At 41.2% G+C, this 121,896-nt stretch overlaps 1 protein-coding gene and 1 long non-coding RNA gene across 6 annotated transcripts in view; both read left to right on the top strand.

Annotated features, from left to right (window-relative positions):
• The first annotated feature begins 219 nt into the window (after positions 1–219).
• On the top strand, positions 220–107,794 carry MYO1B (myosin IB). 5 transcript variants are annotated; one of them, XM_063162493.1, is made up of 31 exons: positions 220–238; positions 15,371–15,511; positions 28,733–28,848; positions 47,990–48,084; positions 51,065–51,169; positions 54,116–54,162; positions 56,807–56,870; positions 64,533–64,631; positions 65,018–65,121; positions 66,001–66,148; positions 66,816–66,934; positions 67,222–67,308; positions 67,633–67,698; positions 78,307–78,411; positions 79,886–79,948; positions 80,675–80,875; positions 83,085–83,311; positions 83,836–84,036; positions 85,067–85,160; positions 85,591–85,740; positions 87,801–87,869; positions 89,427–89,513; positions 89,824–89,910; positions 92,553–92,639; positions 95,721–95,795; positions 96,192–96,326; positions 97,160–97,266; positions 99,704–99,836; positions 101,323–101,475; positions 102,367–102,494; positions 105,034–107,794. In XM_063162493.1, exons 2-31 carry the CDS (start codon positions 15,377–15,379, stop codon positions 105,155–105,157), a joined length of 3,411 nt encoding a protein of 1,136 aa, XP_063018563.1. In that variant the 5' UTR covers positions 220–238; positions 15,371–15,376; the 3' UTR covers positions 105,158–107,794. The 5 variants fall into 5 exon arrangements, with proteins under 5 accessions (XP_063018563.1, XP_063018562.1, XP_063018564.1 ...); XM_063162492.1 differs by lacking the exon at positions 220–238 and adding an exon at positions 442–516; XM_063162494.1 differs by lacking the exons at positions 220–238; positions 89,824–89,910.
• A 6,774-nt stretch (positions 107,795–114,568) lies between these two features.
• The window catches only part of LOC134421013 (uncharacterized), a 17,919-nt gene continuing 10,591 nt past the window's right edge, over positions 114,569–121,896 (top strand). The window contains exon 1 of the long non-coding RNA XR_010028492.1: positions 114,569–114,698. This is a non-coding gene — a long non-coding RNA (uncharacterized LOC134421013). The remainder of the gene's footprint in view (positions 114,699–121,896) is intronic.

The raw sequence follows: 121,896 nt of genomic DNA, 5'->3' as shown, positions 1-121,896 counted from the left end.
CTGACTTGTTATTGACTATGTTATGTCAAAGCTCGCTGTAAACACTTTCGGGTGCTTACGCTTAGCTCCGAAACCACAGAAAACATTACTGCACAAACCGAACGGGAGATGTTTGCGTTTCACACCAAAACATGCCAATTTCTATTTTCGCTTAGTTTTTGACGGCTTACGGCGAGGGTGAAAGAAATGAACCGGGACAACTGCAGAGCGGGCGGGTCAGAGGCGCGGCAGAGACCAGGTGAGGAGGGCGGCGGGTCGCGGGGGCTCGGGCGCGGCCCCAGGAGCGGGCTCAGCCCCGGCGCTCGGCGCAGCCCGGACCCTGGCGGGGCGCGGTGCCCGCCGGGCGGCGCTGCGGGCCCGGGGCGGGCGGCGGCGCCTCCGCCCCTGTCGGGCGGGCGGGGAGGGGCCGGGGCTGAGCCCCGCTCGCTCGGCTCCGGCTGCTCGGCTGGGCAGCGTCCGCCGGCGGCTCGGGGCGGGAGGCGGCGGGACGGCGGGCAGCGCCCTTCGGCGGCAGAGGTACGGCTCCCCCGGGCTCCCTTTGTTCCGCGGCGCCGGGACGCGCTCGGGGATGATGGGGCAGGGGATGGGGTCGGCGCTGCAGCGGGGGCTGTGGCGGCTCGGCTCTGGCTCTCCCGTGAGGAGGGGGCGGCGGTGCTGGGTGAGGGTCCGGGCACGGCGGCCCCGGCGCCTCCTGGGCGCCCCTTTTCCGCGCAGAACTGCGGCTCCGGGACGCTCTGTGTGCGCTGTGGCCGGATTTGAGCTCTGGCGGACGGCAGCGGGATGGGACGGCTTCATTTAGGCGTGAACGCGGTGCGCACACACGCGGGGACGGTCCGGGGCTCGCTCCCTCAAATATGAGAGAGTGTGTGTGTGTGCGTGCGTGCTCCTTCTGGGAAGGGAGCGTGGCATCTGTTTCTTCTTGTCTAAAATAATTACCCTGTGTGCGCGGCTTCCCTGAATGCAAAAGAACGGGCTGGGCTGTGGGGCTCGGGGGAACCGTGGGAAGAGCGCTGCTAACTTGGAGCGGGATGATGGATTCTGCTGTCGGGTTACGCTTGGAGAGGAGACTTGAGGAAAGGCTTTCCAGGGCAGGGTCATTGTCCCAGAGAACTTCCCTGAGGGGACGGGCTGGTGCAGCCTCGCAAGGAATACCGCCCGTCTGCGCCCATGGATTCGGTGCGGGACATCTGCTGCCGCTGTTTTGGGAAGGGCATCCCTTTGTTCCTCGGAGTGGCCAGACTCCCCGCTGGAAAACAATGGCCTTCCTAGCAGGGCCACAGGGAGCGGGCCACTCACCGAGTGGTCCAGTGCTCGCTTTGCCTACCCACGGTGGCTCTGTGCTCACACGTGCTGTTTGCTTTTTCCACTAATTTCAAGCTTTGAAATTTCAGACCATGTCATTAAATCTGTTGCTATGTATTTAGTCAGAACCACTATTCTAAGGGACAAACGTAACTGTAACGAAATAAAAGCTAGCTACTCTTAAAATGTATGTCAGAGAAACTATTTAAAATATATCCAGATTGGAAATGGCCACTGGCATAAAGGTCAGGTAAAACTCCTGACTTCGCGATTTTTGTGTGGAATCATGAGCCTTCCATATCCGTCTGTCCTATTGTTAATTGTGAATTAAGGCTGGCAACAAGCTGCCCATCCTTCCCTGCATGAATCATCACTTTGTCAAGCCCTGTGTCAAAAACAAGGCTTTCCCCAAAAGTGTGCAGTGTTAGAGAACAGAAATACTGTGACCCATCTGTTAAAGTTCAGTCCTTGGCTGCTTTTAAACACATGAAAGGTAAAGACATTCTTCTCATGTGCTTTTATTTCCAGTTATCCCGGGCTTGAGTTTAAGAATGTCTTCAATTTAGTGCTTAAAGCAATGTGCTGCCTCGGGCTTAATTTTGTGTGAAGGTGTGAGGGTTGGAGCGTTCCCATTCTTCCCAAAGTAACAAAGTGGTCACTGCTTGTGTTGGCTTGTAGCACTTATTGGCGTGTTAGGTTGCCACAAGTTCCTCCATATCCTTAGGATGTTGCTGAAACACCTTTGTGGTGTTGGATATCTAAAAGGCTTCTGGCTCCTTATGAGCGCCACGAACAGATTAAGTGCTCAGCAAAGCGATGGGGAAAGAACTCATGAAAACATCTTAAATACAGAAGCTTGCCTTTTTACTTTTTTTGGCTTGTCTTTTTTTTGGTTTTGGTAGGAGACCTTGTTAAATCACACCTGTGGGGCGGACCTCTTGTGGAAATGATGCCAGGGGCTGGCAGTTTACCTCTGTCGTGTTAGCCCTTTCAGGCATTGTGCAAGACTCGGGGTAATTGCCTTTAGAAGGGCAAATGTACATTGCAAGCCTGCTAGTGCTTCTGGGGGAAGGGAAAATAAAAGTCTGGCGAACGAGGAGAGGAAGTGGGAGAGAGCAATTGGAAACATAAGCAAAGTCATTAATTTTTCCCACTGTGCACTCTTAAGAAACTGCTGGCAACATACTGGAGGTACTCTGCCTCATGGAAGTGTCAGGGACTTGCTTCACATGATTCTGTGAGATCATCTGGTTTCCCTGAGCTCTGTGGGAACAGAAATTCCTCACGCTGGAGCCTGATCTCATCGCCCTTCGGCAGCAGTAGTAGCAGCGGCTTGGGAATTGGAGAGGAAGGTGAAGGAAGTGCCAGTGGGACAGTTTGGAGAAAAGCTCAGTGCTGGTGTAGGCCAGGCTGGACACTCTTCCCTCCTTTCATTTGCCTTGTGTGGTCAGAGCTGGGACAAATGCTGACATGCCCACCAAAGTTCAGTGCCCTTTCAGACTGCTGAGCTTGGTTAGCACAGCGTCCTTTGAATCCTACCCTGTATTTCATTCATCTTTTTTTACTGTACTAATGAGCAGCAAACTGAAATGGAAAGTGGTGACTGGAGTGACTGTATGCATCAAGCTTGGGGAATTTCCTGAGTTTGATGAAAGTCAAAAATAAAGAGGTTTTTCCCTGCCTTATAGCTGTGTAGTTAGTCTGTTAAATTCTCAGAGCCTTCTAAGTAGCCTCTTCTGTTTGTTGTGGGACTACTGGCAAAAAATTTAGGAAGATTGAAGTAGCAATGACCAGCCCTGGAGTCTGTAACTTGATCTACAGCTTTTTCTCTTCAACTGGGAAAGGAAGTAACAGCTCTTGTTACACCCTTATGTAACCTCTCCATTCATAGCCTCCAAAAAAGAAGGAAACCAGAGCTTGATTTCTGGTGTATAAGCTAACATCAAGGCATGCTTTGTCATTAAGAAACAGTAAAGAATAACATTAATTTTCTCCTGTTTTGCAGTTCCCAGAATAGAAAAAAGCCCCAAAATCCACAACCCTACCAAAAGTTAAACATTTTCATTTTGTGCTGATGGGATAGTGGAAATCTCTGCAACTCTTTGTCATATGTGGTGAAGTAGCTGTTATTGAGGATACTGGAACTACAACGAGGGTGTTTTTGTGGGTCTTTTCTGCTGGGTTTGAGCATTAGTCTCAAAACATTCATCCTTTGCACTTGTACCCCAGTTTGCTTGTGGTTTGGGAGAGCTTTGGTCTTTTGGTGTATTATTCCAGATTTGGGTTCTAAACAGTGTGGAGACCAGGGTCTCTTTTTTTGGTTTGGTTTTTTTTCCTGATAGTGGCATATAGCTTTTAGAGAAAACTACATAAAATTAATCTTTTTGCCTCTCCCAACTCCATTCTACTGGGAAATTTCCCATTTGGTATCACCAAGGAAACTTGCATCCATTTCTTGATATATATTTTAAGTTTGATAGCGAAGTCACCGTGGTGATGAGAAAGTTTCAGTGAGAAAGACTAGTGCTTAAAAATACAGTTTCAGAGGCTGAAAAGAATTATCAAGTCCCCTTTCCAGATGCAAACTGGTTGGGGAATTCTATGCAGACAGTAAAGCAAGAGTTATGGACCACAGAGGCCAGAACAACATCTTTTTTACAGTGCTCCAGCTTTTGGGAGGAAAGCAATTGAGAGGTGGTCTCCAGCCTGAGTGACCAGATTTAACACTTCAGCAAACAAGCTGAATGCTCAAGAAGGAATCCAGAGTCCCAAGGAGTAAGGGCCAGAAATGTTTACCTTTGCTATGATTTTCTTTCATTTTCAGGGGTGGGGAGTGGTAACTGCCTTGTCTCTGGCTTTGTGAAGTGCTGCCTTGGAATTGCTTCTTCAGTGTGGATGTACTGGTTAACTTCTCCTTGTTCTCCCTTGGAGAGGCAGAAGCACTTCCAAGGGTCTTTTATTGGCAGAAATCTTTATGTTGTTGGGCAGGAGGACCATGGGAGCAAAAAAAAGTAAGAGCCCATATCAAGGAGAAAAAGAGGAATAGGTGCTGAGTAACAGAAGGGTTGGTGGGTGTTGTACTATCAGAAGTGCTTCTTGTAGATTTCTTTATTTTTTAAATGGAGGCAGCAAGGAAAGACTCATTTTTCCCTACTGTAAGCAGAAACCAGTTTTTAAAAACGTGTGGCCACAGCCTGGTCAGCAGTGGTACAAGTTTCCTGGGCCCACAAATGTGCTTTGTGTGTGAGCTCTCTTGCTGTTTGCTTGATGCTTCTTTTTCTGTAATATTCTATAATTTTCATCGTTTGTACACTCCAAAGTGCTTCTGGGGGTACTTTGAATTGCAATAAGAGTACAAATATACAACTACAAATAAGAATAATTAAACTGTAGGCTTTGCTACAATGGAAAACCCCCAGGTAGTGAAGTTTCTACTCTTTTATATGCATTTTTTTAATGGAGTCTGTTCTCCTTATGTCTACAAGACTATACTGGTGTTTGAAGATGTTTGAAATCCTGGGCCTTAAGGTAACCACCAGTTTTTATGCACAATGGAGCATATACAGTGTCCTGATAAAATCCTTGCCAGTAATCTTTGAGAACCTGCACCTCAGAAATGAGGAAACTGCTGGGGGATGAAGGGTTGAATTCTGTACCTTGGAAAAGAACAAGCAAAGGAACCTTGGGAAAGAACAAGCAAAGGAAGTTACTCTTACTCTCTGTGTTTTAATGCCTTTGTGTTAAAACAATTTGAAGCACAATTAAGGGTATCACTTTAGAGAAGAGGTATCCTTAAATTTCTTATTGCATAAGGGCTCTGTGGATGGCACTGTAGTGAGAAGTCAGCTCTGCTGTTAGGAGAGCTTTCAAAGGGAGTGAGTTGCTGTTAATCCTCTCCACTGTTTCTCTGTGGAAGCAAATAAGCAACTTAACATAGAGACACTGGGGAAGAGATGAAGAGATGCCATTTTTTCTGTGGCTCTGGGAACCAGTTCACTTAATAGCTTGGCTAGAGCTTTGTTTGAGGGCTGAGAAGAAAGCTCCTCCTAGCAGAGCTCATGCCTACCTGATGTGAAAGAAGGGATACCTAGGATGTCCAGCTTCCAGCAAAAGTAACAGCTGCTCTACCTTTTCATCAAGAGATGCTTGGAGACAGGGCAGCAGAAAGACGGCAGAGGTTGAAAGGCAGATTATTTTTGGGAGTAGTTAAGGCTACAAGATAAACACCTGGTTGCTGGAGTGGCTGGAGACCCTTCCTAACTTTTAAGTGTTTGAGTATGTCTGTGAGTGATGGAGCACTTGAGGTTTGTTGTGCAGAGCAAGCAAGGGAGGTGCTAATTCCCTGTGAACCTTTGAGAAGGAAAAGAGTTGTTGAAGGGGTGAAAATGGATCCCTCTCTCTGTGAAGGAATATTCCTGGTAGTGATGAGGGAATATTGCTGCCATGATATACCAGGAATCCTCTGCACACCTTGCTCGGTCAAATGGGCTCAAATGGGAGATGGAGCAGAAAAGGGTGATTGGGATGGTCAAGGAAAAGCCACTGAGAGGGAAATAGGTAATATGGGCTATGCATTACATGGAATGAAGTCAATTGACGTAAACCTTGGTCAATACTTCCCTGTGAGGGAGAAAACGCATTTAAATTTAAAGCCAAAGCCAAACCCCAGCACTGTTAGCAAAAGCAAGAAGTGGCTATTAGCAGACCTGGAATAAATTTAGTCTGTGACTAAGGCACAGCATAAGGACTGTTTCTCATGGAGAAAGCTGAATAATGGCACTCTGGAGCAGTGCAGTGGTTGTGGCTGTAGGATGCTGTGGTCTGGAGCACACAGGGCAGATACAGCTTCAATTACCATTGTTCAGCTCACAGGCTGTCAGTCTGTCAGGCTGCCGGGGCTAAAAGGGCTCTGGAGATCACCTCCAGTGATCAAAGAGTGCAGGGCTCTGTGGAAACAAAGTTCACGCCAGGAGAAACCCTGGAAAATCTTTTGGCAAGCAAGGGCAGAGCTGGAGCTCCTTGTGCCTTGTAACACTTCTGGAACACGGGGAGCTTGCCTGTATCTCGTGTGAATAGAACTTTTTGCTTCCTGTGAGCTGCCAGACGAGAGTTCTCACTGAAACCAGCGAGGGGAAACTCAGGAGCTGTGAGTGTGTGCTGAGTTTGCCTGCCACAGGTCCGGCTGCTTTCCCTCTGTGGAAGGGAGTTGCTTTCTATTGATGTTTTAAGAAGGTGTCCCTCTCTAAAGCTGTGAAGGGTTCTATTTTATTTGGAAAAATCTCTGTTTATCATGCTAGTTGTTAATAAAAACACTGTCTGCTGGCTTTTAACTTCAGGGACACCTGGACAAGAGTGATTACCGTGTGTTGAAAAGCAACTTCATGAACTGCTCCCATTGTGTGAAATATCTCTTGTACAATACACAGGAAGAGCTGGGGATGGCTGGATTTAGAAATTGATGACTTTTATCCTCTAATTCCAGGTGTCTATCTGAAAATTACTGTTGAGGATGAAAATGACAAAACAGTGGATATAGGTCAACTGCTTGAGACGAGCAAACCTGTCTTAGTACACGTAATTTATTTAAGCCTTGCCTTCCCTTAGATTTTTTTAAATCTTAGGTTTGGGCAAATCATGCTTCCTCTTCCCACAACACTTGCATCCAAATTATTTTATTCCCTCCCTTTACTGAAAGATAGTGTCTTGCTGGACAGAAATGGATGCATAGAATAATCAGTGATGGCAAGTGGTGGGGTGAAGCCTTGCACTACTGTTTTACCTTGGCAGCTACCCCTGGGAGAAATGAGACTAGTCATGTCTGACTTCCTGCAGGTTTTTCTCTTGTGATGGATTGACTTGCAAAGAAGTAATAATTTCCACTTGAAGCTTTTTCTGCAGCTAGGGAATTTTGCAGAGCAATTTTTCTGCTCTGTGGTACTTAATGAGGGGTTTGTTCTCCTCTCAGCCCGTGTCTCTGATGGAATGCTTGTGCTCAGATCTCCTCTCCTGCCTGCTTTTGTGTGCAAAATCAGCTGTTCTGTTGTCCTTTACTCTGTCCTTTTGAATGAAATTCAACATTAGATGTGTCTGAGAGAGTAGATGTGTAGACTAAGAGATGTACAGCTGGCATGATTTGTCTTATTTTCATAAAATACTGGGTTGAAAACATTCCAAACCTTATTTACAAATATTTCAAGGACCCCATCAGTGAGGTTTTCAGGAGGGGAAGTTGCAATGGGCTAGACTAAGACCTTTGGGGTGGTGTTTGGGTGACTTCTTTTCCTGCTGTTTTAAATGGAAAAGGACAGGGAAATTTTTGCTTTACCCAGACTTTTACTGCTTGGAAGATGCTATGGGTGCATGGAAACTGTGAAACCTGTGAGTGCCAACTGCTCTAGGGGTTGGGATGTCTGCTCAGTTACTGTGGCTGATTGATGCTGGGCAGACACAGGCACCGATGCCTCCTCTGGGATCTGGATTTCCTGAAGCTCCTGAATAGGTTTGTGCTCACCTGTGCCCGGTTTTAAGCCTGGTCCACTGACTGCTGTGATGACTTTCTGAGGCTGCTTTTCCTTCTGCTCTTGGCAGCTGAGTGCAGTGTGGGTTACCTGGCCTGTTATTTCGTTTTCTGCATATCTTCAGGGCTTATCACCCACTGCTTAACAGGCAACAAAGCATTTCAGCAGAAGATTAGTGTGTGCTCTGGTATTTTAACCCTGTAGGATTAGGACATCTCTGCCTCACCAATGATGTAAATGTGTGTTTGCTCCACCTTGAGCAGCTTTTGCCTCTGTCAGGGATGTGAGGTTCCCGTGCTGGCTGCAGGAAAGCAAGGCTTGCTTTCTGCCCACGTGCTTGTGTGGAATAGAAAATAAAAACACTATTTTGGTCGAAGGTCTTGATTAGAGCTGATTGCTGGATTGCTCCCGAGGGACTGAAACCTCAGGTGAAAGAAATTATCTGACTCTGTGGGGGCTGATTGATTGTAAAAGTGTTCTGTGGGGATCTGGTACTGAGAGCTCTTTTGAACCCAAGTTCTGGTGAGGTGGCAAGCTCTGGTGTGTGACATAGAGCAAACAAAGAAGATCCCCTAATGTAAATAAACACTGCCTTGGTTTTTGTGCCTCTGTTTTGCAAATGTAACCTTTGGATTGGGCAGCATCCCCCAAAATTGGCAGAAAGCTTTAAGCGGCAGCATGAAAGATGAAGATAATCAGTTTAAAAGGGCACCCACTGCTTAGTGGAGTTTGGCTGTCCAGCAGTAAAAGATTTTTTGGTTTCTTCTCTGAAACAGTGAGAGTGTTTTCTATCTGTCCATATCCCTTACTGGCAACTTTTTCAAAGTTGTGTTGTCTAACCACTGTCAGTCTGAAATGTAGTCTTTGGTTTAGGGGGAGAAGGCAGGACCTTTGACAACTTTTGGTTGTCAACTTTGCAGTCACATTTTGTTCCTTATTTTGAAAAAGACTGAAGGAAACCTTAGCAAGGTGTATGTGCAAAAAACTGACTTCCTTTTTTACTGAATGCTTTATCCCTTTCTGTAGATGTGGACCAGGAATGATTATAAAACTCTGTGGCTGGGCAATGACTAAGAAAAGCCTAAATATAAGAAACCACCATGGATCCTGTTTCTGCTGAACTCAGTGGGATTTTAACCAGAATTTTGGACTGTAAATAGCCTTGGTAGTGAAGATCTATTTCTAGATGCATTGAAAACACCCAAGGTGTTATCCCCATTAAACTAATTTAAGAAAAAAAAAAAAAGAAAAAATGGACTCCAGAATAACCATTCGCATGAAATCCCACTTCACACCTATAATCTTTGAAGCCTGTCAATAGAATCCAAAATGTAAAGGAACATTTTAAGGGTAAAAATGGAGCAGCAGACACATTTTGACAGTATTTTCACAGATGCCAAAGAAAGAGTGCCTTAGCAACATTGAAAGACCCAAATGATTTTCCCAAAACCTGGTGTGACTGGATGACTGACCCAGATGAGTTAAAGTAAGGCAGAAAGTTGACTTAGGAAATAGATCAGCCCCAGAGTGCGATTACTGGTGGCAGTTATTGTGCTGTGGTTGCAAAATAATTATCAGAAGTAATTTGAAGACATGTACTGCTGGGACTGTAAAGTAGGAATAATAGAATAGATATACCCCATGGTCTCATAGAGCAGGTAATATCCATGCTAATGTTATTCAAACCACTGGGAAAAAAATAACAGAAAGTAGCCTTAGAGAAATGCAAACACAGCCCCCTCAGGCTGCTGAATTAGTTGGTTTTGGTTTTTTTAAGGAAGAGAAAGAGGGCAAAGCTCTATCTTCTGCGTACGTGGCTCATGTGATTTTGGTTTTGTGGTAAGATACTGTGCACCTTTCTGGTGATACCAGAGTTGTTCATAGTTTCATCATAATATGAACAGAGGCATGAGAGAAACATCTCTCTCACTTTAGGGGAGATTACTGCTTAGTGTGCTTTGTAACCAAGCTGTAAATAAATGTAAAAATAAAAGAGAAAACACCCCCCAACAAAAACACCAAAACAAAAACCCTAAAACCCCCCAACAAGCCCCAAAGAACTTCAGCAACAGCCAAACCTCTCACTTGTGCATTTTTGAAGAACCTGAGTCCTGGTAATGAAGGAAGTTTCATCCACTGTTTACATCCGGAAGAGATGATGTCCCAGCAAACATTTTGTACATGTCCTAATGCAGGCTAATTATCCCACTATCAGTTTTTCTAAACTGCACTTAAGCCTCCATTGTTAAACTATTAAAAGATAATATTGCCTCAGTGGTTGCAGCTGTTTGTTCAACAGTACCTTAAGCGGCCTGATTCTTTCTTGAAAATTACCCAATCTTTAGATAAATGTGTGGTGTTGGGTAGCAGAGGCAAGTGGAGCATTCGTTTCTCCTGTGGAATTCTCTGGTCAGATCTTCTGTCATCTAAATTGCAGTCACTGGTGCGAAACTGCCCTAATCTGATGTTGCTGAAGGGCTGTTCCCATTTAGCTGATGCTGAATGCAAACATTCCTGCGGTCCCGGTACAAAAAACACCCCGTAATGCCGCATTTTACTCTTGTAATTCACCAGGGCTGGTTGTTGTTAAGTGCTCAAGGAACCCGGTACACGTGTGTCATGTTGGGTGCCCACGGAAATTTACGAGAGGTTGCACAAGGATTCAAATAACAGCTCTTGCTTGGTAGGTAAGATGTGAGAAGCATTAGCTAATTCAAAAGCTCCAAATTATAAACTTTTCCAGTTTGGAAAGCACTGATTTGTGCAGTAGGACTCAGAGAAAGGAAGGAATTCAGAAGCTATCCAGACGCTGGCAAAACCAAAAGGAAAGATGGAGAGTCAGAGGAAGCCTTTTAGTTCTTTGAGTGCTTTTACTGATGTTGTGATAGCCATTAACATTCCTTCCTGAAATTCGTCCGTCGCGTTCCTCAAGTCCATTTTCTTGCAGGAAAAACAGCGGGCTGCAACACGGAGGTGTTTTCTGCTCTTTTCCACAGGACATGGATGTGTCAGAGCGACAATTGAGAGCGGTCCCAGCTGGGAAGGAGGGTGCAGGTGTTCCTGGCAGAGCAGATGGGAGGGATCTGGAGGGAAAGCAGGGGTTTCCTCTGGATGATATCAACGCTTTTTCACACATGCTGGTGTAGGGAAATGCAGCTCTGAGTGAAAAGGGCATTGTAGCAGTTCAGCTGCAGAGTCTGCCTCAGTTTGCCTGGTGAACCAGCACAGGGTGTTTCCAATGAACTTCCACCTTTGGGGCATCAGGACAGGATAAATTTAAATCCTGCCTCTTGCTAAATTGGTACTTAAGTTTGTCATGAGCAGCAGCACCAGATGATGGTTGCAGCCCCTTTTGGTTTTGTTTTGTTCAAATAATGACATTGTGTCCCTGGCTGCTTTCTGCAGCAGTGGCCTGTCAATGTCCCCACCTTGTGTGGGTTGATTGCTCCCTGACAGAGAAAACAGGGAAGGGGTGGGCAAGCATAATTACAGCCTGGCAGGGGCTCAGGATCAGGCCTGGAACATGAAATCAGCTTGAACTCCACTATTGAATTACTGATGTTGCACATTGTTCCTGTTAAGAGTTAGAGAAAAGGGGAGCAAGCTGGTTGTGGTGAAACCAAAAGCTTGTGGTGTTTTAATGTTTGGTTTTGTTTTTAAATAATCAGAGCTTGAAGCATATGTGAGTACATCTGTGTTGGTTTTGATGGTAGGGAAATTGTCCTCTTGCTACAATGCCTGGAAAGAAAAAAAAGAGCCAAGCCACCTCTGCAGGCAGTGATAATTCCAGTGCACCAAACTCCTGAGTGTGAGCTAAGGGCTGCACAGCTGTAGGAAGCTGATGACAATTGTTGCTGTTCTGCTGTTGGAGGGTGATGTGGAAAACCTGGGACAATTCCATAAGGTGCTGTATGCCAATAACAGGGCATTACTTCATTTCCCCCCTGGAGAATGTGTGCATTTAATTCTGCAAGGCTTTGGGGGTTTTTGCCTGTTCTCTGCATTCTCTTCTATTTATAGCTGTCATTAGCTCTTTTTCCAGAAAATGGCCAATGATAGGGTTGCTGTGACTGTGGGATGCTGTGATTTTTAATATGCCATCCTTGTGGCCAAGAGAGGCAAGAAGGTTTTAGATTCAACTGAAAATGTAAATTTTATACCAATCCCAGGCACTGCAAGCAGTGGATACAACAGTCTGTGTTTTAAAAGGCTCTGTGTGGCGTGGGAGTGTGAGGATAAAAGCAGTTTAAAGACACAGCCTGCCCAGCACTTCTCCTCCCAAGCATGTTGTCCAACATAAAACAGATCAAACTGTGAAGGATTACTGAATTGACTTTTAAAATATTTTTCTGAGAATGGAAGCATGTTGCAAATGTTCTCACTCCGTTGAATTTAGGGCTTAGATATGAGACCGAGGGGAGGAAGAACAGATTTTTCAACTGCCTACAGAAAAAGGAGATATTTAGGAATGCTGCTGATCTTTCCTTTAGGGACAAGAAGGGTCAATTTGGGAGAAGCCTCGGGTGGTAAATGGATATGGGTGAGATGAGAGAATGTTGAAGGAAGAATCTGATCCTCCTGATGTCTCAGGCACTGGGAGCAGGTTCTGGTCCCATCCCTCTCTTAGATCTGGTTCTTGTAAATGGTTCTTGAGTAGCATTCATCTTTTTAAAGGTGTGTGAATACATCTAAGAGTAGAAGCCACTTGCTTTTATGTTTGCCACTGCTTCCCAAACTGTGGTGAGCACACTGTCAGCAGCACTGATGGGAAATATTAACAGCTGCAAGGCTTCTTTGAGTGTATGGCAAATACTTGGACATGGATTTGGATTGCATTTCTGAGCTTTTTCTGAAGTTTAGCCATGTAATGTTGCAAGGGCTTGATTATTTTTCTGTGAAGTGTGCTGATTTTTGACATTTTTTATAAAGCTAGTTCTAAAATTAGCATTTGGTATTTTGAAAGTGCTATATATTGATCTTCTACTGCATTCTTCTAGTAGATTAATTTCAGTTATTAAGTCCTATTTAATTGATATGTGTTTAAACACTGTTGGTTTCTCTTAGCAGTGCTTTTCCCCCCCCCTCCACTTTTTACCTCAGATATACAACCAAATTATCCCACAGGCTGGATTTTCCTTTGTTAGCTAAACCAGAGCAGGGATTAAGATTGGATTCCACCAAAGCAAAGGCCAACAATGCTGCCATGGCAGAACACTCTTGAATCATACATAAGTGTAGGAGGTAATCTTTAATGGATTTTTGCAAAGGCTAGGCTATTGAAAATGGCTTTGAGCAGTCAGTATTCAATAAGTTGTTTCAGCCTGTTAATTTTCTCATCATTTGGGTTTCTAGTATTTTCTGGCTTGCAAGTTGATGAAAAATATTTTAATCATAGAATGCTGTAAATTATTGTGGAAAAAACCAAGCTGAAAATTAACCTTTGACCATAAAATGGAACTTTTCCAATATATTGATAAGTCAATATCTGTATACAGCTTTTTGATCCAACTTATAAAAATGGATATAGTGTCTTCCTACACCTCTTCTGCAAAACATGGTGCTGAATTTGGGAATTAATGGATGTTTTTGATGGGTTTGGCTGCTCTTGAAATTCCCAAGCAGTGATGCATGAAGTGTGGTAGGTGGTATGTAATTTCACAATGGTAAATGAGGTATTGTACTTAGAACTTAAATTTTAGGTTTAAATTGCCCTTATTAGGATTTTGTGTTGGCTTTTTTTTATATATTTGGCCACAAACCCATTATTTAATAAGTTCCATACTTGAGAAGGGCTTTATTTTTTCAGCCTTCAAAAGTTATTTGAGCATTAGTCGATGTATGGGAAGTAATTAGGTTGCTGAAACAAGATTGGTAGTTTAAAGAATTTTTCTTAATAGGATGCAGAAGTTGAAGTGATACCTCTGAAAAGATTCTACGAATGTTTAAAATTTTTTTTGGTGATTCAGAGAGGTGAACTTTTAAGAATAAAAGTATCTTTCTCTACAAAAATATTTGTCCAGTGTTTCTGTTTAAAATAAATGCTCTTTTGTTTGTTTAGCAGAGTTGACTCAGCTTTGGTTGGTTACCATAGTTCAGCACTGTTTTTGCATTTCCATGTGAATTTCTAGTAATTCCCAGGCTTGGTTCAGGTTTTGGGGATCTTTTTGTATCACTTTGCTAGCTGCCTGTGGAGCTGTGCTTCTCTTCGTTGAATTTGGAAAAACATCAAGCAAGACTTAAGTCTTGATCTAAAATCCTTCAAATGTCACTCGCTGATGAAAAACATCAAATAACCTCTAGTGAAGTTGTGGCTGCAGGGAGAAGGGAGAGATAAAAGACTTTGCTTGTTTTAAATTAGTGATCTCATGGAGAGGTACTGTGGCAAGGTAGCACTGGTTATAGGAGGTAATAGCTGCTCAGTGGCACTTTGGGAAACAAGAAAAAATATTTAGAATTAAAATGCACGGCAGTGGTAGGGGGACCAAGGAGAGCCTGATAGAATTCTGTAGCTGACAGCTGAAGCTGAGCTGCTGTTCTGTGTGGCTGTATCTGTGCAGTGGCTGGGCCTTGGTTTGTGTGGTCGGCAAAGCTGTTCTCTCACCTCTGGCTCCCTGTTTGTGGCCGCCGCTGTGAATCCATCCATTTTCCAGTCTCCCCGTGGAAGCTGAAAGCAGCAACTGTGTGCCCAGAGCTCCCGAGGAGCTCACTAATCTCCAGCGTTTGGATTGGAGGCATAAAAGGCTGGGAGGATCAAATAAGTGCCAAGTTTTGGCCTGACCTTGACTTCTTTGTCTAAATGACTTCCTTTATCAGGCTTGCTTACTTTGTTTTGTTTGATCCTGGTCCCCTGCTCAAGCCCAGCTTCTGGCCTTTGCCACTCCGAGTATATTCGTGCAGTGTCTCCACTTATCAGCTGGATTGTTGCTGCCCAGTGAAAATGTTCTCTCCAGCAACAAAATTACAAGTGAATGAAGTAATTTGGTAGCTTCATGTAGCCAATACCAGCACTACTTTAGAACCCACGGTTCATGAACTAAGATCAAATAGTGTGGTTTTTGTCTCTGAGCGGTTTCACTGAGTTGTTTTCCATTTCAATATTAATGGAGGAGGAAAAATGCAAGTAAGCATGAAAAAGAAACTCAGAGTTATTGACAAACTTGAATTCTAATTTAATTTCTGGAGATTCTGATGAAGCTTTTGATAAAACACAGACTTGCATGCACTTGAATAATGTGTTGAAATCATCCAAATACTCTGGTTTTGATGCCCACTGGAATCTTCACTCCTGTTTCTAGTAGTTTCATGTTTAATGTCAAGTGGACCAGAAGGCATTGTTGACTATTAGAAGCTACATTTTGGAATCATGTGGACTACCTGGGTAGATGCAATGACCTTGAGAATGTTCCTTGGAAACATAATTTTAATGTAGCGTTCTTTCAACTTTTATTCCTGAAGTTGTGTTACTAGATAATGTCTGTGAATAATTAGAGTAACCTTGAGCTAAACTTTGCTGTTTGTTTTATTTTTGGTTTTTTTTTCGTTTTTCTCAGGACAAAATGGCCAAAATGGAGGTCAAGACATCGCTTTTAGACGACATGATTGGGGTGGGAGATATGGTTCTTTTAGAGCCACTTGATGAAGATTCCTTCATCAATAACCTGAAGAAGCGCTTTGATCACAATGAAGTTTATGTGAGTATATGTTAAAAAATAACATCCTATGGGGAGCTATACTGTCATTCTTAAGATATGTGTTTATTTATAAGAATACACACAGACTGAGTGCCTGAACATTATCTATTGTATTAGGGATGTTTTAAACCATACTTGTGCTTTAGCCTTTCCTGTACTACATTCTTTGCATTTGATCTTCCCCATCTGGGATATTTTTCCTTTTTCTGTTTCTCCATTACACGACATGGGAGACCTGTGATTTTCATAAAGAACAGTTCCAGAACTGCTGCTGGCAGTAACTTTGATGCTCCTGTTGTCAGAGGGCACTGCAGTTATAAATAATTCATTTACAGGGAAGGCACTTCCAGGATGTTAGAGCGGGCTGAAGCAGAAACAATACATGCTCAGAATATGCTAAGGGTAACTTAAATATTGCCTGCTATCTTTGATTTGCAAAAAGGGTTGTGTTTATTACAATGGTTGGGTTTTAAACTAAATACAATGAGCTTGGATATATGTGGAAGTAATCAAAGTCTTCAGGCATATTAATCTCTGAGTGATGATCACAGGAGACATGTGAACTGGCAGTTGAAACACAAGGCAGGGAATGAAGAGACAAATGGTGATTCCAGTTAAGCCTTTCATTTCCTGCTTCATCTCTTTGTTCCACTTTTGCTAAAATGTGCACGGTATTGTGTCTGTTTTTTTGCTTAGGGTGTGTGAACTTAATGGTTTGGAGAGACTTTCCAAGGCTGCTGGTGAGCCTAAATATTTAACCAAAGTATATCTGTGATCTGCAAGTAATTGTGTCTGCAGCTTACTCAAATCAAATAGGTGTTCTGAACTTAATTATAATTTACCCTTCCTCCCTTTTTTAAGTTTTGGGGTGATTATATTTTTCATTCTTGCTGAGCATTTGAACCATGATGGTTTCATTATACTGGAGATTGGAAAGAAGGTATGGTAGGATCTGTGCTATTTTTGTTTGCTTCTTCTATCCCTTAGTGATAGTCTGTGCTTTTCTACCCCTGCTATTCACTGTCTGCCATGTCCTTCTTGTCAATTTTCTTGTTCAACCAGGCCTGCTCCCTTTTCTGGACACATTAGGTTGGTAATATACCTATTACTATACTCCTAAATGCTATTGTATGGTCTCCACTGATTGCTCCTTCAGGTTGTACTGGCAATTTAAATTAAACAATAAAATTAGATTAAGAAAAGACTCTCAGTATCCATGAAAAACTTGTTGAAGAAGAAACCAAAATGATCTTTATTTGTGGAGAGATTTTTTTCCTCAATGGTTAAAAAAATGAACCTTTTTGTTTTTACATTTCTGTTATACCTTTGAGAGTTACATTTGTGAAACTTTGCCTTGAATTTTCCTTGTTCCTTGAAAATGGGTTCTGTGCCCTATGGATAACCCTTGGATATTGATACAAACAAGTAGATATCAGACTTTTCTTTTCTGCTCTTTCATCTTGTTTCTGGCAAATCTTTCATTTTCAATAACTGCAGTGGCAGTCTCTTCTGGGATTCAGTTTTTTTTTTCCAGTCAGTGACTTATATGCTTAATATGTTCCACATCAGTTTTAGGGTTAATACTCTATTCCTAGTGCCTGCAGTAACAGTGGGTGATTCTGAATCATCCCATTCCATTCAACTCAAGAAAAAATGAAGGAAAAGAAAAGGAAAGAGCTGTTTGCCTGGAGATTAAAGGAGGCAGCAGCACCCAGCCCAATCTTTGGGTCATATTTGAAAGTTTTATTTAAAGCATTAAAGATGCAAACCTGTTCTGTGAGGGCACCCTGGACTGTGCAGTTTCTTACAAAGGATTGCTATAAATCTTATGCAAGTGGATTTCCCAAAGGGGGTTTTGGTTTCTTTTATTTTTTCCAGTCAACTGCTATGGATTTTGCTGTCAGCTACTATGGATTGCATTTAATTACATGTTTCTGCTTATTTCAGACTAGGTAGTTTTTTTTTTCTTGAAAGAAACTGAATGTTTTAATAGCAAATGGGTTTTCTATTTTGTTGTTATCTGCTGTTATGAGCTAGTTGACAATGTGTGTTCAAACACACATTTCTTTGAGATGGTGACATTGAATTATGTATTTCCCCCAGTTTCTGATTCTGCTGCACCTGGCACTGATGTGCGATTTAATTATCTGTATTATGTGCTTTGGTAGGTGATAGCAGGTGCCACTTTTCCCTAGCAATGTAGGATCCTTTGGCTTGCAGGTGGGAAAGTCTGTTTTTTCAAGGTCTTACAAGCTCTGTGTGTGAATCTAGAATATGAAGGCCAAATGATCTTTGCAAATATTAAAACATTCACTACATACAATGGTGGAAAAAAGAGATGTTCATGCCTGTGCCACATGCTGCTACCAAGTATGCAAGTTACTTGGCTTGTGATGCTGCATGGTTTTATTTACCAAATCACTTGAGGAATATTGTCTCCTCTCCATATCTGCTGGGTTTTGCCACCTTGCAAATTTTTTGCATGTTTTAGAAAATTTGTAAAACAGTAACAGTTGGAATGGTGCTCACTGTAACAACCACATTAATTTTCAAGTACAAACTCTTCTCTATCTTCTCCTTGCTGCTGCCACTCATGGCAACTACACTTTGCATTTCTGGTTTTAGACTCTGATAGGCACAATGGAGCCTCTGTTACACCTGCAAGTAGGGCTTGTTTTACCATGTAAAATCTGTAGTTTGCATCCAGGGGAAACCAAATTGCTCTACTGAAGGTCTGCTGCTGGTGCTTAACCAAGACTGCAGATTTCTGCTGCTCCAACAAGCTGCACAGAGAAATTGACCCCTCAGGATCCTTTCAGAGGGCAGTAGGAATGGATTTGTCCTTTAATGGCTGAGCTGTGGGCTCAAGTTCAGCCCTCGTGTCAGTATTCCACTGCAGGCATTGCCAGAAGTTGTGCTCAAGTTTAAAGAATAAAGTCAAGCTGCAGCAAACCAGGCTTACCCAGCATGGTTTTCTAAGCTGTTTCCTGCAGACTGAAGTCTCTGTCTGTGCTACACATATTAGTTTTTAAGAGGAGTTGCAGTTGTAACCTTCAGAAGGGTTTGTTGTGAGGAATGAGACCTGTAACATGGATAGCTTTGAAGACGCTGTGAGGCTGGCCAGGTGCTGCACGATGGTGTTAGCCAGTCTTGGTAGGTAAACTCACTAAGGAGACTTAGAGAGAGATGGGCACGAGATTTTTTAGTAAAGCCTGCTGTGACAGGATGAGGAATATTGGTTTTAAACTCAGAGGGTAGATTTAGACTAGATAATAAGCCAGACATTTTCTTTATGATGTGGATAGTAAAGCACTGTAATGGGCTGTCCAGAGAGGTGGTAGTTGCCTCATCCCTGGAAACATTCAAGATCACCATGGAGATGGATTCTGAGCAACCTGATCTAGTTGGAGATGTCCCTGCTCATTGCAGAGGGGATTGACTGGACTACAGACCTTTAAATATTCCTTCCAGCCCAAACTCTTCTGTGATTCTATGAAACGTGAGACTCAGATCGAGCCATCAGTGAACAATGCCAAACCTCTCCCCTCCCCATAGCCAAGGATGACAAGATAGTTGGGCTCATTCCACTAGAAGATTTTTTGCCTTTTCTAGTCTCTTTAACAGTTTTTATGTTCAGTGCTGAATATTTGATGTTGGAGATCCTAGTGCCAGCTCCATTTTCCCCTTTGAAACTCTAGATCATCTCCACCAGAGCTCCCTTTGCAGAAGCATTTAGCATTTAGCTCCGATGGCCCTTTTGTATCATCTCAGGCACTGTAAGCCCTTCAAGGACATTGGCAAAGTTTCATGCCATGGTGCAAACATGGCAATGAGCTCCCTCCTTAGAGTGAGGGAGCAGACTGTGGCCTGATTACCTGTTGTTCAATTTTATGTGTATTTGATGGAAAGTTTAATAGACTTGGGTGTTGTGTTACATACTAGAGCACAAAGCTGGAGGCTGTGCCTATAAAAATAAGCATGAAGGCTGGTGGAGCTGGAGTTAGGCCAAATATTCTACTAAAGACCATCAGATTCTGCAGTAATCTCATGCTGAGTGGCTTTGGGAGGGGGAGGGTTTGTTGGGTAACACGCATGTGTTAATTGGAAATGGGAATCTTAGAGTTTAGTCATGTCTGGAAATGTCTGAGGTATGTCTGACCAACAAAAATCTCATTAGAAAGCTGTAATTGTTTATTATATTGTTTTTGCAACTCTTAAACTTTACATTGATAAAATTTGCATTGCTGTTCCACAAAAGCTCTTTTCTGTAACTGTTGGTAACAAAAGCCCGTGGGAGTCTTTCGTTAACTTTACGAAGTAAAATGTGGCTCATGGGCAATGCATTAGCAAGTAGGAAAGAATCCCACAATGTTGATTATTTGAAGGTTTCAGGGAGCAGTTTGTGTGGTTAAAATGTGTGACCTGCAGACCGCATGGAAAACTTTAAATACATTCATAAAATTCAGTTGGTGTGTGATTGATGAATTTTTGACTTGTTCTGTTGAACTCCCTCTCTTAAGGTTTGTTTTTTTTTCTCTAAGTTGGCTGAAATATGCTCGCCCAATCCAATTCAGCAATTATTTTTCCTTTGCAGTTTGGGATGCTGACAAATGGGGAGGGGGCTATATCTGTCTATATATGCATTTGCAGTGACTCATGAATGGTAGAGATTTTGGGTAAAATGTAGTATTTGTATTGGTCTGAAACTTATTTCTATGCTGGGTTTGTTGCTTTGTGAGACACGTGGAAGTGTCAAGGGAGGTGTGAGGAGCCTGGAGGGGAGTGGAGCTGCGTAGGCTCACAGGAGTCAGCCTTTAGAGGTCAGATATGGCTTTATTCTGCTGCCCTGCACATTTTTCCCCACAGTTATGTTGTTTCTTGAAGTCTTCCCAAATTTGCAGAGGTCAACATTTTGTTCCTTACAAGAAAATGTTTGTTTGCTTTTTGTTCTTACAACAAAACAGAATCTTTCTCTGATGTCAGCGTTTAATTTGTATTTTCTGGTGCGTGGAGTTTGTGGGCTGCTTTGAGCAGCAGCAGTCTTATGTTACTGAACATTTGTTGTTTTATCACTGAAACATTAAATATTTGGCATTCCAGGGTAATAACTCTGTTTTATCTGTTTGAGGTACCATCCTTGTGGCTGCCTTCTGCTGGCATGGCTGTTGACATGTGCTTGTTCATAGACTGAGCTCCTTCCTGTTGATCTTAATTGCTTTAATATTTTAGGGTTAGCCTTTTTGGTTTTGACTTTCCAGTGTGTTTGTCTATGCTATGGATTCATCCCATTTTCAGCTACCTTAGATTATTTAGGACTTCACTGAATTGCTATCAAGCACAGTGGCTTTGTTCCTGCTGCACTCGTACCTGGTATTCCAGATGCTACATTTGCAAGAACAGGGTAGGGAACACATTTATGTGAATGAGACCAGTTGTCCTGGTCTGCATCAGCCTTGTGTAGCCATTCCATTGATCCCGTAAAGAAGAGCCTTGTGGGGCTGGGAAACACAGATGCAGCTTGCTGGGAAGGTCTCTGTGGTAGTAGTAACTCAGTGACTGTTGAAGTTCAATTTTATTCTCAGTTTCATTATGCTGATGCCAGCATGATCATGTTCACCTTTAAAATGTTGTTCTTGGGGCCAGGTGGGGTTTTTTGTTGGGTTTTGATGAGGGTCGTTGTCCCCTGTGGATTTTGGGTACGTCATAGCTGCGTGTGTGCTGGCTGGGGGCAGGACTGTGCTTTGCTGCTCCTGCAGCAACACCCCTGAGAGTCTTTCCCCCTGCCAGATCTGACCCTGCTCTCTTGTCCTTTCATGTGTTTACTTGTGTTCATCCAGCAAGTCCATCCTGGGCTGCTGGTCTCCCTTTGGGAGTTTGAGCAGTGGCAGGTGTGGTGGCCATCCAGCTTCTTGAAGGCAGGGTGGTTTGAGAGCTGGATCAGAGCAGCCATCCATCTGCCTGTGATGGGAGCCCAGGGGACCTGAGCTTCCTCCCATCTCCTTCTCTTCCTCCCTTGGGGAATGCCTGTGTCAATTTGAGCAATTTTCCCATCAGTGCCTCAACAGTTTTGCCCTTTGAGGGAAGCTACTGAGTTGTAGTAATAATATTGTTGCAGCTGCCACAGGCTAGGACCTTGAAGCCTGCTGCTTCTTCAGATGTGAAGAAAGGCTTCTGTGCCCAAGGCACATCTTTTCTGTGATAGCTTGTGGCCGAAGAAGTATTCTGCCTCCCTGCAAATCTTGCCTTGCTTTGTTATCTAGATAAAAATCCTGTGGGTCCTCTGGCCCTTCACATCAGCCTGCTACAGCAAAACAAACTTTATAACTTGCCCAGAGTCGGGAGTAAAGATTTTCACAGCAGGTTGGCTGCTTTTTACCTTGAAGGGCTTTGTGGGAGGAGAGTTATTTATCTCAAGGCAGTGCTTTGTTTCCCTTCTTTTTTGTACAGCTCCCACGATGCAGAGCCTCGTGTTTGAGGCACTGCTTGGAGGGCTCCATGCAGCATTTGCATGAGGGAGTAAGAAAACAGTCATAAGGATCAGAGAAAACTGAATGCATTTGGTGGGCTGTGTGTAGGGGTCTTCTCCTCCCCTACACATTCCTTCTTCTTTGCCTCTGATGTGATACTTTGAAAAAAAGAGAGGAGAAAGTGTAGAAAATGCCTCCAGTTACAGTGTTAGCTTTGCCTCAAAATATTGTGTGTTTCTTCCCTAAGGTGATGATGACATCTAGGGCATTTATTGATGGTTTCAGTGCATGTTATATGGAACCAAAACACTGAAAGATTAATGAAGGACTGACCAATGAAGAAATAAAAGCAAAAATGTCCAAGGGCTGTAAAAACATGGCTTTCACCCTGAAGAGCATAGGATAGCCTTGGCTGCAACAGGGCAGAAAGTTCCCCTTCTCTCCCCCCACCTTTCATTCATACAGAAATAATGGAACATTTTGGAATGAGTGCTCTCACTAATGTTTTCACCAGTGGTTTCTTGGCACAGACATATCCAATCTCCAGCTACTGTTTGCTTGTGAAAACAAGTCTTTCTCTTTTGAAAAGTGGGCAAGCACTGATGTTTGGGGGTGCTTAAACACTGTCTTGAAATTCCTCATGTCACCTTTGAGTTGACTTCTTCATTGCTTATTTTCAGGTTTTGCCTGTGTTTGTATCCTGTGTATGGACTCTTGTTTGTATAAATCATTCCCGTGTAGAGAGGAGATGAGCAAAGAGGATTAGCCTGCTTCATTAACAACAGCACTGGAGTCTGTCACGATGATATTGAGGTTAGCAGCAATGCTCACTGAGCAGGGCAGAGATTTCTGTGCCCTCAAGAAGCTCAGCAGTGAAACCCGATCATCTGCGCTCGCGCATCCACTCCGCGTACCCGCTCCGACTTGCAGTGTGGGTGTCTTCTGGCACATGAGCTGCTCTTACTCCAGGGCTTGGATCTCAAACAGCTTGCAGTGCACTTAAGGGCTTGATCCTGGCCACTGCTGGCTGCCCACAGCTTGTCCAGGCTGCTGCTGCTTGCACAGTGGCTTGCAGGATCAAGCCCATATTGAAGAACATTTTAGTAGTGTGGTTATCCTCTTTGACTTAGGTTACCTGTGTTGTCGTTATTTGCTCTGGGATGCAAATGTTGGCTTCTGCCTTTGTGTGACCTCTTTGAGCTTTCTTTCTTGAATCATTATATCAGCCATTAATGTACTTTGTACAGGACTGTTGTCTCCTCACTTTCTTATTTTCCTTGATTGTTTTTCCCTTCTCTTCCCTTCAGGACCTCATCCACTGCTCTTCTGGGTAGGTTTTTTAACAGCCTTTACTGTCCCATGCAGGTTTTACAAGGCTGCTTGTCCTTGTTAATAACTGCATTAAGCACATAGAATAGTTTACCAGGACTGGGTTTTTTTTCCTATTACAACATACAGACTTTGCCCACTGTATTTCTGGGACTAAAATGCTGTTTCTGGGAAGGTGGGCTTGAGCAAGAGGGTTTTCATCATCATGGAGAATAGTCTGTGTTTGTTCAGCAGTCCAGTGATGTATCCAGTGATATATTTCCCTGCTCAAGCTCCCAGCTCACTGAAGCACAAGCAGTGTTGGCCCAGGATTGCCTCAACCTGAAGTGCAGCTGCTCAGCTTGGATCACAGGTGGGGTTTATTTTGTGTGTGCTGCTGTGGAACGGTGCCGGCAAACCCTGGAGTGTTACAGGATGAAATCCACGTCTGTTTGTTTGTTTGTCTTTTTCAAGTACCCTGCCCATCCCTCTCCACCAAGCAATACCATTGCCATACACAGGAATGGAGTAAATCAAAGCCCCAGAAACAGCAATGGGCTCAGGTTCTTTTGCTTTTAGTCTTGATGTTGCTCTCTTCCTTACTCTTTTCAAACATCAACTCTTGCAACTTTGTGCTTACAACCTGAAAAAACACAGTGGACCAGAGGCAAAGTGCATTTAGCTATTTTGTTATGACCAAGCACAATGTAAAACAAATTTGAGCTCACAGCATGATTGTTCAAATAATAGGTGATATTTTAATACATTACTGATCTATCTGGTAATGCTTGTTAAAATGGGAAACTTCGTTATAGAGTAAAGTTGTAGTTTTAAATTTGCCTGGTTCTGTTTGAGATTGAGACAGCTGAAAACACTTAGAACATGTAAGTACAGGCTTCCTCTGCCATCTCCTTGGCCTCAGCTGTTCTGAACATGCAGTGGCACACATGCTTATGAGTTGGCAAGATCCACAACTGCAGTAGGTCAGGCAAATACAAACGAATATGGGTATTACATTAGAAAGATATTTTTCATGTGTCACATTAAAAAAAAAAACACCTGAAAACCAAAACACAGCTGTCCTCCATGCCAATGAAAACAGTGCTGGGCAAGCCTTGGTTTTGGATTAATTCTAATAAAACCTAGTCACACTTTTCTTTGATCTACTTTGTCTCCCATTTCAATGAATCGTTTTGGAGGCAAGATCTGAAACTCTTCAAAGAGCTAGGAACCAAATGATTATTTAAGCATAGCCATTACTAAAGGAATGTGTATTATGTATATCTGGAGTTTTAAAATTGGCCTGCATAAATGGAAGAATCCAAGCTAGCAATCTTATTTTACTAAAATTTCTTTGCTTTCTATTTCTGTGCTCCAAAGTTTAACAAATTAAATAAATAGAGAGAAACCTTGGTGCCCCCTGGGAATTAGTGCAATTGCCAGGTACATTTGCACTTGGGGCATTTTACAGCAGGACTGACTTGTGTGCAGCAGCAATTTCTCTGGGCTGCTACAGGCTACAAGAGGTAAGAAGCAGTGGGTTTGATTTTAGCAGAGCTGACAAAAGGGATGTAGGCTACAATTCCAAAAGGCTTGCCACAAATCCGAGTAGATGTTGAATGATTTTAACCTCTGCAGAAGGTTGCTTTGCAGAGATTGCCACAGATCCAGAAAAGCTTTTAAGGATACAGAGAGGGCTTTTACAGCAGCCCCAGTTGGATGTGCTGTGCTGCTGCCTCAACTGATGTCAGCAGTGTTCCCTGGCTTCTGCAGATGCAATCTCCTCTCTTCTGGCCCTTGGGGCACGGCAAGTCTAACTTTGACAGGAGGAAAAACAGCTTTATTAATATACTGTGTCCCAGGGTGTGAAATATTCTCCGTTAGTTGTACTAGCGCTCTTCCAAAGGATGCCCTTCTTGGGCTGGCCTGCACTGCCTCTATCCTGTGTATCAGATTTCACTGTGACCCTGGCAGCAGAGGTGTTTGGGGACCTTTCACTGGGCTCACTGAAAGGTTTCTGCAGCTTCTCAGCTGGAAATGTCCAGTTTATAGCAATAGCTTTCCCTAACCTTTGACTGGGAAGAGGCTGCTGCCTGTGCATTTCTCACAAGCAGCAAGAGCCTTGTTATCATCTTGCTGTTTGAGGCTTTTTCTTAAGCCACTCTGCTTGGGTGAGGAAGGCTCAGAAGGCCTTGCATGGTCCCTGTAAACTTGGAGTAGCACTGATATCTTCCCCCAAGTGGTTACATTGGCTTCCAGTCCTAGGGGGAGAAAGTGGGACATCAAAGAGTTGTGGTCATTGCATCTGGACCAGTATTTAGAAGTGATGTGTAACAAACATTAGCAGCTTTTCCAGTTGAATTGGAGTTTGGAATTTTCTTCCTGCTTGAGGTGTTAAACCCTTATCTGAAGAGGAATGAGTTGTATGTGTTGTTTTGGTGGAGAATGCAGAGTGTGAAATTTGAATGCTCTGTTCTGAAGCAGTGTTGATGTGCCACATGAGAGATGCACTGAGAAATGATTGAGTGAGGGTCCTTTTGCTTTGTGTTCTGAGCAAAACCTCACAGAATCCATCTCTGTGAGTTTCAATAATGTAGAAATTGTGAGGAAGGAGTATTATCAGGAGTCTAGTTAGCAAAACTCCAGGAGGCAGCAGATCTCATCCAAACCTCCATAAGGAGACCATGTCAAACCAAGAAAGAAATCAAATCTCCTGGCTGTATTCTGTGCATCCATCATCATGAGGCCACTCTTTTTTCATTTTTGACCTTAAGCAGGGAAATTCAAGAATCTCTTTTGTCCCTGGGGTGCTGTGGTATGGTCTCCCACTACTCTTGGGCGTTCTGCTTTCAGCACTGGAATGTTCCTGTGCTTGTCGCTCGCTGGAGGATTTAAGCCATTTATTTTGTTTGTTTATAATAGAGCTCTGGTGGGAAGACAGATGTTATGTGGGAAAGCTATTTTCCGGATCTGCTTATCCCTGTTATGTGCAATCTCACAGACCACCAGGAGCAAGTAGCTATTAGGCATCAGCTTTGAGAGATTGGCATTTTCAGAAGAGGAAATGTATTAGTTCTTGTAAGCAGCTTTGCAACAAACCCAATGACTTCTTGGCACACTTTGGCTTGGTGTTTAAAATGGATTGGAGTATGTCTTTGTTTCAATATAGCCATTTGACCTTTTGAAATATTAGTATTTTAGGAAATGGCCTGTATTTGTTCATATCTGGCAGCAAAGAGCAGACTTGAATTCCCAAAATACATTGTCTAAGCAGCACTTAGCTACGAAGACATGGTTCTAAATAAATCTCATTTAAATGCCCGTGTTCAAAATGAAAAATCAAGGTTTTCACTTTCAGTAATCTTTCTTTATCTTAAAGTCCCAGGGTGCTTCAAGGAACTTAGCAATTAAATTGTATGCTATTATGATAGCAGAATAGGGACAAGCCTTTGTGTTCCAAAGAATTCATGTTTCAAAATATAATGTTTGAGATTTGGCCTTCATCTCTTTTCTGATAGTTTACAGCACTGGTTTCACAACAGGCTGAGCTCACAAATTCCTAAGATTTAAGAGGAAACAATTTATTATTGTTTTATCAGAAAAGAGTCCTAATTGGGCTATCTGTGCACTTGGGAAGACTAGAAAGCTTCTTAGTCTTGGGCATCTGTTAGTCTTGCCAGGAATCTGTAGACTTCCAAATTGCCAAGGCCACATGTATTGAGAGAGAGCAAAGTAAACACTGTAGAAAGGCAATTTTAGCATTTCCATCTTGTTCAGCCAAAGAGATTAGACATAGCTGGAAAATAATTTCTTCCATAGGGGGAGGATGACCCCAAAACTAGAACAATTTTTTTCTTTATTTGAAGAACATTTACATAAGCACACACTGTGGTGTGTGCTTGAAAAGAGCAAAACTCTTAATTTTTTGGCTGCTTCTGATCCATCCCAGGAATAGGAAACAGTAAAGGATGAGATTTGAGAGTCTCTGGAGGCCTCATGCCACTTGTTTCATCACTGCAGTCTGGTTTATGCCACTCAGTTTGGGACAGGAGATGCCATGTGAGTTCACAGCTCGCCTGTGCATATCTGTGCAATGGAAAATGGGAAATATTCCTCTCCTTGCTTTCTGCTTAGGACCAGATTGAGTAGCATTTAGCAGGAAATTGCTTTAGGCATGGAAGTTAGATCTGGAAGGGTTGCAACAATTAATATTTTTCATTTCTTATTTCAGCCCTGGCCATATTTGGGTGCTCTACTGAACATGCTTGCTCAGTAGCTTGGGCTCCTCATGCCTCTTTCCATTTCGAAGTACAAATTACAGTATTTTCTCTAAAAAGTGTTGTGGGGAAAAATCCAAATACTGATTGTCAGGTGCTGAGATATCAGCACAGAAGCCCTTTAGAATCATAGCACATTAAAAAAAACAAAAAACTATTCTTGTTTTTTTTCCCCTTCTGTAGTTCTGCAAATGTAATCCAAGTAATGGGAACCTGTGGCTTTGTGTAGAGCATATACACCTCCCAGGGAGCACTGGTTACTGGAAAAACCATGTTTCATCAGGTGTTGTTTATTTGTTTCACAGCTGTGGAAAGAGATACCAAACACTTGGGGTTTTTATTAATCTTTGGTCAGTACCTGCAGGCAGGGTGGAATGGGGTTTTGGCATTTTTTGCCACTCAGTGTATTTGAGTGCAGCCCTTGGAGCTGGAGGGTGGCACAGAAGGCTGTGGGATATCTGACAGTAGGCTTAAGGATTCAAGGTAATGGTGTCATGAGCAGACATGGGAGTCATGGTGTGCAGAATTGATCTTCCTTGAGCCCACCAGTGCATGGGATCTACAGAGTGGAACAACACATTTCTCCCTTTGCTTCCCAAGGGTGATAGGGAGTACATTTAGAATCTGGAAATAAAAATTGCACTTCACATCTGTTGAGGATCCATGGCAATAACCTGTCCAAGGCTGTTCCCCCTCTGGCTTCTTCTGTGCCTGAGGCTTTGACAAGGTGACATAAGGCTCCTCCTTGGGAAGAGGGGCACAGTCCAGTGCCAGCCTTGCCCTTTGGGGTTTGGCGTGAGTGGCCAAGGGCTGCAGCAAAGCTCGTGTGACATTTGCCATGCAGATGGAGTCAGTTCTTCGTGAACATCTGTGTCCTTCGGCCCTTCCCTCCCCCAGCTGAATTAGTCACAGAAATATAGTATGATTGGGCTTTCTTTTAGAAAATGTTCATAAGAGGCTTTCGGTTATGAGGAAATAGCTACTTGGGACCCAACAGAGAGAGTATCTAAAAGGTGTTTTGGAAAGTATGAACATATTTATTCATTGCTACAATTAGGCCTTTTTCTTTGCTTGTTTCCACAAAATTATGAAGTGGGCAAATCATATGTAAGCAGCAAAAGTATGTCAAAAAGAAAACCCCACAATAATTTTCTCTTTTCCTTTAACAGACATACATTGGCAGCGTGGTAATATCAATAAACCCCTACAGATCTCTCCCCATTTATACTCCAGAGAAAGTGGAAGAATACAGAAACCGAAACTTTTATGAACTCAGTCCTCACATGTAAGTACAGTAAAGAAATTTTAGTTTTCATTCTCTCTGGGAACAGATGGTACCAGCTGTCTCTCTCCTCAAAAGATCTGTTGATTGAAGCAACCAAAATGAAAATCACACCACCACTCCCCCAAAACGAATTTTTATTAGCTCAGCCATATTTTAAAGTGAAGTTAAAATGAGTTTCCCTTTTTCTTTCATGCACTTAGGCCCTGGTATGTGCATTTCAGAGCATTCCTCCCTAACCGTTAGCAGTAGCCAGTATTACAGCACTGTGAAGTAAGAGGTCTGTTTTCAAGGAAATCTGTTTCTTTCAAAGTCCAGATGCCTACTTGGGAAGCCTCGAGGTGTTAAATATGTTTGAATCATATAGTGGTGCTTTTGATATCTGAAACTCTTAATTTATCTTTGTGCAATGCAGAAAAAAAAACCAAACAACCCTCTCATGATGAATGCAGAAACGTGTTGGATGTGTCTGAATGGTAACTGTAGGAAAATTAAAGCTGTGCTGGCTGGAAATGAGCCCATTCACAAAGGACAGCCAGAGCACCCTAAGTGCATAATGCAAACTTTAAGACTAAAATAGGATGAATAATAGGACAAGGTGCTGTTTGCAGGTGTGGGCGAGAGTAAGGTACGTGGTCTTCAAGCTCTGCATGTTGCAGGAATCATTTTACCTTGCCAGTTTTAGAGGTGAGGCTGGAGCCTGCTGTTCCTCCCCTCAGTGTGACACTGGGAAGTGTTTCCAGCTGTTTGTGAGGCTGCACCTGACCCTTCAGCCACAAATCCAGGAGAGTGACTGGGTCAATCAGTGGTCAGATAAGTGTCTAAACAGGGCCATACATTTATACATCTTCCTTCAGTGGTAACTTTTTGATTAAATGAAAATTGTGTGCAAAGTGTTCTGCAAGTTATTTAGTTAACTGATTATTTTTTTGCCTTAACACTTCATCTGTCACTCTCCCAGAAGTGTAGTCTGAAATGCAAACAGCCCAATAATCAGATCAAATAAACTTCTGGTAGTTCTTGGACCTCTTGGTTCTGAACTCTGGCTAAATCCAGGCTTTCTTTCTTCACTGTTTTGTTTAGCAAGCCAAATTGCTTGCTAAATTGACACAGTTCCTTGCTAAAAGAACTTTCTGCTCTGCTAATTTTGCTCAGCTGCATGAAATTTGCTGTCAAATGATGGAGTATTTTAAAAATAAAACCTGTGAGTTAAAGTTTGTATGACATTCTGAAAGTCAGTGTATGTACTTGGTTACACCTTGAATCAAGTACATACTAATATATTGATCTCCACATTTTTCTGTCTCTCTTGAGAAATGGTTTTTCAGAACAGAAATGGTCAAGAGTCATTCTTGTGTGTATTATGAGAGGCTGAACTTGGTAGAAAAGTATTTCATAAACATCATTCACCACTAATGACAATAATTGTATGGTCAGGTTCCCACCTCACAACCAGGACTTCTGGAGCCCAAACACTAGAAATCTACTTTAAGAGCAAGAGACTGAAGTGAGAAAATATTGACTTTTAATTTTTGTCATGAGGTCTCAATTACTTGATAGTAATAGGTTTTCCTTGCAAGTTTGGATAGATTACCTAGTCAAGAAAAGTGTAGGCCTAATTTGTTTTGGACAGATATGATCTCTTCACAAATTTTCTTTGTTTTGTATTGCTTTTGTGTGAGACTTTTGTCTTCTGACACCTAAGTGTCAGAAGTGGACAAAGTATCTTTAAAAATAAAGGATTAGGAAATAATCTTTGTTTCTATTACTGATACATAATTTTCAAACTGTAGAAATATAAAATGATATTTCTTCATGGTGACCTTGCTTCCCTTCCCACCTGTCGCTAGATGCTTATGGGAGTTGCAGAATCAAGAGAGTCTCTTTTGGCCATGCTAAAAATGGTAAAATTCTCACCATCTTCAAGAGATATTTGGGCAGCACTGTAGGTGTATAAAATAAGTGCTATGTAGGCTGCCTTATGGCATCTCTGGCAAGCCTAAACCACTTTTGATCCCCCTTGTGCTGTACCTAAGGATTTGTGCCAGTCCAGTTGTCCACTGTGCAAACATGGAGCTGGTCCTTGGTTGACAGATCCTGAGTGGAGCTGTCAGGGTGGCTTGGAGCAGGCCTGGGCTATTCACTATGCTTGTCACCTGTTGGACAGGACAGACTGAGGGCTGACAGACTTGGGGACGGAGCTGGCATCATCCCACCCTTGGAGCTTGCAGCTAATTCTAGGGTTGGCTGCTCTGGCAGCAGTGGGTCACTGCTAAAAGCAGGGTTCAGGCGTGTCTAGGGAGGCTGCACTTCCTCAGAGGCCTTGCAATCTTCAAGGTGGTTCTTTTTTAGCTGCTCAGGAACTTTAATGAGGAGATGCTGGGAGACAAATTGCAATTTGTGGTGTTTGTTCTGCCATGGGGGTGAAAAACCCCCACTGATTTGTGGAAATGTGCATACTTAGTTTTCTTTGATGTGTAAATCTCTGTTGAGCCATGGACTCTTCTGAAGAATTGATTGTGGGTAAGACCGCTGGGAAATACTTTTGGCCTCTATTGTGATCCTGAGCAAAGCTAAATTCTTGATTGTTTAAAAGGAAACTAATGCATCCAACCTAGAAAGTGTGTCTAGAAATAAAATTAGATATATTGTGTTCCTTATTTCAACATCTTTTTTGTCTAAATAATGTAACTTTGGTACTAATGCTAGCTAGAAAAATGCAAACAATTAATTAAAACAAGATTTCTAGCAGTGGTTTGGTTGGAGATTGCTATAGAAACCAGGTCAGTATGGCACCAGAACTCTTCCATCTCCTGTTGGTGTAACAACTCAAATTCTCCAATGTCTGCTGTTTTGGAGAGAACATTCAGGTTTGGGAGGCCCAGGATTTAAGTGTCAGCATCTCTAGAGCAATCTCCCATGGATGTTCCACAGGGACAGCTCTGTGTGGAAGCTCCTGGAGAACCAAAATAATGTTTTATTGCTTTTCCAGGAGTTTTGTGTGAGCTTCTGTCTGGGCCGGAAGTACCTGTGTGTGCCTCAGTGTGATGGGTAAAAGGAGGGTGTGCTTGAGAATGTCAGCTGTCCCAGGTAAAGAGCAGGCTTGGCCAGCACAGGGAAACAGAAGGAAAAAGAGAAGTATATAATGACAGGAAAGAAATCCATACCTGTGGATTTCCTGCTGTGTGTGATCACTGGAGGAAATACACTTTAGGGGGTGAAAAATCTGTTCAGGTGTTTTGTTAGCCCTAATCTGAGAGAGGAGGGAGGGAACACCTCGTCCTCTGTTCTGTGTTTCCTCAAGAGCGTCTGTGAGAGTGACTGATGCTTTCAGTGACGCCAGTTAACACTTAATTGCAGGGCTTGGACAGGTTTGTTTTTCTGTAGATTTTTTTTTTAAATGATCTCTGGAAACCAGAGCAGGGTCAGAGTCACACTTTGAATGGGCAGCCAAACTGAATTGCTCAGAGAAAGTTTCTGGTCAGGTGATTTTGGATAGCGTTATAGCTGATAAAAATTTGATCCAAGAGGGTTTTGTTTTAATAGTTCATTCCTCCCTGAGTGCACTACTGTTGTTGTGGCACCGTGTAATGGAAGTGTTATTTTTCTAGGTCTCCTGGAATGCTATGTTTTCGCAGTCTGTGGCTATTTGCATAGGTGTATAATAGGAAGTTTACCAAGCTTTTTAATTGCTGGCTTGTTGTTTTTGTTTTAATGTTGTTAATCTTGCTGGTTTTGTCTTTATCTGCAAGGCAGGATCAAACTTGTCTCTGACTTGGCAGGGCAGAGTATGACATTTCAGTGTTCAAACAGTTTGCTGCTTGATTTGTGCAGTTCTTACACTTCTGTTCTGCTCTCTCAGTTGATGTAATTACTCTTTCAGTTGATGTAATTGCTGCTTTGCTTACCTTGTGGCTGAGCTAGTCATGAGAGCAAACCAAGCTGTCTATCCTGGTATTTTACATCGATTTTCCCTGGTGACAAAGGCAGCTGCTGGCATCTTTGAAGTGAATGCAGTGGGAAATCAAATAGATTATCATCCCACATATTTGTAACCACCATGCTCTATCACTTCCCTAACAGTAACAGATTGGCAGTAAGGGGTTGGAGAGTGGGTGCTTTCTTGAATTTTCTGTTTTAACCTTGTCTCCTGGCTACTGGCAGCTCTCTGTCCCTGGCAAGGAAGGTGGCACGTGGCTTTTGGCTCCCCTTTATGGTCTGAGGTGCCCTACCTGCATGTTCTGAAAAAAATACAGATTATTTTAACTTGAGGGACAAAGTAAAAGTGGCAGCTGTATTGCTAATGGCCAGCTGCATTCAAATAAGATTTTGGTCACTCTGCATTTTTTTAGGCTGTGCACTGAAGTGTTTAGAGCGACATTAGAAATCTGGAGGTGGCTTTTATCAGACCCTTACTGAATTCAATGTAGGCAATTTGCAGTATATTTTATTTACTTATTATTGATTCTTTTAAATCAACATTTCTGAATAGTTTTGCATGTAAAACTTTCAAATTAAGACTTAAATTTATGCAGGCAACTCTAGAAAACCTGCTTGCTTTTATATGGGATACAAGCCCAAATACACCAATGTGATACCTGATAAAATGCAATAATGAGGAATGTTTTTATGTTTCTCATTTACATTATTGTCATGTAGATAATTATTGGGATTAATCATTATCCTGTGGATATCTGCAGTTACTCTGACAATGGATACAATTTGCTGTTCGCTTTTCAGCTTTTGAGCTGATGTAAATGCTGAATATAGAAGTTAGATTTTTGCTTCTAGGGCTTGATTTTTTTTGGTTTTTTGGGTTTTTTTTTTTTTTTTTGCTGGTGTTAAAGGATCGGATGTCTTCAGGAACACCAAGACTTCAGAAAAAGACTCTTTTTCTTCTATGATGTAAAGCAAATATTTTTGTCTAGAGGGTGTGATAAAGCTTCAGCCGTGAAGGATAGTTTTTACCTGTATGTAAAAGTAGGCTTTTACCCATAGGTAGCAGAGTGGTAAGATGCATAGTAGCTGTCTTGAAGAAGTTGGTGGTGGGATGGGAGGCTGTGACATAGTTAAGTGTCCTTCATTGCCCCAGTGTTTATTTCAACATTTCTGTTTCAGTTTGTACTTTCCTAATCTTAATTTTCTTTCTTTTTCTTTTTTTTCCTTCTTTTCTAACCACCCCACTGTGGTTTTCCTCACCTTACAGTATCCGATTTTACAGACGTTTTGTTCTTACTCCTAATAATTCCTGACTTCTCCAGAGACTTGGTCTTTGGACTTGTTCATCAGCACAGTTCTGCTCTCAGAAGAGATGTATGGCTGAGGGAAGCTGCTCACTTCAGAGGTTAGCTGCCATAATTGACCACTGGGCAGGGAGGGAACATCTGTGACTGGTGGAAATCATAAATAGCACTTAGAGAGGACTGTGAGTACCTAATTGTTAAACCCATGCTTGGAGGGAATTGAAAGAAGAAGAGGGGGTGGAGTGTACAGAGAGAACCTTGAAGTCTTTTTTTGGTAGGGGTGAGACTTACTATTCTCGTAACCTCTGTAGGGAGGCAGAGCTGGATGTGGTGAGCCCATGAATGTAAGTCCCTCAAGCATAGAGGTGAAAGGGGGATGATGAAACATCAGATGTGCTTCAAGAGCCAGAAGGACTTCATGCCTGAGAAGAGCCTCTTCTATTGCAATGTTCTCTCACACCAGTCATGGCGTGCAGTTTCCTACATTTTACACTTGGCTGGAGACCTCAGAAGTCCTTCTGAGGAAACAAGGGTTTTGAGGAAGGCAGTTGTGATGTGGCCACACTGAAGTGAATGACCTCTGAGGAGGCATTTTGCCAGTTTATAGGCTCAGGGTATAAAGCAGGGTTTCTTCCACATGCAACAACTAATTTATCTTTTCCTGAAATTTGAGCAGGGCTGTTTTAGTGGGTTTGAATAGCTCATATTGCAGCCATCTCGCCCCATGCTCCAGAGTTGCATACAGTCTTATTGACAAGAACAGTATTTGCTTGTTTGCTGCTGATTTTAGATTGCATGAAATTTTCTAATAATGGAGAATAATATAGGAACTGATTTATGGCAGGATGTGCGGTTGTAAGGCAGCTCCAGAAATGCACCCAACACCCAAGGAGTATAAACAGCCTAAAAAAGCAGTGTATATATGAATATTGTGCTCTATTTCAATTTCCAGAATATTCTGGAGTGACATTTAGACTGGATTCCAAAGTTTGGTGGAACGAGCCTTTCTGTTGGCCCTCTAAGTAGCTCAGTCTAAATTAAGAAATGAAAAGGCCCTTTAAATTCTTTTTTGCATGGCCCTGGTGCTGTCATTGTGCTGTTGGTGTCCAGGCCATGGGATGTCCAGGATGGGAACAGACACTGCCATGGAGCAGCAGAGCTCTGTGCAGGTGGGCTGGGGCTGACAGGGCTCCTTGCACACAGCCTGCATGGAGCCAGCCTGGATTTCTGTGCTCTTGTGGCATTTAAACACTTCCCAGCCTAGGAAGGAGTATATATAGAGACCTCAGGGGCTATAAAAAGCATCAAGGCAAAACTGCCTCCCAAAATACCCCAGAAGATGGAGAGTGCTGGCTGCCTGTGGTCCCACCCTCCCTCATCTCCCAGAAGCTGCAGCAGTGTATTCTGCCGTGACAAAAGCATTCAGAAGCACCAGTTCTGCTGGCACACAAACCCTCTGAGTGTCCCCAGCCACAGCAGCTGGCAGTGCTGTCACTCACAGCTCCTGAGTGCCCCTGCCAGAGGCCCCTCTCTGGGCAGGACCCACCTGGCTCCAGGAGAGCCTGCTCGTCCATCAGGGTCTCCTTTGGAGAGCTGTGTGTGCTCCCAGCCAGCCCTCACGTGGGCTCCTTGAGGAAGAGGAATGCAACAATTTGGGTACCTTTAAAACACTGTGAGTGTTCAAGGAAAACACTTAACTTGAGATCTGTTCCAGATGCTTCTGTAGCTCTATAGTTGTTGTCATGGTGTACAAAGGAAAATAATCTTGGAGCATCCCTCATGAATTAACTGCTGGCTTAGAGCCCCAAGAAAATAACTTTGTTTTTGGAACTGTTTTCAAATATTTACTTGTACCCCTGTACACAACATACTTCACATTTGACTTCAGTCATGTTGGGGATGGAGAGTCAAATGTTTTTGGTTATCTGTGGCAATCTCTCCCTCTTCATTTTTTTTTTTCCCTTGCATGTGAGTGTATCTGTAATAGTCTATGTTTATTTGTAAGCACAGAAGAGTTTGGAACTCAGCGAGATTATTAGACCAAAGATAATTAAGAAAAAAGGCAAAAAAAAAAGTGCCTGAATATAAGCTGGGGATGTGTGTAAATGCTTCAGCAGACTAAACTAATGGTAACTTTTTTGCCAGATCCCATTTCTCTCATTTTCCTGGAACTAGATTTTTCTGTCTAGAATTTATATTATGCCATTGATATTTTTGGGACATAAAATACCAAGATATTTTGAAACTAATTCACGTTGTCACATGAAGTAGAATGTTCAATAGCTTCATTTTTCCTTTCATTAGAATGTTGGGACTTTTTGCACAGTGAAAATAATGAGTTATACTTAAAAAAGGAGAAAACTACTGTGTTTCCTTTCTTAAATGCAGTCTGAAAAGTGAGGACAGGTAGAGGCCCTGTCAAAAAGGAGACAAATCCCATTTTATGCACTGTGTATACATGGACCAGAATTTTCATTATGCCTTTCCTGCACTGGCAGCCTGCTACTCTCTTTAAGATCTGGGATTTCAGAGTGCAAGTAAGAACAGCTGTTGTTCTTTCATTGGAAGTGTCTCATTGTGTTTAATGGTTGTCTTTTTTTCTTCTTTTTTTTCTTTCCTTTAAGCAATTTAGAGCCCACTAGAAAATGCCCATCTGCTCTGCTAGGAGCCTTTGTTGTGATTTTTGATACAACATCAACAAGGTTGATGTTTAAAGCCTTAAAGAAACACTAGTAAAATTTCAGGTATTGTACCACTGTTAACAGCAGATCATTGCCCATTCAATCTCTTTTCACCAGGAGCATTATGCAAAAGCCTTTTATTCAGCTCTGGGTACAGCATGGTTAATGTAGTTTGGGTTATTAAGGATAAACTTTTTCATGTTAGGAATCAGGAAATACAGTCTTAATATTTACAGTCTAGCACACTGAATAATCTTGTACTTATGTTTTGAATAGATAAGAGAGCTGGGACTCGGGTTTACAAACAAAGGTCTGAACTACAAAGACAGTGTAATTGTGGTCATTTCAGTGAATTAGTTTAAATCTGCATTTTCCTTCCATACAGTTTCCATTTTACATACTGCAGAAATGATTTTTAGTTGCTAAACCTTGTGGAGTTCAAGCTGCAACTGGTCTTAATTACTCCAAGATGATTTTTAGTGAGGATGTAGTGAGGATGAGAACAAATATGTGCAGTTGACATCCTCCTTGAGCATCAGCATTCCAACCAAGGACGTAGATGCAGTAAATTGTTACTGGAAATAGTCCACATGGGCTGAATTGGAGCCTCATGTTTGATCAGTCTGAAGGAGGCTTTTCACTTCTTGCTCTGACCATTCATAGAAATATAATTTTGGACATATGTCCACAAATCTCATTCACAAACTTGAGCAAATGGCATTTAACAGACTAGATAGACATGTTAGCTCAATGTTGTACCTGAGCTAACAAGCTCTCAGGAGCTCAGATAAGCTCCAGTGCCTACTTTGCCCAGGGGTTCATGGCAGGGATTTTATTTGGAAAAGAGAGCTGGGAGGCAGAAATTAAGTTGTGTAAGCCTTCTTAACTTCTTAACAAACTACTTGGATTGTTAGGAGAACTTAAGAGTTATTTGCAAAATCCAAAAGGATTCAGTAACACCTCTGAGCAGAGTAGCAGCATAACTATGTAATTACATAGTGTTGACATTGCCTTTCAGATGTTTTCCAGATAAGTGAATTACTTTTATTTGCAGTTCTGTCACTGTTGTCTCTGATAAACCTGTGGGCAGCTGCATTCTAGCCTTTGTTACAGACCCTGGATTTCAAATCTGGTGATTGGCAGCTCAGTTTAGGTTACAAACAGCTCTGAGGATGTGGGAATACTCCTACTGCCCCTCTGCATCCAGCTCTGGGCTCCCAGCACAGCAAGGACAGGAACCTGATGGAAAGACTCCAGGTGATCAGAGGGATGGAGCACCTCTGCTGGGAGGAAAGGCTGAGAGATTTGGGATTGTTCAGCCTGAGGAAGAGAAGGCTTTGGGGTGACAGAATTACAGCCTTTCTGAAGGGAGCCCACCGCAAAGGGGGACAGAGGGACTTTGGGCAAGAGCATGAGGTGACTGGCTTCAGGCTGAGGGTAGGTTTGGGTTGGATATCAGGGAGAAATTCTTTACTGAGAGGGTGGTGAGAGACTGGAACTGTTGCCCAGAGAAGCTGTGGCTGCCCCATCCCTGGAAATGTTCAGGACCATGCTGGATGGAGTTTGGAGCAACCTGGTCTAGCAAAGGTATCCCTGCCCATGGCAGGGAGGTTGGAACAAGATGATCTTTAAGGTCCTTTCCAGTCCAGTCCTATGATTCTCTGATTGCATTTCTCCAGTACCATGAGATTAATTTGGTGGAATGCTTGGCATTTTTTCTGCTGGCAAACAGTTGCAGTCCAGTGGAGTGTGTTGCACTAATGCATGGCTGACATCTGTTTACCTGTCTCACCAGTCAGAGCTATGAAGTCACTCAAAATGTATCTTTTGAGATGCTGTAGCTCTCAGGTATGTGCTGCACACTGGAGTTTAATTGTGCTGGATTATTTCTTTGTGAGGTGAGACCTTTTAAAGCATGTCCCTTTCTGTGCAATGAGTATGTGAAGCTGTGCACCTCACTTTGCTGTTTTTCTCTCCTCGAGTCCTGGAACATATTTCTTTACTTTAGAATAAAGGAATGAATTTATTTTTCTCTCTCAAGTTAGCAAAGTACAACAAATTTGTTTGGAAAGCACTGATAGTTCTGCAGTAAAATGATTTGCAGTGAGAAGACCCTGCATGAACACATGGTATCAATAAACCCTGCATGGTTCCAAAACTTGACTTGCTGTATCTCTGCTGTCACTGCATCAGGAGGAAATTACTTATTTCTGCCTTCTGACTTCAGGATGCTTCCTAGGGCTGCAGGAAAAAAAGCAGGATTTTCTATTTGCTAAGCAGGAGAGTGTTTTTTGAGGCAGAGACATGGAACACTATTTGCTGAACATTTTTTCATGTAAAATCATAAGAGCAGCAGTCTGCCCTTCCATGCCCCAGGAAAGCCCCACAACCAGCACAGCCCTGTTGTGGTTTCATTTGTGAGACGAAGAAGTCACTGGAGTTTTGAACAGAGCAAATCAGTGCTCTGCCACTGTCTGGGAACAGCACATTCTGCAAATCCCAAAGATACATCCTATTTATAAATTAAAAAGAAAGGAGAAAAGCAACTCATTGTATATTCCTGTCTGCATAGGACTAAAGTTGTGATGATCATTGTTCCTCTAATAAGATTATAGAGTTTTGTTTTCTAAGTATCCAACTTTACCTGTGGTCTGGGCTTGTTATTTCTGAAATAGCTGTGAATAATTTTAAGGACCCCTTTTGAACCACTATCTGTGTTTTAAAAATGAGGAATAATTGGTTTGCATTGTTTCATTTTGATGGAAAACGTATTTTTTGCAGCCAGCTAAGACAAGATGAACTACAGTTTTTTGGGGCATGTTATTCTCATGGTGTAGCAGCATAACCAAGGGATTTCTTGCTCTGCAGAAAAAGATTTCATTTATGTAAAATTTGATCAAAGCTGAACTGAACATGTGTGTCTTGCAAGTGAACTTGCCTGAGTTTCACACACATTCTGTATTAGGTACAGAAACAAATTCATTTTTCTGTGAAAATATTGAGTGTCTCTATATTTCAGTGCAGAAAAGGAATGACTATTTTCTCCTGCTCCCTTTTTCCTCCCTGTCCCAGCAGCCCTTCATTTCCACACATACGCAAAAGCTCAGAGATGCAATTCAAATCTGCTTCTGAATAGATAAAACAGTGAACTGGGATTTTAAATAATTTTGTGCCCTCCAGTTAAACTCTGACAGAAGCCAGGCATGGCAAATCAGTTTGCTCCTGTCTTCCCTTTTAGTTCAGCTGTCTGACCCCTTGCTGCTCCATTTGAACCAGAAAAGTGGAATAAATCCCAAATTTTACAAGCCCAGCCTCAGGGACTGGGAAGCTTCAGAAGGTCTGTGGAGAAAAATGAGGAGTTTGCCATCAGCATTTCTGCTGTGCTGTGAAGCTGCCTTTCCCCTGGGGTCTGCAGGCTCCTCCAGTGCATTTGGGATGGCAGTTCAGGGAAAAACCTGCAGCTTCTGATGCAGAATTTGGCTACCAGGAAACTTCAGCCTATAGTTTTGCAGTAAGAACACAGAATGTAAGGACTTGGCTGGTTTAGGTAGTCATTAAATCAAGCATGCAATTGCTGATTCATCCTAGCAAATAAACATCTAATTAAATCTGATTTTTGGTGAAACAATAGAAAACACTTCCTGTATTTCCCTTCAAGGATATCATAGCCCAATAGAATTGTTTATTTTGTGAACAGAAATGCCTTTTCCCTGAAGAAACCTGAAATCTTTGCAGTGCAGGTGGCAGCAGACTGACTTGGGGTAGGTGTGTGGGAGGCCTGTCCGTGTCCATGTCCTCCTGTGTGACTGTGTAGGAGCTGTGTCTGCCTGGGGTAACCCAGCCTGGTGGTTGGGGTGACAGACTCATCTGGTTGGTGCTGTGGGACTGGGATCCACTGGTTCCTGCTGGTCTGAACCCACAGAGTGTCAGCATGAGGGAGGAGGTGGCGATGGTTGTGTGCCATCCAGCTGGCTGATGTAATGTCAAGCAAATGGGACTAGTCAAAAGGGAATGCAAGCCAAGCTGGAAAGCAAGGAGGTACTTGCTTCCCTGCCCCACCTCGATTTATGTGCATCTTCACTTCAATGGCATGAACCTGCTCCAAAGAGGAGTTTGCTGTTTTGTTCCCTTCTTTAGATGATGCCAGGAGCGCTGTTGGTGTGCAGCCGCAGGTGGTTACGGTGGCTACAGTGGCACTGGCACACGCCAGCTCAGCTTGGTGTGCCCTGAGCTCCCAGCCCAACCTGCTGCTCCATGGAAAATGGGACAGGGGGACAGGGGATGGGCCTGTGGGCTTGGTTATTTGCAGCACCAGGGCTCTGCCTGCTGCTCCCTGCATTCCTTGGAGGACCCAGCCTTGAGGCCATGCCCAGGCCACTCTCCTCAGTCTCTGCTGGGTGTGTTGCACTGCCAGCTGGCAGCACTGAGCTCTGGGATGGGATGTGGCCATGCTTGTCAGGCTTGCTGAAACTCACAGGGAGACTTGATTTTGTAGTCTGGATTGTGGCATGGCCATCCTCAGCTGCAGAGATCCTGCTTTGCACTGGTTGAAGGAAAATAAGGCAACAGCTGGGTCGCAGGCTCCTGGTAAAAGGCACTTCTTGTTTTCCATCACGTTAATGTGAGCTCTAACAAGATGTCTTAGATGTTGTTGAAATAGGCAGAAAATCAATGGCTGCAGTTTTGGCTGTTCTGTACAGTGCTGGGGAAAAATTACTGGTGGTTTAAAATTTTTTAAAATTTTTATAGAGTAAAAGGAAGTGCCCAAAACTGATAAAACCTCCTTTGGAGTGGAAATATGTGCCATCCTGTGAGAGGGAAAAGGACCAGATTTTGGTGAGCTGGGAGGCTGTGCAGGCACAGTGTTTTGGAAGAAGCATTGTCTGAACCTCTCTGTAGGGAGGTTTTGGAGTTGAAGTTCTTTGAACACACCTTTAGATCTGCCTCAGTCTGAGAAAGACAAGATTTTCAGCAAGAACTTTTTTCTTTTTGTCCAGACCTCAGCTTATTGATCTGAGACAAATCTTCTGCTAAACCTGCAGGGTGTACATGAACATCAGAGGTTATATTATATTCCCAGTCTATCAGAAAATAAATCTCTCTGACTTAATATTAGCCTGTGTACTGAAGTGTCCTACTCATGAAAATTAAGAGGCTTTGTCCTGTTCCCCCCCCCACCTTTTTCTCTGTCCTTTTCCTTCTGTAAAGGATGACTGCTTCTTACAAATCCAATGGGCTGATTTGCACAGCTTTGGGCTTTATTCTGCATCTAATAATGTCCCAGTGGCTCATGTGAATGACAAAGTGGGGAGGCCTGTGCAGGAGGTACCCTTCTGCTGAGTGTGTTACCACACAGTGTTGCTGATAAAACAGGGTCCTGTGCTCACCAGGAAAATAAAAATGGGGGATATGAATAGGAGCAAAGGCTTTCCATCTGTCTTAGCACACCTCTTTATCCTGGTGTTTAAATTTGTTTTATTTTTTCCCCCTGATTGGCATGTTTGAAAGAGCAGCTGCTTGCCTGCCAAGGTCCATCCTAGCTGATGCTCCATCGATTCAGCTGTTACTTTATTCACTCCAGTGGCAGGCTAATCAACCTTTTCTTTTCAAGTGTGTCAAAGCTCTGAACATGAGACAGTTTGTAATTATGGAAAATGGGAGTACACTTTTTATCCTTAGGGCAATTAAATGATTCTGCACTATGAGCTAATGCTATAAATAATCTCTTAGAGTTGTTTTTCCTGAATGGTGAATTTTCCACTGAGCTTCAATGGGTGGGGGAATATATATAGCAAATAGTGATGATTTACAACATAAAGCCTCAAAGCACTTTATAAAATCTGCTTTGACTCTTCCTAGCTCAGGTTGTTAGGGTTTTCATACTGAAACAAAATGTAATTCTGATGCTTTCCCACTGCGTGTCATGAAAGAATGAAATAATTTCTTTGCTGTTACAACAACAATACAAGTGCTGCTATTGAGCACTTGTATGCATTCAGAAAGAGAAGGAAGGAAATTAAATTATGCTTTTAAGTAAACTTGAAGTAATTAAATTATATTTTATGTAAAACTTATATTAAAAGTGCATGCACAATTTATGTATTACTGCTATTCTTTCTAGTCTAGCATGGTATAGAGGTTTTGATAAGCATTGGCCTTTAGCATCCTGCCAGTGTGTTTAGACATGCTTGGGCAGAAATGAGCCCTGGTACCAGGACTCTGCTTCATGAGGGATTGGAACAGTCAAGAAAATAGGTTTTCCTCATTTCCATAGCCAAGATTAAGCCATAGATGTTCTGAAATGGGGAGCCATGATCTCTGAATCAAAGCAACAGCTGGTGAACAAGTGAATTGACTCTATTAGGGCAGGAGAAGAGCAATTTGAGAGAATTTTAAAATAGTGTTAACGAGTTACTTTTAATTGAGAATGCTAAGAAAAATGAAAGGAAGCATGAAAATGATACCACAAATAAGTACCAGTATACTGGCAAATACTGATCCTGGTGAGTTTGGCTTGAAGGAAAAAGGTGGTAGAAAAGCTGTGAAGTGAGTTTCTGACTTATAAGAATGAGATTTTTATGGCTATTATAATTGTGGGTGCAATCTGTAGCGTTCAAATGCTGCACTGGCTGCTTGTTTCAGAGTGAGCAGGGCTCTTCCTGAGCCCAGAGACACAGAGATGTTTAACACAGAGATGCTGTTGGGATGCTGCAAAGTGCCAGAGCCCTTTGGAAGTCTCCCTTGGAGGGCTGTGCTGTTTCCCTTTGTTCAGTTTTTGGGTTAGGACTTTGTGACAGATCTGGCCATCTGGAGCTTGTGGCTAGAAAGAAGCAGAGCCTTCTTACTGAGCCAGGTGTGGGCGGCCTTTCGATTTCAAATTGCTTCTATACTTAAGTCTCAGCTAAAAGAGAGCTCCAGTGAAGATTTCTGTGTTTGTTGTGGTAAGAGGATGTCATCTTCCTCCAGGAAAACCTAAAAATCAAAGGAGAGCTTATTATAAGGTATGGTAACTGACAGTGCTGACGCACTCATCAGCTAATTGGAAACACATGGTTCATAACTGCTTTTTAAACTATTCTGAAATTTTACTTGGGCTCTGTAATTGGGAGGTGGCTCAAAGAGAGGTATGTGGTTTAAATCCATGGTTGCCAGTGTGGCTTCACAGAGCCATGTCTCTTCATGTTGCTAAAAGGAAAAGGCGAGGATTCTTTATGGTCTCTAAACCATTAATATGTGTTAAACTTAAATGACCTTAAATGAAATTATTTTTTAAACAAATAGGCAATAGCATGGAATTCTGTCTTATTTATCAGATAGAGTTTGAACTAAAAGACTCAAAGTTTGTTTTTGTTTGGGTTTTCTGTTACTGAAAAGATTATTAAGGATGTTGATAATAGGAAGGACTGTGAGGTGTAATGTGTCATGAAAGTCAACATGACATCTGAATACATGCATCTTTTTCTTTGAGATAAAGATCTTTGTTCAGACTGACAGAAATGTGCTATTGCTCTTTTGCAGTGCCAGAAAGACAAGTCTTAGCTGTTTAAAAAGACTCTTGGTTAATCCTCCTCCAATTGGATTGTTGGAGCAGTGGTTGAAACATCAGTGATAGATTTTACAACACTTCTACTGGGTCACTTTTGATAAGTATTTATGCAAAACTTCTTTTGAAATGAGTTGACTTATTTTTTCTTTTGTCTATAGTAGATAATATTTGATGCCGTAGTAGGGTATTATTAGGCTTTGTGGGTTGTGCAGATTCAAGAAAATGGCAGGAAAATTCTGACTAGATTGGATTAAACCAGAACTGGATGAAATCCCCCTCTGTCCTCCAACTTCAGAAACCTCATTGCAATATTAGGCTCTCAGTTTTTCTGTGGAGGAAGGAGAAAAAGCATGATTTGGTGTCTTTAAGTATGTAGTGCAGGCAGAGTTAATAAATACATCAAGCAGTAAAATACATTTTGACAGGGGCTGTTGAGAAACTTAAATTCAGTATATTAGAAAAGATGAATGGGTACTAAGCTGATTAACTCATAACTCAGTCTATCAACAGAGAATACTTCCTCTGTGCTTGACACTGATTTCATTTTCCAGTGTGAAACTACTGCCAAGAAAATAGTTTCAAAAGTGAAAAACTAGTTGATGGCCAAGATTGTTTGAAGGACAAGAGGCACAGAATGAGCCATGCGGTCTGTAAATTTGAAAAGCGTCTCAGAGTCTTATCTTCTTGCTGAAAGACAGTTTCCCTCAAGTCAAACCTGTGGAAATCACAGCAGTATTGTTAAAGTTTGTCTCATGTGGCCCATGAATGCTCAGGGAAGTTTATTTCTTTCATCTGCATCCTGTTGCTTTTAATTTTTTTTTTTTTTTTTTTTTTTTTTTTTTTTTTTTTTTTTTTTTTTTTTTTGCAAAAAGGAAGGCAATCTGTGCTGGAATAAGCTTTTCTGAGTGCTGTTGTACTTTTCAAATTGCAAGTATATCTGCAGCAACATTCAACAAATATTATTAATTTCCTAAATATGTCCTGTAACAGAGTCTGGTAAAGTGTTACTGCTACTGTAGTTTGGATTCCAAACAGTGAAATGGGTGCCAGAAATTGTGTCATGGTCTCTCAGCAGCAGCAGAATATTTTATATTTTTCTTGCTAGCTCTCCAGCATGTTGGCCACATCACAATGTGACTTTGTTGTAATGCTAAAACCATTACAGCCTGCTACTCTCTTGTAAACACATTTTCACCTCCAGCTGAACTACTGAGTTCAAATGCTTCAGTCAGCACAGCAGCATTAAGGTTTGGGCACAGATTTCAGCCCTGCTCGGGTTGGATGGGATGTGCATCAAAAGGAGTCAATGACCTTTGATCACGGGCGTTAAGGGGATCGTCCAGCCATCTGTGCAGAGAGGAGAATTGTCATTTAGTGCCTTGGACAAAACGGGCTGGGGAAAAGCAGGGAGAGAGGTGGAGCCCTGGGTGGGTCACTGAGCTGGGCAGGCAGATTGCTGCGGGAGAGAAGATGGGAGGGACACAAAAAGTGGGAAACCATGGCCTGAGCATCCTTGTCAGGCCCTGGAGAGGGAGGAGAGGGTGTCAGTGCTCAGGAGCAAAGGAGCTGGGAGCTGTTTCAGTTCCCCATTTTCCAAATCTTCCAGAATGCCCTCACTTGGTTGCCTGGGTCTCTTGCAGCGGGTGGCTGGGCTGGTAACATGATGTGACCATAAAGCCAAACAGGCAAACAAAACCCAAATAAGCAAATGTGAGGTGAGTCTAATACAGGTGAGGGATGAGGAAGTAGAAAAAATGGTGTTGCACATGCACCTCATGGTAAATTGGAGATAACTTGTCATGCTCTTCATAAACTTTTTGGGAAGGGAAGCCTGAAGCTAAGGGACAGTGGTGGCAATAAGTATTTTATATTTACATTTATATTTATATATAATTTTATATAATATTTATATAATTATTTATATAAATATCAATTATAAATTATATATTCATCTATCATAGTTATATAATTATTATAATATATAATTATTATAATGAAAATTTTATTTTATATAATTTATATATAATTATATTTTATATATTTGTCTTTTTAATATTTATATATAATTAATATATATTTATCTATAAAATATATACAATTAATATATATTTATTATTAATTATTTATATATATTTATACTTATACATATATAAATATAAATATACTTATAAATATATAAATGAATATATTTATACTTATAAATAAGATTTTTTATGACTGATTTTAGTAGATGTAGGTTTAATATTTGAAGCTTTCAAACTGCAGCAGTAGGAGCCTCTAGACAAGGCCCTGAGTGGCTCTCACTGCCTGCATTGTGTTGTTCCTGCTTCCCATCGCTGGTGTCATGACAAAGAGCTTGCTCTTCTATAAAGGAGCCTGTGAAAAAAAGCGCCCTATAGCTGTGCTGTCCAAAACAAACACTTGATCTGTTTGCTGTTATCAGCTGAATGTGAAACTCCTAAACTCTTGTAGAATAAAGAATCAGGTTTCTAAAAAGTGCACTGAACCTGCAATGATTCTGCATCTTATGTTGACCTGAGAGTTCATTTCTGTTTTTCATACATGGTTTGTTTGCTGTAAACAATATCTACTTTTGGAGATATATAAACACTAAATATTTTACTAGATGCAGTAATCTAACAAAGGTCTTGGTCTGTTGAACAGCTGTTTATTTCATGTAAAAATATGCTGTGTTTGGATATAATTTTTTTAATTGGATTATGCATTTGTGCCTTTTTATTTGGATTTTGCTTTTATGTCCTTTCTCAGATACTATTTGTTTAAGTTTTTCTGAGGGGAAAATGCTTAGTTTCAGAGTACTTCATTCCATTAATTGAAAAATGCAGTTGAAAGAAAAAACTTTGTTCTGCCTCAAAATTACTACTAAAGAGAACTAAATATAAGTAAACCATCTGCACTTCTCCAAAGTATATGTTGCTGCATGGCAGCAGAGCACATCTGGATTCAAATTGCAGCCCATGAGTTTCAGGGTCATGATATTCTGAGCCTCCAGGAAAAGGCATTTTTGGTACAGGAAATCTGTTGGTTCTTGTTATATTCTTTAGGCTCCCTACATGGCATCACACTTACTGGGATAAGAACAGAGTTAGTGGGAAATAATTCTGCATATTCATGCACAAGTCCAGCTCTACCCAAAGGCTTAAAATGCTCAGTGTTTTATAAAGTGAGATTTCTTCTTACTGAGTAGAAATTGTGGCTTATGGTGTAATTATTACTCAGGGTTCTCCTCTTTCCTTTATCTTAGAGTCATCTTCAAACAAACCATGCCCTGATGTTGTATTGACATTTTGTCAGTGGAGAATATGACATTTTGTTCAATGAAGAAAGATGGCTGCACTTCCCTAAAACTCTGTTATTTTGTTTTGACTTGGCTCTCTTTAGGAGAACTTCAAGATTATCTTTGCCTATTCCTGAAGGTGGTCTAAGTAATTCTCTGAGAAAAAGTATCCATTTTACTTCTGTGGGTCCTTAAATTCTGAAAAGCGAATGTTTCACTACTTGCGGAACATTAGCACTTGGAAAGTTTTGGGTTTTTGCTTTTGTTTTTTTTTTTCTTCCTGGGTGTGTGAAGGACAGCTTGTAATTATTATCAGTATTTGGTAGTTTGGTGGGTTTTTTTCCTAGTTCTCACTTGGCTCTTTCTTTCTTTGCAGCTTTGCTCTGTCTGATGAAGCCTACAGGTCTTTAAGGGACCAGGACAAAGACCAATGCATCCTTATCACAGGAGAGAGTGGAGCTGGGAAAACAGGTAAGGGGCAGTTAGGATCTGATTAAAAACCATTCAGGGCTGCTAGAGCCTTGCAGAGGGAAGCTGGAGTCAGTGACTGAGTTGAGAGATGTCAGTAATTCTCTGTGTCTGGCCACTGCAGAAAGTGAGTGCTGCCACACTTGTGGCTGCAGCTGTGAATTCACATAAAATAATGTTTTTTCACACTGTCACCACATTGAAATCCCATGTCCTGTTAGAACAGTGTCCTCATCAGTATCCAGAGTTGTACCAAAGTCATGCTGACTTGTCACAGAGTATTGCAAGGGCCAGAAAATGTTTAGGCTGTCCTGGTGGGAAACCTGAAGACATGGAAAACTGAATTCTCTGAGTTTTCTAGACTTAATGCTTCCACTTGTCTCTCAATAAACACATGCCTTTAAAAACTGGATTATACTATTTATCTAAGGAAAAGAAATAACTGTAGCCGATTACTTTAGAAATTTTTTCAGCCCTTTGCACACTGTACTCAGCTGCAGTGCTAAGATTGGCTTGTGTGCCAGAACACTGAGTTTCTTAGGCAAAGCTGAAATTTCCTTGAAAATGACTGCTGGTTATAAACTGGAAGATTAGAAACCAAGAGAGGATTGCATAACTGCAGTACATTTTAGGTAGACCTTAAAAAAGAAAGAAGCCAGTTATTTTCAAAGATAGCAATTTAAAACAGAGGTGACTTGCAAAAGAGACAGTGGGTAGGAAGGCATGCATCTGTTTCCAAGTAATTTGAGAGATTTTTCCTTTGCATCTGAGAATATGTGGGGCTTTAAGTGCCTATTCTTGAGTGCAAGACTCAAAGCAGGTAACAAGAAGTTGCTTTCCAAGACTTTGGAAGCATATAAAAGTATATCAAGTGTAGGCATCATCTTTAGTGCTCTTAGATTAGTGGCCCCCAATTAACAAGTCTTGAAGTCTTGTAATATAATCCTTACTTGCAGTTCAATGACAGGAAAACCTGTTCAGTAGAAGTGTAGTTTAAAAACCCCAATTTCTTATTAATAGGACTCTGAAGTTCTGTCTAGAAGCTCAGACTTTAGCAAAGAGTCCTGGATTTGTGGTGTTACATGTCTTGGTTTCCTCAAAAATTGTGAATTATAATGCACCTCATACAACTGAGGCACACATATTATTGATTTATTCATTTGAAAGGTGAATCAGAGGTTGAGTAGTTGAACTTCTCTATATGTAAATAGTAGATTTAGATTTGTATAAAGATTTGGAGCGTTCTGTAAATTTTATAGCCATATGGGAAGCAATATTAATTATTCCTTTTTTATAAAGTTAAGTACAAGATAGGGAGTGGAGAGGGTAGGAAGTTCCTGGAGTTAAGGAAACAAACTTCTTACTACAGATACACTACATGACTGTGTTTTAAAATTTTGGTAGCCAGAATATTTGACATTTTTGCCCTGGAAGAACTGAAACTGAGCTGTCATCAGTTGAATCTTTTTATTTGCTTCCAATTTTGTCCTTGTTTCTCTGCATGTTTTTAATGTTAACTGAGAGTTACATCGGGCAGGAAAACATGGTGCATCACCAGAATAAGGGGTGTATTTAAATGTTTTGAAATGTTAGGGTGATAACTCCCTTCCTGATGTCTCTTTTGGGGCAAACAGAGTTGCTAATAAGAGAAAAGGCTTTTATTTTCTTTTGCTGATACTCAAAGGCTATATTGAAGTCATTGTGTGTAAACTATTATAATAGCTTTTTTGCTGCTTCAGTGCATGTTTCTCTCAGTGATTGAGTGCCTGTGCTTAAAGATGCCAACTGTTTTAGGAAATATTTCAAATTAAATAATTGGGTAATTCCAAGCTCTGAAGGGAACAGAGTGAAAAATGAGAGCTGGGATTGAGGCACAAATAAAGGAGATGGGAGCCTCCTGAGCTTACCTAAAGTTTGTGCTCCCTGATTGCTTCCTGTGTGGCAGGTTTGCTCATTTTCCTCTACACATGGCATAGTAATATAATGCTAACAAACAAATTTGGTTAAACAGGAAAGATCAAAATCCAAGGGATAACGTCTCATCTGTCAGTTTTTTCCTGAAATGAGACACTTAAATTTGTAACAGATCTCTGAAAATCTGTTCCAAATATAATGATTTTTTTTTTTATGACCACAGTCTGGAATTGATAGGGTTTCCAGCTGTTAGTAATTACATTATATATCAGCCTATATTGCTTGAAATTTCACTATCTTGCATTGTAGTAACCATCACGGACTCTCTGTATAAACCAAATCATTTTCCAGCTGCTTTTCCTGACCAGCAACAACAGAAGGGTTGGATGGATTATCTAATCTTTGTTTCTGTCATGGGTGATTGACACCCATATGAACCCAGCTTTGAAAATCCAAAAATTGTTCCTAACTTTCTTAAAAGCAACTGCAAACTAGTTTTATTGTTTAAATGAATGCTTCACTTTTTCTGTTGGTTTTACTTTCAGACTGCAGCACATTAGGTGATGTTGCAGTTACTCAGCTGCTTGTAGAGCAGAGCTGTAATTACATGTGTATAAGTGTTGTATTTTGCACTTGTTGTGTATTACTGATATAAACTGATTGAATTTTGTGTCTTTAAACTGCCTGGGCCTGTTTATTTTCAGGCTAGATTAAGACATGTCCAATGTGTCAGCAGGGGATAATGTTCTTCCCTTGAAGAATGCCTCTTACTGAGGCTAAAAAGGAGCAGGTAATGTGCTGTATCCAGTGGTGACTTTTTTTTTAAGCTTGGGTAGAGGCTCTAGGTGTTTAAACCAAGAGAATTGCTGATGTAACGGCATGGGTCTCAGAGCAGGGTGTGCTCCTTCTGCATTTCCAGATGGTACAACAGTGCAGGAGAAAACTGAAGTGAATGTGCTCACAGTTCCTGTCTGGCATTGAGAAAATGTGATGGGGATTTAGTCTGTAAAGTCACATCACAGCCTTTTTGCCAATGCTTATCGCTGTTTTATTTGGCTCTCCCCCACAGAGGCAAGCAAACTTGTCATGTCATATGTAGCTGCTGTGTGTGGAAAAGGGGCAGAGGTTAATCAAGTAAAAGAGCAACTTTTGCAGTCAAATCCAGTCCTTGAAGGTAAGAATCTCACTGACTATGTGCCAGCATATTACTTGTGTGTGCATTGGTGTTCCAGCTGAGCTGGTTTGGAAAACTCTGTCTGGTGATGTTTCATTGTTGTTTGGTGTCCAAAACCATAGGAGATGCTTTATGTGAATACATCTGTAGGACTTTATTCAGAAGAAAATGGTTTCCCTCACTTAGGAAGAGCTCAGGAAGTTAGGTCATGCTTCCCAACCTCCTGCTGCTGCTCTCAGAGGGGCTTACCCTTTCTCAACCCTGCCTTGATGATGCTTGTCTGTATCAAAAGACTTGACTTCACTTCAGTCCCTCTGATTCATTTCCTTCCAAATCATATTTTTATAGTCTCTAGTAAACAAACAAGCTCTGTAAGGCATTAGTTCTCTTTTCGTAAAAAAAAAAGGGTGAAGGAATGGATGTTAGGAAAAAACTAAGGCAATCCATATGCATGCCTGTTGTTCCCTGAGACTTATTGTTTCTTGGGTCTGGTGATTGTTGGCCTGCTCTTCCTGACAACTGCCATTCCTGCTCTCCCATGAAGGCTTTTCTTTTTTTAATTAGTGATTTTAATTTAAAGATGTTGGCTGCCAGAAACAGAATTAATTTTTTTTTTTTAAATCCCGGAGATAGGATTTATGATCCTCAAAGCTTGCAGTTCTCTCCCATTGTCTAATAATTGCCTTCAGAAGTTCCTCAGTTGGCACTGACTTATTTAGATCTATTGTGTCCATTCCTGGCTCAGTCTTACCCAGAATTTTCAAAGCTGTTGTGGTGCTGAGACAAAGTCACTTGTCAGAAGATAATTTTGCTTTATGTCCAGATCATATGTGGTATTTGTAAAGACTGTTGAGTGTCAACATTATGTTTATTGCCTTGCTTATAGGTGATGAATTGGAACCTATAGGGGGCAAGGACTCTGCAAGTGAAAACAGAGGGAAAAGTATAAAAAAAAAAAAAAAAGGAAAGGGAATGCATGAAATTGGGCAGAGAGCAGTGGGGAAGTGGATGGTTAAAGCGTGGTCTTTGTACACAAACCAGAAATTGTAAGCAAAGACTTATAAAGAAGGGATGAAATGTTGACATTTAAGAATAATAGAAGTGCTGGATAAGCCTTTCTTTGATGATCAGCTGTGTTCCCCTTCAAGCTGAATGGGGGGATTGCAGCCCTGCATTGTTTTGGGTTCACAGAGAAGAGCTGTGTTGTTTTATCACTGTTCTGGAAGCAGATTTCAGATCCAGACAGAAATGGCATGGTGGGTACTGAGGCTTTTCTTGCCAAAGCTAGATTGTTCCCCAGGGACTGCCAAATGAGTTTGATTTCTTATTGGTTTGTGAAGCTTTGTTTTAATGCAAGAGGAATCAGCTGAGCTTACTGAAGATTGCCTTATCGTTTTATGATGATAAATGATGATTGCCTTATCATTTCAAGGTACTATTTGTTCTACTTGATGGGCTGGTAATGCCTGTTGAGCTTTTTTGGAAGGTTGGACACAGGGTTATTCTGTAAGGAATAAAAACTGAGCAAGCCTGGCTGCTTATGTATGTTTTAGAAAGAAATTAAGCATTTGTGGTGAGATTTATTTTTCTTTGGTTATGTAGTTCTGTTTCAGTCAAACTGCAGTGCAAGAAAATGACATAAATGTTACATATGCATAATTTATCTTATGGGATTATTTTTATTAAACTACAGTTGCTACTGTAAATTAACTTTTAGAAACAATGAACTTTAGGGAAAACCAAGGAATGTGCCTCATGCTTTATAATGGAACATTTGTGCTTGGCTCCATGCAGTTATAAATGACTTTACTGTTCAGCACAGTGTTTAAGAAAATGCAGCTCAGAGATTTGGTTGTTGAAAAGATGATTTATTGCAGGGCATAAAGATTTAAAAACAATTCTTTCACTTATCCTGGCCTTTAGGATCAACAAACTTTTCATTTTGGCTCTAGTTCTTTGGTCAAGAATAAGTCTACTCATGCAAGTGTGTGGAAGCCTTAAGGCATGTCTTTATTTCTGTCCAAAAAACGTTGACTTGACTTGATCTTCGAGTATATATATGCTGTGTAAATAAATACTGGGATAAATAAAGTCTCTTGTTGGAAGCAGGAGTGCTGTACCTAATGATGGAGGGGACACTCCTGCTTGGCTCCATGTGCTTGGACAATGTGGGAGTTTGAGAGCTTGAGTTGTCCTCCTGCCTGAGTTCTTGTCCTGCCCATGCTCTGAGATGGTGGCTGTCCATCTGAATGTCACCCTGGGCAGTCCTTTCTCAGAGAATTTCCATTGTCATTAAACTTGAGCTAAAGAAATTTAAACTAAACTAATCAGAAAGCTAGTTTAGGTCAGGCTGAAGACAAATTTCCATTGTGAACTGATTTCAGCTCAATAGTATTCAGCTTGAGGTAGGATTAATGAGTTGATATGGTGTAAATAAATCCATTTCAAAGCACTGATTAAACTGTCCTATGCAAACAATTTTTAAGTGTCATTCTGTAATTTCCTGACTTCTGGCCTCCAGCTTTTAATGTATTCTGGGACCTAGGATTCATTTTTCTCTGAAATGAAGAAGAAGTATTCCGTCTATTTAAAGTTATTTGGATAATAAAGTTATAAATTTGTTGATTCAAACCCCAAAGATATATACTTAATATGGGTACAGTTTTGTTTTGGAACCATTTCCTCTTGTATATTTTTCTTTAGCTTTTTTAAACAAGGAAGGTGTTGAGACAAAACCTCTTTGGACTTCTGCAGATTTTTGGTATTTGTGATCATGTCTGGCACACTCTGTCCCCAGGGACTGATGCCCATACAATGAGCAGGACATTGTTTCTCAGAAGTCTGTAATTCCTTTAAATATACAAGCAGGCCTAGATATTTTAGCATTTAAATATTTCTTTTTACTGATAGATTTGCTTGTTGTATTTGTTTTCTCTCTTTCTCCAGCTTTTGGAAATGCCAAAACTATGCGGAATGACAACTCCTCTAGATTTGTAAGTATTTCCTTCAGTCCTTTTGAAGGAGCGTGCTTTGCTTTTGGGTATTTCTGTTTTACCATATATCAACCATCAAGGCATCCATAAAGAGGGAAGGAATAATTTTGGGGACTTTCTTGTAGCTGTCTGGAGACTGTTTGAAGAAGGTGAACACCTACAGCAACAGTCAGTATTTAATTTGTACACAGGAGCATGTTCTCCTTCCCCAGTGTGTTAGTAGGGCACTGTTAGTGATGCCTCTTCAAAGATGTTTCACCTCCTGGCCAGAAATCTTGTTGGTTTCTGATATGGGCATAGAGCTCAATTGAATATCAAAGCAGAGGCTAAAAAAGAAAAACAAAATTAGGATGTGGCAGCCTGTGACTGGATGAAAACATAATTACAGAGCAGCTGGGTTCTTTAATTTTCTGGCACTGGTGGCTTTAGTGTCAGAGACCATGTGTCCTGCAACTGGTCTGCTTAGCAAGTAGATATTTCCATGTGATCTTGTTTTCCATTCATATGTATATTTTTGGGGGTTAAAATGACTAGTTTAGGTTCCCATTTGTTTTCTATAACATTTCAAAATGTGTTTGCAACTTTAGTTTTTAATATGAATATTTGTAATGTTGTTTTTTTGCTTAAATTCTTTGTAACCAACTGGTTGAGTTCAACCTTTTTTGGGCACGGAATGGAATGAGAAATTACCAAAACTGACAGTTGAAAAACCAGAAAAGTTGATGCTAGAGTTGAGAGGTTCAGAAGTGTGAGTACTTATCAGAGTTTCTCCTGCTAAAATCAGAAAGCTGAATACAACTCTGTCACTTGCTCGCTTGTGTCCAGAAAAGCAATATTGTGAGATGTGCGAAGCTGACAAGAGAAGGAAAATCGATACACTGGGAGAATGCTGTGTTGTGAATTAAAGAAAATGGATGGAAGTTCTGGACATTGTGAGATTGGAGAGCGGCTTTTTCTTTCCGCTTGGGAGATTTTCTCCCCTTCCCTTCTAATTCTCAAGAGCTGATGATGTTCCACATGGCTGTGAAGGCTCCTTCTGCAGCTCATTGCCTCTGATTGTGAACAGAGCAAGGAGTCTTCATCACAAGGGCAGTGCCAAAATTTGGAGAACCTGTAGGGATTTTAAATTTTTTTTTTAAATAGAAAGGCTAGGAAGACTGCAATTATCAGACATGACACCGCAGAAATAATGAGCAGACAGCCCATAAGTCTTTCCAGGACAAAGTGGAACTAACAACTATTTTGCCTTTCAAGTCCTCGCTTATAAGCACTGAGCTAAAAATACTTTTGGAAACACCCAGCTGTCCCAGTCCTTGGGAAATGAAAATTTAATTATCTGGTTTACTTTCTTTCTCTCTGAAATTCGAATCAGCTCAGAATTAACCTTGAACAATACAGTGTAGGAAATAAAATAGCATTTAAGTAGAGTCAAGTCAATCTTGATGAAATACCCAGTAAATTAGTAAGATTCTTGGAGTAGGTCAGTGTAAAGTGCTTGGCTTTTTATGTTCTGTAATAAAAAGTAAAATGAAAAAAAAACAAAGCCCAATGAATGCAATGAAAAGGAAATATAAATGCAAGGCTTTTCAATGGATTGTTTTTGTCCCAGAATCTTAAGTTTGGGTTGGAAGGGACCTTAAAGACCATCTCATTCCAACCCCCTGCCATGGGCAGGGACACCTTCCACTGGACCAGGCTGCTCAGAGCCCTGTCCAGCCTGGCCTGCTTCTCTGGGCAGCCCATTTCAAGTGCCTCACCCTCCTCACAGTGAGCAATGTCCTCTGCTGAGTGTGTGCCAGAGGGTGGAATTTGGCTGAATCACTACCAGCAGCTTTTATCTTTATAAACTCCCTTGCCAAGGCGAGCAGCACTGCTGTTGCCTTTTCTGCACAGTCTGTCCGTTTTGTCACTGTTAAATGTGGCTGTTACTACATTAAGCACTTGTCAAATAAATTAAAACGATCCAAAGACCGCAGCGATCTTCTGTGATGTGGAAAAGTCAGGCAGGAGTCAAGGAAACGCGGCGGGATTGAAAAGGCTCGTGTGGTGACAGCCCGTTAATTGTTGCCTCTGGTCTCCCAAGTTCCAGGGGAAAGAGTTCAGTGGGAAAGATCCATCACTTGTACAAGGCAGGCACACGCTCACTCGGGGACAGGCGCCCCGCGATCGCTGCCAGCCCCTGCCTGGGGCCAGGCTCGCGGCTCTCCTTCAGCCGCCGCGCTTCGCACTCACACGGCTCCCAGGGAGAAAAGAAGATCATTTCTTCCTGCAAGATCATTTCTTCCTGCGTCGTAATTTCTTCTTGCATCCCTTCAGTAAATAAGCGTGGCCCTGCCTAAATGGCTGCAGGGATTGTTTGGTGTTCTTGGCACTCCGGTGGAAGTTGGTACAATGTGCGTTTTCTTCACAGAACCTTGGGAACCAAACAAGTCACTGGGTTGCTTTACAGACCTGACTAAAGCTGTTTCCAAAGAAGTCCCTGGCTGTGATAACGTCTTAGAAGACTTTGATAATTTTCTCTTTTGCAAAAATCTGACAGGAGATTCAGATCGCTCTTCTAACCTTTGAACCGACTAACTTAATGTCTTGAACTTCTGTTTTTCTTAAACAGAAATTATAATCTTAAAATCTCTTCCTTTCACAGGGAAAATACATGGATATTGAGTTTGATTTCAAGGGTGACCCACTTGGGGGAGTTATAAGCAACTGTGAGTATTACTTTTGGTATTACTTTATTCACAGATTAAATTGTTTTGTATGGAAAGGAAGATGGTTAAATTATTGAAAAGATCACCAGTGTTAGTCTAATAGAATCTCTCTCCATCATGTGATGAATTCTGCTTTTTAATTTTATTGCTGTTGTAAGGTACTGAATAATGTACCTTAGAGGAAGTGAAAACAGACTTGAAGAGGTAAGGATGAATATTGAATTTACTGCATTGTTTCAAAGGTACTGAGTGATGTGTGAGTCTGTATATTGTCTTTGAAGCTAGTGGCAGATGCATATGGATATCTGAGGGGCTTTTTTATTTTTGAATCCCTGGAATCAGATGTGTTACTAGGTTTGGTGGGTCATGTATTTATGGCAGATCCTGTAATTTGCAAGGGTGATAGAGAGTGTGCTGGAGATCACCATGAGACGAGTGTGTTTACTTGGAACCAAAGCTGTCTGTACAAATTTATACACCTCAAAAGTGTAGGAAAAGGTTTGTAATGAGAGAGGATGTACAGCTGTTGAGTTTGGGGAGGCAAAGGTGGCCTTGGAGCTTGTTTTATGACACCTGTAGCAATTCAGAAATTCTGACCAGCTCTCTGTTGGGAAGAAAAAGGCTGAGGACTGAATGGCAGCCCAGAATGCTTTGACTTGCTTTTCTTTTGAGGGTTTAAGTGCAGCTTTTAAAATAAATTCCTCCCCAGTGCTATATAAAGCCATATTTGTTTGGTTTTCTTATTTTTAAAAGGGGAGGAAGAGGGCAGTGAGTGACTATACTAGGTGTCACTGACCCAGCCTTGACCTCTCATTCCACGCAGCCAAATTCATTGCTGCTTCTAAAGATGTGACTTTTGACACCACTGGCATTTTGCTGGTTGTGAAATAATGAGACTCACCCAAGGTGAACTGTACTCTCCATATATAACATAAACATTTTAAAAACACCGTGAGGAATTTTGCACATAAATGTAGGTTTTGGCATTTTTCAGAGGGCACACATTTTTTCTCAACCAGATCACCTTTTGGAACTGTGCCTGAAGAGCCTAATTTTTGTGACAGGGTAGATCTTGAAACTCAAATCAGTCACTATATAAGTGTTTATGGCTATCTATTAGCTTTGACATTTGGCAGTTAACAAAATTAGAGGCCAGACATGATATATTCATAATAATTAAATGGGAGCAAGAGGGTTCTAAAAGGCTGTTATTTGTTTCTTTTTATTTCACATTCAAAATATATACATAAAAATGAGCCCTCCTTTGTAAGAGTGGACATTTAACAGCATGTCTTTGAAAGTACTGCACTGAGTCATGTAATTAAAATATTGTGTCATTTCAAAAGGCAATCCAAATAGTTGCTCTGTAGTTTATCTGCCCCATAAATCTCTGCATGGTGTAATTATAATATTACATGTAATTGTAGTGATGTGATGACATATGTATCAAAGGGCAGACATATTTTTGGATCCATCTAAAATATGCCTGTTTTAGGCATTCTTTCTGTCTTGTCACATGTAATAATTATCTAATAGCAAGGAGATTAATTTCAATGTAAGAATAAAGACCTGATGTGTAAGCAAGCCCTGCTGAGGAAAAGATGTTACTTGTTGAACTATTAAATGCCTCATCCTTGGCAGGGTATGTCACAGGCAAATACTGAGTTCCTGTAGCAGCATGTTAATACAGCTCATCTTTGACTAAGTGTTTGCAAAATTTGCTAGTCCATCCATCTCTCTTTTAAAGATGTTTAAAATTCTCTGCATTTTCAAAGCAAGTTGGTTGTGCTGCCTTAGATCTTTTCCACACATCTGCAGCATCGCATTGCAACACAAAAACTTCTTTTTCTGTGAGGCATCATCATTCTGAAGATATTGGGGACCTACATTCTTTTACACCCCTCAGAATTTACTCTGGTTTAAGTCAAAATCAGGATTTGTCTTCATAATTCATTAGGCTTGAAGTCAAGTAGTGCTGAAGTTTCCTATCCTTAAAAGGGAAAGTATGATTATGAAAATATTCATAAATATTCTTTGATTTCTGACCGTCTGTTGGTTTGGTATTAATATGATGTGAAGATGACATTATAATGCTTTATTTAAACTTTAGGAGTTGTTTCTGGCCAGCCTAATTTCCAAACATCACTTAAGGTAGTGGGCTTTGTGTGGCACAGCCTGAAGATGTATTTCATGGTGTGAGTGGCTCGGAGCAGACACAGCAAACACCTAGGTTGTTTTGGTGGCAAGGATGGTAACCAAGATAAGCTACTGATTTTATCAGACTGGTGTGGAAAAGCAGAGACCCATTGGGCTGAAAGGTCTCTCTTGGAATGGCCTGTTCTGGCCTGCTCTGGAATGCTGTGGAGCTCTGTGGAAGGCTGGTCACTGTTTGTGTGAGCCTTCAAGGAGTGGGTGATGCTGCTGTGACCTGGGGCCATTCTCCTTCAATGAGCTCCTGCTCCTTAATGAGAGGGGTTAACCTGGGAGGAACCTTTCTCAGGATGGAGTTAGAGGGTGGAATTATCATGCCAGAGCACACTGCTGGTCTGCCCTGTCCAGTTTGCAGCCAGGGGGAACGTCCAGCTGACAGATCCAAAACATTTAATGTGCCATGAGCAGAAGGGTGAATCTTCTGAGTGAAATCAGAATGGAAATAATGAAATGGAAGGGATTGGTGGCATCTCTAAATTCAGGGTTGGTATGTACCCGAAGTGAAGATAATGCTGTGTTTGAACAGTGTGAAATCTGTGCAGTCTCATTTCATGTATGGCAGCTCAGATCTTCCAACCGTGCTGGTTTCCAAGGAAATTGATTTACTGTTACATCATTGTGAAGAGTCATGAAAAGAAATTGGGAATGGAAAACTTGAAATTAATGTGGTTTATGCCAACTTTAGGTATTTTACTTCAGTCAGGAATTGTTTCCCCCTTGGACTACAAGGCAGTAAGTGTTGCATTTGTTTGATCCACCACCAGTGGGTGAGTGGGAGGGTGTAGAAGGCTGACTGAGGTGTGCTGTAAGCCCGAATTGTTAGTCCTGGCTTTTTGTTAGCTCTTTCTGTGAAGATCCCAGCTCGTTTTCCTAATGGGTGGGAGATGCTGGAGCCCATGGAAGGTGCCCAGTCCTGGTGCCAGCTGCCAGCCAGCCCATCCTTCCACAGGTGACCTGTTTCATGTGCATGGGGTTAGGAATTCCAGACTGCTCCTTGGGCATTGCTAAACCCAAAACCCTTGCTGTGGTGCCACCTGGGACTGTTCAGCAGCAAACATCAGTCCCTGCTTAAAGGTGTGTTGCTGCTTTAAATGTTTTTTTACATTTACATTTTCTCTCTCTGAGGTGTATCTGCTCTTTCTGCCTTCCTGCTTATTCCTGTTTATAATCACTGCTGTTGCAGTGGACAGTCTTGCCAGCACTTATGCACTCGGCATTTTTTCCACAGCACTTATCAGTAAAGGCAGTGTTGGAGTGTTGCTTTCAGCTAGGTGTAACATTGTGGAAATAAATTACAGAAAAGGTCAATATTATTCTTAGTTTTTCATTTATTATAACTACTTTGTTAGTGAAGATGAGAGAGAGGAGAATGGTAGTTTCTCTTCCACCTCTAATTACACAATAAGACATATATAAAAATAGGTATGTTTGGTTTTGAAATAATAGGTGCTAATTGCAATATTTTTTTTCAGCTCTGAAGTATGACTGTCCACAGATGCTGCATCTGTTTTGTACTGAAGGAAGTGTTTACGTGCACACTTGGTTCATTAGTTTTGCGACTGGTTTTGTGTACACTAAATTTGATGGCTGAAGGGGTTTTGCACAGTACAGCTCAAAATGTTTCACTTTCACAATAGTTTAGGCCTTTTGAAAAGCATGGATCTTACAATATCTTTCCCGGAGTTTTTGCAAGTCTTAAATTTTCGTGTTTCATGTGGAATTTCCTGCTGAAAAATACCTGGCTTTTAGCATTCAGTGATCTTTCCTAATATGCCTAAGCCCTTCAGTGATATAATGATTAACTAGGAGACAACATTGGTGCAGATTGTGACGTAAAGGATTTGCACTGCCTGGTCTGGAAATGCCATTTTTAACCAGCAAAATGTCTTTAGAGTCCGGATAACAAGAGATTAAGAAAGGGCCCTTTTTGTCGTCTTTTCCAAGAACAGCATGAAGGAAATCTATGATGTTTGTTTAAGGCAACAACTTTTTTAAAGTTAGCAAAGTGATAACTTTGCAACTTATTATTTTTTACTTGTTTGTTCATTTTAAAAGTCAGAAGTAATTACCCACTTACTAAGCAATCTAGAACCTAGCTGTTATGTGATTCCTGGTGGAAAGCTCCTTTACTCAGGGAAATATTGCAGAAACTGGACAATTAGACATTTTGGGAAGAGATATCCATTCTTGTTGATTTTCTTTTTGTTTTAAATCTTCACTTGTTGCAACATCTCCCTTGGTCTCCCTCTCAGCACATTTGCCACCGTTTAGGCAATGGCTTTGCCTAAACTAGGAAGAGTTTGAGAAAACAAGCTGCAAAGGATGTTAAACATTTTGATTAGCTCATTTTTAACAGCATTCATCACTTGAGCAAAGAGGATTTAACACTTAAAATGATGCAGTCATTGTCAGTGCACATGCTGCCCATTTAGTAGTTTCTGACTGACACAATTATGGATCAGTTTATCCAAGAGAACATTACTATGAACTTGGTGGGAATAATAGGGAAAAGTTCATGAGGAACTTTTTAATCAGTGGCATTTTTGATGAATGCTAGATAATCAAGGTAGGAAAAGAAAAAATAATGTGGCTGTAGAAATAAGCTGCTGTGACTAGAACAAGTTCTGTAACTTCAGCTGAGCAGCTAAAAGGCTCCTTGTCATGGCCAGCTGAAGAGACAATGACTAAAATAAATGTCACCTGGATGATTTAGGATGTACCAAGGTAGTGTCATTTTTTGGTTTTACTGTTTACTTGCTCCTTTTTTGAATGTTGATTTGATTTCTAGTATATTTAGAGAAATACAAATACCCTAAATTTTTCTGCATCACTTGAGTTCATGGGTCAAGTAACCAAAAAGAAGTGTATGAAGTTGTGCATTAGAGTTTGCAGAAGTATTCAGAATATTTTTTCTTTCTTTCTTTTAAGTAAAAATGTTTAGCAGGGTGCTTACACAGATCTCTTGCATTTAATCAGTGATATCTAGGAATAACAAAAAAATCTTCAGAACCTGAGGCCTGTAGCTGGATTTTGAGTCATCTGAATTGATGGGTATTCATACAAATATGTTTCCAAAGTTAAACTTTTCCAAGGCAAATTAATTTTTAAATTTTAATTTTTTTTTTTTTTTTTTTTGCTTTGGTGCATGCAACAAGTTACACATTCCTGTTGAAGCAGAAGCACTGTTAGATAATGCAGAAATAACCCATAAACGCACCATATGTGTGTGTGTATATGCAAATGTGTGAGTTCTGTATGTGCTCTCCTGATAATTCTGCATCATCCCTACACATAATTCACATAGACCATGTAACAAAATGCAATGTAGAGAGAGTTTTGGGGGTTTTTGCTTCTGTGGATTTTCACATAGATGAGCACCATCTGTCCGCACATTCCACTGTCAACACCATCACCCAGGGGCCACGTGCAACAGTCGGAGGTGCAGCTCTGTCTTCTCTCTTTGGAGTGTTTGATCCACAGAGCTGGCAATTGGGTGGGAGTTAACACAAAAGTTACTGGCAGTGCAGGGGTCGCATCAAGGAAAATGTATGTGGTTGATTTATTAAAATGCTAATTAGGGCAAACAGAGGGAAGAAGTTTTCTGAAGAAGTTGGCAGATGGTCTGGATCTGTCCTACAAGTCTGTTTTCAGTCTGCATGTGAACAGAAAGAAAAGGAAAAAAAACCCAATGAACAAAGATTTGAAAAAGAATTGGCAGCAGCTGCTTTGTTAAGGAAAATACTTGATTTTATGACAGTGACTGCTTTTTTCCTCAATTATGAGGGCTGACAGAATATGGAATGTTAGGCCTTTTGAAAACTGATTGTGAATTGGTTAACTTTGGTGCTTCTAAAAATACATGAATAAGATAAGCTGGTGAAAAAAACAGTTATCCTCCTAAACAAAACTAATTTTACATGCATTCAGGAACCTGTTTTTTAAATCTGCTGAAGGCATGCATGTAATTAGGAGGCTTACATACAATATTTTGCCAGGATGTGTTGCTGGGCTTTTATGACAGCATTTGAGAAAATTTATGGGTAGAATATTTTTAAACCCAAATAAGCCAAACCACATTGCTGCAATATCCTTTGAGAATACAGCCATTTCCTGAAGTGTGTGCAGCCACTGTGGGAGCTGAAGTTGTTTATTTTTTTGAGATTAAATTTGGCTGCGATCTGTTCCAACACTTGCCTGGAGAACCTTCACAGCCAGCACAGCTCCGAGCTGCCTGCTGCTCACCTTGCCTTTCCCAGCCCAGTATTAACACTTGGATGGGGGAACAGCCTGTAAATACTTGAAATTTGTCCTAGTATTAGCCAGTCAGACAATTAATAATGCTGTCTGAATTTTGTCGTTGTTGCCACTGGCCAATTATGGGGTGCAGAACAGTGACAGTGACAGTTCCCTTTGGGGGTTTTCTGCTTGCCCAGGCTTAGAGAGAACTTAGCCCCCAGTCCCAGGAGGTGTGGGGGTGTGTCATTATAGGTGCAGGGAAACTCCTTTGCTGAGGCACTGAATGTCTCTGTCTCCATGTCACCGAATATATCTAACTTAACAGAAACACATGGGAATTGTATGTTTGCTATCTGGAAAAATGTAGTTGTGCTAGTGAGAAAAGAAGGAAAACCCATATGTTTTGTACAGAACCAGCAGGACACACTGGTGCCTGTCCAGATGTTCTCTTGCTGCATTCCTCTTCCTCCTCCTGTGCTGTGAACCACAGCCCTCCAGTGCAGTGTGAACACCCTTTGAGTTGTCACCTCTGTGGCACATAGGATGTTGAGCTGCAGTGGTTGCAAGGTGTTACAAGTCAGTCTGCTCATGCTGCCTGCCAGGATTCCTGCCCTGGTGTGAAATGTGTCTGTCACTGAGAGCAGCCTTCCTGTCCAGCTGCTCCATCAGTGCAGTGATGCTTCCCAAAGTGCTGCTTTTCCATTTCACTTTGAGTATATCAGGATGGAGCTTCTGTCAGCCCCACTGGGAATTATTTCATAGTCTGATACACCTGAGGATCACAAAGTGCTGCATGATTATTCCGTTTAAGTGCTTTCTTTATTTGGTCTCTCCTTTTCATTTACCCATCTTTCATGCACTGGTAACATTTTGCCACTTCAAACTTTCACCCACAGAGTCATCCTCACCAAATCCTAATTTTGTGGTGGTACTGTAAATCAGTTAACGTCTTTTGCCCATTGCCTCCCTGACCTGAATTCTCTCTGCAGCTCACAGACTGAGCCTTTACCAGAGCACTGGGCTTGCCCCTAACTCAAAGAAATATTTGATATCCATGATATGCTATGATAAGGTTCATACTGACATTCTTCTGGATTGCTGATGGTTGATATAAAGCAATGAAGTAGAAAATGATGGAGGGTTATATTAATTTTAAAGGGGTTTCTCCAGCGTCTGTCCCTGACCTGTGAGATTTTTGTTGGTTTATTTGTTTAGATCTGCTAGAGAAGTCTCGTGTCGTGAAGCAGCCAAGGGGTGAAAGAAACTTCCACATTTTCTACCAGATCCTGTCTGGTGCATCAGAAGAGTTTCTCTGTAAGTGTTGTCCTTGTGCCTTGTTCACATGTGAGTTTTCTTTGTATTTAACATGCTATTCCATCACATCATCTTTTGTGGGAAATGTGATATTGATTTGTTTTTCAAATAATTGGTAGTAGTATCATTGGTAATATGTGAAGTCCACATATGCTTTGATATTATCCAGATACATGAGTCAGAATTACTGAATTAGTCAGAATTGCTGGCTTAGCAATGTATTGTAAACAAATTTGAAAGCATGTTCTTATTCAGAAGGCTAATAATTAAAAGATCCTTGAAGAAAATCCAATAACAACAACCTATTCCTGACAGCGCTGATTCTGTGATTAAATTGCTACGAACAAGAATGCTATTACTAATGATGCTTTTATTTGATTTATTAGGCAAGCTCAAGCTGGAGAGGGACTTCAGCAGATACAACTACCTGGGCCTTGATTCGGCCAGAGTGAATGGGGTGGATGATGCTGCAAACTTCAGAACAGTCAGGGTGAGAAGGAGCAGGGGCTGGCTGTGCAGGGCTCCTAGAGCCCTTGATCTCTCTGTCCCTGCAGGGCTGGGCTGGGAGGGACACCTTCTCTGAGTGCTGGCACTCTTCATGCTGGGATAGAGCGTGTTTGCACAGGGAAACATGGATACAGCTGGGAAATGGGATCAAGCTTCTGGAGAATTCTTAGGGGAATACAAAAAGGAAAAAAAAAAAAAAAAACCAAAAAAAAGAATTAAAAAAATAAAAAAAAAAACCAAACAAAACTCGCCCCAAACTAAAAAGAAACAAACAAAAAGAAAACAAAAGAAAGGGGAGAGGGGAAACTCAGATGCCTTGTTCAGATCCTGGGAAAAGTTATATTTTGTAGAGGCTTAGGACAGCAGTGCCTCAGGAACTGGGTGATGCTGACCAGGTTGAAAGAAAAGAGGACTGGGATGATTCTCCAGATGATTTGCTGTCCTGTTTTTGCTTGGTTGTACTCAGGGACAAGATGAATACAGGACCTTGTTAACCAGTGTGTGCAGATATGGATTCTAAAAGTGACAGGTCTGAGAAGACAGGTGGACCTGTTCATCTGACTGGGAAAAATTGGGTTGGGTCACAAACTAAATTAAGTGGCTAAAAAAAGTACAGTGTTTCAGAAACCCAAATTTTGAATGAGTCCTAGAAGTGGACTGGACTGAATGCCAGCTCCATTTTCATGCTTCTTGTGTATTAAAAAACTTACTCATCTTAGCATTGAAATTATACCAGGCACTTTTAGTAGCAGAAGTGTTCATAAACCATTTGTAATTTTGCAGATAAATGGTGAATTTTTCAAGTATGATCTGTTTAAATGTAAATGCTTTTATCTCATAATTTTATTTATCCCCTTTCCAGAATGCAATGCAGATTGTTGGGTTCATGGATCATGAAACACAGTCGGTTTTTGAAGTGGTGGCAGCCGTTCTGAAATTGGGAAATATCGAATTTAAGCCTGAATCTCGTGCAAATGGGCTAGATGAAAGTAAAATCAAAGATAAAAATGGTAAGATGAGATTAGTGATGGGAAGAAAGCCACTAATTTGTCTGAAGTCATTATTAATTTTGTTGTTTCTGCAGACATACAATATCCTTACATGTGAATTAGATTGTTTCCAGAGCTCACCCTCAGGCAGCTATGGGCTGCATTCTGTGCAATTTCAATCATTCTGTTTGAAATGCCAAAAATTATTTTCTCCTTTTCCCCCACTTTATTAGCACTTTATTCTGAAATGTTAAATGGTTCCGTGCCTTTATGTAGCTGCTTGTTTTTTCTGCAGTGGAGGATTTTTGTTCTTTTGCAGTATCTCTACCTTTGGTGTCAGATTCATTTGGTGATATTTTTGCAGCTGATGTATTTTGAAAGTTCATTTTCATCTGAAAGTTTTGCATTATGAAAAGTAGTCTGCTATAAATGGAGAGAAAGTTTTTTTTTCTCAAAAATAAATGGATAAGAAAGTGCTTTTAAAACCAGTTGCTCTGTTTCCTTGCACTGTGAATATTTTTAAAACCTTTGCTTGGCAGGACGATGGGGAGAGAGTGTGAATGGGGAACAATTCTGTTGAAGAGCATTTTGGGAAAATACCACACTTCTTAAAAGCTGGTCGTTTTGGGGAAGGGAAAGCAGTAATAGGAAGGATTGATTGTATTTACACTTTGCTTTTTCTTGCTAGAACTGAAGGAAATCTGTGAGCTGACAGGTATAGACCAGTCTGTATTGGAGAGAGCTTTCAGCTTCCGGACTGTTGAGGCCAAACAGGAGAAAGTTTCAACAACACTAAACGTGGCTCAGGTAAAAAGAGCTCCTGGTTTAAAAAGATCAAAAGATCTTTTTAAATGGCAGTTTTATTCTGCATGATTAAATCATAGCTACCCCAATAAAAACTACAGCTGAAAGGCTGCACTGAATAAATCGCAGGCATAATTATGTGTGTTTTTTGCTCAGTGGTTTCTAAATGTTAAGAGATGCTCCCTGTGCTGGCTTTACTCATTAATAGCACCTTTAGGGACCCCTCAGCAGCAGGAGGATGTTTGGTTAAGCCCAGCATTTATAACATTTTTCTTATTTCTTCTCTTTAGGCTTATTATGCCCGGGATGCTCTGGCTAAGAATTTGTACAGTCGCCTGTTCTCCTGGCTTGTTACCAGGATCAATGAGAGCATTAAGGTATTGTTGCTTTGTGCTTGTAAAAAGAAAAAGAAATCAATAGGAATCCTTCAAATTAAAGTGGACAGTAAAACTGTATTTGCCAATTTCATTTCTCCTGGCTGTACACTGTTACACACAAATAACCTTATCACAGCTTGACAAATTGCTCTCTGCTCTGTTCTTAAGCTTGTAAAAATATTCACATTAAGTGTATTTTGGGAAACCATATGTAACATTTTAGTTTTACAGTATTTGACAGCCTGCTTATGAGATGCATTCATTTTCTTGAATCCCAAGTATGCAGTGTACAGATGACTGACTCAGTGTTTGTTTTTCTTTAAGGCACAAACAAAAGTGAGAAAGAAGGTAATGGGGGTGCTGGACATTTATGGCTTCGAAATTTTTGAGGTAAGACCTTTATAATGGTAACCATTTAGTGAAAAAGCTGTTATTAAAGCTTAACAGAGTTGTTCATGAATTCAAATATGAATATATGTAATTTGACTCAATTGTTTCATGCCTGACCAAAAGAACCCACTAGAAACATAAGCCAAAGAGAGATGTCTTAGCGTGTCTGGCAATTGAAAGAAAAAGTTATGAAAGTTATACTTGTGTTTTTACACCATAGATAAATAAATATTTATGATGGATAAACTAAATATATTTTGTTGCGACATACATTCTGAGCATAGGAGAAACTCTGGCACTGTCATTTCTGCCCTGAGGCATTTTGTGGATGTCTTTGAACAAGCTGTGTATCCTGAGAGGGATAAAAAAAAACCAAAAACCAACCACCCAACAAAAACTATACATTTTTTTTCCTGTCAAAATTAAACAAGGATTTATATTGCATTTCATCTCAATTCACTTAGGTAAATACTCTGTACCTAATCCAAGCTAAAGATCTGTGGCTCACTGCTGTTTGTTTACAATACTATTTTTAGACTGGTGATATTTTGAAACAAAACAATCAATGAGGAGTTTTTAATTGGGTTAGAGAGCACGAGGGACAGGGCATTTTCCATAAATCTTGTTCTGACAGTTTTTGTTAGGAGATTTATAGATCTTGCTTGAAATCTATGTGTGTTTAAACTAGAAACTCGTCTGAGGAGAAAAAAATCAGTAGAAAAAATCCCGACCCACTTCCCTACATCCCTCTTAGAAATCTGGGGAGGGTGTTGAAGCTGTGTGGAAAATGGGAATAATTCCTCATGTGAGGGTGGTGTGAGTTTCATTTCAGAAGCAAAACATCCAACTGTGTGCAAATCAGAGTTCCTCTGAAGAGGAAGAGGAAAGCTGAGAGCTGCCTCAAGGGCTTGCTGAGCGGGGCTGTGTTGTTTGCATTAGACACAAGAACACACCTGTGAAAGTGCAGTGCCCCAGGTCAGGGGGCTGAACGGGGATCCTGGTGCCAGATCTCTTGGGAGCTGCTCCCAGAGGAGCTTTTGGGAGGCTGGCACTGGGGTGGTGCTGCTGGCATCCTCAGGCAGGGCTGTTTCCTCTGGCTGCCCTGTGCGTGGCGCAGGGAGGTGGGACACAGGAGGGTGCACCAGCACACGAGCCAGCTGGGGGATTGTGTTTGTGGCATGGTGCTCCAGAGATGAGGCTGTTTCTCGCCTGGAATTTTCATCTTTTCTGCACTCAGCATCTTAGAAGGTCATAAGTAAGTGGCTGAGTGCGGGAGAAAAATTTAAAAAAAACAAAACCAAGTCTTTGCGCTTACCTGTCATGCTGAATTACAGTGTGGCTTTCTAAAAAGCTGCAAACTCAAAAGCTGTAAAATAATGTGGGTAGTTATTGTTCACTCCTTTAAATGCCAAGGATTGGTTTTCCTGGAAAAGCTGGGGAAGGTTTTGCCTTGTGACTTAAGGACCAAATTCATGAGTACATTCACACAAGGTGTGACTCATGAGTTTAGACCTATGGTGAGAAGAGCAGCCAAGCAACTTGGTTCAGCATCACAGAAATACCTGTATTATTGTTAAAATTTAATTATGTTAAAGCAACTAATCAAGAAATAAAATTTTTGACACTGTGCAGCCACATAAGCCAAGGAAAATTTATTAAGGTATTAAGATTTATAGCATTGGAATTAGGAGCATTTTGCTGTGCGGTATATTTGTAAACCCTACAGTCAAACATTCAAAATATGAGCTGAGGTGTTGTTAATGGCAGTAACATATCCATCTAATTATAAATCAGTTAAAACCTATGACTAAAAATGTGCAGTCACCTCTTGAACCTAACTCTTAAGTCATATTTTGATTTTCACATCTGTTCCTGAAACTTAGAGCTAATGTCAGCTCTACAAAGAATGTTTGTTGGCAAAAGTGCACTTGAAAGGCTTCACCTCTAGATTTGTGCCTTTTAAATGTGGAAGGAGTTTGATGTGCTGAGGGTAGGAAGGCCTTCATTAATCATGTTTCTGCTCAGGAATCAGGTAAGTTTATCATTAGTGCATGGTCTTTGACCTGAAGTGGCCTTTACCCTGGAGACAGAGTGCATCAAAACCCACAGGAGGTGTAGCAGGAGTGTTTTATATACATGCAAAATATTTACACAGGAAGCTCAGTACCACTGGAATAAGCAGCAAGGAATGTGTTTAGTGAAGGGTGGTTTTTACATTTAATTTTTTTCTTTGGTTTTTGATGGTTTTGTTTTGTTTCCTAATGGGCAGGGCACAATATTTCTTTGGCCTTTTTTCTGTTCAGGATGATTCTTTGGATCATCTTAGAGTTCCTTGTGTAAGAATAGTGAATAAAGAAATTCTAATTTACCATTCTGAAAGATCCTACACTTCACCTTCTTGATAACAATAGCAGTCTTGTTCTATTATATGCAAACTGAAGCTTTTAATGAGATTTTTTCATCTATTTTTGAAATATTGATTTTTTTACTGTTCATTGGGGTTTCTGCAATTTTCTGTAATTTAAGCTGAAGTTAATTTACAAGAGTAACTTGTGGTTTCTTGGAAATTAACAGGGAAAAGATATTTGGAGTATAGATACTGCTGGCATATTCTCTTTGGGATTTGGGTTTTGCTAGTATATTTATCAAACACAAACCCCACTTTTCAGACAAACACAAAAGCTGTCCAAGAAAGTAGATATAAGGACTTGGCTGTCTAAAAATTCAGCTTAGGGAATTTAAATCTATCAATAATCCTCAGCCTCTGTGGGCTTGGCAGATGTCAGCAGCAAGCTTGGCTAGGCAACTCACAAAATAGGTGCTGTAAAGCTGTGTTTATTTTCGAACCCTGCCCTGCCTTTTGTGGGAAGCCAAATGCTGGGACTGAACGTTAGCAGAGCGAAACGCTGAAATTTTGGGTGGCTCTGTGTGATTTGTCTGTGGGCAAGGATTTAGGGACTAGGATTAGCCTGGAAATGCAGGCTGGAGGGCTGGGCAGGTTGTGTAACTGGGCAGTGCCTGAAGCCTGACACCAATGGCTCCAAGGGTGTTTATGCACATTTCTGAGCAGCTGCCTGCGTAGCCAGTGTGCAGCCTAGACTGAGATTTGGGATGGGCTCAGGATGGTGCCTGGTTGGCACTGGGAGCTCTAGAATCAGCCTCATTCCAGGCCTCCTGGGGTAGTTTGGGGCTGTTCCCATTTTATCTCATCTTTGATTGGGTGTTTTTAGGCAGAAAGTGGTTTCTGCATCTCTGCAGAAGGGGTGGGTGTGGTGGTGTTCACAGGGGTCTTAGGATGAGGGAAGAAATGAGAATGTTGACTCCGTGTTTCAGAAGGCTTGATTTATTATTTTATGATATATATTATATTAAAACTATACTGAAAGAATAGAAGAAAGGATTTCATCAGAAGGCTAGCTCAGAATAGAAAAGGAATGAAATGATGACAAAAGCTTGTGGCGTGGACAGAGTCTGAGCCAGCTGACTGTGATTGGCCATTAATTAGAAACAACCACATGAGACCAATCCCAGATGCCCCTGTTGCATTCCACAGCAGCAGATAACCATTGCTTACATTTTGTTCCCGAGGCCTCTTGGCTTCTCAGGAGAAGAAAATCCAAAGGAAAGGAATTTTCAGAAAAATATCGTGGCTACAGGGTGGGGTGGTGGGGTTTGTGATGGAGAAGTGAAGGCTGCAGGAGGCAGGTGGTGGGGCCTGGCAGGGCTCAGCAGAGATGAGCAGAAGGCTCTCTCTCCACGTGCTTTGGGTGTTGAGTTTCCTGTTGTGTACATTGCCTGTGGAGACAAGGAGTAGTAAAAATGAATGTCATGAAGTGAGTGTGAGTATTTCATCCTGCCCAGCCCTTTAGAGACACAAATGTCTGTCTGTGCTGCTTGCCTTGAAGGCTTTATTCTGAGTATTCAGGCACCAGTCTGCAGCTGGCCCATATGATGAAGTTAATGATTTGGAGTGCAGTTTTATGGAAGGTAATGCTGCCAAACAAGACTTATTGTTGAAATTTGCCAGGCCTTGAGAAGACAGTTTGAGAGTGTGAATTCCTTCTGCTCAGTCCCTTGGTGGAGCAGTTTGTTCAAGGTATTTTAGCCTGACAAGAAACTGGGATGCACTGGTGATAGAATTGCAGAGAGGGCCTGGTTCCATTTGGTTCACCAGAGGTGATGTGGCTGCCTTGTCTTTGGGGACAGCATCTGAACAACTCCTTTTGCTCCAGGTGGGCAAGAACATGCAAAGACATGGCAAAAAACCCACCAGTAAATAAAAGTATCACAAGTAAACCAGCCAAACAAGCCACCCAGCAGTAAAACCATGTCTATTTCTCACAGTCTGTGATGCATTTTGATATCACTTGTTTTTATTTAAGGCAATTTGCTTGTTTCTTGCGCATGGAAGTCCCTTGAGATAACAGAAAGAAGCTTGGTCCTGCTGCATGTACTGTGTAAGCTGTCATCTAGACAATGATAAAATGATAGTATCTCTGTTGAGGGAATGTGTTAGAAATGTGGAGAATGCATTTTCTTCCTTTTAACAAGCTCATAGCTGTGTTAATTGTCTGTTTTTAGAGGGAGGTAACCAAATAAGGAGCAGTAATCATTGAAAATGTCTTTCTGAGGTGTTTAAGGCATGAAAAAATAGGGGAGCTATTTCCACCTTCACCATAAACCTGTACAACAACTTGGTCCAGTTGCTGCCTGGTTGCTTTGCCTTTTTCTGTCCTGTTGATTGCAAGAAGGATGTTACAGTTTCAGAGCATCCTGAGCTCCAAGAGATTGCTCCTGGATCAGGGTCTTCCCCCCACACCCCAAAGGATTATTTTAGAGAAGGGTCTAATTATTTGCTAAGCAGGATGACATATTTAAAAAAAATCTAAGGTGGAAATTGACTTACCAGGATCTTATTTTATCTTTTCTTTTTTTTTTGTTTTTTAAGAATCTGGGAACCCTTTTTTCATGTCTTCACTTTGGCTTTAACTCATCCATAGATATCTGTTTTGTTAATTGACCTAATCTCCAGACCATAATTTCCAGCTGCTTATTCTAGGCTGTCTAGCTTGCCACAGATTTCCTTTTTGAAATTGTTCAACCCTTTGCTGATGCCCAGAAGTTTATCACACACTGGCAAGCAGCAGTGCCAAAATGTGTGTGCCCAGCCCCGCTGCTTCTGCTGGCAAACCCCAGTCTAGTGGGAAAGAGGAGAACTGAATTTTTAATCTATAATTTGTCAACTTCCTCTGCTGGTGTTATGTGAGAGAGGAGCTTTACAAAGAGGGACTCTTGATTGGACTCTGAGGTGCCAGGGAGTTTTTAAAATACTGTTAAAGCAATAATTTTCCTTGAGGGATGGGATGCTGAAAGCAGAGGTGCATCCCAGGAAGTTAACCACCATTTAATTAATTGTATTACAATGTAAGTATTAGAGAGGCTTATTTTGCAACGTGCAGTTTTATGAAGTAAATCCCACTGGCTGGCTGCTTGCAGCAGAGGAAACACTTGAAATGCTGGAGCAAAAATACACAAATGTTGTGCTTCAGGTTGTGAGAATAATGTTTTGCCCTACAGCAGCTATTTCTGTCTGAGCAGGGGAGTGGTGCTGATCACACAGGAGGTTCTTGCCTGGCTGTAACTCCTGTTGTTCCAGGACTGTAATTACCAGGCTGAGTTTGTTGGAGTGATGGTACCTGGGTTTTCCCATGGATCACACCTGCACTGGGTTCACTGCAGTTTCTCATTTTCTTAAGTCCAAATTTGGTTCAGATCTGTGTGCCTGGACAGCACAGCTGGGAGCAAGACGGGTTTCAGAGTGCCTGGTTCTCTGCCTGGTGCACAAAAAGGGCTGAAGTTGGTTCAGCTACACAAATACGGGAAATTGATAATCCCCAAAGTTTTGGCACGGATCTTTCCTGCTTCCATGAGGTACACTAAGACATGGCTTGATTGTATTTAGTGGAATATTTATAATTAAAAGGTGTGTCTCTCTGGTTCTTTGCATATACGGATATTTACACAAAAGCCCAGTGCAGTCTGGTTTACAAGAAATAACTTTGATTGCTCACATGTTTGTACATGTAAACAGAAAAGAAAGGGATAAATATTGATAACTTGCCTTTACTAAATTTGCAAAAAAATTTGAAAAATTGTTAAAACTGAGTCACGTTATAACTGGTCATTGCTTTCTGAGATTAAAATAGTATCTTTTTTCATTTTCTTTAAATGCAATTTTCCCATTTTGCCGATTTTAACTTCCTAGCATTTATATTCCTTAGTTTCATCTCATAAACTCGTATGCTTGTGTGGTCATACATAAAACCCCCTATCCCCAGACACCACAGTAGCATATAAATTGAATTTGCTGGTTGGTTTCACTCTTCATTCCACCATTCATCTCAGGGAAGTGAGTATGTTGGTCTTTTATCATCATTACTTTTGCCATCTGTCTTTTTCTCTGGAGGCCTGATGGAATTACGTGGGGTCACCTGCTTATGTTGGGAGGCAGACAGAGACTTCTGATGCCTGGAGCTGTGTTGATATTTTAAAAAAAAATTACTTTCTGGGGCTATTTGTGATAGAGCAGAAGTATCAATCTCTGTATGTCTTTTTCCCTTCTCACATTGATGTGAAAGTTCATTTTAATGACATCAGTCCTGTTGATTTCAACAGTCTCATGACTTGAAAAGTTTTGGGTTTTCCTTTAAAAGATGCTTTTCCTTTAAATACATCTCATTTTTTTGAGATTATTTGAGCTGTATGTGCTCACATAATGTATTTCAAAAAATGTTGCTGGGCACCTTTTTGTCAGTGTGGTTGCAGACTGAGCAATGTGTAGATTTTTGAGTTGCCTCTGAACAAGAATGGTGTGATGAAAGATGAAGGGGGAAGAGGAGATCTTGAGAAACACCTACAAAGGTGTGACACTGAGCTGTGAGGTACCTGAGTCTGTAGGTTTGCATCCACATCATCTGCTTAATTTGGGGGAGACAAAAACCACAACACTTAAAGTTAGACTTTGTTGGTCAGGTGGAAGTTAAGAATTGATTCCTGCCTAATGGAAAGGTACCCAGTTTTCAGTTTTAAGCAGGTATCAGTTGCCTTATCATCTTTGGAAATTGTTGGAAACTGGGTGCTCAAAAGTGAATTTGAATTCTGTGTGGGGAGAGAAGGTTAGAAAGTATCTAATGTTGGTAGGAAAATGCCCTGTTTTAGATATTTTTCTCTTCATAAATCTAGTGGAGATCTCTCTGTTTAATGCCAGTAAGAGTTATGCCTTTTTTTTTGTCAGAAATATTTTTTGTCTGTTTCACGTTGGCATTTTACTGGTAGAAAAATGTATAAAGTCAGCAACAAACCATATATATTTTTTTCAGATGATTCCACAATACACATGTGGAATCTTTCAAAGAAGAGGTTAGGTAAAATATTAAGGACGAAAGAATATTTTCTGTAGGGCTTTCAAGCACCTGTATGTAATAGCTGTGGCTCACAGATAGGACTTTAGAGCTAGTTTATATAATCACTTTATTTTTTGCATGGTGAAGAATTTTTTTTAGACTTCAAAACTTGCTATTCATGATGTACCAACCATGAAGGTTGATAAAGAATGAAGCTGTATGACACCATTATTTATGAAGTGAGAACCATGGTGAAGCAGGCTTTGATTTTTGTCAGTGAATTTTTCTAGTCCCCTAAATTTAGTGTTGCATCTGATAAAAGATTCAAAGGATAAGCTGAGGGTGGTTGGTTGAGCTGTATCTATAAATTCAACATTCTTTAAGCCTATCTCAGGTGACATCCTGTTTTCCCAGCACCTTTATTTAATTTGAGAGACTGTGTGGTTTTACATTCCCTGAAGGTTTTACTTTGTATTCCACAGTGCTTTCAAAGGCATAGTTAGAAAGCTGCTATTAAAATGCAGGGATTGAAGAGATGCCCTTGATATTAAAAATATCAGAATTACTGCCTGGAAGAGAAGCTGACACCTTGAGAAGATATGGTCTTAAATTTTGGGGTGTTTTTTTTTTCCCTTTAAAATTTCCTAAGAATATTTGATAGCTTTTCCTCAAATTTTGTGTCTGACTGCTCTGCTTCTGTGTTGGTCAAACCCCTTTGTGTCACTTAATACAAGGGGCCAGCATAAGGAGCAAGTGGTCTCTGATGGCTGTGTCCCTCCATCCCCTGTCTCCTGAGTGGGTTTAGTGATGGACTATCACTGATGTGGGTTATTCTTTGCTGCCTTCTAAAAAATATTGCCAGAAATCCTTTAAATCCCTTCTAATTCTGTTGTATTCGTTTCTGTAACACCTTCATTAAAATATTCACTAATTTGTGAATGTTTTTGTATATGCTTTGTGGAGCCCTCACATAAATCAGATATTCATTAAGGGAGAATAAATGCTCAGCCTCTGTTGCCTTCCTTAGAATTGCTTAGAGATAAGCACTAATTGGTTTTTTTTGGGCATGGTTTTTTAAAACCTTTTCTGAAGTGTATTTCATTTACCAAATGTCTTCTGGTCTGCTCAGAGTGAAGTGTATTGAGAGTTTCAGTAATTTCAAATGTTTTCCCCCATTTTCTTTGCCATAATTAACTGTTTTAGCCTTTTGCTCTGCATTATTCATAAAGAACAACATTGCTGCTGCTCTTCAATAACTTTTTTCCTGGAATAGCAATTTTCAGTGGCTTGGCAATGTCAAATAGAATTTCAAAGCTCAAAGTGAGCGATTTGTGGAGAACTCCGTGGATTTTGGTTTGCCATCTTTTTTTTTTTTTTTTTTGGCAAGCCATAAATATCACAGATACACAGCAAATCAGGAAAACATCTAGCAATTACTTTAATGTATTGTTAATGACCTTTCAGTTAGATGGTTTAGCTGGATTTTCTGTTCAGTTTCCATCCTCTGCTGATGACCAAGCCTGTATAATTTGTGAGTGAATAGTCCTGCAGCCCTTTTAATCAGAATGACCTGGTCTTTTGGAGCAGCAGTCTCTCTGAGTTGGGTGGCATGTGCCTGGCAGGAGGATGCAGAGTGTGTTTTACCCTTTCTCTTTGCCTGGATGATGTGGCAGTTGGGCTCCTTTTGCATCACACTCAATATATCTGAAGTGATGGCCTTATCTGAATGTGTCAAGTAAACTAATACTCATTCTTCCTCTCTATTTCCTTCCACATTCTCCTCTTCTGTTGCACAGGTTTGTCTGCCCAAGGTTATAAATATGGCTTTTAGAGGCAAACATTACCTGGGGATTTGGAGACAGGGCAATGCAAGAATGCTGTTCTGTGTTAGGTTGTCTCAACCTCTTGGTTTATTTGGAAATGTTTAGACAGTGCCTAAAGATAGACTCACCTACAAAGATGTAATGCATAACAGTTATGTAGTACTTTGCATTTTCACTGATACAAAGATTGTTCTACTTATTATGCTAAATAAATGCTAATAGCTATATTCTGTGTTGTTATGCAAGTAGAAGAAGTACTGACTGCAGTTTATGTAATTTCTTTTTCAACAGAATGCAGTAAGTATGGTTTGTTTGCAGTGCTGATTTTGCTGCATGCCAACTTTTAACTCTCTCATCTAGAGCTATGCAAGTTTTGCAATCTCTGAGTGATAATTGCAGTTGGTGAGAGGGGCAGCATTTGTGGCTGAGGAGTTTTTGGTGATCAGCTATGATTTTGCTTCATTTAAAACTAAAATGATACAAGTAATCTGTGCTACCTCCATATTTTCTAATCTGCTTGTGTGTTCTTAATCTCATTTAGCAACCAGATCCTTAATTCAAACATTCAATATGATTGCACTTGCACTTCAGTGATAAAAATTCTATCAGCATAATTTAAGCTTCCCAGGTGTTGTGCAGCAGGTTATTTGGGAGTTTCAAAAGGCAGAGAGGCACGTCCCAGCCTGTGACACTGCCTCCTTCCCATGCCCACCCCTCCTGCTGGGCTCTGCCCCACTCCCTGGTCCCTTCTGCAGAGGGTCACACATCTGCTTGCTCCCTAACCCGGTTTTAGATGAATTGGCCTGCTAGAGGAGTTTTAGTCAATGAAGCTCTTTTGTTTCCCACCATTTCAAGGGGCAGTTTGTTGGCAGGGGGGAGGTGGGTTGACCTCTGGAGCCAATAATCTCTCCACCCAGGCTCAGCTGCAGCTGGAGCCTTGTTCTGTAGGGAAATGGGATGCTTTATTGGCTGCTGAGTGGAAAAGAGCTAATGCTACTGTCATGATTTTATTTCTCAGACCCTGCAGGAGCCTACATTTTACATATGGGGACAGATGAGTGCAGGCAAAACTTTGGTTGTTTATTTCCTGACACCACAAGTGTCCTTATGACTCGTTGAAAGGAATCAGTGTGGAGGCATCAGGAATAAAACCTACAGAGGTTTTTGTCCCTCCCAACAGACAAAGCCTCAGGGAAGGATTTGGTCTAAAATTTCTGAACTAATCATGATCTCAATCAAATATTACTCCAGCCATCACCTCACAAAACTGGAGGGAGTAGTTAATAGAGTGGCTTGTTGACCTGCAGCCGCTGCAGTAACTCGCTCCAGCTGGGTTCCAGGCTGTTTACACAAAGCAAACTCAAACATGTTTCATCTGACAGGACAACAGCTTTGAGCAATTCATTATCAACTACTGTAATGAGAAGTTGCAGCAGATCTTCATTGAACTTACCCTCAAAGAAGAGCAGGAGGAATACATCCGAGAGGTAATACTGGAATGGATCTTCCCTTCCCCTCCTCCTCTTGTCCCTGTAAAGACACACAGGCAGGAAGGCTGGAACCATTTTTCAGGCAGCAGAGGCATTTTTTGACCACAGGGCTGACATGGAGCATGTTTGTGTGGGGCTGTGTGGTAGTCACATTAAACCAAAAATGCTGGTTTGGCATTTGTTTCACATTATGAGTTCTCCAGGTAAAAACCAGACCCAGCTCTGATTCATTCGTTGGCAACCATGACTGGCAGTTGTGAGCAAGGGCTAATTGATTTATTTAGAACACTAATATCACTTTCTGGTATTAGTACCATTACCCTGCAGCCTGTGTTTTGGATTATACAGCAATGTCTGGGATGCACCCAAAACCAGCCACAGCCAGTCCTTCAGTTGGATGGCAAAAATAACAGCACACAACATGAAAGAAACTGCAAATAGAGTTTGGTTCTAGTGTTCTTTCAGGTTTGTATTGAAGGGAGCTGTGTGAGCTTTATGGATAAGTTTGAGATGTTCTGTGGAGCCCAGCCTCTGGTGTTTGATGTTATTCTGTGAGTGAACATCAAGCTGAAGTTCTAATAGGTTTTAGCAGTGCTCCACATGATGCACAGAGCTCAGACAAAATACCAGCTCCCAGCTGTAAAAACTGGCACACACCGCCTGTACTCCAACTGGATGATGCCATTTCGCTGTATAAGCATTTCTAAAAATTACATAAAGTTCCTACCTTACAGCCCTGAGGATAACATGAAATTTTGGCATCTCTTTTTAATTTTGCATTCAGTGGTGAACCATCATTACTGCAATTTGGTTCTTGAATGATATTTCAAATGCTCTGAGAAAAGTAAACTGTAAGACGTAGCACAGAGTGCAAATTAAGAATGAAATTAATATTTTCCTTCTTTCAGTCCTTTGCCCTACCAGTGCTACCTCGTGATGCATTGGCATCTCATCCTGAAATTTTTTTCACTGATGTTCAAAAAGAATTGAGATACTAAGAACATCTGAACAATCATACTCTGGATTTTTTCAAATGGTCTTATCTAAATTTAGCACTCTTTCTTCCTCCCATTAAAAAATAAAATTAAAAAAATCCCAACAAGGAAGAAGTTAGAAATGTTGATCTCAGGAGCTGCAGGGCCATGGGCTGATCTCCTTCTGGCCAGTGGGAGCGTGGGCAGCACGGGAGGAGCCTGGCCTGGAGCCAGGGAGTGCATGGGAAGCTGACATGGGTGGGGGAAAGGAATGGAGAGTGACTTTGGCAGCCACTCAAGGACACTCATTTTGTGCAGATAATGTTAGTAGTAGATGATTGCATTTTTTTTCCCCCTAATAAATGAATTGTTGTTAAGCATGAGGAATTAAATTTGAATGCAGTACCATGGTTAACCGGAATATCATTTTAATTGCTTAGAGGAAAAGCTCCCTCCATTGTTTTCCTGTTCATCCATTTATTTATATTTTCTTGTAGGGGATTGAATGGACCCATATCGAATATTTCAACAATGCTATCATTTGTGACCTAATAGAAAATGTAAGTTGTATTCAGGAACCTCTCTGGATTATTTTTATTGCATGCATTTAATTTAGCTGTAATGTCTGTATGCGTCCTCATGCACTAAACTTTGTGAACATGCCGTTTGTTGTATTATTCATCTTACTTTGTGTAGCAGAAGTTTATTTTACTAAAAAGGGGTTTTCTTTTGTAGAAATATTCAGCAGTACCTACACTAAAACCAAAACAAATCAAACTTCTCTTAAATGTTTACATTTAGGGCTGTTTTCAATAGCAGATATTACATGCTGCATTGTAATTAACATTTCATATGGAAACTAGAAAACTCAATTACATGTTACTGAATGTCTGAGGTATTCAAAGTACTTGTACATACTGAGAAGACTTCCAATGCGAGAAAGATAAAATTCCTTAACAATCAGGAAAGAGCAGTTTTTAGCCAATAACATAAAATACATGGTGATTTTACATAAATTGGATACTTTCAGTTGAGTTGGAGTTGCTACAGTCTGAGTAAATGACATGAAGTTTCAATGTGAATTTTGGGATTCAGATCTCATAGAAAGTCTTTCAAAAATGCACGTGCTAAAAATCAGTTGGAAATGGTCATGATGTAAAAAGAGCCAAACTTTGTGATGGCTCAAAGAATGTTTTCCTGGGTAGCAGAAATAAAAAAAAAGTGAATTATCTCCTTTTTGTGCTGTGGTGGAAACAAGTACTAAAGCTCTTGCTTTGAAACTTCAGAACCAAACTGGAATCCTGGCCATGCTGGATGAAGAGTGCCTGAGACCAGGAACAGTTACTGATGACACCTTTTTGGAAAAGCTGAACCAGGTCTGTGCCACTCACCAGCACTTCGAGAGCAGGATGAGCAAGTGCTCCCGGTTCCTCAACGACACCTCCCTGCCCCACAGCTGCTTCAGGATCCAGCACTATGCTGGCAAGGTACCCGCTGGAGGGAGCACGTCGGGGGATTGGTGTAGCTGACTGAAAAATCCACACCTGTCTTCATCTATTCTGTCCTAAACCTAGAATCTGTCATTTGGGTTGGGAGGGTTTAAGAGATCTTGGAATGGTTTTGGTTGAAATGACCTTAAATATCACCTAGTTCCAAACCCTGCTATGGGCAGGGACACTTTTCACTAGAGCCCCATCCAGCCTGGTCTTGAGCACTTCCAGGGATGGGGCAGCCTGTGCCAGGGCCTCACCCCTCACAGGAAAGGATTTCTTCCTGCTGTTGAACCTGAACCTGCCCTCTGTCAGTCTGAAGCCCCCAGCCCTTGTCCTGCCACTGCATGCCCTTGCTGCTCTGGCTGAAATCAAAGCAGCTCTCCTTTCACCAGAGGAGAAAGGTGCTCCATTAGCTCCCTGGAAATAAATCATTGCTCACAGTGACAAAAATTCACACACATTTGTTGGTAACATATTTTGGAAAACATGCTCTTTGTCACTGAGCTAGCTGCAGTTCTTAGTCACATTGTTGAGAAAATGCAGTTTTCGTACATTTGAAGGAACTGAGTTTGATACTCTGTGTTTAAACAGATGGAAGAGAAAGTTATACAGAGGGCTTGCAAACATTTGCATTTTACAAATGTTTGTATTTGCATTTTTCAACATAAGCAGTTTGAATGAATTCAAGTCTGACAGCTTTCAGTGCGTAATCCACTATGACGTTTTGTTAATGAAAATCAAAATAATTACATTTGTAGACTGAAGACAATCTATTTTTTAAAAATAGAAAGTAAATGTAGGGTCCTCTTGTCTGAATCTGCTGAAGTGATAATGTCACAGAGTAAAGAATATTTGGAAAGTGTTTCATTTCCCTAGGACTGCTTGATGCTTTTGGAAGTTTTCTCAGTCTTACAATTTTGAATGGCTCAATAGTTTTTTCATTCAAAATAGTCCTGGAAATATCAGCCTTTTAGCCTTTCAGGTTTTCATTCACATTCGTTGCCAAGAAGAGTTTGTTACTGCATATAATCTAACAGGGGTTAATACCTAGGTATTTCTTTGGTTGTCAAAAATCTAAGTGAATTGAAAATACCCCAGTGCTGTGAGAAGGACTGTGCACAGATTGTGTCCTAGCAGGCAGTGAGGGTCTTTGATTGTTGCAGGCATTCACTTACCCAGCAGCGTGAATTCCTCCTATTTTGGGAGGAATGTTGTTTTTCCATCCTCAGCTGAGAACATTTTGATCTTGTCACTGGTCAACAAAAGTTTGATCCCCCTTTTAAGAAATATGTGAACAGTTGTTTTGGGTTTTTTGGCTTTTTTTTTTCAGTAGTGGCACTTACTGCACCTGTCAGAACCAGAAACATGTTCTCCAAGGTAAAATGCTGCCTTACTGAGTTCCCAGTAACTTGCTGCTGTGTAAAATATGTGTCAGTACTATTTTCATTCAGTATTCTGTGTACTTAGCACAAATCCATGCAGAACTGAGAAATCATGGATCTGAAGAAGGATCTGTATTACCAGCCAGATGACTTGTCACAATTAATCAAATACCTTTCCTACCCTCAAAAATTAAAGGAGCCAGTAGCAATCTGAAGTCTGCATGAAGTTCCTCTGGCTGCCTCCTGGGTACCCAGCTGCAGGTCAGGGCTTTGTACTCGTGCTTGTTGTTATTGGACTGCTTTCCTGGTAAAAGTCCTTTAAAATAACACTCCCCTGGGGGCTGCGCAGCTTGCTGCTTGCACTCTGATGGCAAGAGGTGATGTTCCATATCTTGCTTTAGTTAGGCAAATAATTTAAGTATTAGTATTTTGAAAGGAAAGGTATTTTTGTTGTTTTGGCTCAAAAGAGAAGGAGAAAAACCTTGTCAGACAGAAAAAAAGATTGTTTTGGAGTCTTGGCAGGTGGTGGTGTGTCAGAGTTATCACTGAAAAAGGGTTTCTTCCACTTGAGAAACCAGAATTGATTGACACAGGCAACTGTTGGCAGCATGAGAAAATGCATCTTTCCCAGGTAGCACGTTCACAGACGTTTTATCCAACAAAAAGCCATCCAAATGTCAGATTTAAAATGAAAGCTGAAATATCCTTCGGTTCTTTTGGACAGTGTGTAAGAAGGAGAAATCAATTTCTTGGGTCAGTTTTGAACTGGTCTGTGTTGTAGTTGAAAACCTGTGCTGATGAGACTCTTGTCTGTTGTTCAGGTGATGTACCAGGTGGAAGGATTTGTTGACAAAAATAATGATCTCCTGTACCGTGACCTCTCCCAGGCCATGTGGAAGGCCAACCACTCCCTTATCAAAGCATTGTTCCCAGAAGGAAACCCTGCTAAGATCAACCTGAAGAGACCACCAACAGCAGGTTCACAGTTCAAGGCTTCAGTTGCTACCCTGATGAAAAATCTCCAGACAAAAAATCCAAACTACATCAGGTACATTCCCCGGTGCCAAAGATTTGGTCAATTTGTTTAATGAGGTTTGTAGTATTTGAGGGGTCCCCAGGATGAAGGAGGAATTGAGAATCTGGCTCCATGTTCTTAGAAGGCTAATTTACTATTTTATGTACTTATATTATATTAAAGGATGCTGTACTAAAACTATAGTAAAGAATAGAGAAAGGATACTTACAGAAGGCTACAAAGACTGATAATGAATCTCGTGACTCTCTCTCCAGAGTCTGACACAGCCTGACTGTGACTGGTCATTAAGTTAGAACAATTCACATGAAACCAATCAAACAACCACCCGTTGGATAAACAGTCTCCAAACCACGTTCCAAAGCAGCAAAACGCAGGAGAAGCAAATGACATAATATTGTTTTCCTTTTTCTCTGAGGCCTCTCAGCTTCCCAGGAGAAGAGTCGTGGGCAAATAAACAATTGAAATATATGGTTTAAACTCACCATCATAGCTGTTGGCATGTGCAAAGAGACGTCCCTTTTGGTTTTCCTGCGCAGGTGCATCAAGCCCAATGACAAGAAGGCTGCCCACATTTTCAACGAGGCGCTGGTGTGCCACCAGATCCGCTACCTGGGGCTGCTGGAGAACGTGCGGGTGCGCAGGGCGGGCTACGCCTTCCGGCAGCCCTACGAGCCCTGCCTGGAGAGGTACAAGATGCTCTGCAAGCAGACCTGGCCCCACTGGAGAGGGCCGGCCAGGTAGGCAAACAGCAGTATTCCCACCTGTCCCAGCTGAAATCCCCATCTTCCACACATCCTGAGCTTTTAGTGGTTGTGCATGCGTTGCAAAAGGAATATAGTGCAGGCCTTACTGAGTTGGGTCTGAGAGAATGGGTGTAAGAGAGAGATACTGCAGTGGATTCAAAATAACTGGGAGGGCTGCAGTGGTCAGGAGGGCACTTAGCTTTAATGACCAGCTTTCAAAGTGTAAGGACACTCATTTTGTTGAAGGCAGCCATACAATCTTCCTCTGCCCTTTCAGGAATAACTTTACATAATGATTGGGGAACAATTATGAGATAATGCCTCTTGCAAATCAGTTATATTAAATAGATACTTTTAAATTGCATAGTATTCACATTTTATCCACATTTTATTTTATACAAATAATACCTGGGATGGGCAAATAAGCTTCTATTATTTCTTTTTACATATGGCCACCAAAAGCAAGATTTAAATATCTTTCATAATTGATTAACATAGCTACAATATAAGTCTTTAGGTTATCAAGAGAATGGTGGCAGTGCAGTATTGGTAACAATAGCATTGCAGTAATCATCACAAAGGTCTGCACAGTTCCACTTCCCTTTTTTCTGTTGGTGTTCATAAAATGCATTTGATGAGAATGGAACACTGCCATTTGTCAAACTTGTCAGTCTTTGTTTCACATTCTGACATTAGTGTGAAGCCTTCCTTTTTCCTTTCTTCTGTTTTTAAGCAAAATAATTATAGATGTAAGAGGAAAAAATAGGCTGTTGCTGATGCTGTAAAATAAAATTTGGTCTTTTTTTCATCAAATTATTCTGAGTCTTTACAGTGATTATTCTTGCCTTTAGTGGAATAAACTACTGAGTAAATGAGTTGGGCTTTCAATCTTCTTATGTCAAGCACTATTTAAAAGTTTAAAATATGCTTTCATATACCTTCCATAAATTAGGCTGTGAATATGTAAACTAAGGTGTTTTAGAGCTGGGGGTCATGTATGTTAAGCTCATTTGCTCCTTCTTAGGGCTGGAGTGGAGGTGCTGTTTAATGAATTGAGAATCCCTGAAGAGGAATTTTCATTCGGTAGATCAAAGATATTCATCCGCAACCCAAGAACAGTAAGTGAAAAATGCCTTCTGCAAAATCAAGCCCTCTCTCATGAGGACAGCATCATTCACTACCTGCTTCCCACAGATTTTTCTCCACGCAGTGCTTTGATGTATTGCTATGACCGTAGCATAAAAAAAAGGGATTTTTAATGTTAGGCCCATTAAAATCAATGTGAATCAAGATTCTACGATAGCTGTCAGCCTTAATTTGATAGAATTTTTGAGCAGTGACTTGTGACATTGTATTTGCTACAAATCTTGTTGGTGTACCTGCCTGTAGCTCTGGAGATGAATAAAACAACGTGTGACTGAGGGGGGACTTGAGTAAAGAGGAGATTTCTCTTACAAGAGCTGTGCTTATGGGTTTTTTTCCTTGTCTCTTCTCTCCTGCTGTTTTTCTTCCAATGTCAAACAAAACCCTGCAAACCCCCACACCCAGCTCTTCAAGCTCGAAGACCTGAGAAAGCAGCGTCTGGAGGACTTGGCCACTCTGATTGGGAAGATTTACAGAGGCTGGAAGTGCCGGACTCACTTCTTGCTAATGAAAAAATGCCAGGTCGTGATCGCGTCCTGGTACAGGAGATACTCAGTAAGATACCATCCTTACTACATGGGGAGGGGTTCTCTTCATTGTTTAATGCATATAACCTTCATGGGATATTTTTCCTCATTATGCACAGGGAGCTGTTGAAAGAATTCAATTTTAATAGTTATGTACCAATAGCAGGAAAAAAGAAAATTTAGTTTAACTGCTTGCACTGTGCTTGTTTTTAAAAAAATTTAAAAGCTCGCCAGAATCCTTTCACTCTGGGAGAGCAGGATTCTCTGGCTCAACTGGGAAGTGTCTTTTTCATTCAGCTAAAATGCTGTGCTTCCCAGCACTTACAGCACTCTCAAAACATATGGTTAATGTGTAAAAAATGTTCAGTAATATACATGTGCAGTTCTGTGGAATTCAGTCATTCCTAAGCCTTTTTGTGGTTTTGCCTTATTTGGAACACTTGCCTTAGACTCAAAAATGCTGCCTGTAGGGGTTTATTTTAATTGTAACTCCTAAAACTCATAATTTGCTATCATTATTGATACAGTTCATCCCAAAGCAATTTCAGTTCTATGTGTGGACTGGGTGTTCTGTGCCACAAACTGAGCAGCACTAATACGCGACTCTTTCATGTTTTCTTGGCAGTTAGTAAATAATACTGACTTACTGACTGATAAAAAAGATTTATTTGTTTTTAAAGCTACTCTTGAACTTCTCAGCTGCATTTTGTTGTTGCTAGAGAACAGCACAAGCATATCAGAAACCTTGATGAAACACAGAAAGTCTTAAACTGCAAGTGGCAAAGTTGACAAATCCCAGTTTTTCAGTTGACAAGCACTTCTGTTTGTCCTTTTGAAAGCCATCAGTGTTTGGTTCACTTCTCTTGGATACTTACAGGGAAGTATAGATAATTTGGAAAAAGTGTGACTGAAGCATTCTTCTTGATTTTAAAAACCCTCTGACTTTGTGTGACTGAAAGCCCCGTTCCTACCAACAGCATAATTACAGAATTGCATTGTGCCCATATGGCTTCATTATGATCTCACACAATCTTAATGAATTTTAAATGGACTTACTGCAGCTGGACTGGCACAGCTTTAAATATAAAGAAATAAAAACAAATAAATGACCAGGAACTGCTGATTTCTTAACTGCAATTGGGCCACTGGTGAAACATGGCAGCAGTTGTTTTTTTGGTGATGATAGAGATCCTCAGCCTCTTCACATGGATGGAAGGCACCATTCTCCTAACCCAACATGACTGGTAGGCACTGTGCTTTGGAAGGTTGCATGGGAAATCCCTGGAATGAATAAAGCTTTTTTGAGTAACTCCTTGTGCTGGAGGCTTGACTGGAGGATTGCAGGCACTTGTCTGTCTGTTGCCTTGCAGGGCATGACAGAGAGCAGCTGTGGCATGAGGGTGGCCCAGAGGGGACTCCCTCAGCTTGCTCACAGATATTTTCACTGTCACTGAGTGGGCTGAATGTCAAGTCTAAAAGCCGTGCTGCAAAGTCTGTCAATTTAGTATTATACTAAACACTGGGCTACTGGAGAACTGAGCTTTTTAGAAGGAAAATGCTCAGCTATCCAGGAAATTTATTGCTCAACCTGGCATACCTAAATAGTACTCCAACATCTTGGCTAGGAATCCATGGTTTTCGGTTTTTTCCTCTTCCTAAGTTATCATCAGCCATAGTAAAGGCACTGTGGGTAATAGGAAGAGCACATGTCTTATGAAAAGGTGGTAAAAAGCTTAGCCTACAAACCTGAGTATGTGTGACAGTTTGTGTGCTACTCTGGTGGTGGGAAAGACAAATAAAGCTCTTACTGTTAGCATTTAATGTGCAATTGTGCTGCTGACCATGAACTTAGTGTTTCTGTAAACAGAGTGACATTGTCCATGCAGCATTGTTGATGTGCTTTGTTTCCCCTCGAGTTGAACACAGAATCTACACTCTGATCTGCTCACTCAGAAATTGTTCACTTTTTACATTTAGTACTTGTCTCCTCAAGCATATTGTCAAATGTTAGTGATGAAAGGTTTATTATGCAGTGTTTAACAGACATAATATTCTGTTCTAAACATCACATACTTATTTCCAACACAGCAACAAAAGAAATACCAGAAGATAAAGAGTTCAACTATCACAGTACAGTCGTACATCAGAGGGTGGAAGGTGAGTTTCCTGTTACTGCAGCTGTCTCAGTTTGGAGAGGTAAGGAGCAGGTCAGAAAACACTTTCCAAGTGCACTGAGCCTCCTGCCTGTCACACCTTCTCTCCTTGGAGCTGTGGCTGTGCCATTGTTAAACACTCATGTTTGCTGCAGAAGAGGTGAGTTCAGGATACCTGGATGTGCTGCCTGGGCTATAAATCCCTGCAAACAGTGCAAGGGGGGACCGCACTAAACCACTGGGTTATCCTTGAGGCATTTTCTGCCAAGGAATTGAGAAGGCCAGCAGCTCCAGAGAAGGATGCTCTGGGGCTCTGCCACTGGCCTTAGGACAACTGTAGTGCTGGACTGACTTGGAAGAAACAAGTTGTGGTTGGCAGTTATTTTATGCTTAATAGGATTCTCAAAGAATTAATCATATTGAAAGCAGGATTTAAATAAAGAGTTTGGGTTGCCTGGGCAATTTATTACTTGGGTTAAATCTTCAATTCTCCTCTGTCTGCTTAGTGGAGGAGTGAAAGTGTACTTGTGTTGAGAAAGTAGTTTATTGCTGTGGGCTTGTACTCTGCCTCAGTTTGCCACAACTTCTTCCCTGAGAGGTTTGTGTTTTGTGAAGGGAAAATCATGCATCCTAGTAGATATTTAAGGAATGATGCTTTAATAGGAGGTAAAAATGACATAGCTCACATGAAAGCAGCCATGATGCTCAAAGCAACTACTGCTGTCCATCTTCAGAAAAAAGTAATCCTGGGCTTCTCTATTTTCTTAGTAGCCTTTCTTCACCCTGCTAAAGGTGGCTTTCCCCTCTAGTTAGAGAAATAGAACTGCCTCTAGTTCTGAAGTCAGTTCCCTTTCTGTCAGACAGGGAAGGAAGGGGCTGCAGTTAGTAGCTATTGGTGTAAATAGTGTCTCCTGTCCAGAAGGTTTTAAAGTTTGCCAGCAATAAGGTAACGTGATTTGATTTTGCTGTTTTTTGGATTTTTACTTTGTCCTTATGATTTTGTTTCAATGAGTTAAAAATATCCTTTCAATGTAACTATTGATGTGCTGTCTTTTCCCATGAGCATTATTTGAAGAAAACTGGGTTAAAAGCATCATCTCGAGTTATGGTTTTCTGTTTGCCATTGGAGAACAAGCTCTTTTGCAGGAGTATTGTGCATGAAAGCCTGGTATGACAGCAGCCTTTAGTGTGACCTAAAGCCAGGCAATTTACTTAGGATTTATTCTTTATTGCACTCTAAATGGATCAGACAGTTACTGTATGGAGAAAAAAATATTGTTGCCATTGTGCAAATAGACATATAGATATCCCAGGTAATGCAGCAAATTGGGAGAAAACTGAGCAGTGAACCAAGATCCCCCAACCTGCCACTCCCAGCCTTGCAGCACAGAATCCTCCTTGGAGCAGCAAATTTTAGGCTGGGCAGCATTTATGAATGTCTTTGCTTGGGGATTTGGAGGCAATATTTGTTTGGTTTTGCCTAGATTTACAAGTTGCAGTGCCCTACTTCAAAAATATTAAGAGCTAGTTAGTCAAAAAGAACATTTTAAATTGTTTGCAGGCTCGGAAACAGCTTCGGGAGCTGAAGCATCTGAAGCGTTGTAATGAGGCTGCCACAGTAATTGCTGCTTACTGGCATGGTACCCAGGTAAGAAAATGGCAAGAAACCCTGCAGCTGTGTGTCCCCACGTGGAATGAAGAAGGATATCCCTCAGGATAGTGATCTGGGAATACTGTCGGTGCCCTAAACTGCTTTGACTGCTTAAACTGGTTTTTTTTTTTGGTTTCTCTTTGCTGCTAACATGTCATAGCTGGTGCAGTCTGGGAAGCTGGGACACGCTTTAATTTTTGCTATTTGTAGTGACTGGTTACTTGCTTTCTTTCTTGCACCAATGGGAACTTGCAGTAACCTTTTCTTTCCTAAGCTTTTCTATATCCCCTTTCCAAATGCATCACAGGCACGAAGGGAACTGAGACGACTGAAAGACGAGGCTAGAAATAAACATGCTATTGCTGTTATTTGGGCTTTCTGGCTTGGATATAAGGTACTTCATGCACATATCACATGTCCCCCCTTCATTGCTCAAAAACATCAGCATTTCATCACTATTTCATAGTGAGAATTAATGACTAATACAATTCACTCTTAAATAATAGAGCATGATCATCGATTCCTTCCATCTCCATTCATGCCACACCTAATCAATCTGATAGCATTGTGTATGCCAGTTTTTTGTAGAGTAGGAAATACTTTGCATGGCAACCAAGTACAGGTTTGCACTAACAAGCCATTAGACTAGATTAAAAATGACTGGACTGCAGTAATCTGAAATTAGGAAATGCATTTAACTACATGTCAATATGCAAAGTGTGGTTTGTGGGGGAGAGAAGGTTGGGGTTTTTTGCTGTGTTCCTCCCCATGCCACCAACAAGTGCTTTCAGTGACACTTAGTGATCCAGTTGAGATTTTCACCACTTATTATAATCTGTACCCTGGGCAGTCTTCATCTACAAGTTCAAACATTATTAAGTTTCATTAAATTCTAGTTATGATTGGTTTAATTGATTCTCCGGCTGTGATTTGCACCAGTAAAAAAAATTCAATGACCACAAGTAAAGCAAAATTTTATGAGCTGATCTTTTAGCAGAAAATGATGTTAGTTTGCAATTCTAAACTTACAGCTCTAGAAAAATCACAGGAATTTCAGCATCAGCTGTTTGTTTTCAGAAGCAAAGTCCCACTGAAAGATTCTTGCTAATCCCCAGCCTGTAGCTGCGGGTTATGTGAACATTTGAAATGCTGTTCACAAGAGGTCAAAAATATATTGGTTTCAATTAATTTATTCCTAATTTAGCTGAAAACCATAAATGCATTAGATTTCAAACATTTTTCAGTTGTTATTTATGGTTTTGGGTGTGTTGTTAGAACACCTTGCCAACTGGATGGAGAAATGTGCTCAAATTACATCTGGAGTATAATGCTGTGTTTGACCTTTGCTATTTTGGTATAAATCTATTAGATTTCCAGCAAAATGGCAGTCCTGGGAATCCAAACAAACATGTAGAGAACTTTCTTAATACTAGGGAGTCTTTGGAACTTTTCAGCTCTAGCTTGATATTTAGGAAATGGTATAATTTCACAGAAACACAGTTTCCTCTACATTTGATTAAACAGAATACATAGAGAATTTATTTTGTTTTTAACCAGAGTTCCTTTCACCAAAATATTGCTCAGTACTGCAGAAGAGATATTTGTTTTCATAGTTTTAAGATAGTCCTTTGAACTAAAAGATAGATCCAGTGGATGCAATACTGTTAACCACGTTAAAATTCCTTATTTAAATGTTTAGTAGATTTGGATAATTTTTAACATACTTTAATAGTTATTTTTATCAACTGGCTCACAGGAATTTAGTGAATAATTGTCTCCTTTTTCCTTAACTATAAATAATCTAAATATAATAATATATATGAATATAAAGATAATAATCTAAATTGAATTAAGATTAGAAGAATAATTACAGTCTCTGATAAGAAAGACAACTTGTTATTGATGTGATCTTTTATCTTTAAATTGGGGAATATTTAGAACAAAAATTTTTAAAGTTATCATCAGAAGTTTCTTGCTTTACCCAAAAAATCCCCACAAACAAACAAAAATGAAACAAGAGTGAGCCTCGAGTACTCAGTTTCCTTCCTTTTCACAAGGTAGACAAATACTTAGCTTTGCATAGCTCTTGCTTTTACACTGCTGTGCAGTAGGAGCTTTTCTGCCAAGCAGATGAGTGAAAACATAATCTCTGAGTCTACATCTACTGCACATTAACCTTTCCAGCTGCACCAGAAGAGCATTACTGGCACAGGCTGGAACTGCTGCTGCACAGGTCTGATAGCTTACAGCTTGACAAGTGCAGATACAGGGCTACAGCTGCTCTGACTGAGCCTGTAATACTGGAACTCTTCCTTGAGTGTTTTCATCAGAAAACTGAACAAAAAATGTGCCGGTATCTCCTAAAATGCGACATTCTGTTAAGTTGCCCACACATGCCTCAAATTGCTTTCCTAAAATGGAATGATTGATGAAAGGTAGGAAGGTACATGAGGAATGCACTAGGTTTGATGGCTTTACCCCTAATTCCACAGACAGACATTTTAACATGGAGATTTTAACATGGCTGGAGATGATTTATTTTTTTTTTAATACATAAAGATCAAAATAAAAAATAACCTGCAGAATAAAAGCCCTTATTACAATGCTGGAAAGTCACCATGACACATAGTTTCAGAGCTGATTCTGTCCTGCCCAGGCACTTGCCAGTGGAAGAAGTGACTAGATAGTGATATTTTAGTAAATCTTGATTTTCACGTGCATCACTTTGATCGTGAAACTGCAGGCCAAGCCCTCCCATCAGAATCAACTCATGGGAGGTGTGCACAGAAGAGCAGAGGCTGGAAGGGCTGACAGTGAATAACAGGGCTGAATAACAAATTCCCACCTGTGCATGCCGCGCCAGCAGCAGCGGAGGCCTTTGGAGCCTCTCCGTGGCTCCGCGCGGCTCCCGTGGCGCGTTGGGCGCCCGAGGCCGAGCGCTGCTCCTCCATCCACCCCTTCCCTGCCGGGTGTGGGAGCGGCGTTGGCGCTGTCTGCTCCGGGCTGTGTCTCTTGTTCACTCTCTGAACCTTTTAGGCTCGGAGGGAGCTGAAGCGCTTGAAGGAGGAGGCTAGGCGTAAGCATGCTGTGGCAGTCATTTGGGCTTACTGGCTTGGACTGAAGGTACTTTCTCCAACACTCCCCTCTGTCAACGTCAACTCAGTGGAGCGTGGCACACCTTACTAACAATTAATAAACGAGCAGTTGTGTGGGCTCACTAGGAGGGATGGTTTTTTTTACACATTGTTTAACTTTGTCATGGACTTGGCTGAAAGTGTCGTAAATGAAATTGCCTCACAGCAACATTGAGGCATTGGGGGATTTTTGTCAGCAGTCACAGGAAGACAAAAGCCAGATAAAAGGGACTCTATTACAGTTGTTGACTTTAAAAACTGACCTACCTTGGCAAAGGTCCTATCTGGAATGATTACAAGGATGTATTTTCTTGTTGTGACCTCTGCTTGTTAGAATGGGAAGTGGGGTGGAAGTGTCTGACTCTCACTGCTGCTCACAGTAGACCCCTGATCCCAGCCTTGAGGAGGGCAGGGTGTAAAGCCAGTGGTCATGTCCTGTTGCATCCAGCAGCCTTTTTGGGGCCTGGCATTGCATTACCTGTGGCTTGTGACAGCCATAGATTCCTAGAAAAATTGAGATGCACAAAAGTGTTTTGTTTTCCGTCCCTTGCTTTCAAGGACTGGTTGGCAAAAGAAAACACATCTGTAATCTGGAAAAATGTAGTTCTGCTCTGTAAATAGACTATGAAAATGGCATCTTCAGATGTTTCAGGTCTGTGCCCAAATGATTTACGTAACACAGTTTTACAGATGCAGTCCTGAAGAACTGCAGAAATCTGAATCTATTTGGTTTGGCTGGGAATGACTTCTGCTAACAGGGATACTGTAGACTGGAGGGGTATGAAAGGAACAATTCACTCGACAATGCAGAGTTCAGGTCTCATATTCTTGTACTTACCCTGACAGTGATGAAATGGGAAAAATAGTTAGAAAACATATAATTATATATAATACATGTTCATTTATAAATGAAAAAAAAATCCATTGCAATGCATACATGGAAACCAGAGCTGGAAAATACAAAGGAGCCATTTTAAGAAGTCATTCTGCAGATCAGAATCACACTTTAGGTACTACTGCCAAAGTAGGTCTGTTTTTATGATTTTAAAACAAGGATATGTCCCTCCTGAGAACTCAGAGGCCGTTTTATATCAAACAGCAGCATTTAAATGCAAGCTGATTTCTCCAAAACCTTTAAGGCACATTACAGCAGGAATACATTTCTGCAGTCTCTGGTTTTCAGTGAGTTTGTTAAATAGTGTAAGCTACATTTCCAATTTCCATCTCACCTGAAATACACAGATTTTTCTGAATAAGACTGTAGTCTGTCATTCCAATATATCACTGTTACCACAAGTAGTTTGAAGGCAAAGTGTTTTCACCCATGACATGTGAGGCTGAAGAATTAAAGTTGATAAAACCAAACTTGTGAGGGTTTTTGTTTTTTTTTTTTTTAATTGTATGCCAAGTAGATTTTAATAGCATTTGTGGTACTTTCCAGATTTAGGCTTTTCTGGAGCAGCTTGCATTTCTCAGTGCTTGCTTTGCAGCCTCCCTGCAGCACCAATAGTATGCGTGGGTGTCTATTAGTCCCTTTCTTCCAAATTAATTTGCACACCTTGCAGCTCGCAAAGAATAATATAAAGCAAGATCATTAAGGAGAATCTATGGTGAGATTTGGGATGATTGTGGTTGGAGTGGCTTTGAGTGTGTTAATTACCATCCCTGAATAATTAATAAAGGATGTACTCTAATTACAGAGCACTAAGCCTTGCAGAAAAAGAGTGAATAAGAACTCTGATATTTTTTTTCTCATAAAGTGTTGAGGAAAAAAATATGCACTGAATGGAATTTGCATGGAATGATGATAGCTGAATGCTGCCGGTTTTGTTGGTGCATCTTAATGTGTAATTAAGCAAAATCTGTTTACCTGTGGGTGTATTTGTCCACAAATGGTGACAGATTTTTGCTTTCCAAGTGCTGGTTTATCTTAAAATGCATGAATTTCTGTGAGGCAGAAAGGGGTAAATTTTTTTTTCTGTAAATTGAAGGGGATTTTATGCTACGGGTTTTCATTTATATTCTGGTTACAGAGAAGCCAGCAACACTTAGTGAGTTAGCTAAAACCACTAAATTTTGCTCTGGGGTAAATTATGCAAAGCCACGATGTTTTCCCTGGGTTTTGCCCAAAACCCATAACAGGTGTGTTGCAGACTGTGCCAGAGTTTGCAAAGAAATTTGAGGGATGTTTCAGCTGACTTGAGGTGAGCCTGGGTGTCACATAAAACTGCAAACCAGTTGGGCTCTCCCTGACTGCCTTTTCTGAGTTTTGGTCTATGCTAATTAGCACTGATAAAATACAAAAGGCAAAACAAGTACTCTAAAATTTGCACTTCCAAGTATGTATTAAAAATTAATATCACCTGCAAAAATTGTTATGATGATTACTTTTTTGATTTTTTTTTAATTTTATTGGTTTTCAAATAAATTTTGGCAGCAAATATCAAGCTTGCTGACATTAAGCAACCTTTGTGTTGATTCTCTGCTCTTACCAAGCACCAAAATCTTATTTTTCTTTTGGAATGAAGACTACTTGTGTGAAAAGAATTTTCTCATGCACAAGTCTGCTCTGCAAAAAAAAAAAACCCTTTTTACAATAGCAAGCTCTGTATATTAAGAATTTTAAAGGAGAAAAATCTGAAAAATTCACCAGTTAACTCTGTAGTTAACATCAAATAAGTGTCACTTCAGGCACAAGAAAATGGTATCATCACTGGTGATGCCTCACTTTTTCCAGTCCAGCTTTATGCAAAAGCCTTTTGAAAATAGATTCATCCTGTGAATTTGACAATATTTAAATAATTTGCCTTTTTGGAGGGAAGCATTTTAAATTCCTTGATAAGTTTGCAAATAATTGCGCTCAGGTCAGCCGAGGTATCTTTCAGACATCGTGGCCCATGGTCTGCTTCACATAATTTAAGTGTAAGCAGATGATGTTCCCATCTCAGGGAACCCTTTGCATGTATGTGTGCTTGTTTTAATGTTTTCTACCATAGAGCTTGTTTAAAAAGTACCTGTGCAAACAAATGCATTCTTTATATTCATTTTGAGGGTTTGTTTAACTTTCCAGGTCCGTAGAGAATACAGGAAATTCTTCAGAGCCAATGCTGGAAGAAAAATTTATGAATTTACCCTTCAGAGAATTGTATGTATATATCTGTAAAAAGTACATGTACATTTCCTGTGTTTTAAGTTTTTATTTTCTATCAAATGTAGCTGTTGTGTTATGATAGTCTTTGTAAAAAAATGTCCAAGCACATGGAAAAGTGACAAATTAATATTCTGGTATTGTAGAGAAAGGATAGCGATAATGTTTGGAGATATAAGAATGGTACTAAGTATTTGCCACTCTTCTGTGATACCTAAATGTGCATTTCTCAATATACCTGCCTTTAAAAATCCATATTGTGGTTTATGAGAGCTGAGAGTTGCAGTTTGGTAACTGTGCTTTTTAATCACAGAGCATCTGCTTTTCCTTGCAAACTTCAATAACTCTGATATTCTAACGTTAATAAAACATCTTGCTTCAATTTTATCACAGATGCAAAAATACTTCTTGGAAATGAAGAATAAGATGCCTTCTTTATCACCAATAGATAAAAACTGGCCAGCGAGGCCTTACCTTTTCTTGGAATCAACTCACAAGGAGCTAAAGAGGATTTTCCATTTGTGGAGGGTAGGACACATTCTGGTCCAGTCTGTGCAGAACTTCTTCCCATGATTTTCAACATATTGTTCACAAAGGGTCTATTTTTAGGATGTGTTTCCTTCGATTTCAGCCAGGATAATTTTATTTCTTTGGAAGGAGTAGGTTTTTTGATCATTGCCTTGGCCTGTAAGGGATATAACTATCCTGGCTGCTCCTTTCTGGGGCTAGGCAGAGAAGTTTGCTTCCTGCCATCAGCCCGTTAATTAATAGCTTGTAATACTTGTGTCCATGGCCAGGACTTAGACCAATGTTGGAAGTGCTGGGTGGAATTTTTTACTTATGAGCTGTGGTTAGCTGAAATTTGTTTTGGATCCTTGGACGGAGAGAACAGCGAGAATCTGTACGAGTGCTGATGGGATGTTTTACTGATCTTGTGGGCCGTGTTTTCTGTGAATTGTCAAGGAACAGTTTTTCTTTCTGAGCCTGCAAAACTCACCCTGTCAGCTGTGTCTTTTTCTTCCTCTGCCTACATAAACTTCCAAAATTGTGGAACTGTATGCATATTTTTGTGAACATTTTTAGCACACTCTTCCGATGAATGGGTCTCATGGATTAGGCTCATGTTCATACTTACAGGAGATGTTTTATATATTCTTTCTGATGTAATTCAAAAGTATCTAGAATGGGTGAGGAGATAAACACCTCCCCTGCTTGTTATCAGTGGCACGTAGGATGGAGCTGAATCACTTCGGAAGCATACAAAGAATGTGCATCTTGAGCAATGAGCAAACATTAGTCTGTGGTGCTGTGAGATTGGGAAAGATGATTTTATGGTTTGTTTAATATATCCTGTTTTGTAGTGTAAAAAGTACAGAGATCAGTTCACAGATCAGCAAAAGCTTATCTATGAAGAAAAACTGGAAGCAAGTGAACTTTTCAAGGACAAGAAGGCTTTATATCCAGCCAGGTAATGACTGATTCTGCTGCTTTTAGTGTACAAGAAATTCAATATCCTTACACAGATTTGGGAAACTAAGCAAGATTTCATCTTGAGCAGGAAAGTGCATTTTCCTTGCTTGACAACTTCCCTCCATCATTTGCCTTTACCATCCTGAAAACTGATCTCAGTTAGAAGCAAACTTAGATGTTGTTACAGCCACCAGTCCTGTGATAGCAAGAACTTCTGCCCAAAATCCATGGTGGCTTGTTGTTCTAACCCTCCTTGACCCACTTGTGCCTTACAAGTTTGGGGAACTTGCAGGTGGGAACAACTTTCACCCTTTCCCCTCATTGCCTTCAGGCTGTTTTCTGCAATAATAAAAGTAGAGTGAGCTGGAAGGCTGTAAGTGACAATGTCACTCACTCCCAGGTGAGCTGTGCTGGGGAGCTCTCCTGTGTTCAAACTTAAAGTAATTTAATAGTTAGATACACCGGTGCATATCTTTTTGCAAAGAAACTTAAAAGAAATTTCTGTTTCCATTTTTAATTTTTTTTCTTTTTTTTTTTTCTTTTAATAATGTGAAATCTCTGCAAATAAGTATTTTGGATTCTCAGATTATTGAGTTCTTTCAAACTGACAGATTCTTGTCATTCCTATCTACAGAGCCAGCATTATTCAAAAAAGTGCAGTAGTATCTAATTTTATTTAAGGAATACACTTCTTTTGCTATGCAGTAAAACTAGCAAAGAGAGATATGATGTCCTTTATATAAGTTGGCTTATACTTTTTGAGTGAATACAAGTTTATAAATTGTGTTTTTTCTTGAAAACAACCATCTTGTCCATCTCGAGGGAGTTTTCTCTTAGAAGCTGTAGTTTGAGCTGAGCAGGAACAAATAGAATGAGAAGCAAGGTTCAGCAGAGGGAGGAACAGGAGTCTGCAAGAGTTTATGGGAACAGTTCCATGCATGGACAAGCTCTGCTTGTTGTTTGTGTGTTTCCTTGGTTTTGTGTCATTTTTTTATTGAGACATTTCCTGTTTTCCTGTAATGGGCTCAGTGTACATTTCTCTTTTTTTCCCCTTCAGTAGATCACTTATTTAATGGCTATATATGCTAGCTTGTGGTTTATTCCTTATTTGCTTTGGGATGTCTTTTTATGCTGCAGGGAAAAGAGAAAGATGGGGCCTTTGGACTTTCCTATGAGCAAGCAGGTTTTCTTAGGTTTTAGTCAGTATGCATCTGCTCAGCATAGAGCTCCTTGGAAAGGAAGGAATTCTCTTTAAGCCCATGGTTTGATACTTTTTACACCAAGGCTGAACAATGAAATAACCTACAGCAAAATACATACACAGATATTTTTAAAAAATTTATATCCATATATATATTTATATATGTATATATATGAGAGTCATTTTTATCCGAGACATTTTTAAGTGGTATATGTGATAAGGGAACTGTTGATTCATTTTAGTTTTAGCTATGACTTGTCATCATTTGGTCAGGGATGAAGTCCACATGGAATCTACTCTTTTGCTGACTATGGTTTCATACTGCTAATTAATAAAAACCAAAAAACCCCAAAGCTCCAACGTGGTGGAAAGCTGGAATGCTTTCCCTGCCCTGCATTCATTTAGAAACATTTCCATCTCTTTTTGTCTGGTATTCAGAGCTGATTAGCTCCTACTGTTGTTTTGTTGGTTTTTTTTAATAGGCCTAAGGGTAGAGAAAATTACTGTATAAAGTTTCTGATTAATTAGTATGATAATGGTTCATAGGATGTGGCTAATTTTCTGTCTGCAGTATAATTATTTAAGGAGAAAGAGGGACTTGTGGGTACTAAAATTCCAGTGTCCTTCCTCCTCTTTCCCATCTCTCTGTGTGCCAGAGATGCAATGGCAAAGGCAGTGGTGTTCCACATAATGCACTGGTTTCTCCTGGGCTCCAGTCTTGGCAAAGCTTTGCATTAATGCTTTGACTGAAGTTAAATCACCATTTTTAAAGTGATTTGCAAATGAAGCAAGCAGTGACAATTCATCAGTTCTTGGTCTGTAGTGAAGCCCTTATTTTAACACCCCGAGGTGTGTAAAGATGGGGGAGTTTGCAAGAGCAGCAGATCAGCAAGGAGCTGCTGCATGTTTCACAAACGCAGCAGATCTTGAAGGCAAGTTCATGTCTGTCACTGAAGTCCTGCCTGTCAGCATCAATAGCGTCTCACTCCTACTGGGGTTTTATTTTCTGCTTTCACAGAGGCTCTCACTGGGTGATTTCAAATTACAGTTGACTGCCCATGTAAGGATGTTCACGTGTCTGATATCCACAGCAATTGGGCCCATTTTGGTGATAACTTTCCCTTCATTCACCATCACTGAAAATGATACTTGGTGCATCTCCTCACGAGGCCTGTGCTGGTGTCAGGTTTGCTTCTTGCCTGGGGTTTGAGTTTAACTCGTGTTCCCTTTGCAGTGTGGGGCAGCCGTTCCAAGGGGCTTACCTGGAGATCAGCGAGAACCCCAAGTACAAAAAGCTCAAAGATGCCGTGGATGAAAAGATCATTATTGCAGAAGTTGTCAATAAGATCAATAGAGCCAATGGGAAGGTAATCACATGCATTTGATTTATCCAGAAGGGTAGATCATTTTTGGCACAAATACATTGAAAGCGAGACTCATAATAGTCTGAGGATTTTTTAAATAATGCATATTTTTAAGGGCAAGACTGGAAATGTTGGTTTTATGTAACCTCTTTTCAATTTACATAATGATTACTAAAATCTTGTTTTGTGGTTTCCAGTGACTTTTCCAAACAAAAAAGGTATCTCATCAGCTGGTAACAGACTGTATTGTGTCACAACTAAATGTAATCTCTGTACTCGGCTAAGATCTTCTATTTGCCAATTAAAGAAAATAAACATTTGGAGAGTATCTTACTCAAGTGTTTAGAAAACTGAATTTTTCAAAGTCCATGCTGTCAGTCAAGCTCTGATTATCAAATTTTATTATCTTTTAAAATTATGAGTGGCATACTCTGCTAGCTTTACCTGTCTTCCAAAGCTCTTTGGAAGGAAGAGGCAAGTTTCTTGTATCATTTGAATAAAGCTGTTAAATATGGGGGGTACCTTTTTATTCTGCCAACATAGAACACATTTTGCATTTAAATTATACTTATTAAAACAGGAAGTATTATTCTGCTTTAGTAAATGTAATTGCTTTCACCGTATCTGTCTGAATATTAGAAGCAGTAGATGTCAGCTTCTCAGATGTAGATGTCATTTGTGCATTTCCAGGAGTGAAATTAGGTTGCCCATTGTTGATGCCAAGTTAATTTTCTGGTTTAGAAGAAACTAATTAAATGAAGACAATATCTTTCCTGTATTTTCATAGGCTACAGCTCTCAAGATTAAAAAAAAAAAATGAGCTATGGTTCTATGTGCTTAAGGCAGCTCCTTCTTAATTTTAATAAAGATTTTATTCTTTTAAAGTTTACAGGAGAAAAATGTGTATGTGGATTAAGTTCTCATTTCTCTTTCTTACTATTTTCTAAGACAAATTTAAGAACACGCATTTTATGCTTTAAAAATATTTGTCTTTTTAAAATAGGAATGCTTATCCTCCTAAAGGGTAATTCCAAGAGATAAAGGGAGGAGAACATAACTCTGAAAAGTACTTAGGCGATTTGTGTTGCTCTGCATCATCGTTTGGTGAATAATGCTCAATGTAGAGACTTAGTGTGTGATGATTTTCCTGGAGATTTAAAGAGCATAAGAAATGAGGTTATCCTGATTTGCATAGTTTCAGAGTTTGACTTTCAGAATTTTACAGCTGTAAGCCAGTAATTAAAGGAACTGTTTATACCTAAGCATATGTGCCAAAATGAGCTAAGCTTCTCAGTCTATAATTAGACACATAAATAAATCTGAGCTGATTTTAACTGATCTGCAGCTTTTACTGAACATCAAATGTTCACATTTGCTAATGTGGGCCAAGCTTTTTAACTCTGTGAACTCCTTGGAGTCTTAGTAGGTGCTCAGTGAAAACCATCTCTTCCTCACGTGGACAATGATCTGCATTTTTGCATTTTCACAGGCTGCATCCAGGATTTTCTTATTAACCAAAAACAACGTTCTGCTCGCGGATCAAAAATCTGGGACTATCAAGTCAGAGGTTCCACTGGGAGATGTTACCAAAGTGTCCATGAGCTCCCAAAATGATGGATTCTTTGCAGTGCACCTCAAGGAGGTTTGTTACCACTCCATCACTAAATAATATGTTTTGTGTGCAGTGATGTGAAACCTGTTTGTTAATTATCTTGTAGCATTAAACCAGAGGGGTTTAGCTTGTAGGCTTAGAAATTTATTGAACTTTGCCATAGCTGAAAAAACCTTTGATTTAAAGCTACTGAAGCCAAATGAGAACAGTTTATTACATTATGAATGATCATTTAACTGTGAAAATCAGACTTCTTGTTTCACTGCAGTCTCTTCAGGATCAGAGTTTTCCACTTGTAATATGGTTCAGGTGCCTTGTGCCAGTGCTTTCCTTACATATACTGGTAGAATATTTCTCTCTTCTTTATGGGATGCCAAGAAGTCTACATTGAGACACAGTTAATTTGTTACTCAGTTCTAAAGAGCTTAGCTCAGTGCTATATTTGCCTCACTACACTGTAACCATTGCTCTGCTAAAATCATTAAGCTGGCATCTGTATTCTAGCCTAAATGAATTTGAAGACTGTTATATACAGTGTCTTTTCATACTCACTGCCATCATCCTAATCCTGGTGTTGGTAATTTGCTTTTGTTCCTTTCCACAAGTATTGGAAGCTTGCTGTGATGTATCCAGACAAGGGATACAGAAACACTACATTTTGTAGGAAAATGAAGATGACCCTCCTTTAGGACCAGAAGGGATTTTTTTTTCACTTTTCTCACCTGATTTGTAGATTATTTGGGTGCAAATGGTATTTTGATCCTATACACTGCACTGCAATCCCTATTTAATTTGCAAGAAAAAAAGATTGATGTTTCCTTAAACTGGGAAGAGAAGACTCCTTATAAACCCTCCTGCTTGGCTGCCATTTAACCACACTCAAGGTTTTGGTAGTCCTAACTGTTTTCCTTCCTGTTTCAGGGTTCAGAAGCTGCCAGCAAAGGAGATTTCCTGCTCAGCAGCGATCACCTTATTGAAATGGCCACTAAACTTTACCGCACTACCCTCAGCCAAACCAAACAGAAGCTCAACATTGAGATATCTGATGAGTATGTTTCTTGTTTGCTTAAGAGTACATTTGCTTCAGTGCAGCATGCTAAAAAGTCAAGTATCTGGTGTCAGAATAACAAAACACTGTTGTGTAGCTAATACTTCTTTTCTCCTGACAGAATACTTGTAAAGAAGGATCCAGTTTTCAGTGCGTGCTCTTTTATAGTATTCATTTTGGCTTTTACGTCCCTGAAAGTCATTACAGAAAATGGGCTTTTGTTAAAGTAGTTTCAAACAGGGCTGTGAAGCACAATTGCTGCTGTAGAAATAATCAAGAGTTACTACATTTGAGAGAACAATTTTGCATGTGACTGAAAAGTTCACAGATTACTGTGAGATATTTATAGATTAGAGTGGACACTAGGTGCCAAGTTCTTCTGAAAACAACCCAGAAAGAATACAAAGCCTGTCCCCAATCCAGTGTAGGTTTATGAAGCTCTGTCTCTCTTGTGAATTTGTAACAACCTATTGTTGGAGGGTTTTGGTTGTAAAAAAGCTTTGTTTAATGAAAAGTCTGCATCTCAAAATAATATTTATTTCTGATTGAGACAGTTTCAGATTTTGGTCCTAAATAAACACTGCGGTGTTTTTAGCTATGGAATAATGGCATTTTTTGTGAGCTCCTAAAGTTTGCTGAGTAAGAGTCTCCCACTTAGTCCACCATTGCCATGTGCCACTTTTGTTCTGTGAAGTGGCCCCTCTTTTCAGTAATGTTGATTAGGTGGATTTATTCACTTTGAATAAAGAAGAAAAATTGGAGCCCTTTAACAATGGTGAAGTAAATTTCCTGTACGCAAAAACTGAACCATTTTTTCTGGCTACACCATGCTGTGTGTGTTCTAGAGTAATGATAGTGGGTACAGTTTGTATCTGTTCAGATTTGAGGATTTATTAAAAGGCTAATTTTGCTCTTTCCTTGAAAATAAAATCTGCCATTTTCCTTTGTTCTGTTACCAGATGTCATTTAATTTCCTCAAGAGTATGTGGTTTTTAGTCTCTAAAAGAGTGTGGCTATCCCCAGTAAGTTTCTAGTTTAAGGGGGGCTACAAAGGCATAAACTACTAAAGCTAAGTTTAAGCATGCATTGCACTAGTCTGGACAGCCTGCTTGCCTTAGGTCTGGAAAACAGCCTGCTTTCAGGGAGTCTTGCTTCTTGGGATGTGGTTTTTGTTTCTTCTCTTGCAGATTAAAAACACTCATGTGTGTACTGCTATTGAGTTTATCCAGACTAAATAATTTTAAGCTGTTCACAGTCCCATCTGTGCTGATGATGAAGTAGGAATCTTCTCCCTGCTAGAGTTTAGACACAAGCACAACTAGGGATTGAGGAGAAGATGTGGCCTTATTTTGACTACTCTGCTTTTTGGGAAGAGAGCTGATGTAAGAGTGCTGTTGATGCAGGGCTCTGTTGAGGAGGAGACACACCATTCACAGGCATAATGTCGGAACAGAGGCTGTAGGAAAATGCAGCATTGCTGACGAGACAATAGCTGTAGGAGCTGCACACATTTTTGGGGTGCAGCTCTTAGTGCTGCACCCCAGAAATGCAGTGCTGAGCAAGCTCTGAGTGCCTGGGCTGTGCAGCAGGAAAGCAGGACCCAAGGGCAGCTCGGCTCAGCAGAGGCCACTTCCTCCCCTGAGCTCTGCCGTCAGCTTGATTTGTGGCTTCCGGCTGCAGAGCAAATTCTTTGAAGTTTTTGGCCTCTGCTGGAGGACTTTTTAAGGATGCTAAAAGGGAAAATCGGCTGTATTACAAAGGACTTTTTAGGTCAGCAAGCACTGCATGTGAGCCAAGAGGCAGCACTGCCTTGCTTATGGCTTTTAATCTCACTATCCAGATCCGTGAGGGGTTTGAGGCTCTGCAGGAGCACGTTGGGTTTTTGTGGTGGTGTTTTTTTTTTAAAAACAATTCTCCACATTCAGTGAAATTTCCCTTCCAGTAAAAAGTGAAGAGTCAAATCCAGATTAATTTGCCCTGAACTGTAGAAAATGTCTAAATTTGGAGATTGCTGGGCAGGAAGTGACTTTTCCCAGTTGCCGAGCAGGGGGCTATAAAAGGCTGACTAAGGATTAGACATATGAGAGCTGCTGAAATACCAGATGTAATAAATTAAGCATAAATCAAGAAGAAGAGAACTCCCAATGTTGCTGCAGAAGTGTTGAGCTTCCATGAAAACAGAGAAGTCCCTTTGGCCAACAGTGAAGTAGTTGGAAATTGTCTTTGCTGCATTTCTGGTACAAGAGAAATTCTGTTTCAAACTGCTTTTTTTCTAAAGGAATAGCAAACTAACTTGTAAAATGTCCACAGTTATAGGCCAATAGCAATCATTAAGAGATACAACCTGAAGGAAATTCTAGCCATACCATAACCTATGGCTTTTTTATCTATCCCCCAACTCTTTATTATTAATACAGAGCTGAAAATGATATCTTTTGGAGTGATGCTTAGAACCAACAGGAAAAGGCTTCCACTCCTCGTGTTTCTTTTTTTTTTTTCTCTCCACACTTAACTGAAGTTTTTACCATTCCCTCTCTTAGGTTCCTGGTCCAGTTCAAACAAGACAAAGTGTGTGTGAAGTTCATACAAGGCAGCCAGAAGAATGGCAACATCCCAACATGCAAGCGAAAAAACAATCGGCTTCTCGAAGTGGCTGTCCCTTAACTGCAGCTGGTGACTCTCCCTTTCATGGACTTGTTTCTTTGTAATAGTGCAATTTTAGTGGTTTGGTTTTGCTATTTTTATCCTTTTCTGGAGCTGTTGATGGCTAATAGCTTTAGAAACCCTTGGCAAAACATTGGATCGATCGACTTTGAAATCTTTTTGTTCATGCCAGAGTTTTAACCCTCAAAACGCAGATTTTTATCCGGTGAGGCATTTTTACCAGCTGGCACATATCTGTCATACAACCAATCATTCTCTTTGTTTAGCAGCCATATTTTAGTGCAGCATATCATAAACCCACATATTAATGGTAACTTACTCGTATTCCTTAGTCTAGAGATCTGTTTAACAGGAATTATACATGGCCTTGATGCTGGGTGGCCATTTGTGCCCAGTGTCCTTTTATCCCAAGCTGTCCAGGTGTCTGTCAGGCTCCTCACGTCCTGCCCCTGTGCAGACCAGCAGAGCAGAGGCTGATAAAACAACTCCTGCAGCTCACACCAGGACCTGTGTAACTCAACCTTCCGGTCAGTGCAGCACAGAGACATCTAATTCTGCAAAATAGAAGGAATAGATGATTGCACAAGCAGCTACATGCATAATTTTATAGTTAAACATGCAGAGATTTTGAAACAGCATTTTTAATTAGGTCAGATGTTTTTAATGACTTTATAAAGTAGAGATCAGCAGAATTAAAGAAGCTTTTTCTTTTTTTCACAAAAGCTATAAAGTTCAAGGCATATTTTCTGTTCTGCAATTCTTCTTTTAAATTATGAGTTAGGATTAGAGCCTGAAGAATGCAATAGTATTCATAACACAAGTAAATGCTAGTTATTTAAACAGTTAGTTATCAAGTGAAAGGTTTGAGCCTTTCTTTTAAATATTGGCATGTACAATGTGCAATAAAACATACGTGACATTTTGTGAGATTATTTATAATACACTTTTGTGTGGAAGAGAGCGGATTGGTGCAGACTGCATAGACAATGTAGGGGTTAAAATAGATCTGTGTTGTTAATTTGCAGTTTATAGAGTGTACACTACAGTTGTCAATTTGGGAAGAATACTTAAAATTAAAAAAAAAGAAAAAAAATCCTTAATTTGGGGGTCTGTATATAAATTGGTATTATGGTAATAAAACTGTTCTAATTCTGTGCTGTTTGGTACTCCTATGTTATAACCATATTTTTGTACTCCAAACTATTTTATATAACTCGCGTGCCTGATGTAAATGCGTGCACAGAAAATACAATCAAGGGCCGCATTATAAACCTTCAGTGTAACTGATTGCACTTAATCTTTTATAAGCCAGAAGCATTAGCTGAAATCCTTGAGAGGAGAGATGCTTTTCCAGAGGGAAGGAACTGCTCACGTGAAGGGTTTGTGGGATGTGACTCTGTGATTTGTGGAGAAAGCGCCTTGTATTTTTGCAGCCTGATATAGGACAGATTAAGACCCTGGCTATCTGATGTGCAGTGCTGGAAGTCCAAGCATAAATAAAAGAAAGAGAAAGAAAAGTTCAGAGTCTCCTTCCTCTCCCGGTGGGGATGTGATGTAGCACTCGTGGTGGTGATGTGACGAAGGCTCCTCTGGATAGTTCAAGGTTAAAACAGTGTTTAATGCAATAGGTGTTCAAGTGCTAATGGTTATTAGTCTGAAAAATACAACTGTTTGGGTTACACCACCCTCTGCTTTGGGATTAAATGGTTTTCCTATGATTTGGGTACAAAGCAGTTGTTTTAACAGGATGCTTCAATGTTGCTGTTAAAAGTCCATATGTGTGACTTTGAAAGGTGGGAACAATCAAAATATGTATTTCCCAAACTGACAAAAAGCTGCCTCTTCCTCATAGTTGTAGTTCAAACCCTTCTTCTGGTAAATGAGTCAGGTTAATAGTTTAATAAAATTTAAATAATTTTATATGTATTGCAATTACAGATGCTTGCGAAGGAGATTTTCAAATTGATTTGTGATGCAAAATTATGGTACTTGAAAGGAATTATTCCATTGCCTTAAGAAGGCAGCACATAATGATGACAATGTGGCATTTAAAACTCCTAAATCCTGTATTAGAATTTCTGCTTGGGGAAGATTGGAGATTTGGTTAAACTGTTCACTCTCTTGGAAACCTTACAGTAAGAACCGCATGAAGAAAATTATAAAAATTAATTCAAAAAATTAAGGAAAACAAACATTTGAAATCGGATGTAATTCTGTAGTTTCTTGCAGGTAAGAAATGGGAGAGTGTGGATTAAGAACATCTGGATATGTGGCCCATGAAACTAGGGTATTACAGGATAGTATTATGATTTTTGTCCCATCCCAGTATGCATCCCTTCTATTTTATTGACCTTTGCAGCAAGTCATAATAGCCATACCTGCAAAAGACTGGAAGAGGGACAAACTCCTCACCTTGGTTTCTCTTGTTTCCTTTCTTTTTCTGGACTCCAACAATTTCTACCTTGCACATTAGCTGGTACTTTGTGACAATTATCTTTTGACTCTTGAATACTTCTCAATGTACAGAGCAAGTTTTGCTGAACATGAGTTATTAGATAATGCTCAGAGAGCCATGGTATCTTGCTGTTTAGATTTAAGTATCTTGGATGTTGAAAATAAAAATGCAAGGTCACTTAACTACCTAGCTTTTATTTTTTTTGTCCCTTTCTTCTGTTTTCTTTTATCACTGTCTGTCAAATGGAGTTGTAAAGAGAAGAGTATTCCTCCTATGGTGCTAACCTTACTTTTGCATCCTTTTACTTTGTAACTGCTATTCTTTCATCTCAAATCTGGGCAAGGATCATTAAGAAAAAAAAATAATGCATGATGCTTTCTAGAATCAAATAAAATTCTGTTCTTAGACCTATATTTTCTCTATATCCGTATCTTTCTTACTGTGAAAAGAGCAGGTGACTGGGTTTTAGATTAATTGTACACAACACTGGTGTGACATGAAGAAAGAAGAAATTTTTATTTTGTATGTGATTCCTTAAGAGGCAGCCTCAGTGATTCACAGTAACATTTTTCAGTCCTTTCCTCATCACAATTTTTGCTGAAAATTCTACAAAATCAACTTTTCTAACATTAGGTTTTAGACCAATTTGCCTGAGAACAATATTATAGCCAGTTAAACCTGGTTTTTAAAAATGGCTTTGTGCCCCAAACCTGTCGTATTCCATGTGTTATGTCTTGTGATCTGTTTCCTCTCCTTTTGTGCTTAACAATTCTATCCTGATTGTTTTTTAATATTTTTGTTCACCATACAAATTATGGAAGAAACTAAAATGTAAAATCAAGAAAAGCATATTCAGTTTTGTGTTCCTTTCCTTTGGCAAAATGAAAGCCTTTTCTATGCATTTCTGGGGGGGGGAAAGGAAGACTGAATTCAAAATTTTTATGTGAAAGGAGAAAATTTTCCCTCAGTCTGTGTAAATGTCACTGTTAATTCTTAAGTTTTTAGATCCTTAATCTTGAAGAACACATAATATTTTCCATATTCTGTAGGAAATGATCATGATTATTTTTAAAGGATTGTCATGTAGTGTGATGGTGACGGGAGATGGGCACACCTGTGCTGCTTTGGGCATTAGAACTTCCCAACAAATGTTTCAAAGACAGAACTGGACAGGAGTCTGGGGATGCCGAGAACTTACACCAATGTGGAGCAATGTGAATTTGAGGGAATCTCTAGTATGACCAACAAATGAGTTCTGACCCTCCTCCTGGCTAACTTCCCTCCTTAGTGTAGTGTTTTTTTGCTTGCACAAACAATGACTATAAGTGTGAGGGTAAAATTGTTTGCCAATTGTTGTAAAACTCCTCAAAGTGATCAAAATTTTCTGGATACTGCTTTGGTATGTCACTGTCCCACAGCCTTCCAGATGAAATGCAGCTGAAGGTTGGTGTCATGCAGTGTGATCTTGCAGCCATTCCAGCCCAGGATTTGGGGGTTTGCACTGCAGACCTGTCTGTCTGCAGTTGTGTGATCTGCTCAGGAGTTTCAGGAGACTTAATTGTGGCAGTGACATCCTCCTCATGTGTCAGTCCCACTTACAGTGACACTTTCCATGTTCTGACTCACTGGAGTGTTTCCTCCTTGACTTGAAGGTAAAGGGAGGTTTAGTACATGGGAAAAAAAAAAAATAATTGGCAGAGGAGAACTTGCTTCTGCTGAAATATTGAGCGGTAGGTGTGAGCAGTGGCTGCTTTAAGCACAGACTGTTCAGACATGGCCAGAACTGCCACGTTCTGTCTCACAGGGTGACTCTGCCCACAGCACTCCCTCAGCAGCACCAGATCTCTCCCTTTCCCTGGGCTTCTGAAGCAGAGTGGAGAGAGGATTGTGGAGAATTTACAGTTGCTGTCAGTAATTGTGGAAATGTGTTTTTATGTAGGTTGGGGCAGATTTGCTTTGGGCAGTCTCAAAAAAAAATAGCTGGAATGCAGAGGAAAAAAGTAATCCTATGAATTTGTTGGTTTTAAGTAAACACATTGCTATTTTATGTTTGGCTGTGTTTGTCTACAGTAAACTAGTGCTATTTAAAGAATTGGGATTCTGATATCTACTTAATCTCATTATCAGCTACAACCAGTTCTGCTCCTGTTCCCTTCCACCCATGGATGGATTGAGTACTCAGACTTTAACTCAAAATGAGAGTGAGGACAGTCTGAGACCATGGAGTTAATTTTGCTTAGAAGCAATTGATGAAACTGAGTCCTGAAACTGTTAAGAAAACAGATTGGCTCTTTCCTTCATTCTAAACCTTTAAACCATTGATATCTGGCTGTGGAGTGATCAGGCAAAATGATGAAGCATGAGGCAAAAAAGGCTTTATATGCGAATGAAAAGAAACCTCAAAGAATCTGGATCTTGTTTCTTAATAATTCAGCTGGTTTCCAAGGTTGCTCCTTACACTCAGCCCAAGGTAATGATATCTTTGCTGTGTCACATTTTGCTGTTTATGGTATCCAATTATTTTAAAGAACACCAAAACCTAAAAAACCCAAAAATAAAAAGAACACCCAAACAGCTAAATATTCTTGTGGCCATGGAATGTTCTTCTCTGGAAACATGGCAAAGTGCTGGGGATCTGCAGGGAGTCATGGAGGAGCCTGGGACTTCACTGGCCACTTTCACCTTCACCCTCTGAAACACTGAATGCCTTTAGGCTCTTCTCTGAAAGTGGCACCTGGTGGGTTTTTCCACAGTGAATGGGGAATTTTACTGCCTGGCAATGTCCTCTCTGCACATTATGAATTCTTTCCCCACCAGTATCTTGATACTGGGTGGTCTTTGAGATGCTGGATGATGTTTCCTGCTCTGGCTCACATCACGTTCTGATTTCCTCCCACCCTGTTCCCTCCTGCCTTTGACGTTCCCTGCAGTGATAAAGGGAGGCAAGTATCTCCAGGATACAGCAACAATGTATTCTTTTAGATTATTCCATTATCTACCACTGCATCTTGGCACCTTGGTTGCAGCTGAACATACAGGAAATGTTTTATTTCCCTTCCAAGAGCTGTTTCTAACGAGAGATGCTCAAGTTACCTTGTTAGCTGTGTGGTATCACCAGTATTTCCCAAAACTCTGACAAAAAGCAAACCTGAAGCCTGAAACATGAAAAGCTGCTGTTGCTGTGTGCTCTGTCTCTTCCTGTTAGAGGAGAGATCTCCTCCCAGTGATGCTGTGATGAGTCTCTGCTGGTTTAATTCACTGCACGAAGCCTTCGAGGTTGCTGTGCGTGCTTCTCCTGGCTGGAAAAAAATGGATCCATCAGAATATCAAACAGGCAGATTCAAACTGTGATGCCAAAAGGAGGGAACTCATTTTTAACTGATGCAAAGGAGCGTTAAATAGCTGTGAATACACTCAGGTATCTCTTTGCTTGCTAGTAGGCTGTATAGCTATGGGAGGGGATCTTGGCATAAGTTTAAACATGGAGACTCAAATTGGAGATGTTCAAAGCAATTCTGTCTGATTGTTTTCCCCATAAGCTATCAATTGTTATTAAAAATAAAGCCCAAAATATGTGGCTGAGCTTGCAGTGGAAGATCCTAAATTTTCATTACATCAAAAACTTCTCAATATCATATGGGGATTGTGGCTTTGTGATGGCAGGTTCCTGAGTTTTCATTAATTGTTCTGGGGATGATTAAAAAAAATAAATTATTTCTGATAAAGAAAAAGGGCATTTGTTCTAAACAAACAGCAAACCTATGGCAACATAAGTGTAGGAATGTTTTGAGCTCATAGTCAGCTCATTACTGGCACAGAGTTGTTCTCCTTAATCCTTTATTTGAACACTATTTAGAAATGTTGTGTTGATGTGTCACCTGCTGTCCTGCATGTGACTGACTCCAGGGATGTGGGGTTTGATTCTACCTGTGTGGTTTTCTTCTGCTGGTGAGGAGGCAGGATTTCTCAGGGTAAAACAAACAAAACAACAAGAGAACAAACTGGAAAAGGAAAACAGGGACTGTGAACCATTCCATGCTTCAAGTTTCAGTCCTGCAGAATCATGGAACAGTCTGAGTTGGAAGGACCATTAAAGATCTCTAGTCCAATCCCTGCTTTGATGAGCAGGACTTGAACTACATGAGATTGCTCAGAGCCCTGTCCAATGTGACCATCTTCAGGTTTTTCTGTACAAAGAGGGTGAGGAAAACCTTTTCAAAGAGAGGAGAGCATCTTTTCCAGCTGTCAGACCCTGAGATGCTGCATCCAGCCAGGGTGGAGCAAAACTAGATTTGATCTCTTTTTGGTTACTGTGCTAGTCCTGATCCATGGTGTTATTTGGAGGCTTCCCTCGTCTTTGTGGCTTTCTCCTAATGTTTTGCACTCCCAGATATTCCCTTCCCTCACATTGCCCCAGTGTGCCCTGCTCAAGAGGTCTGCCTGTTTCTCCAAGGTCTTGGTCGTACTTGTACAGAATTTTCTAGAATCTGATGTAAGGAGGGGCATGAAATTCTCTCAGAAAGAAAAGCAAATCCAAAGCAGGGCATGGGTAAGAGGCACTTGGAAAAGGTGCACGAGCTGCCAGGCATCAGGAGCTTTCTGTGACTCCTGAATTGCAGCACCAGGGTTTAGCTGCTTTGGCTCTTCAGTCTTGAGGACCTGGGCTCCAAAATCCACATATCAGGACTGGTGCCTCACAGGGAGCTCGTGAGGTCTGGCAGGATCTTTTGGAGTAGTGTGTCACTGCTCAGTTTAAAGCCAACAGCAACCTGAATGAGTGGGAAATGTGTTTGGTGGCAGCGCACTGAGGAAATGCTGTCCCTGCAAAAGCAGTTCCAGGGCAACTGCTTTTGGTGTCCTCACTGGAGTGTGTGAACATACATGCTTCAAAGAAATGAAAATGGGGGGGAATGTGGACATCTTCCACCTGGCACATCCACTGGATGTCACTTCTCACCATCTAAGGGATGTTGTCATGTTGTTCCTTGAAGATTGTGTTCTTGTGGAAACCATACTTCAAGTTTCTTTGTTCTTCATTTCTTGGATTGTTGCATTTGCAATATGGCATAGAGGTCACTTGGTTTTAAGGATTCATCTTTTTTCTCATGAAGAAAAGGTAAGTTTACACATTTTTGTTTCTTTTTTGAGTAAACTGGCTACTAATGGAGTTGAAAACCATTCTCAGTCTTTGGGAAAAAAAAAAAAAAAAAGGATCCTAGCAACTAGAAGTAAGACTTGTATTTATAGCTATTTCTTGCCTAGAAATGGCTGGAAATGTAAGATGGAGGCTGTGGTTTCACATTTCAGCATGTGCTGAACCAGCATGTTCCCTGCCACTGCAGCACCATGGTCTGGCCCCTCCTGGACCCTTCAGTGAGCCAGGACTGTGGGCTGCAAGGACTGAGAAGTGACCCTGTGACAGGAGCTCCCTGGGGGACACAGGTCCCTGTGCCAGGTGGGACAGGGGAGAGGACATGGGATCTGTGACTTTGGCTGGGTGTGATGCACAGCCAAGCACTGGGATAGCAGCTGTGCTTTCTGCAGCCATGGCAGGTGTCAGGGACTTCATAAACTCTCTTAGAAGACACTGTGTGTCAAAATCTCAGGTTTTCTGACTTAAGATAGGCACACATCCCAGAATTCTTCCAGCCATTCTTTGAAAACACAGAAAGGAGAGGAAGCGTTGGATACAGATCCCGCTGCAATGTCACCATCTCAAAGCATGGTTCAAAGTCTCTCTGTGCCCTGGTGCTGACTTTGTTACAAACCAGTCCTGGGGTTGCACAGCACTGGCTGGGCAGTGCTGGGAGCAGCAGGGCACACGTGCTAATGAGCCCAGCACTTGGCAGCCACGCAGGGAGGCCAGACGTGCGAGGCAGCAGGCGGGGAGTGCAGCCCACTGTGCCATTGCACCACATCCGCCTGGGTCACTCAGGGAAATTAGGGATGACCATTAAATTAATGGCTGCATGAAACCTTCCCCCTCCCAGACGATGACAAAATTCTCATTGGCTTTGTGGAGGCCAGAACCTCTCCCTGTTCTCATGTAGGTTTGCTGTGCGGACACCGAGCAGCTCATTGCAGAGCTTCCAGCTGGGATCATAATGTCATTTCCTCTGCTATTTCCCTGGATTCCTTTTTCATATGTTCCCATTCCCTCCTCAGGCATGCTGAAGGACTGCTTTGCTAATTTGCAATTTACCTGCCAGACAGCTCTGGTGGAAGGGTTGTTCTGGGTTTCCGAGGAAATCACTGCACTAATCGTTGCGCTGGTGTGTGCAGCTGGCACGGAGCAAAGCACGCACCTCCTTTTCGGCTCTGTGCTTGCAAAATCCAGTGTGCAAGCTTTGGCACGAGCCCTCGGGCTGGCCTGCCTCCAGGCCAAGGATCACATCTCCTGTCCCTAGGGAATGTGGAGTTTAAATCAAAGCAGCTCAGCGATGCAGGGAATGTGCCACCAGCAGTCCCTGCCTGTGCCCTTCTTCAAAGCAGGCGGTGCCCGCTCTCCCCACGTGCTCGTGGCAAACACGGGCAGTGCTGCACTGTCAGGCTCCTCATTTGGCTTCTCCAGCCAGCTTTCTATGCACAGTCTGACAATGGTGTGGAGATGGAAGGAAGGAGAAGAAATGTGGAGCGGCAGCGCAGCCCTGGCACGCTTTGAAAGCTGTCTCCTTAGTTCCAGATGTTCTAAATCACATGTGGAGAAGTGTTTGTGGTCAGATGCTGCTTGAAACTGATTGTTGATAGTCTCCTGAGACAGCCTGTGACAAATTGAATAATAAAAATGCTGAAAATAGCATAGTTATTCCCTGGAAAAGCAAAGTTCCCACAATCCAATAAGCTGGGAAAGTTGTTGAACTTTCTTTGGACACAATGTGCTCTTTTTCTGTGTGTGTACGTTCTTCAACTTTCCACGGGTCTTTGGGCTTTTTCCTTATGACCCTTCCTCTTCTTTTGAGCTGCAGGCAGCCACGCTTCCAGCCTCCCCAGCAGCAGCTGAACTGATCAGCAGCCTCCACCCTGAAGAGCAGCTTCCTTCACTCATGAACCTCATCATTTGCTCCCTGGCATCGTGGGTTGTGGCAGGTTTGTCTTTGTAGGACATTTTTCTTTAACTGCTGGGAAATCTGGCTCACAGGACACCTATTGCTGAAATCCTCACCACAACAGCCCATCCTGGCCAGCAGCAGCGCTCTCCTGGCCTGTGCCATTGTTGATTCCTTTCCCATTAGCCCACTTGTGGCACCACAAGGCACAATCCTGACCTTCCATCCTCAGTGCATGGGCAACCAGGGACAGCCACCATGCCAGGGTTTGGTGTTCTGTGTATTCTCCCTGAAGCAGGAGGCCTGAGGTCAGTGAGTGCCCCAGGAGAGCTTGGTGAGGGCAGGTCCCTCTTGAGAATTTGGTAGTTTAACAAGTGGAAGTGGGATTTTTGGTGGTGAGAGGAGATTTGCTACAGGCTGCTTGTGCTGCAGTAGTGAATTCCATTTCTGGTGGCAGAGGTGATAAAAGCCATGGGTAGTGACAAGATGTGGAAATGTTTGGAGTGTTCGGAGTGAGACTGTGTGTGCTCTGCCAGCCAACAACAGTCCTTATCATTTGATGGATGCTAAATACATACAAGTGACTTGAGTCTGTCTACTACTGGAAAAATGTCACCAAAACTACCCTTCTGTGTGCTGATTTATCTATTTCTCTGGTACTGGAATTAGCTATAGATCCTGTCCTGTTCTAGCATGAATTGCAGATCTGCAGGGACATATAGTTAAAATTTTTCATGCCAATAGATTTAGGGGAAGGTCTTGCAGATATGGGCTCACCTAAGTGATGCATTGTGATGATCTTTTTGTGGGTGATGATTTTTACCATAGCTCAACATAGTAATTTGTTTTATCTGACCATTCATTCTGGAGACTGGCAATGTTTGGACTTCCAGCAGAGCTCATAACTGAGGTCATCAGCATTTTAACATGTGCTCGGTGAAGTCCGGACCCTACATACCAAAGTCTTCTCTGATGCTTTTTGTTCAATGGAATGTTCCACTCACCCACCAACCTGCTCACCCAGACCTCTGCTGCTCCCCTGCTGCCAGGCAGGTCACCAGCTGATGCCCATTTTTGTGTCCTCCCTGACTGCTGTGGGGCTGTGGAGCTTTGTAAGTGAAGCATCTGCAGTGCAACTATTCCTCCCCCACATAAAAATCTGAGGCGGGCAGAAAATTCAGGGGTAGAGTAAAACCAAAGAAATGGAGCAGGGTGCAATGGAAAACACAAATGTTTTAGGAGTGCTATAGCCAAAACATGAGAGGCTCCAGTTTCGCAATGAAATTAAGTTTGTGCTGAGCTGTTGGTCTGAAGTTTAGTTCCTGCATGATGTGTTGAGAATAGCATTTGCAAAAGATTTAATCTGCTGACAGACTGGTGCTCTGTCCCAAAACCACCAGCACAGTTCTCTCCATGACTGTCTCCTACCAGGCACTGCCTGAAATAGCCTAACAAAGGACAGAAAACTGGCTGTGCTTTTTCTGCCATGAAGATGAAATGCAGAAGATGATGGCCGTAGGAAAGGCTACAGTCTCCACTGTAGTTTTCTCCTGGATAGTTTCTCCTGCCATGAGTAATGTCTTGCACTCACATCTTCATAGTTAACCACGCTGCTGAGTCAGAAATTATTGTGTGATCAGCTCAAGAAGTACCAAAGTGCCTGTGCTGCTCACCCAGGCTGGCTGAGCCCTGTGCCACCACTGCTGTCCCACAGGCTGTCCATCTTCCCCCATCCTCCCTTCTTGGGCTTAGGAGCTCTGTCCTTGCCTGTGTCTAGGCCACCCTGGATGCTTCCTTCACCAGCAGTAGCTTTCTTCCACATGGACACGGTGGTTTGTGGATCTGCTCTTTGTTGGGACTCACTTTTGACATTTCTCCCCCTATTTATCTGAACTTGTGTGTTTATTTGAAGACTGGTGTGTTTTTATGTGAAGCTTGCTAGTAGGTGCAACCCTCCCATGGGTCCTTCTTCCAGCAATTCCCTGGCTCCATCAACAGTAAGTAAATAGAGCTCTCGATGTTGGAAAAGATAATTGGCTGTGTAATGCACAGAAAGCAAAACAAAATTGCTTTCCTCAAGATGCATTCATCAATTACAGCTTGCCCCAGATGGTGCAGCTTGAACCATTTTCTGGACAGGGAGAAATATGTCGAATAGAAGGGGAGCTGTTTTTGTAATAAATGACTGAGTGCATATGTGCATGACTACATGGTTTAGCTCTTCCATAATAGGTATCCTATTAACATGCTAATGAACATGCAAACAAGAAGCCAAGGATTATCATTATTTTTGAGACAATAATGTGTATTTTCGGGTTTTTTTCCTTGTAATTAATGAGAATGTTGTCTGGTCTGCTGGTGTCCCCTGGGCTGGTTGTTGCTCAGCCAGGAGGAGGTGGCAGCCCATGTGCTGCACAGATCCTGCCTCCTCTCTTGGCAAACTCCAGTTTGCCTCCACTCACCAAATCCTGCCATGTACTTGTGCAGGAGCTCCAACACCTTACCAACCTTAAGGCTGGCATGCCGAGGTCTGAGGTAGCACCACCAAAGCCAAGCCAGCTGCAGTGAAGGCTTCATATGTATTTTTAATGAAGTTTTTAATGGAAATGCCATGTTTCTCCAGAGAATGTAATGACAGGACAGTGATGTATTCTGATGAAGATTATTATTCAGAGTATTCTGACGAAACGATGCTGCCAGTTACAATTCCAGTGGATTGCTGCAGTTCATGAACAATAAGCAAAGTGACCACGTGGAGGAGGAATGGTCAGGGATTTCTGAAGGGTTTGTCAGGAGGGGCTCAGTTCCCTCAGCTACTATTTATTTTAAAATAGTTTAGGGGGACTTGAGAGCTCTCTTGGTGAGATCCAGCTTCTCTGTAAATATATTCCTGTGAGGGAACAAGGTGTTCTGTGACCCTGCACTGGCCAGGTGACTCTGCTGACACTGTGGCCATTGACCTTGTCTCGTTGTTGGTGTTAAATGGGTCTGCTAAGAGGCATTTAATTAGTTTCCATTTGGTTTTTTTTCCATTTTCCCCTCAAGAATCACTTGTATTGTAAAGCACACTGAGCTGTGCTGCTCAGAAATGCTTCTGTGATTCTCGGTAATGCATGAGGCAAACATTCCTGTGGTGTCTCACTCTCTGTTCCCAGAGAGGACACCTAGAGATTGCACACTCCAAGAGAAGGTTCCCTGCTGTGACCAAGGTGCCTCTCATTTATGAAGTGAGACCTTCTGAGGAACACATGATCAATAGAAATACGACAACTGTACTCAGGATCTGTCCCAATGGGGCCCCTGTGACATTTATAATATAATGAACATCTGCCAGCTGAGAGGAAGAAATAACACCACAAATGTCTTTCAGGGAATCTGCTGGTTGCTGCTGTGGCTGATAATAATGTGAAAAGGAATGAAGGAGCACAGACACCTCACCCACCTTTGTGTGGCTCTTTAACTTCACAGAGAACCCTCTAACAGCCATGCTCAGGCCCCTATGTCATGTTGCCTCCTGTAAGAGCAGAAATATCCAAAATGTAATGAGCAGATGGAGGCGCTGCTTGCTGTCCCACTTTTTAATAGATCTAGAAAATACAGTTATTTATCACCCTTGCAGTCAAACTCATGGAGAAGTGTTTCTCCCTGAAACAAAGAATATTTGTCACTTTGTAGCACAAAAAATTGTGTGTTTGTGGGACCACAGGGTAGTTCCTGCGGGAGGGCAGGCTGGAGATCTCCAGCCCAACGTGCTGCTCAAGGCAGGGCCAACTCTGAGACCAGACCAGGGACTTTGCCCCGTTCCAGGCCCTTGGAAACCTCCAAGGACTGAGATGCCCCAGCTGAGGGCCACCTGTGCCTGTGTTACATCCTGCAAGTGCCTCCTTGGCTCTCCAAAAGGGCTGTTAAATGCAGTTAGGAAATTTGGATCCCTTATTCAGAATGTGGGGAAGAAGCTCCACCCATCTGTGTTTGTAGCCTATTTCATTCATTTACAATATAAAATGAAGTTGATCTGGAAGCAGTTTTGGAGAGGAAACTCATATGTCTTTCCAGACCATCAAGTATTGTTGAATTTATTATTGCTTGAAGACAGAGTCAAGATCTGGCCAGAGGGAGGTTTTGAAATGTAATGTAAAATGAAATCCCTTTGGCCTGAGGTAAGCCCCTTAGCCTGTGCACTGTAACACAAGGAGAATATTTACCACTTGGTGTAAGAGCAAGGATTAATGTGTGCTAGGTGCTGTGAAAATGAAATTATTATTAATAGAAAGTTTCTTGTTTGCAAGGAAAGCTATGTGTGCAAAGACCTGTTCTTTGGTGAGAACCTCTTGTTAGCTTTTTAAAATTATGCTTGATATAACCAAAAGGCTCAGGACAGGAAATTCTCCCTCCATATCTCTTCTGGCAGACAACTAAATGTAGAGACCTGCAGAGACAATGAAAAGAGAGGATGAGGAGATGTTCAGCTGAAGAAGGGTTGACACAAAGTCATGGAGACCCAAACTTGGTGCAGGGGGCTCTAGAACTGAGCCAGGAGGATTCCAGGTCACTGGAGAAAAGGCTGCTGGCACTGAAGGCTGCAATTCTGGAAAGGTTAATATATTCAGGCAGGGCTGAGCTGGCTCAGTTGCCTGTTGGAAGCTTTTCCTCTGCAGGGAGGCTGGGTCACGCAGGTACAGTGCCTGGATAATTGGAGCAGGTCACTGGGAGCCTGGCTTGGCTGCAGGCACTCATGGAGAGCCCTGGGAGAGGCAGCCCTGAGCTGGGGCAGGAGGACGTGAGGTGTTTGATTACCCAGCAGTGTTTTCCCACAATTCATGAATGCGCTTATCTCCAGAGCTGGGTAATGTGTAGACTTTCAAGTAGCTGAGTCCTGAAGCTTATCAGACACATCAGCCATGGCCTAAAATCTTGAAAGCAAATTTTGCTTAGCTGAAAAGGGAGCTTTAATGTCAGTGTGCAGGGAATTACCTCCCTCCCTTTCATTTGCCTGAAATAAAGGCTGTATTTCAGGCAAAGTGATGCAGAATATGGACAATAGGGCAGTGGGAGGAGAGTTATACTAAAGGTCTGGAACATGTCTTTGAAATTTATAATGGTCTTTTAAGATTAAGTGGGTTAAAATTGCTTCAAGATGATCTCAAGAAAACACTAAACACTCTGCTGAATATCCTTTTAAGAGTCCCTCTAACTGATTTCAAGACACATGTCTAAAAATCTGAAAGATCTTCCAGTGAGCCTGTCAGTGACACAGAGCACCATGACAGCCAGCAGGAGGGCTGTGGATGGGGTAATGCTCACACCATGCAAGGAGCCAGGTGCTGGCACAGCACAGAGCTGCCTCATACAGGCCCTGAACATTTCCCTCCTTAACCTTGGAGAAGGATTAAATAACACATAGTTATTTGTGTGGATTGCTTGGTGGTCAGGTCCCCTATGGAAAGTTATTTATTTGGTGCTGGTATGACACAGGACCTTTCATTTCCAGGTTGCACTGCCCAGTATATTCCACACAGCCTGGGCAGGACAGAGTCACACTGCAGATGAGTCTGGTGGGGCTGATCAGGATATTTGGTAAGCCAGTGTGCTTAGAACATGCTTGTTCTGACTCCAAGGGCTGTACCATTAACACAGGGTCTGTGCTTTGTGGCCAGGATAGTGGGGCTCAACTGCCAGCATTCAGGGAAGGGGCACTTCCATCAACTGTGCACCTCCCAGGAAGGTTAAAAAGTTAAAAGTTAAAAATTTCTACCCTCCTGAGGAGGAAATCAGCTTAGGGAAGCATCAAGCTTAGCACATGCAGAGGCCTCTGGAGGGGAGGGATGCTGGCAGAGCCATGAGCTTCTGCCTCATCCTGCTCAAAGCCTCTGCTCCTGCCCTCCTTCAAAACTGATGTCCCACTGGTGCAAATTAGATAAGAATTGGCCCAGGGTCTTTAATTGTGATTTTTATTTTTAATTTGCATAATTAGACGTGTAATGGACTATTTCTGCAGCCCGGGGGCCGCTCTGAGGTCGTTAGTGCTGGCCCTGGGAGATCACCATCTGTCTGCAGAGGGCGAGGGCCGCGGGCAGCCCGGAGCCTCCTGTGGCTCACTCAAACCTCTCCCCACTCGAACCCCAGCTGCTTTCCCAAGCCACCCAAGGGGGTGCAGCCTCACAAAACATCAGTCATCTGTCCCAGCTGGTGTCCTCAACAGATGCAACCATTTAGGAGAACGCGGTGCTGAGGGGAGATTAATAGGGTCTGGATTTTAGAACGATTCCCACTGTGGTAGCTTTGCCTTTAAGGAAAGAAGATTGAGGTGGAGCAAAAGGAGAAGCAGTGCAGCAGAGCCAGGTTTGTGCTTCCCAGGTTGTGGGGAGGTACCTGCAGGCAAGCAAGGCTGGAGGGAGGCAGTAGATGGAGGTGGACAGTTATATGGAGGTCCTGGGGCATGGATTGGGATGAGACTGACAGGGTGGCTGGAGGAGAGTAGAAAAAGAAGAATTGAACCTTGCTGAAAATTTCACTTCCCTGACGTCCACCTCCTTGCTTCCCACGTCCTTTGGACACCTCCCCTTCTTTTCTATCCCCTTCCTGATCCTTCCCAAGCCTGTTTCCACAGTCCTGGACACCCTTTGTATCCCATTACTCTTGGCTGCTGCAAGTTCTATTTTGCAGCTGTGAGAAGAACAAAATAAATCTTCATTCTGGGGGTGGCAAAATTCCCTGTAGCCTGCATGCTGAAAAGCCTTGGGCTGGATCTGCTGCCACATCTTGTTCTACTTAAACTGCTCCTTTTAGTAGACCCAAAATGTTTGTTTTGGGAAAGGTGTTTCCACCTCCCCCAGCAGAGCCACATGCACTGGTTTGTCCAGGTCAGACATGGCCTGGCCCCAGGCTGTGCTGCCAGGCCTGTGCTGGGTCAGCTCACGAGGCACCATCACCATCAAACCACCCAACTGGACATTTCCTCTTAGACTTCAGTCCAGTGGAAGCTGGAGATTGTTTAGAGTGGGTTGAAATGTCTCATGAAAACACATTTCAGATGCCAGCTCCTATGTTTAATTAACCCTTTAAAATGGGCCTTGCCCATAAGGATCCATAGAAGATTTAGGGCGTTGCATATAAGAGTAATTGGTAATTTTTCACATTGAAGCTGGACAGCAGGAGTTAACAAAGTAGTTCTCCTTTATGCTTTTATTAGTTTTCCCTTTCAAGTTTTCAATGGCCAGGGGCATTTCTCATCAAGT

The sequence above is a fragment of the Melospiza melodia genome, chromosome 8, assembly GCF_035770615.1.
Source record: "Melospiza melodia melodia isolate bMelMel2 chromosome 8, bMelMel2.pri, whole genome shotgun sequence".
NCBI lineage: Eukaryota > Metazoa > Chordata > Aves > Passeriformes > Passerellidae > Melospiza > Melospiza melodia.
Note: the sequence above shows the minus strand (reverse complement) of the source record. Positions and strands in the feature narration are given on the sequence as shown.

What these genes read in the sequence shown, in the direction of transcription:
- MYO1B (XM_063162493.1), top strand. Translation starts at nt 15,377, where the DNA reads ATGGCCAAAATGGAGGTCAAGACATCGCTTTTAGACGACATGATTGGG. An exon ending in TGCATCAGAAGAGTTTCTCT is followed by an intron (nt 64,632 to 65,017) that starts GTAAGTGTTGTC and finishes TTGATTTATTAG; the next exon opens with GCAAGCTCAAGCTGGAGAGG. An exon ending in CAAACTTCAGAACAGTCAGG is followed by an intron (nt 65,122 to 66,000) that starts GTGAGAAGGAGC and finishes TCCCCTTTCCAG; the next exon opens with AATGCAATGCAGATTGTTGG.